Source organism: Acomys minous, assembly GCF_964271855.1.
Source record: "Acomys minous genome assembly, chromosome: 2".
In the NCBI taxonomy this organism is placed as follows: domain Eukaryota; kingdom Metazoa; phylum Chordata; class Mammalia; order Rodentia; family Muridae; genus Acomys; species Acomys minous.
In genome coordinates, this window is record NC_140484.1 from 136,791,003 (window position 1) to 136,901,819 (window position 110,817).

General features: G+C 46.8%; 3 protein-coding genes and 1 long non-coding RNA gene across 7 annotated transcripts; 1 reads left to right on the forward strand and 3 right to left on the reverse strand.

Annotated features, from left to right (window-relative positions):
* Window positions 1–19,019: 19,019 nt before the first annotated feature.
* On the reverse strand, window positions 19,020–20,800 carry CAVIN3 (caveolae associated protein 3). Its single transcript, XM_084802249.1, has 2 exons — window positions 20,177–20,800; window positions 19,020–19,680 (listed from the first exon to the last, which is right to left on the reverse strand). The coding sequence occupies exons 1-2, from the start codon at window positions 20,558–20,560 to the stop codon at window positions 19,276–19,278; spliced, it is 789 nt and encodes a 262-aa protein (XP_084658375.1). The 5' UTR covers window positions 20,561–20,800; the 3' UTR covers window positions 19,020–19,275.
* Window positions 20,801–54,660: 33,860 nt separating this feature from the next.
* Window positions 54,661–63,282, reverse strand: LOC311609294. Its single transcript, XR_014783343.1, has 4 exons — window positions 63,169–63,282; window positions 62,364–62,458; window positions 57,895–57,967; window positions 54,661–57,671 (listed from the first exon to the last, which is right to left on the reverse strand). It is a non-coding gene; the product is annotated as an uncharacterized lncRNA (long non-coding RNA).
* Window positions 63,283–78,194: 14,912 nt separating this feature from the next.
* Window positions 78,195–82,195, forward strand: SMPD1 (sphingomyelin phosphodiesterase 1). The gene is made up of 6 exons (XM_084802214.1): window positions 78,195–78,664; window positions 79,029–79,801; window positions 80,325–80,496; window positions 80,734–80,810; window positions 81,170–81,315; window positions 81,449–82,195. The coding sequence occupies exons 1-6, from the start codon at window positions 78,359–78,361 to the stop codon at window positions 81,856–81,858; spliced, it is 1,884 nt and encodes a 627-aa protein (XP_084658340.1). The 5' UTR covers window positions 78,195–78,358; the 3' UTR covers window positions 81,859–82,195.
* Window positions 82,196–82,294: 99 nt separating this feature from the next.
* On the reverse strand, window positions 82,295–105,450 carry APBB1 (amyloid beta precursor protein binding family B member 1). 4 transcript variants are annotated; one of them, XM_084802126.1, is made up of 14 exons: window positions 105,317–105,450; window positions 97,874–98,608; window positions 91,755–91,930; window positions 91,605–91,661; window positions 91,433–91,518; window positions 91,258–91,321; window positions 90,733–90,882; window positions 90,231–90,358; window positions 89,691–89,805; window positions 89,456–89,540; window positions 89,170–89,253; window positions 83,278–83,393; window positions 82,952–83,128; window positions 82,295–82,870 (listed from the first exon to the last, which is right to left on the reverse strand). In XM_084802126.1, the coding sequence occupies exons 2-14, from the start codon at window positions 98,592–98,594 to the stop codon at window positions 82,703–82,705; spliced, it is 2,127 nt and encodes a 708-aa protein (XP_084658252.1). In that variant the 5' UTR covers window positions 98,595–98,608; window positions 105,317–105,450; the 3' UTR covers window positions 82,295–82,702. The 4 variants fall into 4 exon arrangements, with proteins under 4 accessions (XP_084658252.1, XP_084658251.1, XP_084658254.1 ...); XM_084802125.1 differs by lacking the exon at window positions 105,317–105,450 and adding an exon at window positions 104,965–105,107; XM_084802128.1 differs by lacking the exons at window positions 97,874–98,608; window positions 105,317–105,450 and adding an exon at window positions 93,417–93,440.
* Between the last annotated feature and the right edge of the window lie 5,367 nt (window positions 105,451–110,817).

Here is a 110,817-nt window from a genome sequence, read left to right on the forward strand (position 1 = left end):
AAGTTAAAGGCACTTTCAGGAATGCCTCGCTATTTATGTAGGTGCTGGCATCAAAACTGGTCAAGACTGCAGAGGAGGATTTCAGCCACCGATTGATCCGTCTCTCTACCCCCAACAAGCTGTATTTACTGAATCAAGCTTTAACTATGCTACACTGGGTACTCAAGAGCTTGGTGAATTTATATGATAGAAGACTGAATATTATAAAGACTGTTGTCATCCTGTCTTTCCCCCCCCCACACACACACACAGAGGACTCTGGTCTTTTGGGTCTCCATTTAAACCCCAAGTGTTTATGCCTTACAAGCCAGCACTTGGCATTCACGCCATCACGGCCGCCGCCTCCGTGCTGTCACCTCTTAATTTAGCTTTAGCTTCCTGTGACTAACTCGGGTGCCTGCCGTTTTATTTTCCCTCAAGCGCTGATAGGATGAGGAAGAGCCTGCTCAGCTGGAATATAGAAGCGCTCCATTATCAAGGCTCTGTCAGGGAGGCACGGCTGCTGCACACCGGCTCCCCGCACAATGTGAGAGGCCTTGACAGGTGGATATTAGGAAAATAAAATTTCCAATCTCAATTCACTACCCTCTATAAATCACACAAGCCACTCGTGTGGTAACGAAGCCTCTTCAACTCCACTTGTTCCTCCACACACACCGGCAGAGAACTGCCTCAACTTTCATCTCCTTTGCACTCAAAAGGTTTCATTCTCGTGTCTAACGGTTTTTATTTACTTGAGTCTATTTGTCAGTGTTGCTCTGATAGGGTCCGAAAAAATCCAAAACAACCCAAGCAGATACAACAGTCCAGCAAAGCAAAATCTCTTTTTTAATTAGGCGGCAAAAACCAGTTAGTGAGGGATTGACAGCACAGACTCAGGAGCTGACTGTGTCTTTGAACGTTCATCGTAGTATATGTTTAAGCAAATGACTTTTTTTTTTTTTTTTTGGCTTCTTGAGACAGGGTTTCTCTGTGTAGCCTTGGCTGTCCTGGACTCCCTTTGTAGACTAGGCTGACCTCGAACTCACATCCATCCACCTGCCTCTGCCTCCCAAGTGCTGGGATTAAAGGCGTGTGCTACCACCAACCAGCTTGACAAAAAATGTGTTGTACTCAGGCCATTACTGATTGACCAGAGCCACAGAACAGACTCGGGAGCTGAACTGTGACCACCACCCCTTGCCCTGCCCCAATCCCTGCCCCCCGACTCCAACCCCACACGCACCCCACCCCCACCCCCACCCCCACCCTGCCCCCAAGCCAGAACCTCCAGAGTCTTTAAGCTCAAAATCCACAAATGTCTGTGCCCAGTCACAGTTACAATTCCTCATCCATCAGAATCATTTGTTCTTTCATGGTTATTGACAATCCTGATGTTTGGGGGAAGAAAAGAAGAATATGGAGAACGTTGGCTAGGCATCTGGAAAGCTCCCCTACAGCCTGGAACTTGAACTTAATTTCACCTGATGATCAAAATGGAGTCTGAAAACAAAATGGCAGTACTTGGGATAAGTCTCATTTGTTTGATCCCAACAACTTAACTTTTTTTTTAAGGTTTACTCTTCATTGTTCATCAAACAATGATTGAGAAACTAAGGAAACAAGAGAAAGAGAAAGTATGTGCCTCATCACTGTTAGCATTTTAAACTAATATTTTCTCTTACGCATATTTTGATTTTTAAAAGATAGCTGGGATCATACTGTGTAAGTGATTTGGTTTTCTGGTATTTTTAACTATTGGATTTTAGAATGTTTAATGGTGTCATGTAATTCATGATTCTATACTTGCTTTCAAAGTTAATTATATCTAAATATGTTCTCATATGTATTTAGATTAATCTTATTATGTTGGCTAAAACTCCTTTTCTGGTGTTGTGGTACACACCTTTAATCCCAGGAGAGGCAGGCAGATCTCTGAGTTTGAGGATAGCCTGATCTACAAAGAAAGTTTCAGGACAGCCAGAGCTACACAGGGAAAAAAAAATTCCAGTCTCAACAGCAAAACCAAACCAAAAAACCCTCTGTAGCTGGGGTGTGGTGGCACATGGCTATAAGCCCACATTCAGTCAATGGAGGGAGAAGGAAAAGAAGCTCAGTCCTCAGCTGTGTATCAAGTTCAAGGGCAGGCTAGGCTACATGAGACTTTGTCTTTTTAAATACAACAAAAAGAAAAGGTTCCTGGCTAGTAGTAATAAAAATCATGGTCTTGTCTATATAGAGAGGGTTATTTTCATTATATCTAAAAGTAAATAGGACAGCAAAATAAGATGAGGCTGCCTTGGAGTAGGGCAGTTTCTTAGGCCTTTAAAAACAAGGAAACCTTGAAATTTGCAAGCAAATGGATGGAAATAGAAATGATCATCCTGAGTGAGGTAAACCAGACCCAGAAAGGCACACTTGGTATATACTCACTAATAAACTGATATTAGCCACATAATACAGGTTAACCACACTACAATACACAGACCTAAAGAAGCTAAATAACAAGGAGGATCCTAGGGAGAGTTCTTAATTCTCATTCAGAAGGGCAAAATAATAATAACAATAATAATAATAATAATAATAATAATAATAATAATAATAATAATAATAGACACTGGAAATGGTGGAAGAGAAGGAACAGTAAGGGAGCCTACCATAGAGGTCCTCTGAAAGACTCCACTCAGTGGGGGACTGAAGCAGATGCTGAGACTCACAGCCTAACTTTAGGGTGGAGCACATGGAGTCTTATGGGAGAGTTGGGGGACAGAAGGACCTGGAGGGAACAGGAGCTCCACAGGTGACCAACAGAGCCAACAAATCTGGGCCTAGGGGGCCCTGCAGAGACTTGTGCACCAACCAAGGACTCTGCATGGTGAGGACCTAGACCCCCCCCCCCCTGCTCAGACAGGCAGCACAGTCTCGTTGTGGGTCCCACAATACAGGGAATAGGGGCTACCGTTGACATGGACTTGTTGATCACTTCCCCTTGGTGGGGCAGCCTTGCCAGGCCATAGAGGAAGAGGATGCAGGCAGTCCAGATGAGACTTGATAGGCAGGGGTCAGATCCTAGGGGAGGAGGTCTCCCCCTTTCTGAGGACCTAGGAAGGGGGAAGAGGGATGAGGGAGGAAGATGAGACTGGGAGGAGATGAGGCGCGGGCTACGATCTGGATGTAAAGTGATAATGAATATATATATATATATATATGTATATATATATATATATATGTATACATATATATATATATATACATATATATATATATATATATATCACATATTCAACTGGGCACGGTGGTGTACTCTTGTAATTCCAGCACTCAGGGAGGCAGAGGCAGGCCAGGCAGATCTCTGTGAGTTTAAGGGCAGCCTGTGCCCTTAAGTGAATCCAGGACAGCCAAGGCTACACAGAGAAACCCTGTCTGGGGAAAAAAAAAAAGAACAAAACAAAATCTCACACCCACCGTGAGATATGACCACAGTTGAGTTTCCACCATCACCTAGAGATTAGCATGGCCCCCATGCCAGTGTATTCTCCTGTAAGTTACCAGGTGGGACATCATCTTCTAAGAAATTTCACTGCTACATACTTTTTGGTTGTTTTGTTTGAAGGTTTCATTTTTGCCTTCTATTGATGTTGTATTCACCACCACCTCCCGCTTTGATTTCTCTGTGTGTGTTGAGAACATCAGCTACCTAGGATCCACATAATCTTCTGGCAATTTCAAAGGGAAATTTTCTCAAATTAGGTAATAATTCCTATTTCAGGTAAAATGTCTCTGTACACATGGAGAGGGTCTGAAATGATGAGGACTCCATGTTTAGCAAAGAGAATTGGAGAAAAGTCAGGTTTAGATGTGAAAGCTGCTATGGTAGAGACATTTATTTTCTTCAAATTTCCTGGCCATCTGTAAAGGAAAAGCAAAAATAAAGAAAGAGGGGGAAGAGGAAAAGAGAGAGAGGAAGAGAGGGAGGGAAGGAGGCAGGAAGGGAAGGACTGGAAATAAGACAAAGGACTGATACTGTAAACACCCGTGTCTTTGCTATAACTTGATGTTTTTAACTGAAATATTGTTGGAGTGATGTTTTTGTACACTATGTAAAGATTATCCTCGTATTATTCAAATGCTGATTTCTGGGCTGGTGCAGATCTGATCATCAGCCTTACAGGCCAGACTTTAGCACTGTCATTTTTTTTTTAAGCATCTCCTGTCTTGATGTTTTGTAAACATTGTTCTCCGTCACCTTTCTGTTGGTTTTAATAAAAAGTGGAGGCAGGATTAAGAGGTGAGACTTCTGAGCAGAGAGAGAAAGGGTCCCAGGGAGAGGACCAGATAAAGAGACAGAGGATTCACCATGAGGATATGTATGAAGATGCAGATGCCAGGGTGAGACTAAGATGGACAGGCACCATGATAAGAAAGACGTTCTCTTCAAGGCTGCCAAATACAAATAGCCAAAACACTATGAATGTAACATTTATATAATTCCTGATGGTCTTGAGGGTCTTCTTGCTGTAGGTAGTTTTTTGTATATATGTGTAATAATATAAATGTATATGTAAAAAAAGAAAAAATAAATGGCTACTAATTGAGAAAAAAGATGGACAGGTAATGGGTCACATGGCAAAACATAGATTATAAGAGCTAGTTGGAAAAAAAAAGAAAGAGCTAGCTGGAAACAACAGTAAGGTAAGGTCTAAATATATTATAAAAAAATATAACAGGTCCCCGTGTTCTTACTCAAAGCTGAGGCAGGCATAGAAAGTCCATACTGATACAAAATATTCTTCTTGAAATCTGCGTGTTTAATGTTTCAATCTGCTCATGAAGGGAAAGGATGTCATCTGTAAGTGGGAGTTGATCTTGAAAATGTGTACAGCATTTGCAAGATGTTCTCTTAAATAGACAGATACCTGTTCTAGTCTCATTTCCATGGCTGTGATAAAATATCCTGACCAAACAAACAAACAAACAAACAAACAAAAACCAACAACTTGAGGGGAGGAAGAGTTTAGTGAGCTCACAGTTCCGGTTACATTCTATAATAGCACAGAAGTCAGGGTCAGAGCTTGATGCAGGTCACATGACATCCACTGTCAAGAGCAAAGAAAAACAAGTGGAGAACTGTGTTGCCTGCTTGCCTGTTTATGCTCAGCTGCCTTTCTTGACTCTATAGTTCAGGGACCCGCCCATGAAATGGTGCCACCAATATTCAGTGTGTGTCTTCTTTTGTTGTTGTTGTTTTATTTTGTTTTGTTTTTCAAAACAGGGTTTCCCTGTGTAGCCCTCACTGTCCTGTACTTGCTCTGTAGACCAGGCTGGCCTGGAACTCACAGAGATCCACCTGCTTCTGCCTCCCAGAGTACTGGGATTACAGGTGTGCGCCATCACTCCAGGCCCCAGATAAGAAGATATGTCTTCTTATCTCAGTCAAAAACCAAAATAATCCTCCACAGACATGCCCCTGGGCCAACTTGATCTACGTGATTTTTCTAAGATATGCTTTTTTAAATTTGTGTGAGTATCTTGTCTGCATATATGCATGAGCATCACTTGCATATCTGATGCCCACAAAGGTCAGAAGAGGGCATCAGATTCCCTGGGACTGAAGTTATGGATGGTTGTGAGCCACCATGTGAGTGCTAGGAATTGAACCCCGCTCCTCTACCAGAGGAGGCAGTGCTCATAACCTCTAAGCCATCTCTTTTGCCAGATGGTTTGAGGTGTGTGTTGAATTGACAGTTAAAACTAAGCAGCATGGTGCTTCCACGCAAATTATCAAAAATACTTAATTTGAAACATGAAACTTTCATTCATAAATATGAGAAATTTTCTTTTGAAACTTCTTTTTGAAGGGTGTATTTTGACCAGAATGAATGTGTGATTCATATGTGTGAGAAACTGAGAAGGTGTAAATCTTATCAGTTCCTGACTAAATGTGTGATTTGTATGTGGAAAAAAAAAGATGGTTTGAATTACTAGTTATGTTGTTCCATTCAATCCTCAAGTGTGCTGGAGTAATAAAATGGACTTTATTCGAGAAAGGTAAAATACCATCTCTACTTCAGTCATGTCTGCAACCTTAACCTTGTTTTCAGAATGGTTCTCCCATCAATCTTCTCCCATTTTAGGGACTTTGAAAGCTTCAATCAAGCAACATGTCAAAGAAAAAAAAATGGGCAGAATAAGAAAGAAAGAAACTTGAAACATATCCAAATAACTTATTTCATACATGGATTTCTGTAGGAGAAATAAGGATGGAGGGAAGTCTTCTAAGCTAGTGAAAGCAAACTGTTCCGGAATCGAGAACGGAAGTGAGTCCGTCACAGCTCCTATTTTAGAAAAATTCCTATATGGCATGTCCTGCATTGATCTGTATGATTTCAATTTTCTGCCACCTATTATACTAATTGTTCTTGTACCAACACATGTACCAGAAAAACTGTGTAGCTCAGAGGTGTGATATCCATCAATTTGGATATTTCCTTATTTGATTAGTAAAACTGAAATGGAAGCAAGCCATGGTGGTGCATGCCGGTAATTGCAGTATGTGGGAGACTGAGACAGGAAGATCTAATCTAAAGGTGCCTGAGCCACAGTGTAAGTATCAGGCTAGCAATCCCTGTTTCTAGAAGGGGGGGGTGAGAACACCAGGAGAAATATGTCCCACAAAATCAACTAAGCAGTGTTCATAGGGGCTCATGGAGACTGAAGTGACAAACTTGGAACCTGAATGGGTCTGTGCTAGGCCCTCTGTGTGTGTGTGTGTGTGTGTGTGTGTGTGTGTGTGTGTAGTTGAGGTGTCTCTGACTCTTTTGCCTGCTCTTGGGGACCCTTTTCCTCCTACTGGCTTGCCTCATTCTCCAGCCTTGATACGAAGGATTGTGCCTACTTTTATTGTAGCTTGTTATGTCATGTTGAACTGATGTCCCTGGGAGGCCTGCTCTTTTCTGAAGAGGAACACGGGAAAAGTGGATCTGGGGAAGAGGGGATGGGGCAGGGACTTGGAGGAGTAGAGGAAAGAGAGGCTGCAGTCAGGATGTATTGTATGGGAAAGGAGTAAATATAAGAAAAGAAAGAAAAGAAAAAGGAAAGAAAAGAAAAAGGAAAGACTGTCTCAAAAGAGAAAGAAAAACAAGAGAAGAGAAGAAAAAAGTAAGGAAAAGAAAAGAGGTTTGGGAGTACAGCTCAGTGGTGGGGAAGTACCTAGAAAGGTAACCTAGATGTGTCCGTTCCTAGGCTCAATCTCCAGCACCTGGAATTTTAAAACTGTTTGTACAGGAAGGGTCAACATGCTTCACAGGTAACGGCGCTTGCTGAGCAAGCTTGACCACCTGAGTTCCATCCTCAGAACCCACATTAAGGTGGAAGAAGGAAATAAACTCCACAAAGTTACTCTCTGACCTCCTCATATGCACACAGCACGTATATGACCATGTACACACACACATAGTAAATTTAAAGTGTGTATGTGTGTGTGTGCCTGTGTGCCTTCTGCTGAAATCAACTGTAGACTTTAATACTTAAAGGTAGCTACACATTTTGTCTTTATTTTATTAATGTTAGATTTTTAAAAACCACACAGTTGGGGAGCATGGAAAGAATTTTGAGGGGGACAGAGTTTCTCTCACTATATAGCCAAACTGGCCTTGTCTCACAATTTTCCTGCCTCGGCCTCTTGGATTATACATGTACATCTATAACCCACAGTCTCTTGGATTTTGAATGTATATCACCAGATCCAGCTAAAGGCAGGTATATTTTACTCCATATAAATAGCTAATTGTTATTCTCTTAATTCAGAAGTAAATGAAATCTTTTGTAATGTTCTAAATTTCATTTTCACTTTAAAAAATTAAAACAGGGGGCTAGAGAGATTGCTTAGTGGTTAAGAGCTTTAACAGCTTTGAGAAGACCTGTACAAACATAGCATCTCACAACTGTCTGTGACTCCAGTTCCACCAAGAAAGCATGTGGAGCAAAGATATACATGCAGCCAAAATACCCGTAAACATAAAGTAAAATAATAAGGGGCTGGAGATATGATTCAGAGGTTAAGAACACTGGCTGTTTTGCAAAAGGTCCTGAGTTCAATTACCAGCAACCACATGGTAGTAATAACTATCTATAAAGAGATCTCATGCCCTCTTCTGGCCTGCAGGCATATAAGTAAACAGAATACTATATAATTAATAAATAAATCTTTAAAATATAAGTATTATTATTATTATTATTATTATTATAAAGATTTTAATTGAAACATCTGATTTGATATTTGGAGCAACAAAGTTTAAATGAATAGACCTAAAAATACTGTGTTACACAGACTTACCTATTTAAAGTTTCAGAAATGTGATTTTGCTTATCTATCAATTTTGTATTATTGTAATGCAATAGTCTAGTAATTTTAAAACATTCTTAAATGTCCTGGGGGAATTTATCAAATATAACACTGAGGTATATATGTATGCATATTCACACATAACTATATGGCACATACGTGTATGTTCAAACAGGTTAAAAAGTCTTCCAAAAAGCTGTCATTCAATAAAGGCATTATCACAATCTTTACTACTGCTCTATCTTCCTGTATGCATATACATGTGCATACATGTGTGTGCACATGACTAAAGAAAGCAGCTCCAAGTGTGAGTCATAGGGTAAGTCTGTGTTTTAACCTTTCCTTCCCAGGATTGCCAGAAATAAGGGTTTTAGACAACACTGTTTGTATGTGTCTGCCTGGCACCTGGTTGGTACCCAATTGCTGCTCTTCTCCATTAACGTCGTGAGAATGCTGTATGAGGAACTCTTGCTTCATGTCCCCTCATGTCCTTCCACATGGATCATATTTTCAGAGCTGTCATCTGCTCAGGTGGTGCTGGCCCTGTCTGCATGGAGTGCCTATAAAATTTATTTTAAGTTTTCCAAACTGTGTGGGGAGGAGAAATGATAATGCTTATTATACTATGCTTCATATTTGCCCATAGAGGACAAGTTTGTCTTATTATAGATTGTATGACTTCCCTCCTAAAATGCAAAATGTATACTCTTATAATGTGCTTGCATAAAATGACATTATATTTTAATGATCTGCCATTCCTCATAGAGAAGTGATAACTGTTTGAGGAGATAAACAAGTTTAAACTGATTCTGCGGCTGGACAGATGGCTCTGTTGTGAAGAGGGCATAAGTTCAGTTCCCAGCACCAGCATGAGCACCACAGGCTCACAGCCACCTGTAACTCCACTTCCAGGGGACTCGATGCATTCTTCTGGCCTTAGCAGGCAGCTCCATACATGTGCATATAGCCCAAACAGACACACACACACATGCACATGTGCACACACACACACCTAATCTACTAGTGATTTCCAGAACTACATAGCAAAATCTTGTATTAAAAAATATATAATAAAACTTAAAATATATATATTTTAACAGAATGGACTCAACATTATACAGTGCTCAAATGTATAGAGATATGCAGGTGTTCTTGGGACTCCGTCCATTTACTGCTGTCTTATCGGTGGTGCTCACCCATAAGTCAGTGCAGTTCTGTTCTGGGTGGCAGAGCTCACTGCTCTAGTATGGTCCAGCCCTCAGTGCCATGACTCAGTCCAATGCCATCACCAACAGGATCAAGATCAAAGGGTTTCCAAAGCTGTTCTGGTATACCAGTTGTACCTGAGGGAATACGGCAGCAACAATGGCTAAAGTGCCCCATATGTCTGAATCTCACCAAAGATAATTGCTGCCTTCAGAAAATCCTCAGGAGTTAATGGATCATGTTTTAGAGGAATTCCAAAATGACTTTCTAGAACTCCTCAGGAAATGCTTTGGCAACATTGTCTACAGTGAATCCATCATCCAGTGAAAGCATGTCTGGGGGGGGGAGGGGGAAGGCTTACTTGTGGGTTTTTTTTCTCTCTCTCTTTAATTTTTTATTTTTATTTTTATTTTGTTTGCTTTACCTCCCTCATCACATCCCAATCCCACTCTCCCTCCCTTATAATCTCTCCCTCCCTCCCTCAGCCTCAGCCTATAAAGTCTCATCTGTGTCCTCTTTGTCTGTGGCCTGGCAAGGCTGCCCCGCCAGGGGGAAGTGGTCAACGCCAACATCACATTCTAACACCTACCTGTTCAGTACATGGGTACCTCCCATTCCTTTTTTTTTTAACATATAAATTTATATTATTACACATATATACAAAATATTACCTATAGCAAGAAGAACCAATGACACAATCAGGAATTATATAATGTTACATTCTTAGTGTTTTGGCTATTTGTATTTGATGGTCTTGAAGAAAACATCTTTCCTATCTTGGTGCATCTAAATTTCTGAGTGTAAATCAATCTCCATCACATCTTGTCATTATCAACTTAACAACGTCTATCTAGACCTTAAAAAAAAAAATCTTAACCCCTAAACAACTAAGCTTCATTGTAAAAGCTAAGCTACCTGGTCTTCAACCCCATCAGAGACTTGAGAAGAAAGAGAAAGAACTTTTTGGAGGATGAAGACAAAGGGAGGCAGAGAAAGAAGGGCTAGATTCAATTTCAACAAGCCATAGGCACTTTTGTTTTCATAAGCAGCATCCTATTTGTATTTATTTTATTTACTATATGCACGCACACACACACACACACACACCACAACACACACGCACACACACACAACACACACACACACAACACAACACACACACACACACTGCCCTGCCTGTGGTAGTTAGAGGGCAATTCTTGGGAGCCTATTCTCTCCTGCTACCTTGTGGGATTTAGGGACAGAAGTCAAGTGTTCAGGCTTTGCACAAGTGCCCCTCCTCACTAAGCCATCTCACCAGCCCCCCCCAAAAAACAAATTTAACTAAATTTTATAACCACATTAATATATATTGATACTGTTTATTACAACATCATCCTTGACTAAAACATCCATTGCTTTCTTCTGACTTCAAAGAAAGTGAAGCATTTTGCCAGGCTTCACAGCACAAACCTTTAATCTTGGCACATAGGAAGCTCAGGCAGGCAGTTCTCTGTGAGTTCCAGAGCAGCCTGGTCTACATTGCAAGTTCTAGACCAACCAAGGCTTCATAGCTAGACTTTGTCTCCAAAATCAATCAGTCAGTCACTAAAACATGGGCCCATGATTTATGGGCCTATACAATGCTCGCAGACCCTACAAACAGTGCCTGCATGCCTGCATGCTTTAGCCAGCCCAGAGAGATACCGGAGCAAACTACAAAAGAGCACCGGACACAGTGGGCTCCTAAGGTCTTGCTCATCCTTATACTCCCGGTGCCTCCCCAGGGGACATTCTCATTGCTTAGTGCCACTCAGTTCCAAGCACAGTGCTAGGGATTCAAAGGGAGGTAAAGAAGTCCCCTACTCTGCATTCTGAGTGCTACTTTTCCTGGGACTATACCTATTAGAACATTTTCAGTTACAGGGCAAAAACATTAAAACACTACATCTGGAGGCAGGCTTAGTGGCTCAGGCTTTTAATCCCAACTATTCGGGGAGACCGAGGCAGGAGGATCACAAATTCAAGGCCAGCCTGAGCAACTCAGTGGGACTGTGTTTTGGTTTTTGTTTTGTGTTTTTAAGGTTTATTTATTTTATTTTTGTGTGTGAGTGTTCTGTCCACATGTATGTATGTGCAGCACATGTGTGGCTGGCATCCAGGGAGCTCAGGAGAGAGCCTTGGATCTCTTGTCGCTGGAGTCAGAGATGGTTGTAAACCATCATGTGGGTGCTGGGAATCCGGCCTCAATCATTTGCAATAGCAACAAGTGCGCCATATCTCCAGCCTCTGAGAGTGTATTTTAAAATGAAAAGGAGATACAGCTCAGTGATAAAATGCTTGCCTAGCATACTAAGACTTAGTTTCAATCCCCAGTATAAAAACAACAAAACAAAACAAAACAGAAAACTGGGGTTAAACAGAAAGCATACTGTTCAGTGCCTATGAATACACGTGTTCATAGTATAAGCCAGTTTCCTGCATGAGTAAATTTAGCCACCAAGCAATCCAAACCAAACAAGGAACCCAAAGCTCACATGTGCCTGCAAGGTTCTGAGCATTTTCTGCTTGTCCAACCTTACCCAACTCATGGCAGATCTGCGAGGTAAGTAGCACAGCTCCACCGTGCTAACTTGTCTTGTTCCTCGGCTTCCCTATGCAAGTTTCCTTCCCAAGTCCTTGTATGTGTTAGATTTATTTATGAGATAAAGGGTCACAGAGTTCATTTTAAAATATCCACAAGATTCAGTGACTCATTGGACATGGGGTTCAGGTCAGTGATGTGGGTGGAGTCGTCTCTTGACTGTGACACCTACGGCTTGGTAAATCTTGCCTGTTGATCAGTGCGAGCTTCTGTACAGACCTAACATGTGAGTGGGACTGTCTCGACCATTCTAACTTACTTGAAACTAACTTCTGACTAACTTGCGACATTTACGTAAATAAAAAGAAATATCAAGACCTACACGGCTTGAGACTCAGAACCCTGACTAAAGGCGACAAATGAAGGGAAAAAAAAAACAGACTTGTGTATAGCGAAGCTGGGATCAAGTGGGGTTCTCTGATACCTTGTCAAGCTGGAACCCCCAGTGTGTTTAATAGGTACCCGAACAGGGAGGGTTGGCTGCTCTGGGCAGAAGGTCTCGGAGGGTGCCCAGTCTCAGGCCATTAGCACCCTGGAACAGGACGCTGCAGTTGCGCACACATCCATAATTATTCATGCTCAGGCTCCGTACTCAGATTCCTGAGGGAAGTTTTGCCATCCCCCTTGAGCCTGGCCCATAAAGGTAACAGCTCTGTTTGTCAGTTTAGCCTTGGAGTCCTCCGTGTGGCTGTGCCCCTATGTCACAATACACATTCACTCAGGACCGTCACTCACTCAGGGCTTCCCCGAATCCCTTCAAAGAAGCAACCAAATCAGCAGCTAGAGAGGGAAATTAGGTTGGCATGAATACCGTGGGAGGCCCCGAAAGGCTTCCCCTGTAACTGCCATCCCTGCTGGGACAGAGCACTTAACTCCAAACAAGGTGAGTATGGTGACAAGAACTGAGAACTCAAGGCCAGTCTGCGCTATATAGTGATACCTTGTTTCTCAAACATAGCAACTTCTGTTACAAAGGCTAGTTTCGTGTGGATTTCATCAAGGCCACATTCTTTTTGGGGGAAGGAGCATTTTGAGACAGGGTCTTGTAGATCCTAGCATCCTCCAACGCCCAAGGAACCACAAATGTCAAATGAACACCATTCCCCCCCCCCCAATACTAGAGATTGAATCTAGCATTGCATGCTGAGCAAATGCTCTACCACTGTGCTATTCCCAGCCCTAACTGAGCTGCCTTTCTTAATTCTCATAACAAACCTAGTAAAGAAAATTGGCAATTGCCAGCGAGGAAACGCAGATGTCTTTGAGAATGAAAGCCAAGCTTCCGTGGCGCGTCGCCATCTACCTGTTTAAAACAGATTTCATAAAGTAAAATAGTTCACAGGAAAAAGGCCATGGCTTGAAAGAACATGAAACAAGAACAAACAGTGTCTGGGCTGAAGAAGAGACGGGGAAATCCTGGATGGATCAGCCCTGGATGCCTCGTCACAAGAGGTCTCCTCCAACGTATCCTTGGAAGAGAAGCAACTGCCACACAGGGAGATCGTGGGAATAGGTATTGATTTTCTTGAGATTAAAAAAAAAATTCTTTGGGTTACTGTCCTAGTTTGGCTACTGTTGCTGTGATAAACACCATGACCAAAACCAACCCAGGGAGGAAAGGGTTTTTGGGTATTTTTTGTTTTTTGTTTTTTTGTTTTTTCTTTTTGGTTTTTCGAGACAGGGTCTCTCTGTGTAGCCTTGGTTGTCCTGGTCTCGCTTTGTAGACCAGGCTGGCCTCGAACTCACAGCGATTCGCCTGCCTCTGCCTCCCGAGTGCTGGGATTAAAGGTGTGCACCACCGCTGCCTGGTTAAGAGTTTATTTTATTACTGAAGGAGACCCCCTCACAACAGGGCTCCCTCCCAGGCCCTGGATTAGGCACAGACCACACTCACACACCTGTTTTCACAGGGAGATCTTCTACTAATCAGGGAAGAAAAATTAAAGTGGCTGCTTTCTGACTCAGGCAGAAAAACAGCAGCAAATTACTTTGCAGGTGTGCTTTTTTTTTTCTTTTAAAGATTTATTTATTTATTGTATATGAGTGCTTTATCTGCAGAAGAGGGCATCAGATTACATTATAGATGGTTGTGAGCCACCATGTGCTTGCTGGGAATTGAACTCAGGACCTCTGGAAGAGCAGGTGGAGCTCTTAACCACTGAGCCATCTCTCCAGCCCCACAGGTGTCCTTTTTAAGAAGAGAAAAGGGGGAGATCTGTGTTAGAGTGGGTTAGGATGTGATGCGATGGCACGTTTTGATTGGGCATGTTAATTAGGTGAACCAAAGGAGGCCTCTGGTTGCTGGACTTCAATACTTCGATAGCTCAACCCTGGTAGTCAACCCCAGGAGAAGAAAGTGGCAACATAAGGGGATAGACCTTGGTGGCTATTTTTAGGAATATAATCTAACAGTTTTGGTTGTTTTGTTTTGTTTTAGCAATGCAGAGGCTGTGGAGGAGAAAGGCAAGGCCTACGAGAGCCATGTTTGCCAGGCCTGGGCTGCTGAGAGTCTCTGCAATTATAGCTTGCAGTTCATCATATTAAACAACCCAGGTCCAACCATCCAGGGGTGACTTTGCCCACAGTGAGGCAGGCTCTCCTACATTAATCATTAATCAGGAAAAGTGACTCCACTGACTTGCCTATAGGCCAATCTCAATTGAGGTTCTCTCTTCCAGATGACTCCACCTGTGTCAGGTTGACAGGAAACTAACCATCAGCACCAAGTCCACCGTCTGAAGATAAGAGTTGCCAGGAAAGGAGTGAGCTCCTGGGCCACGGGCTTTCTCAAATGCAGACCAGCTAACAATACACAAGACTGAACAAGACACTTCAGTGGACTCAACGGCTTTGAAGGGTCTTCAGGGCTGAGGTTATGAGTCCTTCATTTGAAACAAAGGAAAGCCCAAAGGACTTCCTGTACTTACCCAGAGGAGAACCTCCACGCCATGAAGGCATGTGTTCCTGATTGCTATAGGAGAAATGTCACATCAGGAAACAGGTTCAGTGACCTTACTTCTTATCTGAACACACTTTGAGATGTGTCTGACTCCCCTTGTAGGCTCTGTGGCGGGATGAGAAATGTCCTCTCTGGCTGGATCGGTTCACTTACTCGGCAGTTAGATTTCTCAGGGAAATTAATGAATCTAGTCCTAGAGTTAATCAATCTTTTTTGAGCTTTGCTATTTCAGTTCAGCCAAATCATGCTAGATCAACAAATAAAATTTCCATTTCTGGCCTAAAGAGCTGAGAATCAACATCTGAAATTTAGTGATTCACCATGTACCATCCACCTGCTTAAACCAGCTATGTCCGCGCTGCACTATGGGAAAGCTGACGCTCTCACCAGTGTCTCCCTGACCTTGAATTTATAATCTTATTAACAATTGCTATAGCCGTGCCAATTGAGAACATAATGTGATCGAGTGGGGTATTAAGAAACAGAACTAATTTTGCTTTAACTTGATTCAATTATTTGCTACTCTAGACCAATTAGGAAGGAATTAAAAAACTAACGCGTTCTACCTTCTGTTGGAAGTTCTCCAAGTCTTTGGGTTTCTAGAAGTTAAGGACCTAGATATTTTATGTTAAAAAAAAAAATTGTCTGCAGCCTTCCTTTTGTTTGTGGGTCGGGAAAGGGAAATCAGGTGGATTCTTGGGGATTTAAGAAGACTTTATTTTCCTGCCCCTTTGAGGTGGGACTCTTGAAGACAATACCAGCTGGGAAACCCGTGGGGGGTGGGGGGGGGTGACGTGAATACTAAAGTTTGGGAGCCGGCAGGAGGACCCCTGTGCCCCAGACCCACAAATCCTGGTCCTCCAACTACCCCATCTCCAGAATATGAAACCAAGCTGACAGCGATCTGGGGCGGGGGGGGGGGGGACGGGCGGGGGGCGGGGTGGCAGGGAGGGCAGGGGGTGGGGGGCGCCGGAGAGGAGCCGGGAGTTGCATGAAGCGCCAGCTTGAACACTGGTACCTCAATAGTGACACCATGTGGTCAAAAGGAGCACTAGCAGCAAGTTGTCAGTCCGGCAAAGTGGGATGAGGTAGCAACCACAACCACAATTAGGCAGCGCTAGAGCGCTGAGGGCCAGGCAAAGAAGTGCTTTGGGAACAAGGAAGAAAAATTTCGAGCCCTGAAACAAGCTTCTGTCACTAAGTTTAGCAGGAGACTGAGATCATGCAGCTCAGCATAACACAGGTTCAGAACAAGGAGAGCTCTTGGGGCTGAACCCCGAGGCCAGATGCTTATGCCTTCCTGTGCACCTGCACTCCCATAGTGCCTTGTCAAGTGAGGTCAGCTGTGACTTCCCACTTGAGGCATCACTGCAGTGCTCAGATCTTGGGGCTTTTCTGATTTCAGAGTTTCGAACCGCAAACATTCAACCCATGTTAGCGTGAGGACTCACAACAGAGACAGAGGGGCCAGCTCACAAGCTTAGTGGAAAACTTCAGCTTTATTGTGAAGGTGGTGAGAGACACTGAGGGTGTGAATCAGGAGTCTGGCACAACCAGAGAGGCCAGTCTAACAAAGGAAGAGGGCTTCAAAAAGCCACAGATAAGAGTGCTAAAAGGGAGCCATATTGTAAAGGTCAAGCCCATGCCAACTGATTCCCTGTGGGAGAGAATGGCAGAATGATTTAGGCAACCAGAAAGTTAAACTTTTTATGCAACGACAGTGCCACCCATTAGTAAAGAAAACTCAGGAGAGGGAGAAATTCTGACCTGTACTCAGCAGGGCCTGCCACATATTACACACTCAACAAATGGCTGTTGGTCTTGACCTTAATCAAAAGGTATGAAATATTGGAGCTAGAGAGATGGCTAAGCAGTGAAAGGTGTTTGTTACTCTTGCAGAGGACTTGGGTTCAGTTCCCAACACCCAGACGGGGTCTCACAACCATCTGTAACTCCATTGCCAGGAGATCCAATGTTCTCTTCTGGCTTCTATGGGCATCAGGCACACATGGGATGCGCGTACACACATCCAGGCAAAACACATAGAATAAACTTTAAAAATGTTTTAAATTAGAAGACAGAGGGTTAACAACGGGCCAGTGGGTAAGAGTATATGTCACACAAGCCTGATGATCTGAGTTCAATTTCCATAGTAGAAGAAAACAACCACTAAATGTTGTCTTCTAACCTCCACACATGCGCAGTGATGCAATGCTTGCGTTTGTTTCTTTGACTTCTTCTTCTTCTTCTTCTTCTTCTTCTTCTTCTTCTTCTTCTTCTTCTTCTTTTTTAAATATGATGAAACAAACATCCAGAGTCACTGGGTAGCTTGTGTCGCATGGATGCCATAAGAGAGCATATTGTCCCCCAATCGTTTGCGCATCATCTGTGCATGCCATCTGGCTCAGGAGCACTCCATAGTGTCTCAGCCAGTCCTCAGATCTAGTCACAGCACCCGTGGCAGCATCACCAGATACATAGGCCAGCTGCAATCTGTATCCCCTGAGGAAGACATCATGAGAAAACTGCTGTACGTGTACCCTACCTGGCCACGAGGTGGGAACTTGGGCTCCTTCCAGCAGCTGGGCTCCCACACTGCCTATTTTCCTAAAACGGGAGTAGCTAACCCTCTTCCTGAGGTGCCCGCTGTTATTTATTATAACCCAGCTTGTGCTGGATACAGAAGAGTCCACAAAATGGTGGTGAGCATTTGAATATTCCAGAATATTTGAAAGTCCATGAAACTGACACGATGTACAGCCTCAAAGAGGAATTAACACTGCAGGTACTGTTATGCATCAAGGATTAAATTAACGCCTCATGCTATCGTAATGAGATAACTTTGTTTTCAAGATTTTTTAAATGGGAGCTGGTGAGATGGCTTTTGAACTGAAATAAGGCCAGTTATGGCATCGGGCATATCTGATTGGGGCTGCTCACCTCATAGCAGCCAGGAAACAGACAGGCAGGGAATCATCCAGCTGTCCAGGGCACACACCCAGTGACCTACTTTCTCTAAATAAGCTTATCTCCTCCTTTTCACTGTCTCCCAGTAACACTGACATACTATTGGTGCCATCAGGGGCTTAATCCATTCATTAAATCAGAATCCATTCAACTGAAGGGGGGATAAAAAGGCTAGCAAAGAAGCTCCCAGCAATGAGCCTTCGGGGAACAACTCAGATTCAAACCCTAACAAAATCTAAGATATGTAGATCCTATTTATTTTTACTTTATTTTATATTTTATGCATTGACATGAACACTGTGAATTTTGTTTTACTCATTTCACCTACGAAGTCAATTCGTCACACTGTCTCTTTGCTTGTGAGAGATGCTCAATTCTAAGTGGCCTAGACTCTCTCAACCTATCCAGTTACTCATTTGTTTTGAAAACAATGAGTGGTTTGTGCTCTCTTCTGTTTCTTGGCTGGAGAACACAAGAAGACCTAGGGCTACTTTGGATTGCTTTTCAACTGCACCCCAACCCAACGGTCAGGACTGTGTGTGGCTGCTAGGAGGAGCCTCAGAGTGTCAGACACCACAAGTGAAAACGAGCCTCACTAAAGAACCCCGTAAAATTCAACTTTTAAAAAGGGATGCTAGAGGTCAAAGATACTAAATGGGAAAGCATTCATTGGCACTTACTTGGGCTTTCATCAAAGAACTGCACCCCACCCTCAAGCTGGGCCCCAAATTGCATTTATATGTCCACACAAGGAACGTATTGAAGCAGTAAGTGGCCAGCAGGATACTTCTCTCTCTGTCAATGCAGGGGAACCCAGGATTCAGTGAAAAGGGAGAAACGTCTGCCATTCAGTCAACCCGGTCCAGGCTCGATCATTTTCACCCCTCCTACTGCCTTCCCCATCCCGTGCCCATTCTCCCCCTGTCACATGGAGTCTGGGCTAGATGAAATTACTTTTATTGGTGGTGAGCCTAAACTAGGTTGAATGCTCCTCTTTCAGAGGATACAGGGTACCAGCCTGGAAAGCCAAGAAGGAACGAAAGAAGGAAGGAAGGAAGAAAGGAAGGAAGGAAGGAAGGCTTGGAGCTGGGCAGTGGATGCAGGATTCCTTCCTTATTTGGATATAAGTGCTGCACTCTTAAAGAATTTATTTTGGGAGAAGGCATAAGCACCGAGTGGAGCAGGCAGCCTCCGTGATCAGGCCGTGCTCTCTATTTGAAGGGCAGGCTTGCCAGGATCTTCCTGGGTAGCCTGAGGAGGTTCGGGCTCCAGGGCAGACTGTAGTGAGGACTCCAGCCCCGCTGGCTGAGCTGCAGGCTGGCCTTCTGAGCTCCGGACAGGCCCAAGGCGCGGAGGCTTCGCTGGTGTGGGCTGTGCCGCTTCAGGGCCTTTGCGGCTAGACAGAGCCCTTCTCAGGCTTTGTACCTTCTGCAAGCCAGTGCGTCTCAGCCGCTGAGCCCGGGATTCCACTGGCTCCTCCTCGTCGGAACTCTCCCCAACTTCATCCTCCGGCTGCTGTGGGCCCAGCACGGACTGGTCCTCCTCCGGGCCCAAGAGCTCTGGTGCTTTCTGGAAGGCGCGGGCTGGAATTTCAGTCTCCTCCTGAATGTGAAGACACAGCTTTGACTCAGGCAGGCACTTAGCTAGGACCACCCTGAAATTCTCTTCCCGCAGTTATACCAAGGGAGGCTACTCCATCCACCCTTTGCCTCTGCACCAGGAATTGGAGCCAAATGAGAGGAATGGAAAGACGGGGCCCGAAGGAGCAGGGAAGGGGAGGGCGGGCTGTGCAAGTTTACAAAGTAGATGAAACGCTGGGAGGTGTGAAACAAGTTAACAGTTGCATGGGCGTTTTGGAGGAGGCAGAGAAACACTATAACCGTTATTTTCATCTGCCTGGGACTGACCAATTCTGCGGACTGGCCTGAGCCTGGATTGGCCAGGCTGGGAGTGAGAGGGGGATAAGGCCAGATGTGGGAAGTGGGCGCGGCTCCGAAGGGCGACACCTAGGGTCTGGAATGTGGAGATTATGGACCGGTGGCCTCGGTGGTGGCCTAGAGGCGGGGGTTGGGGGGGGGGGGTGCCTGAGGTCACTGACCTTGAAGAGCAGGACGTGCAGTTTCCCGCGCGCCACCAGGAGCCCGTGGTTGGCCTCCAGCCGCTGCACCTGAGCGGCGCGGCGCACCGCCCGCTCCTGGGCTGCATCGGCGTGAGTGCCCACGCGCTCTGCCTTGGCAAGCAGCTGTGCCAGTGTGTTGCTGGTGGTGTCGTGGCTGCGACTCAGCGCCCCCAGGCCACTCTGTATGCGGCGCACCGAGCCCGCCAGGCCGCCCTGCCTCTCAGCTAGGCCGCCCTGCCGTTCCCTCAGCGCCTCCAGCATGGTGGCCAGCTTCTCCAGCAAGGTTACCACCGTGACGGCGTGCACAGGACCCGCAGCCGGCGCCCCGGGCACAGTCCCGGGCTCCAGCGCGCAATCCCCCATGATCCCTGACCACTCTGCCTGCTCTCCCTGCGACCGATGGCTGCGATCTGGGCTGGGGCTGCCTTTCCCTTCCTCCTCCTCCCCAGTTCAGGCTGTGACTCAACCGGGCGGGAGTTGGCATCTTCCGCGGTGGGAAAAGGAGGGCCGAGCTTGGGGCGGGATGTCCAAAGGGGTTTTTTTTTTTGAAGGCTCCGCCCCGGGATCTACCGGGTAAACCGGCTAGCCCAGAGGCACCCTTTTTTCTGAACCCGGGAGTTAAAGACACAACCTAAGGAAGCTTCAGAGTCCCACTCTGGGGCTGGGCATTGGCCTGCAAAGTTTGGAAAGTTCCGCCCCAGACCCAGGAATGCCTAGGCCCAAGCCAGAGCTTAGTGTTTAGTGTTTAGGCGGGCTGGGCGGGGCATCCTCTGATATTTTCCAGGTTTCTCCTCTGGCTTCGTTTATTGCTGTTTCTTTCCGTTGGATTGGGTAGTCCTACTTTAGGCTTCCAGAGGGGATACCTCAGCCATGACTTGGAATACATACTGGTTTGTCTGTTTTAATGAAGGTTGCCTGGGATTCCTGCCTAATGCTTCAACCCCCTGGTGAGCGTGACTATTTGAAATTGCTGCAGTAGCCAGCTATTGGGGTGAGCAGATCACCGGTTGGGGACCAGCATGACACACATAGTGTCAGAGTGGAAAGTTGCTACTTAAATGTTAATTTCTGGTTTCTGGTTGTGAACTTTTTGTATTTTACTATTTACACTGGGCTTTGATTTGCTCGTGAGTACCCTAGAATACTGAAGCCACCTGAGCCTGGTGTTTGGACAGGCTTGGCAGCGCACACCTTTAATCCCATCACTCTGGAGGGGCAGGGCCAGCAGGCGGATCTCTGTGAGCTCAAGGCCACCTTGGTCTACAAAACGAGTCCAGGGCAGCCAGGACTACAAAAGAAACTCTGTCTCAAAATAAAAATAAAAATAAAAATAAAGTGTTCGTTTGAGACAGCGTTTCATGTAGCTCAGGCTGTCCCCGAACTCACTGTTCAGCCAAGGATTATCTTGAACGGCTGATGCTCTGGCTTTCACCACACAAGTGCTGGGATAACAGGTGTGTGCCACCAAACCTAGTTTATGCTGGTGCTAGGATTGAACCCAGGGCCTTATGCACGCTAGTCAACAATTCTACTGAGCTACTTCCCCAATCTTGGTTCTGTGTTTCTGAGAGAGGGTCTTACTGTGTGTAAGCCAGGCCTCAAGCTCAAGATCCCCCTGTCTCAGACACCTGCTCATTTGGATTATAGGTGTTCAGTGACTGACTGGCTGACTAGTTGGTTGATAGACTACAGTGTTAATGATCAACCCCAAAAAACCCCTCAAATATGCTTGAACTGAGTGTTCTGTCACTAAGCCACAACGCAGCCCAACAACTTGGAACTTTTTTAAAGATTGTTTTATTTATGCATATGTATGTGCAAAGACCAATGGGTGTCCTTGGTCCTGGACATCACTTTCAGATAAGCTAAGCATGCTTTAGGGACTTAACCCTTCCTTGGACTGGTCGTCATAGTGTGAGCTCCCAAGCCTGAACTGAACTGAAACTTATAAAGCTATGAACCAAAATGAATTTTTTGCCCTCTGAATTGGTCTCCTCGGGTGTTTGGTTACAGTAACAAAAGGCTAACACAGTTATAGATATCTGAATATGTATCAGTGACAAATTATTTTCCTTTGTGTCTTAGTTACTTTTTTATTGCTGTGACAAAAACACCATGATCAAGGCAACTTATAAAATAATTTAATTTGGGGTTCACAGGTCCAAAGGGTTATCGTCTATGACTCATCCTGGTGGGGAGCAGGGAAGTAGGCAGGCAGGCACAGCCTGGAACTGACATCTTGATCCACAGGCAGGAGGCAGGGAGAGAGCTAACCGGGAATGCTGTGGATTTGGAAACCTCAAAGCCTCACTCACAGTGACAAGCTTCCTCCATCAAGGCCATACCTCCTAGTCCTTTCCAAATAGTTACAGTAACTGGGACAAAGCATTCAGATATTATGAGATTACGGAGACTCTTCTCACTCAGAGCACCACACCTTGTGAACCAGACAATGGTTTTGATTTGTTGATGTTGCTGTTCCTTCTCATCCAGCTGATGCTCTTAGAGGCACCTGTGGTGGAGTCCTGGCAGGTATAGAAAAACACAAGCTTGGTGCTATGTTGGATGTTTCTGGTTGTGTGGTTTGGTTTGGTTTTTTGTTTTGTTTTGGTTGGTTTGGTTTGGTTTTGGTTTTTGGTTTGGTTTGTTTTTCGAGACAGGGTTTCTCTGTGTAGCCTTGGCTGTCCTGGACTCACTTTGTAGACCAGGCTGTCCTTGAACTCACAGTGATCCACCTGCCTCTGCCTCTCGAGCACTGGAGTTAAAGTCATGCACCACTATGCCCGGCCATTTTTTTTTTTTTTTTGGATTTGGTTTTGTATTCTTATTGAAGCACCTCAGCTATTTTCTCTTTAAAATGAGTTAAAAGGTCACTGTACTGAGCTAACAGCTTGCCTTTCAAGTCCTCTCCTTTCTACCATGTCTTGAAATTTATCTGGTATAGAGTTGTAGAGCAGCCACAACCTCACCCTGGGCTAAAAGATCAAGAGACTGTGCCTACTCCCATGGATCTACTTCTCAGAAAGAGTAGACCAGAATTCCAAAGCATCCAGTTCATGTAAGGAAACGGGCTATACTCAGCAACCCCTCCCCACCCTCACGGCTGTGTTGATAGACAGCTGACTCCCTACTGTGGAATGGTTTTAACTATTGTTACAATTTTACTGGGAACTCCAGTAAGAATTTCCAGGGACCTGGGCTAAACCAGGCTTGTTGCCATCCTACAAACTGGAAAGCGTGATTCATGCCATATGCTAAGCTAGCATCTGGAGGGACGCGTGTTATTTAGACCACGGTTTCACTCTCAGTTGTGGAAATTATATCAGAGATGGTTTGTGGTTATTTTAGTAAACTGCCCTAAGAGCAGAAATGAAAAAAAAAATATGAGATATCATTCTAAGTAAACGTTCCTCTGCTCCGTCACAATGTCTAAATATATAAGTTTGGTGTTCAATGTTGTACTTGTTCTTATTTCCCATACTAAAAACCATACCTTTTAAAAAAGAGAGAGAGAAGTATTTCATTGTCCTATAAAATAAAATTACTAATTCTGTTTTGTTTGTTTGCTGAAAATAAATAACAGGGAATGAGCCTTGCTGGACAGCTCTCTCTGCCTTCTAGCCTTTGTCATAGGCATGCTGTCCACAGAAGGAGTAAGGCCACGCCACACAATAAAGGGGTTCTGTGCCACTGGCAGCTTAATACTTATGAGTTTGGGGCAGCAGCAAAGAAGAACTTTCACTGGTTCCAGAAATTAAACTATTCAATTGGATAGACCCCAGGAAGATACAGTGTAACCAAGAGACCCAAGAATGCCTTCAATGGCAGGAATCAGGCATATGACTAGGCTTTTTCCTCCAGCTTTTATAGACTGAATACTATCTCTCAGAAAGATATACACGAGTCCTAACTCCCAGTACCTGTGAGTGTGACCTTATTTGGATACTGTGCCTTTGCAGATAAAATTAAATTAATGCTTTTAAGATGAGATCACCCTGAACTAAGGTAGGCCCTCTAGACCAGACCGTTGTCTTTATAAGGGAAGCCACAGAGGCTCAGTCAAAGAAAGGATGTGAAAGCTGAGGCAGATATTGTAGGGCAGCCACAAGCTGAGGTCTGGCAATGATGGTCATTGTCACCACATGTTCTGAGATGCACATGGTAGATTTACATCGTCCTTCCCAGGAAGCCACAATCCAAGGTCTACACATGGTATATATTCATTTTCCTGCCCAGGCAGCCATAAGCCAAGGCCTGCCAATGATGGTCAGTGTCACCAGACATTAGAAGAGACACAAGGTAGATAGACCTTGTCCTGCTTCAATTTCTGGGCCATGTAATCTGTCCTCCAGGGCTGTGAGGAGAATGACTGGGGACAGACGTTAGTGATTCTTCTTTTCTTTTTCTTCCTTTTTTTTTTATTATTTTATTTTTTGTTCTGTTTTTGTTTTTTAGAATGAGTCTTGTGGAATCAAGGCTGGCCTTGAATGTGCTGTGTGGACCTTCTGATCCTCTGAATGCTGGGATTATAGCTGTGCACAAACATGCCTGGATCCCTTCTCCCTCTCCCTCTCCCTCCCCCTCCCCCTCCCTCTCCCCCTCTCTATGCCACCTCCACCCCCCATACTTAGGACAAAACCTAGGACCTAGAGAATTTTGGACAAGCATTCTGCAGTGGAGATGCATCCCTAAGGTCACATTTCTGTTGTTCTAAGCCGTGTACATTCACAACAGCTTGCTACAGTTTTAGAACACGAATAGACATACAGACACCACCTAAAAGCACCAGGGCAGAAACACACACACACACACACACACACACACACACACACACACATACACACACACACACACACATACACACACACACACACACATACACACACACACACATACACACACACACACACACACACACACACATACACACACACACACACACACACATACACACACACACACACATACACACACACACACACACACACACACACACACACACACACATTATAACAGCAGGCAGTCCTGTGAGATGGGAGGAGTGTTGCTTACTGTTGTCATTTGGCTTGGCTTGGCTTTCAGAAACTGTTTGCTTTCTATCTTGCTTGTCCATTTCACTCCTGAGACGTTCCTTAATCCGAGCAAAGTGGACAGAATGTGAGCGACTCCCATGTCAAGGGCAAGCTTCCGCACAGCATGGTCAGCATTCCTGGAGACAATGACACTGATGTCAGCAGAGTGTTCAGTGGCTGCAACTGAGTAGCCAGCAGACACTTCTCCCATGGTCTCTTTGGATATATGAAGTGGATAACATCACTTTTCATTGTATAGAGGGACTCTTCCATCTGGAAATCAAGGTTGGTACTTCCCACATGAATTCCTGCTGTAAAGAGTCTGAAAACGCCAGGCATGGTGGTGCACGCCTTTAATCCCAGTACTTGGAAGGCAGAGGCAGGTGAATCTCTGTGAGTTCCAGGACAGCCAGGGCTGTTACACAGAAAAACACTATCTCAAAAAACAAACAAACAAAGAGAATCTGAACGCACACCCCTCCTTGATTTGTATGATATCAAGGGTTATAGACACTGTGTGGAAGCTTCCCTTTAAGTTACTATAGGAATCCATAGCAAAATTTATATCCCTCCCTGGGTAGTCGAAGAACAGATGGATGGTTTGTCCAGAGCACACAGTGTACATCAGAGCACTGTGTCCCCGTGAGACTGGGGCTGTCAGGAGGCCAGAACTTCAAAAACTACACTTGCTCCAGGAATCCATTAAAGGAATGTGGGATTTGGTCCCTTTCTTTGAAATGTCTTGGGACATTCCAAAAGACAAAAAGCCTAAAATCCATTAGCAAGTAGACCCCACTGAGCCCTTCTCTGTAATGCAAGGAATTCATGGCATTCGGGCACGAGAGCATCGCTGGCCGGATGAGGGCTCCCATTTCAGACAAATCACTAAGAAGCCTTTGACCAAAGCCAGAAGCTCTTTGCCTGGCATTCTCAGCTGCACTCTGATTCAAGCGCTAATTCTACCACGCACATGAGTGGCACAGCAGAGCACTCAGGTAGCCCTGTGGACTGAGATAGAATGGAGACTTGAGGGCAGCCTTGAACAAGGTGCTGTAGGCCGTGATTTCAAATAGGTTAAGGCTTACTTAAGGACACTGTAGGCCACTGGAGCTCTCTCACTGTTTCATCTTAGCACCAACATTCTCCTGTGTATTGATAGCTAGACCCAGAGAAAGTCAAGTCATTTGCAGCCCACCTAGTATATACACCTGGGAAGTAATTTGACTTACGTGGCTTAGTACTAGGTGGGTATAGTAGCACACCCCTGTAATCCTAGTGCGTGGGAGGCTGAAACATGCAGCAAATTGCCATGAATGAGTCTAGCCTGAGCTACATAATGAATACCAGACCAGCTGGGTTATTGAGGAACACTGCTAGGAGCATAATGCGCCTGTTGTCATCTTGAAATCAGCAGTTGAGACTACCCCCAGAGAGACACACAGAAGATTGGACTCACTAACATCCCCACATGTGCCCCACCCCACCCCACCCCCGCTCGAGAATAAATAAATGGTTACTAATTGCTGGAGGGTACTCTATTCTCGGTCCTCATAACGTACACATGGTTTTATAGGTAACCCCAAATAAACTCAACAAGCTAGGCTTTAGTGGAATCATCTCACCGATCTGAAATGAATAGATATTTCTCCATGTCTCTCCATGGAAAGCCATGTGACATAACAAGAGCCCATTCAAAAAGCAGAAAAAAGAAGGAAGGAGGGAAGGAAGGACTTTTACACTATAAAACTGTACAAAGGGGCTGGCAATATGGCCCCACAGGTAAAGGATTAGGTAAAACTTTTGGCTATACAAGCCTAAATTTTAAAGTGGTCCTCTGAACTCTATAGGCATATTCTCTCTCTCTCTCTCTCTCTCTCTCTCTCTCTCTCTCTCTCTCTCTCTCTCTCTCTCTTTCGCCCTCCCTCTCTCTTACACACACACTACATACATACGTACGCCACATGGGTAAAATTTTTAAATTTTAAGATATCAAGGACACCATATATTATGCTTGCACGGCTCCATCTGAACAGACAAGCTATAGAGTCAGAAAGACATAATGTCCAGATGGTGTTTTACTTATAAAGGTTACAGAATTGAAATTGTGAATCCTCAAAGAATAGCAACTGCTGTCTGTCTTTAATTTGGGATATAGACTATCCTGGGAAAGCCAGATTAGAGTGCCACCTGCTGAAGCTTGGAAGACCAAGGAAAGCTGGCTTAGGTTCCTATAAGGTTGACCCCAGAAAGACAGAGAAGCTTATGTGGCTGGGATTCCTGGGCAAGTCCAGTGGACTCAAGGAAGCCCTGTCACTCATATTCCTCATGGTGGACATCCTGGGTTACTGCTACCTGCGGCCAAATTCTCAGATATCATGAGCAGCAAACAAATGTCTACTTTAGCATGGTCCAACACAAAAAATACTGCAACTATTTTTAAATTTCCTAATATCAAGGTTTAAAAAATAAAAAGAAAGCTGGGCAGTGGTAGAACACGCCTTTATTCCCAGCACTTGGGAGGCAAAGGCAGGCAGATCTCTGAGTTTGAGGCCAGCCTTCATCTACAGAGAGAGTTCTAGGACAGTCTGTATCTAATTAATTAAGTAATTAATTAATTAAGTCAAGAGAAAAGATGAGATTGGACCTAGTAGTGCACTTCTCCAGTGTCAGTGCTTGGAGTGTGGAGGTAAAAGGATCAGGAGTTCAAGGCCATCCTGGGATATTGTTTCAAAAATATGAGGCAGGTCTGGGAGAAAGGCAAGAAAGATAGAAGGGTAGGAGAGAGAGAAATAAGTGAAATTAATGGTAATGTATTTATTTAACTCGGCATATCCAGAATATTATTAACTTAATAGATAATCTTACATTTAAAAGGACTAGTTAAGAGGCTAAGGCAGATTGGCAGCCTCTAGGGTGGAGAAGGCCTATCTCTTGTTTACCCCATGCCCTCAGCCCTCAGCATCTGATGGATGCAGCGCATTTACACTCATTGCAACTGAGGTGAACCCAAGCAAGCCCAAGACATATCCACAGAAGAATTACAACTGCTGGTTTGAGTCCCAACTCTTTTCGATTTGTTCTTTCCCTGTCTGGGATTTGAGTCAATCACTGGCGTTGTCTTTCTCCTGGGACTGAAATCTAAACGATTGAAATACAAGTCCCTGCTTCAAGCATAAAGGCCCAAGCTAGAGTAGCTAGGTTCAGGAAGGCTTGCTCTCCTCAGTGTCTCTGGTTTTTGTTTTATGTTGCCATTCAAGGCAAAAACACAAATGGAAAAGTGTTTTCCGCTGGTGGATCTCACATTTAAGTGAGTGTCTTGTTACTGAGGGACGTTATCCATACTCTCAGGGTACGGCTGCGTAGGGTGGCCAAGCAGGGGGTGTGTGAGAGAAATTAGTGTGTGGCGGAGCAGAAGTGAACTAAGCGACGCTATAGGAGAGTACGGAGCAGTGCTGACTAGAGCCCATAAGGGAAACGGTCCATTGCAGCAGCCAGACCTGTTTCCTTGTTTCCCAGCCGTGAGCTCGGGCGTTTACCCCAGACAACAGTTGGCACGGCTTCTTGCTTGTTCTGCAGAAGGGTCCTGACTAGATCACCGTGTCCAAACTTTGCTCCCTGAAGAAGGGATGAGTCTCCCAGGAATCATCTTAGAGCCAAAGAGGGAGCAAGTGAGAGCTTCCATTCTCACCACGACAGCCCTTGCATTGGAGCCCACTGCGGCTGGGTCTGTTCAAGCTCTCCTGCCAGGACGCTGGGAAAGGAAGGAAGAATGGGAGTAAGCAAGCAGCGTCAGTAGCTTGGAAAAGCCTGTCGTGTTCAGGGGACTCGTTGGCATTGTAGGCCCCCAAGCAGCCCATCGAGGCTGCCCAGTGTAAGTGGCACCATTTTATTTATCTGTCATTCCATGTTTCCCCGGAGCCCGTGTTTCCCGGGAAGCCCGAATGCCACCCAGCTGGAAGTACGGACTCCTCCCACAAGAAGGTCAAGCGCCATTAGCTTCCAGGCCAAAGGTTTCCAGCTGAAAAGGGTGGAACACTGAACAGAGAACTGAGCCAGAAGATCTCCAGTTCAGCCGGAGGTGCAAGAGAAAAGATTTTTCCACACTAAGTGTTACCGCTCTTTCATCTGGGCTGCCAGCACCAGAGCAGTTGGCAACGGGGAGCTCAGGGCTCCAAAACCCAAGCCAGTGGACAACAAGGGCCTGGCTAAGTTCTGGCAAGTTAGTGGCTGCCCCAAGAATAGCTGGTAATGGAGACTCGGAGCTAGGAGAGGCTGTGGTGGGAGCTCAGTTTGGTGTGGGTGGACAGAACCGCTGCTTTGAGAACAGCTGGCCACTGGCCTTTGCGGATGGGCACCAGGGCACGAGAAGTATGGCAGCAGTGATCCCCACTGGCATGCTGGTGAATGGTGGGAGCTCGGGAGTTCCAAAGCCAGTGGTGATGCCACAGTGTTACAGCCCTTTTGGTTAAGCTGCTGTGCCTTAAGGGGATGTGGGCAAGCGCCCGTGCCTGGTCAGCTCACAGCCGAAACGCAGGTCCAGCAGCTGCTCCATGGCAGTCAGTGGCTCGCATCGGTGAAGCGGCTTCAGCTCTACCAAGGTAGTTGTAGCTGCCTACCCGGAAGAAGCCAAGACCAGTGACCCAGAAGCTAATCCTTCGGCAAGCGGATCGCTGTGAGTTCGAGGCCAGCCTGGTCTACAAAGCGTGTCCAGGACAACTAAGGCTACACAGAGAAACCCTGTCTTGTAAAACCAAAAATAAAAAATAAAAAAGCTAATCCTTCAGGGAGGAGGGGAGCCCTTCCTTCCCCAGAATAAATGAGTCTCAGACGATCTTTGATAAAATAGATGGTGGTGCCCCCCACACACTTTATTTCATGCAAAACGGAGCTTATAACCCTTGGGCTGTGGGAGGGGTTTTCAGGGGTGAACGCGTTTGTTTCGCTGAGGCAGGAGTGGCCAGGGATACTTCACTTACACGCACCAGCACAGACAGTCTTATCACAAGAAGCGGAACACGGGGCTGGGCACCATGGCGCACACCTGGAATCCCAGAACTCTGAGGCAAAGGCAGGTGGATCTCTGTGAGTTCGAGGCCAGGCAGGTCTATAAAGCCAGGGCAGGCCAGCCAAAGCTACACAGAGAAACCCTGTGGGGCTCACACACTGCTCCCTCAACCCCTGAACCCCTTAATTATCCTATGGGCAGCAGGGGGTGGGGGAAGAACTCCAGATAGGGTTAGAAGTAATGGGAAAAAGGCATTGAATGAAAGTTAACATTAACATGGGGGAGGGTATTTTCAGGTGCACACTGAACAGATTTCTTATCAGGAAAGGGTTAGTCCTGTAGTCTCCCTGAGGGCTATGTGACACTCCTTAGAGGATCTGGGGTTCCCTCAGATCAGGCAGAGAAGAGGGACCCCAGCTGAGGAAGGGAGTCCATCACTTTGGCCCAGAGCCAGACTTGGACCTTAACAGAAGGGTGGGTCCAACAGTTACCCACACAACTGGCATCATATTTGGTTGTCCTCTGCCTGTGATGGCTAGTCACCCCCACGCATGCAACAGCCGAATTTCCATGAGTCACCTGTGGGATTTGCACTTTTCCTGACCTCAGCTGGAATCTGTCCAACATCTGTGGCTCTATGTGGGCTTTAAATTTAAATGTGAACTTTCCCCAGGAGCTGCCCTCCCAGTCTCCAGTGCCAGTTGGGCAGCCTCTAACTAGTATGCATGTTTCTTTGGCCTGGCCTAAGCATGGCTAGTGTTCCAGTTGGTCAGAGTAGAAGGTCCAAGCACACCATTAGCTCTGGGCCTTGGACACCATAAAGTGCAGAAGTGAAAGAAAGAGACAAAGAGAGATTGGGTCTGCTGCCTCCAGGCTAGTGTCAGGCCTCTCCAGGGTGTTTTCCCACCTTCTCCAAGAGCTCCAAGGAGGAGCCACAGTGAGGAAGAAGGCAAGAAGAAATTGTATAATTCTTATAAACTCCGGGCTGTTTCACTAGCTACCGTATGTGTGGTCAGAGTCTAGACGTTACCAATTGAGATTTTTCAGGTTCTTGGCCCAGGACCACATGAATAGGGATAGAAGAAGCAATTTATTAAGAAAAAGAAAGGGGCCGGGCAGTGGTGGTGCACTCCTTTAATCCCAGCACTTGGGAGGCAGAGGCAGAGGCAGGAGGATCGCTGTGAGTTTGAGGCCAGCCTGGTCTACAAAGTGAGTCCAGGACAGCCAAGATAGCACAAAGGAACCCTGTCTCAAAAAAAAAAAACCAAGAAAAGAAAGAAAGAAAGGAAGGAAGGAAGAAAGAGTTGACACCATAACTTAATCCCAGCACTCAAAAAGAAAAAAGTAATAGAAGCAGGCATTCTTGGGAATAGAATTCAGGCAGAGAATCAGGGAGAAAGTCTGAGGTTCAAAATCCTTAAATGTCACAGCCTCTCCTGCCTGCGTGCCTGCTAGAGAGATGCACTTCAGACCTCCCAAGTTCTACAGCAGAAATGGGCAGGAAGTGGCCCCAGAGGTCAATCCAGCTGCTGACCTCAGGTTCAGGCCTATCAGGTCCCAAAATCACTATCAGTTGGTGAGATCTGCTCCAGACCACCAAGATGATGGAGGTGTGTATACACATAGCCTAAACGCAACCTCCTGCAGCCTGCACCTCTCAGCTTCTCAGCCTGTGGCCTTCCACTTGTCACCAATGGCTCCTGGGACTGTCTGTCATTTAACCCCAGACTGCAGCAGATTTAACCCCAAGCCCTGACTCATGGCTTCCCTGTTCACATGCCCTCCAGGGGGTGGCTCACTTTCAAACAATCCATTTTCTCTGGAGTGGTGCCTTCCTACCCGCCCTCTGAGTCACACAGAACAATGACACAGTTCTCCACCGCTGACCTGTGTGTCCCAGGAATCTGGAATCAACAAAACCAAAACCCACAACTGGATTTGAGGCTGCTGGGGCCTGTGGGCCAATCCCGCCTGAAGTAATGTCTGCATCTCTTCACTGGAGCTGCTTGGCTTACCGCTTGGAGATGGCTTCCACTTCCCCTCCCAACCTCACCACCACCCTGCAAGGAGCCTGAAGGCTGGAGCTCTGTCCACCCTGACTAGGTCCTTTCCCTGTCTCATGCATCCCTTTCTCAGCACTTTCCAGCTGTTTATGGCTTGTCAATGTGCTTCCTCCTCCTCTTCTTTTTAAAAAGAATTAGTTATTTGTGTGCACATGAATGTTGTGCCTGCATGTAAGTCTTACAACATGTGTACCTGTTCTCCCCGAAGAGAGCGTCAGGGGCCTGGGACTGAAGTTATGAATGGTGTGAGCCACCTTGGGTACTGGGAACTGAGCCCATGTCATCTGCAAGAGCAGCGAGTAGTCTAAATTGGCTGAGCCACAACCAGGTCAGGAAGAGGCAGCTCCCAGCTGGCCATCAGTCCTGGGATTCTTCCACACTGTTCTTATAAATATTCTGCTGTCTTCTCTGGGGCAGCAGGCATTCTCTCTTGCCTTCTAACTTCTAATTGATAGAACCAATTTTAAAACATTTGTGTAGATTAAATCAATCAGCCCCCACAATCCTGTTTCACGGTAAAGGGACAGGGAAATTCATATGCTAGGTTGCTGGCTGGGATCACACTGTTGATAAGTGGCACAGATGGAATCCAGCCCAAGCTTCTTAGAGAAGCCAGACACCAAAAATATCGCAGCAGCTTCCAAAACAGCCTGAACCCAGTAACATCTATTTTTTTTCAGATCACAAGCGCTGTCAGGCATGGTGGCAAATGCCTGTAATCCTGTTCTCAAACATGGGGTCCCACCCTGTCTTTTTTTTTTTTTCTGAGACAGGGTTTCTCTGTGTAGCCTTGGCTGTCCTGGAGTCCTGGACTCGCTTTGTAGACCAGACTAGCCTTGATCTTACAGAGATCCGCCTGCTTCTGTCTCCCAAGTGCTGGGATTAAAGGCATGTGCTACCAGGTCCAGCTGTCCCACCCTGTCTTAATTAGGGTTACTATTGCCTGTAATGAAACACCATGACCAAAAGCAACTTGAAGAGGAAAGGATTTATTTGACTTACACTTCCACATCATGGCTCATCACCAAAGGAATTCAGGGCAAGAACTTAAACAGGGCAGGAATCTGGAAGCAGGAGCTGTCACAGAAGCCATGGAGAAAGCTGCTGACTGGCTGTTCCCCATGGCTTGCTCAGCCTGTGTTCTTACAGAACCCAGGACCACCAGCCCATGGGTGTTCCCATCACAATGGGCTAGACCTTCCCACATCAATAACTAATTAAGAAAATGCTCTACTGCCCCAACCAGTGGGGGTTCGACTAAAGCTCAGGAGAATTACCTGTATGAGGGACAAAACACAAAACACAAAGAAGGAAAGCAAGTCTGAATGTTGATCAAGCTCTCAAACTTTATTTTTCAGGCAGCAGTTTTTATAAGGCAGGAGACAGGGAAGCATATTGTTATGGCAACCCAGCTGCAGGCTATTTCAAGACACGGGGAATTCCAAGCAGGTCATAACATTCTGTCACATCGAGTATTTTGTTCTGTCTTTATCTAGGCCACAACAGGGTGGCTCCATCTTAATCTTATCTTTAGTCTAACTGCCAAACCACAACAGGGTCAGCTGGTTTCTGGTAAATGACAGACTGCTGGAGAAATAGAAACCTAAAGGTGCAGACTCTGGCAAGATGGCTGAACATTGGCCATATGGCCTACTGTCCCCAACACTCTACAGGCTTGTCTACAGCTCAATTTTAGGAAAACATTTTCTCAACTGGATTTCCATTTCTCAAATGACTCCAGCCTGTGTCAAGTTGACATAAAATTATCCACCACACCCTGCGTCCCAAATCAGGGCCAGCTGCCCATCATCCTCATAGGCCAGTTAAATGAGCCAAATTAAAAAGTGGAAAGCAAGCTGGGTGCGGTAGCACACATCTTTAATCCTAGCATTTGGGAGGCAGAGGCAGGCAGATCACTATGAGTTCATGACCAGCTTGGTCTACAAAGAGAGTCCAGGACAGCCAAGGCTACACAGAGAAACCTTGTCTCAAAAAAAAAAAAAAAAAAAAAAAAAGAATAAGCAGGGGAGGAGGGAAGGGGGAAGGGGGAGGAAGGAGGAGGAAAGCAGGCACTGGCTCATGCCTGTAATCCCTGCACTCAGGGAGGCAGTGGCAAGTGGATCTCTGTGAGTTCAGGGCCAACCTTGTCTACAAAGTGAGTCCAGGACAGCCAAGGCTACACAGAGACACCCTGTCTTGGGAAGGGGCGGAGGTGGAAAGCATAAAAAGGAAATGTATTCAATGTGGCCACTCTGAGAAGAGAAAGATCAGGGTCAAGTATATGCACATCTAAGCAGTCCCAGCCAAGATGCAGTGCCATCCGCCACTGATCCATCACTCTTCAGTCTGATCCTGTCCGCCACTGATCCATCACTGTTTGAGCTTCAGTCTGATCCTGTAAGGAGGTCTGACAAGTTTTGAGAACTGTGTGAAATCTCTTTCTCCTGCACAAGCTCCCCCTTGTGGCTGGCACCTTTTCTTTCTCCCAGCCCCAGCTTCCTGGAGAAATTCCCATCCCTTTGGGGTCCCTTGTTTCTAGAGTCTGGGAGTCAGACTGAGAGATGCAAGAATGCATTCCCCTCTGCAGGCTAGCTACAATACCAGTATTCTAGAACCATCCCTGAGGCAGGAGAATGGGAATTCAAGGTCACCTTCCATACATGAGTTCTAGCTCAGGATGGGCTACAGGGGGCCCTACTTTAAAAAGCAAAGAAGGAAGGGTGGGAGAAGCTAAGCAGTCTTTGCACGCAGCGTTTAGCTCATTTCTTCCCACGTGCTTTTACTCACTGAAGGAGGCATGAGGACCAGATGGAGAAGGGATGTACCAAAAGAGCCACAGTTGTAAGTGGGAGAGAGTCAGGATTGTAGCCAAGTCCAAAATAAATTTCATCTCCAATATAAAATGTATCTGTCAGTCCAACCTATGGGCTAAGCAGACACTGTAGGAAACCAAAAAGAGACCCTAGGAGATGCCTGCAGCAGAATGGCCAGAGAAGGGGAGACCCCCAATCTGAGGCTCTAGTAAGCGCTGACTTTGGGGGTGCTTTAATTATCCTGACACCCGCAGCAAACTGTGGGAGAGGAGCAGAAGAGCATCCATCCAGTTCCATGGGGGGTCAGGGCATCCATCAACAACCCTGGGCTTGAATCCTGGCTGTGCCACAACTTGGTTGTGTACCCTAAATCATTTACTTAATCGGGGTCTTGCTAATTGCATAACACTGAAGGATATCATCACACCATTGTCACATAGTGAATCGTTTCCCACCCCACTTAGAGACTAAGATCTAAATCCAAAATGATCTAGTTTTGGGTTTTTTGTTTGTTTGTTTGTTTGTTTTGTTTTTAATGTTAATGGCTTTTGAATGGCAGATGTTTTGAACGGTGCCTGACTAGGAACAGTGAGGACCTTGGATGGATTTGACAAGAAGGAAAGAAGCCATGAACGCACACTGAGAGGACAGACTGTGGGCACTTGCACACACCCCTAGATGGGTGACCGTAGATACTGAGCCTCTCCGATCTCCAGACCACTCCTCATACCATTCCCAGAGAGATGGTGGGAGAGAAAGAACATTGTAAGATGGTATTATGGCATAGTAATAGAACTGAAAGTGCAAGGAGGCCCTCATTCCCCAAGATGCGCCTGTGCTGGCCTTCTTTGGGGATCAGCTAACATTTCCCAAACATGCCCTCATATGGCCAGACTGCTCCACAGCCTTCCACTCAGCCCGGCTGGAACACCTTTCTGGAACTCATACCACTGAAGTTTGAGATGAGGTGACATATATGAGTTCCCTGCCTCGCCCACAGTCCTCAGACAAGAACACATACGTCATACAGGTATCCCTCCACAGGCATGAGGGACCAGTTCCAGGGTTCCCTCCCAGCCCCTCAGGTGTCAAGGGATAGCAAACTCTTCTAACCCCTGAGTCTCCTATATAAAGTTAAGCTGACTCGTAGGTGACCTAGACATCTTGCCATATACTTTAAATAGCTCTAGATTACCTATAATACATGATAAATTATATGCTAGGTAAGCATTTGCTGTATAGGACAGTTTAGAGAAAAAATTAAAATGTCAGTAGTACAGACTCAACCATTATGGTTCATGACTGAGAATGAATCACCAGATAAATTTTTCCCATGAGTACTGGAGAGAGGCTGAGGTCTGAAATGACAAGAAGCTACAGCAGTGTGTGCCTACACATCACTTCATTCAGATGCAGTCACTAGAAACCTCAGCTAACCGCAAGGCCATTCAAGTTTTTGCTGTTTTGCATAGAACTTCCTGTGACTTTTTCCCTAAACATTTCACCCAACAATTGGCTACCACTACATGATGTAAGACTCAAGCACATAGAGAGCTGACTGTTGCCCACTGGCAAATACAACCCATCAACTTTTATTCACTCAAGAGTGCCTTTAGCTACATTAGTGAAATGATTGACAGCGATCATGTGACTGTTCAAAGAGGAAATGTTGGCAAAATGTCCTTGTGGACTGTGTACAGTTTACCCTCGTTCATTCAAATGTTGATTTCCCCACCCTACTCTCTGGATCAATCTACACATTACATTGTGATGTTTATTCTGAGTTTTGTTTTTTTTTAAAAAGGGTGCCTTTAGCTTTAAAGTACCTAATATTATATAGCCAGTAGCTATGTGTGGCTGTTTGTTATAGATTTTCACTTTGTAGAATTAAATCTTAAGTCGTCCTACCCACTTTCTTTGGTTTTTAATTGTTTCGTTGTTTTGGTTTTTTGGTTTTTTGTGTGTGTGTGTGTGTTTTTTGTTGTTGTTGTTGTTTTTGTTGTTTTTTTGTTTGTTTGTTTGTTTTGTTTTTTGAGCTAAGGTCTCACTGTGTAGCTCTTGGCTGGCCTGAAACTGCCTATGCAGAGCATGCTGGCCTCGAACTCATGGAGACATACCCACCCACTTCTGCTTCTTCCTCTAGAGAATAAGACTGGGATTAAAGACATGAGCCTCCATGCTTGGCGCACACTACCCACTTTTTTTTTTTTTTTTTTTTTTTTTTTTTTTTGGTTTTTCGAGACAGGGTTTCTCTGTGTAGATTGTCCTGGACTCACTTTGTAGACCAGGCTGACCTCAAACTCACAGCGATCCGCCTACCTCTGCCTCCCAAGTGCTGGGATTAAAGACACTACCCACTTTTTAAAGTGCTTAACAGGTTGGGTTTGGTGGCACATCCCAGCTACTTGGGAGGCCGAGGGAGGAGAACTAGAAGTTCAAGGCCAGCCTAGGCAACTTAGTGAGACCCTATTTCAAAAATAAAAAAATGAAAACTGGGCCGGGGATGTAACTCAGTGGTAGGAAACTTGCCTAAAATAGGCAAAGATTCTGCAATGAAGCCCCAGCTCTGAAAACTAAACAGAACTGAAGTGCTTAACAATTCATATGACAAAGGACAGTAGAGACGAATATGGCATTTGTGTATTCTATATTATATAAGCACATTTGGGCTGTCAAGATTGCTCAGTGAGAGCTGGAGGTGGTGGCACACACCTTTAAAGTCCAGCACTAAGGAGGCAGAGGCAGGTGGATCTCTGTGAGTTCGAGGTCAGCCTGATCTACAGAGCAAGTTCCAGGACACCCAGGGCTACACAAAGAAACCCTGTCTCACATAAATAAATAAATAAATACATACATAAATACATAAATAAATATGCTGACTGGGTTGAGACATTTTTTACCGAGTCTGAGAACCCAGGTTTCGTCCCTGGAACCTTCCTGGGGGGAGGAGATAATTGACTCCTGGTGGTTTCCCTCAGTGACTAGGAGCATTTGCTCTTTTTGCAGAGGACCCAGGTTCTGTTCCAGAACATACATGGCAGCTCACAACCATCTGTAACTCCAGTTCCTGGGGGCTAGGGGGCGGCCTCTTAGTATATATAGCCTCTGAGGGCACCAGACATACATGCAGGAGAAACAAACACTCATAATGTAAACATAAATAAATCTTAAAACATAGTTTAATGCGAAAATAAATAAAGCAAAACCAGGACTGGCTGAGAACATGAGAAAGTAACTGGGCATGGTCGTGCAAAGCAGTAATCCTAGCACATGGGAGGAGGAGGCAGGAGGGTCAGGTGTTCAATGGCATCCTCTGTTACACAGATCATTGGTGTTAGGTTGGGCTACATGAGACCCTGCCTCAACAGAAAACCGAGGATGGAAGATTATCTGGCAGCAAGTCACAGAAGGGTTAGCCACATGTTATGGTTTGAATGTGTTTGAATTCTTTGCCCCCAGCTGGTGATACTCTTTGGAAAAGTTGAAGAATCTTTAGAAGTCATATCCACTCTGAAAAAAGTATGCCACTGGGGGTGGACCTAGGGCTTTTACAAGACAGCCTCACTTCCTGTCTGCTCTTAACTTCCTGATCGCAGCTGCTGAGTGACCAGCTTCCGCTGTCCTGCCCATCATGATGAACTCGATCCAGTGGCAGGGTACAGTAAGACAAACCCTTTCTCTTTTATATTGTTCCTGTCAGGTAAACTAGTGACAGTAAAATAAAAGTGACTAATACACTGTCTTTGGTAATGCATGCCTGTAATCTCAACACTCAAGAGGCTGAGGCATGAAGATCATTGGTTCAAAGCCAGCCTGGGACACATAACAGGAACCTGATTCTAATCAATTAATTAAAACTTTGGATCCAAGACCAACAAGATAGGTCAGTGGGCAAATGTGGGAGCCCAACAGCGTGAGTCTGATCCACAGGACCCACAAAGTGGAAGAAGAAAACAGATTCTCAAAAGCTGTCCACACGTACAACATGGTACGCACCTGCTCGCCCCGACACTTAGTAAAACACAATTAAGTTTTTTTAATTGTGTAAAACATTCAACAGCAGTGGGATAGGAAATTTGTGATTACCTTTAAGTAAAGCTTTCTGCAGTGGGGTGAAGGAACAGGAACACTCCAACACTTGCTCCAAAATGAGATCCCGATTACATAGTGAGTCCAAAACCAACTGGAACAGCCCAGTAAGATTCAGACTACAGTGGAGGAGCAGGAGGGGGATATTTCCCCTTTCTTCATATGTCCTCTGTAATCCATGTCATTTAAAAAATATGATTTTTTTAATGTATGGGTGTTTTGCCTGTATGTGTGTCTATGCACGGTGTGTGTATCTTGTGCCCTCATGGGACTGGAGTTACAGACTGTTGTAAACCATCATGTGGGTGCTTGGAATTGGGTCCAAGTCCTCTGGAGGGGTATCCAGTGCTCTTAACCCCGGAGCTTACAATCCAGTACCTTCACTGCGTAAGTACCGGAACCAACCCAAACTATACCACTTAAAATATCTGAACCGCTGGTGAATTAGCCTAGCACTGGACAAGATTTAACTCACCTTAACCAAAAAAATTTATGGACACAGCAGGCGTGGCAGCACACTCCTTTAATCCCAGCACTCAGGAGGCAGAGGCAGGTGGATTGCTGGGAGTTTGAAGCAAGCCTGGTCTACAAAAATAAAGCCAGGATTGTTCCATAGAGAAACCCTGTCACAAAAAAACCTCAGCTTCAGCCAGGTGGTGGTGGTACATGCCTTTAATCCCATCACTTGGGAGGCAGGAGGATCTCTGTAAGGTTGAGGCCAGCCTGGTCTGCAGAGTGAGTTCCAGGACACCCAGAGCTGGAGAAACCCTGTCTCAAAAAAAAAAAAAAAAAAAAGAAAGAAAGAAAAAAGAAAGAAAGAAAAGAAAGGAAGGAAGGAAGGAAGGAAGAAAAGAAAAGAAAACAGCTTTCACCTCAAAGGAATAAAAATAGTTTATTCTAAAGCCAAATGAGTGGCCATGGCCTGGGAACACAGATTCAGGTTACCCAAATACCATGTTCCAATGTGGAAGTGGTTTTAAGAAGTTTTTATAGTAACAGAATAAAGAAAGTTATAAATCAAAGCTTTATTTCTTTCAAATACATGGGTGGGAATATCAGCTAGGTGAGTTACAGCAAAGCAGAAAACCTTTGTTAAAGACCTCAGATAATCTTAGCTTTGGATTGGCAGAAGCTAGAAGTCTGTTTGTACATTATCTGAAAGTCTCAAGGATTTTAGCTCACCCACAGAGATCTTGGCAATGGATGAGTACCAAGCAGGCTAACAATAGCCCAGTCCCATTCCAGACCTCCACAATCCATCACTCATCAATCTAGAGTGTTGAACTCAGTGTGGATTTTTTTTTTCTGGGAACATCATTTCACAAAGTCATGCCAGACATTTTTCTCACTTTTCCTCATATCTTCCCAAATCTTTTGTTGTTGTTGTTGTTGTTGTTGTTTGTTTATTTGTTTTTGAGACAGGGCTTCTCTGTGTAGCCTTGGCTGTCCTGGACTCATTTTTGTAGACCAGGCTGGCCTCGAACTCACAGAGATCTGCCTGCCTCTGCCTCCCAAGTGCTGGGGTTAAAGGTGCGTGCTACCACACCCAGCCCATTACAATAGACTCTAGTCTATTTCTTCATATCTCTCTCTCTCTCTCTCTCTCTCTCTCTCTCTCTCTCTCTCTGTGTGTGTGTGTGTGTGTGTGTGTCTGTCTGTCTCTCTCTCTGTCTCTCTGTCTCTCTCTCTGTCTCTCTCTCTGTCTCTCTCTGTCTCTCTCTCTCTCTCTCTCTCTCTCTCTCTCTCTCTCTCTCTCGCTTGTTTTTTCGTCAATGAGCAATGGCCATTCAAACTTCGTATGTCTCCTAGACAGTGCTTCCCGGTCTTCACCACTCCGCTCCATGCCGCAGTCCTGTGGATGACACCCGCATCATTCTGAGGTTCAGTGCTTTCAATCTTCTTTGAAGAACCCATCTGACTACTGGAGAGTGATTGATCGATTGATCAATTGATCGATGGATTGGGATGAGCGAAAACTATCTCACTTAACTTAAGTGACAATGCATTTATTGTAAAAGAATACCCACAGTGACCCTAGCTCCTAAACTGGGGATCAAACTGCTCCAAACTGCTCAATTTACTGAGTCTGGAGCCTTTCCTGAATTAACGTAAGGGGTGGCTATTAAAGGATAATGTGGCTTATTCATCATTTCAATGGATTCCCAGGCAAAGCAGGAAAGAAACCAGACTGCTCCCTGGTAATGGTGCTCACTAACGTTGGGGGAAAGGCAAGATGTCCTTCTAATTGAGGAAACATATCCCTTCCAATATGAGTACAGATTGTACTCTCTGGAAGGTAATGTCTATTCCTGGGAGCAGAGCATCGGCTAAGATGCCAATTCCATTAATTGAACAAATTGACCCGATTCCTGCTCACACGTGTAAGAATAGCAAAAAGGAAAAATAGCCAGGAAAATCTAAATGTGCACCAACCACAGGCCTGGTACTCCACCCCACCTACCCCACCATGGGCATACAGTTCTTAAGACCTGTGGCACAGTAAGCATTGTGTTTAACTAGTTAAAGTCCAAAGGATCCTACCTCAAATTGGCATATTCAAATTTGCTTCACAGTGAGAGGGTGATCTATGGAGTGAAATCTCTTCCTGGGGGTAGGTAGAGGGTTTTCCTGAGGAAAGTGATGGGTTCTAGTGGCGCAAGGTTCCAAAGATGTCCCATGGAGAATGAAAGGCTGTGTGCAGAAGGGCCTGCAGGTGCCAGCCCTGAGAAAAGTGACCAGAAAGCCTACACTGGAGTGCTTCATCTGCCCTTCTTTAACACTGGCTGAATCGCCTTTCTAAAATGGCCTCAGCTCTTCAGCAAAGAGGCCTACACATAACCACTCAGTCAGTCCACAGCGATGGAGATATCAGAGAGAGATCTCAGAATAATGAGAAAAATCTGCTCCAAATATCTGGCTTTCTGAAGAAACCCACCAAGCATACTACAACATGGAACTTGTAGTGGTGACAGGGCAGAGAATGGGAGGGATATTCATAATGACAGAACCCCAGGTCACTGTCATCTGGGACCAGTCTAGTCACTGTCAGCTATACCCTGACAAGTCTCCCTCTCAGCCGCAGGGGCCTTCCCTGGTGTGCAGCGAGAGTTGTTGACTTACTCTGCAGAAAAGATTTTTCCAAATGAGTATTTGGAAAGCAAACTTAGCAAGTTTATTGATTAGGAGAAAAAACAGATGCACTTGATGAGAGTCAGGTGCTGGTGTTAGGAGAGGAACATGCCTAAGTGCTTCAGCAATAGCCATGCGATTTTGAAAGTTGGGGAAAGCTCTTGCAGATGACCCAGGTTCAGTTCTCAATACCCACTTGGAGGCTCACAACCATTTGTAACTCCATTTCCAGGAGACCCTCTGCTGGCTTCCATGACTACAACACACACATGGTGCATGTACATACAGACAGGTAAATGAAAATAAAAATACATAAATCTTTAAATTAAAAAAAAAAAATAGAAAGTCAGTCAAGCATGGTGGCGCACACATTTAGTCCCAGCACTCAGGAGGTAGAGGTAGGTGAATGTCTGTGAGCCGGGTCTGCAAAGTGAGTCCAGGACTCTAGGCATCAGGACAGCCAGGTTACACAGAGAAACCCTATCTCAGAAGAAGGAGAAGGAGAAGGAGAAGGAGAAGGAGAAAGAGAAGAAGAAGAAGAAGAAGAAGAAGAAGAAGAAGAAGAAGAAGAAGAAGAAGAAGAAGAAGAAGAAGAAGAAGAAGAAGAGTTACATTGTTTAAGGAAGGTTGGGGCAGAAATATGATTTGGTCTACATGTTTCTGGCCAAAAGGTTTTTTTTTGTTTTTTGGGTTTGGGGTTTATTTGTTTTTGTCATTGTGTTTGTTTGTTTGTTTGTTTGTTTTTGTCTTTTTTGGGTTTTTGTTTTGTTTTGTTTTGCTTTCCAAAACAGGGTTTGTCTGTGTAGCTTTGGCTGCCCTGGCCTTGCTTTGTAGACAGTTGGCCTCAAACTGCCTCTGTCTCCCTGAGTTCTGGGATTAAAGGAGTGTAAAGAATTATCTTTATAAATTAAATTATCAAATTATTTATGGGGTATTGAATAGGCATACATATGAGGAGGAAATGTTTTTAAGACAGATAAAAATTTAAATATCAAATTAGTTTTGCTGTGCATAGGTCACACAAAGAGCTTAAGTATGTTTTAACCTTGAGCATGGTTCATTAGGTATTTTAATAATCTGTGGTGTTTTAGGAAGAAATGTAGCTTTTGTGTGGGGCTTTACTGGGGCAGCCTTCACTTAGCTGTGTTGAATTTCTCAACTCTGTCAGCAAGAGTCATAGGTCAGGTTCAGCTATGTGGGGGTGCGGGGCTTGCTGCCTTCTCATATCTCCCGGCCTTTTCCGTCATTCAGTCCTGCTTCTGAGAGACCAGACAAATACGTCTGTGTCTTTTTGTAAATTTGAGGACATTGCTCTCTAAAGAGGATCTGGAGAAGCTGAGAAGATTTTTGGGAGAGATTAGGTTCAAAATGACCAGAAATTAATTCTCCTGATTACAAGTCCAGAGTTTCCCATACTCTGATATGGTCACAGCACACACTACCCACTTTTTTGTTTTTGTTTTTGTTTTTGTTTTGTTTTTGTTTTTCGAGACAGAGGATAAGAGGGAAAAGAGAGAGAAGAGGGGAGAAAGACAGAGGGGAAGGGAGAGGAGGGGAGGGCAGGGGAGCAGAGGGGAGGGAAGCAGAGGGGAGGGGAGAGGAGCAGAAGAGAGGGGAGCAGAGGGGAGGGAGGGGAGCAGAGGGGACGGGAGAGGAGGGGAGGAGAGGGGAGGGGAGGAGAGCAGAGAGGAGGGGAACAGAGAGGAGGGGAACAGAGGAGAGGGGAGGGGAGAGGAGGGGAAGAAGTGCATGTCTGGAAAATAGTCATCCCAATCCAGCAAAGTATACTAGCAAATGATTATAGTTGCTGATTCTCTATAGGATTTCTTGAGAGCTGAAGAATAACAATATGTAACTGGAAGCTTTGGCTGAGGGTTAGCAAGCTAGACCTAGAGAAAAGAGGAAGATAAATATAATGATCCTGGACACATCTTGCAGCATCTGCTTTTCATTATTATAAGAACTTATTTAAAGGAGGAAGAGCTTTTGTTAGCTCATTGTTGAAGAAATCTCAGTCCGTGATTACTGGACTCTGGACCAGTGTGAGATGAGGCTATACATCATGCCAGGGAGCTTGGAGGACACGGTTGCTAGTCTTGTGGTAGCCATGAAACAGAGAGACAGGAAGAGACAAGGATAGTCCACCCTTCAAAATCATGGTCCTAGGGGCCTCTTTTCTCCAAACAGGTCCTCTCTCTCACCACCTTCCAATAATGACATCAACTTTAGGAATCCATTAGTGAATTCATCATCCACTGGAGAGGTCAGAGCCCTCATGATCCGGTCACCTCTCAAAAACTAGGTCCACCAACTGGACGCCAAGATTTAACATAGGAGCCTGAACAACATCTCCTATCTAAGCCACTGCAGGTGGCTAGGTAGGGTGGCTGGTCCCATGAGGAAGTGGGCGGTCCTTCTCATGAGGAAGTAGGATCTGTTTCCTCACTGCTCAGTCCACACTGGCCTCTTAGCTCTGGTCATCAGGTGCAACAGAACTGGAATGCGCCCTATCTGAGCCTCAGCCTTTCTGTCTTCCCTGCTCTGCCACAATAAACCACTCCAGATTAGCCTAACTGCATAAGGATGGACACATGGCCCAGGATCCCACGTCACTACTGCCTTTAGACAGACAACAACCAGACGTGAGTAAGTAAGGCCATCCTAGGCTCCCAGCTGACCAGCCAGATGGCTTACAGACTCATGTACAAAAATACATGGTTGTCATTTTAAACCACTAAGCTGACTTGTTATGCAACATCAGATAACTGACAAGACATACAGCATGTGTCATATATATACAATACATAGCCAAGCTTGGTTGCCTACACCGCTAATCCCAGCATTTAGGAAACCAAGGCAGGAGGATTGTCATGAGTTCAAGGCCAGTCTGGGGTACATACTGACCTATAGATGTATGGGTTATATAGTAAAAGCCCTCCCAAAAATAATTAATGAATTAATTAAAAATTAAAAAGTGGGTATGGTGGTATACTCCTGTAATCCCAGCACTTGGGAAATAGGGCCAAGAGAATCAGCAGTTCAAGATCACAGTAACTACATACTCACTTGGAGACCAACCTTGGCTGCATAATGCTCTGTCTCATTCATAAATACATACATACATAATGCATACATACATACATACATACAGTTCACAACCTTCATAGATCTTAGTGCTTATAGAAATAGAGAATAAATATGCAAATCCAGGGTAGCTATATATCTCTTTGAAGAATACTGGACATTTAATGCGACGAAAATTCTGGCTAGTACCAGCTAACTAGTGATTCCCCTTAAAATATGATTTCATAATATGGACTGAAAGTTTGTCCCTGATAAACTGGCAACTTACAGACTTGACAGTTGTAATCAAGTGAGATTGGCCTGGGGAATTTTATTAGTAAGAGCAAATCGAATTGGCTTCCCTTTGATCGCATTGTCAACTCATTCACTAATCTGCTGGGTAAAGACTGGAGAGGTTGAAGAAAGGTAACAGCTGATTGATGCAGCAGACAGATGTTCTTGGCTCGCCTTTTCCTCGGCTGCAGGAAATGAACATCATGCACATAGAAAGTCAGTAGGTTTCCCCCGCCCCCTCAGGGAACATGCAGTCATTTGGATGAGAAAGGCCTCCATAGGCTCATGTGTTTGAATGCTTAACCCTAACTTGGTGGAACTGTTTGGGAAGGACTAGAGAGTATGACCTTGTTGGAGGACGTGTGTCACAGGAGGGGGACTGGCTTTGAGTTCTCTCTCCCTCCCTCCTTCCCCCCTCCTTTCCCCCTCCCTCCCTCCCTCCCTCTCTCTGTGCCCACTGAACAGGATTTGAGCTACACCTACTGCTCCAGCACCATGCCTGCCTACCCACTGCTGGGCTCCCCTTCATGACAGTTATAGACTCTAACCCTTTGGAAACATGGTCCCTAATAAACCCTTTCTTCTATAAGTCACCTTAGGCATGGTGTCTCTTCGCAGCAGTAGAAAAGAAACGGAGACATATGCCAGCATATTCAGCCTTGAAGGGAAGTAGCTAATTGATGAAACCAGAGACGAACAAATGTAAGAACTTCACCCATATTCTCAAAAGATGCTGGAAGATGCTCCTTAGTTATTTTTTTTTTAAGTGAATTTGCTGAACAGTGGACATTCTCTGCTCTGCCCTGTTTTGTTATCTTCTGTCCTTCTTCCTACTCTCTGGGATCTTGGCCTATGAAAACTACCTACACCAAGAGTCCTCAGCTTAAAATTGGTTGGTGTACATGGTGCAGGGAAAGGTCTGGATCTCACAAGGAGTATGATAAGCAGGATAACACGCTGCCTACCTAGTCCTCGGGAGCATCTTCTGTGAGAGGAACCTTCTGGTAAGCACGCACGAAGTGTGGTACGCTCCATCTCTGGGCCCCTTCTAGAGATAGGTCCACAAGCCTCTGTTCTCAATCTTGCCTTCTCCAATCCTGCCTATGAATCACTGACAAAGCCATGAGATGCCACTCAGGAATCAGTGTAAATTCATCCCCAGGAAATGTCATCCAGCCTGTGAGGAGTGGTTTCCCTCTGCCTGACATGTGTGCCTGGTGGCTGTGGGCTGTGCAGAGACATCAGCCTGTCAGTCCTCTGCCTGCCAGCCTTCTCCTCTGTCAGCGGGTCGTTGGTGGGATTTCATGGAGGGTGTCATGAGTTCTCATCCATTTTAACGACAGAAAAGTATTCCATTTTAAGGAACATTTAATCTCTATTTTTTTTTAATCTTGGAGATTTTATTTATTTTTATTTTATGTGTATGCATGTTTACCTGTGTGTATGCGTGCACCACACACATACACTTTAGGTCCCTGGAATTGAAGCTGCAGATGGTCGCAAGCTGCCATGCAGAGGCTGGGAACCTAACCTAAGTTTTCTACAGCCTCTTTTTATTTTATTTTTATTGGTTTACAAGGTAGTAGATTTTCTTGTCTCACACATCATTTGGTTGCCCTTCTCTTCTCCATTTTCCTGCTTCCATCCCCACTTAAGAACCCAGTACCTCTCCCTCTGCTTTCCCATCTCATGTGTCAGCTTAACCATCTCTACCCCCTCTCCCTTAAAGCTCCTCTCGATGGCCCCTTTCCATTTACAGCATTCTGTTCTCTTCATACACTCACTCCCACAAAACTACACATACGTAAGAATTAGGGTCAGGGCTGGAGAGATGGCTCAGTGGTTAAGAGCACTGTCTGCTCTTCCAGAGGTCCCGAGTTCAATTCCCAGCAACCACATGGTGGCTCACCACCATCTATAATGTGATCTGATGCCCTTTTCTGGACTGCAGGTGTACATGCAGGCAGAGCACTGTATACATAATAATAAATAAATAAATATGAAAAAGAAACAAACAAAAAAAAAAAAAAAAAGAATTAAGGTCAGGCGTAGTGGTGCACGCCTTTAATCTGCACCCAGGAGGCAGAGGCAAGTGGATTGATGTGAGTTCAAGGCCAGCCTGGTCTACAAAGTGACTCCAGGACAGCCAGGAATACACAGAGATACCCTGTCTCAGAAAAACCAAAAAGAAAAAAAAAGAAAAAGAAGAATTAGGGAACATGAGCCTGGGTCACCTCAGGCTCATAATATGATCCAGCTCCGATCATTTTTCTGAAATTTTCATAATTTCATTTTTTTACAGAGGAATAAATTTTCATTTTGTGTATGTACCACATTTTTACTATCCAGTCATCAACTGATAGACACCTAGGCTGGTCCAATTTCCTTCTAAACAGGCCCTTCTGCATTGTATTACCGTTGCCATGACACAGCTGCAATGAAATCCCTTAAGCAGCAGCACTCAGTTGCCTCAAGGAACTGAAAGTCTAGTGGAAGAGCTGACACCAAGGTAGTGAGTATGAAAATACTTAGTTATAATTATGATAGATGTTATCAAAGAAAAATACTAAGAGGAGGCAGTGAGCTGGCTCAGTGAGTAACACACTTGCTATGTTATACCTGACCACTTGAGTTTGATTCCTGAAACCTATGTAAAGGCAGAAGGAGAGACCTGACTCCACAAAATACCTTCTGACACACACACACACACACACACACACACACACACACACACACACTAACATCAGTAATAATAATTTTAAAAGAAAACATGGAGAGATGGCTCAATCATTAAGAACACTGACCACAAGCCAGGTGGTGGGGCACATGCCTTTAATCCCAGCACTCAGGAGGCAGAGGCAGGCAGATCTCTAAATTCAATGTTAGCCTGCTCTATAGAGTTCCAGGACAGCCACAGGCTACATAGAGATACCTTGTTTCAAAAAACAAAAACAGAACCACTGACTACAGATAGGCTGCACATGCCTTTAATCACCTCACTTGGGAGGCAGAGGCAAACCTATCTCATAAACTTTAGGGGCTGTAGATGTGGCTTGGGTGGCAGAGTGCTTGCTTAGCAGGCCCGAAGCCCTGTGTGTGTGCCCCAGCAGCACACAAACTAGGCTTGGTGGCACAGCGTGCTTGTGATCCTGGTACTTGGAAGGTGGAATCAGAGAGATCATAAATTCAAGGTCATTCTCGGCTACATAGTGACCCTGTCTTGTGTGTGTGTGTGTGTGTGTGTGTGTGTGTGTGTGTGTGTGTGTGTGTCTTTGTGTCTGTGTGTATCTGCATATGTGTGTGTCTTTGTGGGTGTGTGTCTGTGTCTGTCTGCATGTGTGTTTCTGTTGTGTGTATCTGTGTGTGTGTATGTCTTTGTTTCTGTGTATATCTGCATGTGTGTGTCTGTGTGTGTGTGTGTCTGTGTCTGTCTGCATGTGTGTTTCTGTGTTTGTGTATCTGTGTGTGTGTGTGTGTGTCTGTGTCTGTGTCTGTCTGCATGTGTGTTTCTGTGTTTGTGTATCTGTGTGTGTGTGTGTGTGTGTGTGTGTGTGTGTGTGTGTGTGTGTGCCCACATATGTGTATGTGTATGTATCAGTTCTGGCAAGGTTGCATGTGCAGGCTGTCTCTGCTGGTATCCACTTCACAGCTTGGCTGCCGAAGTCATGAAACAGGAACTCGACTGTACCAATCTCCTACCTGCAGATCTTCATCTGCCAGGGACAGGAAGCAAAGCCTGAGGTATGGATTGTGAGGGTCTCAGTAACGTCCTCACCTTATCATTCTTCCTCCTTACCATGGCCCCACCCCTGGCCTCTCTCACCCTGGGCCTTATGCATAGGACACTTGGACTTTGAGGAAATCTACTCATGCCTCAGACTCTTTCACAGCCCACACCCGAAGCCTCTTTGTCGTGTCTCTGTGGCCCCACCCAGGTCTCTCATCTGTTCCTTACTAAAGGAACTCTGCTCATGCTTGGAGGAGCCAGTGTCATCTCTTTCATCACATCCTCCTCAAACTGAATCCATCCCTGGGTTCCAAGTCAGCATATACCTCCTTACACTACAGCTATTGACAATTTTATCATAATTACATTGTTTATATTAAAATTGCACGTCCTTGACTGTCAGCTCCTCAACGGTAGTGACTACCCTAGGACAGTCTGCCTTTGTGTCATCAGGGTCTGTCACAGATCCTGTCATAATTCGAACGCACACACTTGCTAAACGAATGAAGGTGTGAATGAACCAAACGTAAAAGTCACACTGCCTTTGCAGCTAGCAGCTCACGGCAGGGCTTGGCCTGCAGGTAGCCTGTGCTTGGGGATTTGCCCCCATCAAACCTGATTCCTTCCTGCCTCCAGAGAGTCTGATGTGAGGGCCCATTCATTTCTCTCTCTCTCTCCTACACCTCACCTGCTTATACCTGGGCCCCCACCTTGGGTCCTTAGCCAGATGTCCCTCCAAGTGTGACACTGCAGTGCCATCTGGTGGTGATTAAACTAACTGCAGGTCAGGCTGGAGAAGGAAGAGGGTGGATTTAGGATCACTTGTTTCATCCTGCCCTAAAACCCCAGCTATTAAACCCCATAACAGGAAGACCCCACACACCAAAGGGAGCTCAAAATTAATGGAAGTTTCTTTAATTATATTTCCCATTAATCAAAGACTCTTAATCATGTCTCAGCAGCTTCCTATACTATTCAGAAAGGAAGATAAGTGGTGTTTTGTGATGACCTAGATGTGAAAGCTAAGGCAGAAAAAGGGAATTTGAGAAAATAATGACATTTGTATAGTGCTTAACATTTGTAATGCTGACATGGCTGAGGCCTTTCTTCAGCCTTCTCAGAGACAAAGTTCCAATTAGCCTCCCTTTTTGCCAGTGACCCTAACTCAATGACCTAAGAATTGTCCTTAGTCCCCTCAGAACAGAACCGAACACCCAGGACCATTTGGCCACACTCAGGAATTTGAGATAGCCCCAAAGATGTGACTTAGGAAAATATTTTCTCAGACTCAGAGAGGATCTGAATTTTGCCTACAGTGGGGGAAGGGGTGTTACAAGGGCTCCCCCAGGCTTCCGTGACAATGCCTCCTGCAAGCCTTCTCCATCCCACTGGAAAAAGCCCTCTGCTTCAGACCCTCATTGGTCTGTCCTCAAATGTCACCCTCAGCATGATCAGGCTAGGAACCCCCACCCAATCACCTCAATGACAACCCCCACCCCAAGAGACCTGCCTCAAGCCTTGCATTGACCAGGAATTTTACACAGTGCCCTCAATGACCAGTGTTCCTCCCTCAGTTGCCTTCACAACCAGGGCCCTTCACTTGGGCCTGTCTGGTTCTCTCCCAGGTCTCTGTGACAGAGACGCTCCCTCGGAAACAGCATCAGGGATGAATTTCTTCACTGGGTCCATTAAAAGGCACATATGGCCTCATCAAAACAGAAACACCCAAATTAAACAGAAAACACACTTTTAAAAAAAATGAATTTAGTATTTGTAGAAAAGCATTAGTGAGATAAATAAAACTTTATTGACCTTGCTGGAATGCTTTGTTGACTTATTTTTGTGACTGATGCTATTTCGTTTAAGATAACATAAAACCAATTATCAACTTTAAGGTGTTAAAAACTTTCAACAGTTTTGATCCATCCTCCTCCCCATGGGGACCTGGGACCTATCACTTGGGGCTTTGTGGCTAAAGATCTTTAATTAAGGTCCAGCAAGCGTGATGAGCTAGAGAGTCCCTTCAGACCACCCAGCTAACTGCTTTCCACTTCCCTCTGGTCCCCCAAGAAGTTGAGGTCTCCAGGATTCTGTTTCCTGCCTTGTCCCCAGACCCTTGGTACAGACATAGGACACAGCTGTGTCCAGGCCTCTAGAGATACAGGTTCTACTGATCTAATTGGAATAAGCCCAGAGATTGCCTCCCAGAAGACCAGCTACCCCTGCCCAGCCCGCCTGTGTTAGAGATTAGCCTTGGCTCTCTGGAATGTATCTGACACTCACTAATCCTCCCAGCCTGCGTCTCAGATAAACAGACGGGGCTCTACTTTGACCCCAAATCCTCTGAGGCTATAGCACAGGGTCAAAAGTTAGTGTGAGTTAGGAGAACAGTTAGAGTCACATAGAAAAACAAACAAACAAACAAACAAAAATGGCTGGGCAGTTCATCTCTCCCCTGGAGCCTGGGCCATCTTTCCCCTCTGTTTTGGCCTTCCTGCTCTTAACTGAACGGGCAACTTCTGCTCAGAAACTCTTTTAAATATTAACCGTTGTTTTGGTCACCAGCTGCCCAGAGGCCTGCTTTTCGCCTTTCATACATATTAATAAATAGAGCCTCCAGGTTGAGGACTCAGGTCAGAGAAACAAAACCACCCGTTGTTAACCGGTCAACCCCTCGTTTCATTAAATCAGGCTGTCAGTCATCCCATTCGTTCATACATTCATAGCAAATCTACTGTGCAGTACTATACATAGGTCTTATGATAGTTAGGTTTGGAGAACAGACCGTGTATAAAATTGAACTTACCTCCCCAGGGGAGACACAGACTTAGACTACATGGATTTTTGTTCTTTGTCATCCCATGCATCACATTGCCCAGCCCTGGGGTCACCGATGCACATCACTGCTCCCAGCCTTAACTTAGGTGGAGAATCCAAATTCGGGTCCTCATGCTAGCACCCTCTGAGCCTTCCCCCCAGCCCTCTCATGGTTATCAACAGAGGCATGAAGCAGGGGCTGGAGAGACAGCTCAACATACAGAGCACTGGCTGCTCCTCCAGAGGACCCGAGTTTGACTCCCAGCACACCCTTGGCAGTTCACACGTTTGTAGCTCCAGTTCCAAGGGATCCAATGCCCTCTTATAGCCTCTGAGGGCACTGCACACAGACATGATACACAGGCACAAAGGCAGGGAAAACACCCATTCACATTATATATATATATATATATATATATATATATATATATATATATATATATATATATATATATATATGAATCTTAAAACAGAAAAAGGCATAAGAAATACTGAAAATGAGCCAGACTGCCTCTGTATCCAGGCCTGTGTTTCCTGCTCTGGGTGAAAATGGGTGAAGGCACACATCTGTCAATGATGCACATCTGGCGGCTCCTTCTGTAAATAAAATTCCTGTGGGGTTCTCTTGTTTGTTTTTGTTTGAGTTCCCATACCATCTAACTGTGTAGTGCAGGAAGGCTTTGAATTCACCATGGCCCAGGGCTGGGATTGTCCATGTGCAGCACAGCTGGATAAAAGGTTCTTGGGAACATCTCAAAACTCCTATTGAAGAAAGGCAAAATGAGCTAGTTTTAAAGGCCCAGATAATAAGGCCAAGATGTCAGGAGACATTTGGCACGAGAGGTCAGCTATGCTAAACAGCTAAACAGAAGGCAGGCTGAGTTTAAAAAACGTTGTTGAGGCAGAGGCAGGTGGATCTCTGTAAGTTTGAGGCCAGCCTGGTCTACAAAGTGAGTCTAGGACAGCTAAGGCTACACAGAGAAACTCTGTCTTGAAAAACCAAAAAAAAAAAAAAAAAAAAAAAAAGGAAAGGAAAGAAAGGAAAAGAAAAAAGAAACTTGTTGCAAGTTGCTGGAGGTTGGGCCCACTAGTGACCTGGAGAAAGAGGCCTGCAATAAAGGGAGGCTATTTGGGAGACAGAGCAAGGGACACACAGGCTTCCTAAACAAAATGGTTTGTTCACTCACATATTCAGACATCTCCTCATCAAAATCCACTTCGGTGCTGGACACTCAGGGACATAGTAGTTATTTTTTTTTAATTTGATGGGAAAATAGGCAGGTAAGCAAACATATAACACCATGTTAGCTGCAATTAAGAACATAAGCGTGGTCTGGTGGGGTGGCAGACCTTTAACTCCGGGATTCAGGTGGACCAGGCAGGAGCATCTTTACAAGGCCTAGGCTAGCCTAGTCTACACAGTGAGCTCCAGGCAAGCCTGGGATACACAATAAGACTTTGTCTTGAACAAAACACACAGGGCTGGTAAGATGGCTCGGTGAATAACTGCCAAACTTGAGGGCTTGAGTTCCACCTCCAGAACCCACACAGACAGGACGAACTGCCAAAAGCTCTCTGGCTTCTACGTGTGCACCATGACACACACACACATACACACACACATACATGTACACATTCTTAAACACACACTCAAAAACACAAGCTTAGTGGGGGGGGGGGCACTCCTAAAGTTCTTAGGGTAGAAATTTCACCCTCACTATCTTGGGGGACAAAGGAACGGCACCACAGCCTGTAGTCAGAAAGTTCTCCAAGACTGTGCTCCACGTATAGCCAGCAAGAGCAGGAGTGGGCAGATTGGGAATGCATCCACGGTCTTGCCAACCTCACATTATTGTATCTAGCCGAGATGTTATCGTTATTTTTACCATTGGCTTTGGTTCCTGCAAAAAAAAAAAAAATTCCTCCTGGCTTTAGATAAAATTGGGTTTAGCCTTTGAGTTGTGTGTGCATATGGACGTCATCCGTCATGCGTGGGTGACGGAGGAAAAGATTAGGGATGGCCTCCATGCTTGGCTGCACACGCACGGCTCAGGGTGAGTCACGAACCTCAGACCAGAAAGGAAGCTGAGTGGGAGGCCAGAGCAGCAGAGCCTCAGGTGTGAGTCGTGACAGCTCAGTCTGGAGGCAGGCAGGTGGCAGACCTCTCCAGTGGCCTCCCACTGAGATGCCCACAGCTAGCCAGGCCTGGAACCCCAGCAGAGGGGCCCCTGGGAAGGCCAGCAGCAGGCCAGGGTCCCCTTATCACAGCAGGGCGCCGTGTTCTGCAGAAGTAGACAGTGGATATTTCTATTTTCTATTTGCTTTTCTTCTGCTTGGAAAAAGAAACTTCAGAAAATGCTATCTGTTCTTTTGCCAGCGAATATGCAGCTCTTATTTAACTTTAAGATATTTATTAAAAAGCGGTATTTTTTAAAACCTTAAAATAAAGATTCGAGCTTGAGCTATGTTCAGAAGGATGAAAGAAAGTGTTGCTTACATTCCTGAGTTATTTAAGTTGGGGGGTGGGAGTGACTAGGTAGGAGTAGAGAGGCAAGGGCAGGCAGGCAGTTTTAAGTCAGAAAACTCTAAGGTTTGATGAAAGGAGAGAGAGAGACTGAGCATGACTCTGGCTCTAAGGCAGCTGGGGAAACGAAGGGGATGACTACAGCTGGACAGGGTAAGTCAGGCTCCTGGACCAGCTCCCTAACCTGCCTCATGGTGGCTGACTGCCAGGAGTGCACCTGTTTCCAGTATAAGGTTGGCCAGAGAGAAACTAAGGTGAGAGAGTTGGCTCTGGATCTCAGAAGCCCCACAAAGTCTGAGGAGACCTGGGTGGGGAAGCGGGAGTAGTGAGTAAGAAATGTCGCTAAATGTACAGCTTCCTTGATTATCCCTTGAGTCTTTGTGTTTGAGAATAGGCCATGTGCCATCTCCCCATAAAATCTTTCTGGCTTTGTGGCCCCGGCTAGCCTCTCTCTGCCATTAATTATTAGCTTAGATCCATTTCCTGACTTGTTTCGTGTGAACTGTCGAATGATCTGGACGCGGTCTGATTGTGAGTGCTTTGGTAGAGTCCTTTTAAAGTCAGTTTGGGGGACAGATTTTGTTGTTGTTTTGGTTTGGTTGGTTGGTTTTGGTTTGGTTTGGTTTGGTTTTTCAAGACACGGTTTCTATGAGTAGCCTTGTTTGTCCTGGACTCACTTTGTAGACCAGGCTGGCCTCAAAATCACAGTGATCCACCTGCCTCTGACTCCCAAGTGCTGGGATTAAAGACTTGCGTCACTGCCGCCACCACCACTTGGCTTGGACGGGTCTTTTGGTTTGGGCTTTTACATTTTTTTCTTTTTGCGATGGAGTCTGGCTTTGAACTTGCTCTCTAACCCAGGCTGGCCTCAAACACACAATCCTCCTGCTTTACCTCCCAAGCACTAGGATTAAGAGTGTGCACTGCCACACCAGCTATAAAAGTTCTCCTCCTCAGAGGCAGAACAGATATTTGTTTATTTGTTTGTTTTAATTAATGTTTTGTCTGTGTGTACACCTGCAGGCCAGAAGAGGGCACTAGATCTCACTATAGATCATTTTGAGCCACCATGTGGTTGTTGGGAATGGAACTCAGGACCTTTGCAAGAACAAACAGTGCTCTTAACCTCTGAGCCATCTCTCTAGCTATAAAATTTCTTGCTGCAGCTAACTGAAAATATTTTCTTCATTGGGCCTGGTGTGGTGGTTAACACCTTTAGTCCACACATCTTCAGTCCCCGCACTTGGGCACACACATAGAGACAGGTAGATCTCTGTGAGTTTGACGCAAACCTGATCCAGTTCCAGAACGACCAGGGCTACAAAATGTGACCCTGTCTCAAAAACAAATTTTCTTCATTTGTTCTTTTATTTGGATTATATTTTTATGCTATGCTAAAGCTTGAAGCACCCTGACCTAGGGTCAGTTAGTCAATTAAGCTCCCCCTTGTGACCACATCTGCTGCTTTGAAGATGGAAATATTTTGCCATTACAGAGATTCATTATGTATTTTAAGTCCCTGGGTTTATTTTGTTTATTTGTTTGGCGTATTCTTTCTTTCTCCTCTCTCGATTTCTGTCTCTCTGTCTCTCCCTGTGTGTCTCTCTGTGTCTCTGTCTCTCTCTTTCTCTGCCTCTCCCTCCCTCCCTTTCTCTCCACTCTTTCCCTTATCCATCTAGAAAATACTTGATACATAGTTCAAGAAGATCAAGGTTATTATTTCTTTGATTATTTGATGACCAATGTGTAGAGAATAAATTCTTCTTTCCCAGCCATGTCTGATTCTATTATTATGGTAGGCTTCTTTCTTTATTTCTTTTTTTTCTTTCTTTCTTTATTCATTCATTCATTTCTTTCTTTCTTACTTGGTTTGTTTATTAATCTATTTGTTTCTCTCTTTCCTTCTTTTTCAGCTGAGTATAGAAGCCAGAGTCTTGCACATGCTAGGCAAACACTCAACTACTAAGTAAGCAACAGCACCAGACTTATGATGAATACTGAACCCATATACACCACGGTCATCTTTATCCCAGGCAACCTACTTGGGTCTAAAGAAGACTATTTAACATTTGGTTGTATGGTTTGTATTCTACTGTTAATTTCATTATAAGTATGTTTTACATCCAACCACTGATGCAACAAATATTCACTAAATGTTGACAGTGGGCAGGCCAGCAGATGGGTTCAGGGAATAGGGAGAGAAAGGCCGACACGGGCTTCCACATTAAGCTCTGTACCGAGTAGACTCTAGTGACAAAGTGTGCAAATGTGCTCAGTAACAAACAGTGCATCTTAGAGGCTATGAGACGAGGGCTGCAGAAGGCCCCAGGGAGGCTTCTCTCTGACACTGGAAACGTAAGCATGCCCTGATGTGCCTCAACCTACATGGCTTTTGGATTGGTCTGACTCAGACAATGAGAGAATGAAGAAAGAGCAGACACACAGACACACAGACACACAGACAGAAAACCCATAGTCAGATGGGCTGGACACTTTGATGGAGACAGACTAGCGGTAGCCCAGAAACTCCACATGTGTGTTTTATATATTTGAACCAGGGAGGCAGGTTTAGCTAACAGTGGTAGGGGTATCTGTAGCAATCAGCCTCGGTCTGTAAACGTCTGAGACAAGGAAGCTTCCATCACTGTTTTCTTCACGTGCTGTCAACACCTGCACCTGGGCCCACAGAAGGCCTTGCCGTTCCCATGGGTCTGAAAAAGCACTGGAGTCCTTGACATGGCTGTGCACACGTCAGCAGTAGTCACCCACTCAGGACTTCACCCACTCCCCACATTAACAGAGTCTGGGCTGGGCTGAGACCTGGGCCAGGCTAGATCCTTCCAGAACCTTGGTTCCAGCTTCACAAAACCAATGGAGCCTAGAGGAAAAGATTTTTAAAAAATGATTTGTGGGAGTACACACTTTTAACACCAGCACTAGTTACAATGAGGCAAGAAGATCAGGAGTTCAAGGCCACCTTGGGCTTTTTAGAGAACTGGAGACTAGCTTGAACTACACGAGATCCTGTCGAGGGGAAAAAAAGAAACACAGAAGACTAGTGTCACTTCCCAGACTGTCCGTAGCAGGAAAGGGGAGCATACCTTCATGCTAAACTCCATGAAACAATTTTGCATAACTCCCATTTCTTTTGCAGAATCTTCCTTGTAGTTCACTCTTTAAAAAACAAAACAACAATAAGCAAACAAACAAACATACAAACAAAAAACAGCCAGACATGGTACCGCACCCCTTTAATCACAGCACTTAGGAGACAGAAGCAGGTGGATTGCTGTGAGTTCGAGGCCAGCCTGGTCTACAAAGTGAGCCCAGGACAGCCAAAGCTACTCAGAGAAACCCCGTCTTGAAAAAAAAAAAAGTAATGAATTGTCTATTTAGTTCCAAGTCCCATTTCTCAATGAACAGAACATTCTCCACAGTAGAGAGGAGAGTTGGATATGACTTTCACACATACTCTGGTGCCTCATATTTGACCACGTCCCCTGGTGGTGGGGGAAGACCTGGTGGCACTCAGAGGAAGGATAGCAGGCTACCAAGAAGAGACTTGATACCCTATGAGCATATAAAGGGGGAGGAAGTCTCCCTCAGTCACAGTCATAGGGGAGGGGAGTAAGGGGAAAAAGGGAGGGAGGGAGGAATGGGAGGATACAAGGGATGGGATAACCATTGAGATGTAATAAGAATAAGTTAATAAAATTAATTTTAAAATGTTTTTTAAAAAGAAAAAAGTACTTATGAATGTGTGTGTGTGTGTCTGTGTGTGTGTGTGTGTGTGTGTGTGTGTGTGTGTGTGTGTGTGTCAGTTTGAGCACTTAATACGTTTCCAAAGGACCAGGATTCAATTCTCAGGCCCCACATGGTGGTTCACATCTGCAACTCCAGTTCCAGAGGATGAAATAGGTTTTCGGACCTCCACAGAGGCACCAGGCACACACATGGTGCACAGACACACACTCAGGCAAAACACACAAAAATTAACAATTTTAAAAAGATTTATTTTGGGTTGTGAGCCTAACTGAGCCATCTCTCCAGACTCCTAACAATTGGAGCAGATGTATTTCTGATTCTTTTGCCTGTTCTTGGGACTCTTTTCTTGCTATTGGATTACCTTGTCCAGCCCTAGGTCATAGCCCAGAATCTCTCAGGCCCCATATTGTTTGTCTTTTCAAGTTCTCCTCCCATTCATAAACAGCCGTCAGGGCCTAGAAACTGTTGCAAACATTTGCTCCAAAGTCAGTGCAACTTGTACCATCAGGATCACAGACTAGCTGGGAATTGATGGGACTTAAATTGTCATCTTCCTGTAAGGTGTGCCCAGGGCCCATCCATATGGCCACAGTCTTTCTCATTCTCTGTACCCCCATGCTCTAATTGATTTCCACCACTTCACCCCAATACCCTGCCACCACAAGCAAACTAGTCTTTATACCAGGGCTAATTTGTCAACCTTGACCAGTGTGATAGTTAAAGAAAAATTCATAGTAGAGGAGCTGTGGGAAAGGTGCACAGCAATCCTCTACTCTGAAAATCCTCCGTAAATGCCTGTTCAAAAACAAAAGGCTAGGACTGGAGAGATGGCTCAGTAGTTAAGAACATTGTCTGCTCTTCCAGGGGACCAGGGTTCAATTCCCAGCACCCACATGGTGGCTCACAGCTGCCTGTAATTCCAGTTGTAGGGGCACCAATGCCTCTTATATCCTCCTGGGGTACATCAACATGCAGGCAAAACACCCATACACATAAAATTAAAGAGAATGCTTAAAATAAATAAATAAATAAATAGTATGTTTATTTTCAAATATATACACTGTCTCTTTCAATTTAATTTTACTAGGTATTTAACTGTGTTTTATAAAAAAATGTCAGTCTGCAATAGATTCAATATAGAAAACTTCTAAATGTTGAATTTTTATTTTTTGTTTGTTGTTTTGTTTTGTTTTGTTTTGCTTGAGACAGGGTTTCTCTGTAACCTTGGCTGTCCTGGACTCACTTTGTAGGCCAGACTGGCCTTGAACGCACAGAGATCCACCTGCCTCCGCCTCCCAAGTGCTGGGATTACAGGTGTGTGCCACCGTGCCTGGCTTGAATTTTAATTTTTTAAAAAAGATTCACCTACTTTTTTACTGTGTATGTGAGTGTTTTGCTTGTATGTCTGTGCACCACCATGTACATCCAGTATCCCCAGAGGCCAGAAGAAGCCAGGTTCCCTGGATCAAGAGCTACAGGCTGTTGTGAGCCTCCTGACATGTATGCTGGGAACTGAACTCAGGTCCTCTGGAAAACAGTGTAAGCTCTTAACTATAGGGCCATCTCTCAGCCCTCAGTATGGATTTTTTTTTAATGAAAGTAGTCTGCCACCACAAAGTTTCAGAAGCAACTTATGATCAGTCCATGCCCTGTGTCCCCAGTGGACTTGTCATAGTACCCTTCGTGAATGAGCAGAGTAACACTGGGTGACAGCAGTCAGACAACAGCCGCAGACTGAAAGGTAGATAGTACTAGAGCTAAAACCACAGCTCACATGGCTAGAGAGATGGGTGGTGGTTAAAAGTAGTTGTTTCTCTTGCAGAGGGCCCGGGGCCCAGCACCCACATGGTGCCTCATAACCATCTATTTCTTCAGTTCCAGGAAATCCAATGCCTTCTTATGGCTTTTCATAGGAACCAGGTTCACAAATCATGTATATACATGGAGGCAAAGCACTTAGAGACATAAATAAAATAAAATATCTGGAGAAAGAGAGAGGGAGGAAAGTCACAGCTCACAACAGTGTCACCTCTCATATGTAGGCACATGATAGAACTTCATCCCAGGCCCAGTGTTGTCACATCTCAAAGTCCTGTCACATTCCAGCTGCCACAGAACAGACACTGTCACAACTCTGGGCCAAGTGCAAACAGCAACAAGACTCTGGGGCAAGCTAGTATGTAATCAGAGGTGTTGGACTGTCCCGTGCATAGGTGGGGAATCTCAGAATATGCCTTTATTTGAAGAATAAAAGAGCCAGCTGTCTGGCTGCATCAGGAATATGACAAGGCCCTGGTAAGTGATGTGGCCTGTTTCTCATAAGTTTTGGACTTTATCAAGCTCTGGTGGAGCTGGGACACAGGCTAATTCTGTGTGGGTTTTACAAGTTCTGGCACAGACATCCTGGAGGATTCTAGCTTGTCCGGTGTGAGTGGTTTGACAGGAACAGTTGATTCAACCCTGGAGAACAGTTAGGCTATACTTGGAGAGATGTTTGTCCTGACCTCTGAGCTGCCAACCCTCCTGGGATATGGAAGGGACCAGGGCAGCTTAAACTGCACACAAAATCTTCCTTCAGGAGTTCTGCCTGGAGCCATCTCCTCAGAGACTCTGGTGAAGATTCGTCTAATTTCCTCTCCCTGCTCCCACTGTGCCTACAGTAGGCACAGCCTGCAGCTGAGCCTGTCTTAGCTGACCCTCCTCACCCTAGGGACAGTCCTCCTGTGGCCGGTTCCGGTTCAGGCTTCGTGTGAAGCCACAGTGCCATCTGCTGGCTATTGCGAGCCTTGCCAGCCATGTCAGTAACAGGCTGGACATGGCCAGCATGTAAAGCTTCCTCCATTTTCACTTCAGGATTAAAGGTAGTAGTTTCTCCCTCAGGCCACAGGCTTTGACGATCAGAACCTTCGCTCCAGGTCACCATGTCTTCTTCCATTCGCCCTCCCTTGGATCCGCACTCACTCAGACTCCAACCCCACCCCTGATGACCAGGAACTCAGTGACCAGGGCTCCTTAGTTCATGACCCCAGTGGTCAGGACCTCTTACTGGGCATCTGCAGTTCAGCTCCACAATAGTAAGGCAGCTTCACTCATGCCTCCCTCCATGGCAGTGATGCCCAGGCCCTGGAAGAAATGCTGTGAGCAGGCTACTGAACAACCTGAGATGTCCTAACTCCTCTTTTAGAGCCTCCTGGGCAAGGTACCTAGAGGCCATCACTTGGAGGCTGCTGTACACTTGGATTGGCATTCGGAGCTCTTGTTTTCACAAGCATAGATAAGGTCTTATCTGGTTCCCTGTCTATCAGATTCTCCCTTGACTCAGCAGAGGCCAGTACACATTGTCCCATATTGCCCTCTCTGAGTTCTTGGCTCCCTGCCTCAGACCTGGACCCAGCTGTGCAAGTCAGCCCATTAATGAAAGCAGTCTCTGCTATAATGATCTAACCTTGTAGGAAGTCTAGCCCAAGACAACCAGACTGTGTCTTCTAGCACCCGGGTATATGCCTGCTGCCACCTAAACCTGACATCTGTTGGCCCTTTAGTGCCTGGTCTCATACCTCTGTACTGTCTCAGGTCACTGCACACAAAACCCATCAGATCTCAGAAGCCTTTACATAGAACCCAAGAGTTTGTCAATCCCAGCATCTCTCCAGTGCAGGGAAGGATTTGAAGAAGGAATCACAAATACAAGTGCACAAAGCCCAGGTATTCAGAAATGACATTCCCATGTGGCTAGGGCATAAAGTAAGGGTTAGGAAGGAGGAAAGAGAGTTTCAAACAGGAGCAGGGAGACACGAGTCAATACCTGAAACACCTTGGAGCCAATAAATATGAGTGTTCGGTATTTTTTGTTTTTTTTTTTAATTTCTCAGTTGATCAATCTAGTAACATCATGGAATGCTAGAGAGAAAGAAACATAGAGTCAGGTATACCAGGCAGCTCAGTTAGCCAATAAACAAACCTTTACTGAGTAGTAAAGTGAGTTAAGTGGTAGTTCCATTCCTATTTCCCCCAAAAAATTATGCCCTAGAACCTGTGAATGTGACTTATTTGGAAAAGGGGAGCTTGCAGAAAACTAAGTTAAGGCTCTCAAGATGAGACCATCATAAGTTCAATGGGCCCTAAACCCAATGACAAGTCCCCTCTTAAAAGACACGCATCAAACTAGAGTTGGTGGCATGTGCCTATAATTCAGCACGTGGGAGGCTCAGGCAAGAGGATTTCCATGAGTTCAAAGCCATCCTGTACTCTATACCAGGCAATAATTGGAACTACATACATTAAGACGATACCTCAAAAACAGGAGGGGTTAAAGTATAGTTCAGTTGGACAAGTGTTTACACAGTATTCACAGAACCTTGGGTTGAATCTACAAGACCGCACAGACCCAGTGTGGTGGTACACACTTGGAATCCCAGTACTGAGGAGGCAGAGGCAGGAGGACCAGAAATACAAACTCATCTTGCTACACATCACATTTTAGCCCAGCCTGGCCTACGTGATACCCTGTCTCCGAAACAAACCACCACCACCAAAAGCTGACTCACAACATACACACAACAGCGTTCAGGGTCAAGGAAAGACAGAGGGAGAGATTGGCAGGGCCCTACCTCAGACTAATGAGTGCTGAGCACGGGTCCTTCCTTGGTGCCTTTGAAGGGAGTGTAGCTCTGATAAGATCTTTTCCACTTTAAATCTGGGCCACAGAACTGTCAGTGAATAAGTTACAACTGTCCTAAGCCACCACACTGTGATGAGTTGTTATAAAGTCCTGGGGAGCTGCCACGGTGCAACCATGTGCTCTGATTGGCACTGGATGTATAATCACACAACGTAGGCTGTGAATCTTTATCAATGAACAATTTGTTAAATAAATATTTGCTTAGAGCCTATTATACAGCAACAACTGTTCTGGCCACTGGGTTGCATGAACAAAGCCTCCACTTGTTTGTAATTAATTCCACGTTAGCACCTCCTTCTTTTGGCCTCATTCTGGTAGGAGACTCGGCCTTTCTTTTGCTTTGTTTTGTTTTTTTCTTGTGTAGTGCAAAGATCAAACCCAGAGCCTCTCAAATGCTAGGCAAGCTCTGCCACTGAGCTATACCCTACAGCCTTCTTTTTGCTTTCTGTATTCCAAAGCAGCAGCCAGTGTCTCTTTTCTTTTTTTGTTTTTTTGGTTTTTTTTGTTTTGTTTTGTTTTTTGTTTTTCAAGACAAGGTTTCTCTGTGTAGCCTTGGCTGTCCTGGACTCACTTTGTAAACCAAGTTGGCCTTGAACTCACAGCGATCCACCTGCCTCTGCCTCCCAAGTGCTGGGATTAAAGGCCTGTGCCACCACCGCCTGGCTTGTCAGTGTCTCTTTAAATTGCCCCAGGTTGGCCTTGAACTCACACTGTACTTGAGATTCCCCTGCCTCAGCTTCCTGAGTATCTTGGCCCAGCTCAAGATTCAGCCTTTCTCACCACCCATGTGATGAATTCTTTATATTAAACTCTTTATTGGGGCTGAAGGGATGACTCAGCAGTTATGAACGTGTACTATTCTCGAAGCTCCCAGAACATAAGTCAGGCTGCTCAAAACCTCATGAGACTCTAGCTCTACAGAATCCAACACCCTCTTCCGGCCAACTCAGGCATCTTTACACAGTCCACCTACCCACATACTCACACACATGATTAAAAATAAAATATTTATAAATAAATAGATTCCATCTTATTAAAACATGCGATGTGTGGGGGGGGGGGGCTAGAGAGATGGCTCAGAGGTTAAGAGCACTGACTTCTCTTGCAGAGGTCCTGAGTTCAATTCCCAGCAACCACATGGTAGCTCACAACCATCTATGATGTGATCTGATGCAGGTGTACATGCAGATTTAAATAAATCTTTTTTTAAAAAACATGCAATGTGGTTCATTTTCTCACAAGGCCCTAATCACATAGATGTAGGATGAAGGACTATATTCAAAACTGTGCTAAGAGACGATCCATTGAGCACAGAGACCCAAGTGCTGCGAAGGATTTCAAACCACGGGATAAAGATCTGTAAGAGCCAGGCACAGTGACACATATCTTTAATCCCAGCACTCAGGGTATAGAAACAGACAGATCACCATTAGTTCAAGGACTGCCTGGTCTTCATAGCAAGATCTAAGCTATAAAGTGAGACTCTGTCTTTAAAAAAAAAAAAAAAAAAGACCAACAGACAGGAAGGAAGGAAGGAAGGAAGGAAGGAAGGAAGGAAGAAAGGAAGGTGCTCGGTGGTGATCTCTGTGAATTTGAGGCCAGCCTGGTCTACAGAGTAAGTTCCAGGACATCCAGGACGACACAGAGAAGCCATGTTTTTTTGTTTGTTTTTTTGTTTTGTTTTGTTTTTTCAGAGCTGGAGAGATGGCTCAGTGGTTAAGAACACTGTCTGCTCACCCAAACGTCCTGAGTTCAATTCCCAGCACCCACATGGTGGCTCTCTCTTCTGCCATGCAGACATACATGCAATAAAATACTTAAATACATAAATAAATAAATCTTTAAAAGAAAAGAAAAAACAGAAAAAAAAATAAAGAGGGAGGAAGATTAAAAAAAAAAAAGATGTTAGGCAAGCCTTGTATTTCAGGGAGAAAGAGGGAGGCCATGGAGCCATGAAATACATCTAAGTATATTCAAAGAACACTGTATAGTTCCTGGCACAAGACTGCGATCCTGGCCACTCAGGAGAGTGAAGTGTAAAGGAAATTTAATCCAGCAACAAGGTTGCTCTGATCACATCCAAAGACCTTCTAGGTCTGTGTGATTCTGCTGGAATGCAGACACACCCTTAGCACACACCTTTAATCCCAATGAAGGTGAAGTTAGCTTGCAGAAGGAAGCACCCATGTTTGAAAATGATGTCTAATTGAGAGGCAGACAAAGGGACAAATCAGAGAAAAATATGACAGAATAGGAGATGCCTAACTCTCAGGAGAAGAGGGAGAGAGTGAGAGAGAAAAAAAGAGGGCTTAAGAGAGCAGTCAAGAGAATTAAGAGAGAAGGAGGTAGTTTTACAGGGACAATTTTACAGAGGCAGATTATAGAGAGAACAAGCTATAGACAGGTGAAGACAGACGAGCCGGAAGATTAAAAGGAGCCAGAAGATTAGAAGGAGCCAGATGATTAGAACATATTGCCAAAGTTAGCATGAGGTCAAGCAGAGCAATTCAACCAGAAGCTGAGAGAAGCCAGTTTGAATCTGTCTGGAGAGGAGTTTGAGCCAGAACAGCTCTTTTGAACCAGCTAGCCAGAGTTCAGAAAGAGCTAGAAATGGCGAGTTTATTCAGAAGTAAGTCTCAGCGGCTGAAAGTATTCTAGACCCAGATTAGATTGTAAGAAGGCTCGATGCTTCCAGGTCTAGGCTTAGAAAACCTCTGAGGCGACAATTACATCTGGCAAATAAAAGTTACTTTTACATTGAGGCTCAAGATCAACCTGAGCTCCATATTGAAACTGTCTCTCAAAAGAAAAAGGGTTGTGAGCTGGGCGTGGTGGCGCACACCTGCCTCCCCTCCCCCCCCACCCTACCCTCACCCCAGCAAAAAAAAAAAAAAAAAGTCATACAGATGGGAATACAGTTTAGAGTATGCGTTTGGTAGCCAAGGTTGTAGGGTAGTTAGGGTTACCTCTCCTTTAAAGCAACCTTTAAATCAGTGCTTCTCAACCTGTGGACCTGAGACCCTTTTGGGGGGGGTGTCATATGCCGGACCCTTTTACAGGTGTTGCATATCAGATATTTACATTATGATTAATAATGGTAGCCAAATTATGATTATGAAGTAGCAACAGAAATAGTTTCATGGTTGTGTGGGGCGGGGGGGGGGGGACAGTCACCACAGCACGAGGAATTGTATTAAAACGTCACAGCATTGGGAAGGTTAAGAACCAACTGCTTTAAAATGGTTCCTAGCAGTAGCCTACGCTAGTCTCCCCTCTGTTCGTTCATCAGTTTCATCTCCCTCCGCATCTTGTACACTCTATCCAGATGTGAGCTCCTCCTCCCAAGGTCTTTTCACTTACTGTTCCCTCTGCCAGGACTTCCCCACCCCCACCCCCCCACCCCCACCTCTGAGGCTTCTCCTAATCTACTTACTTGAACTTTTCAATATTGAACTGAATATGCACCAAGCTCTGCCTCGCCCCAGCCACACTTGGTTTTTCCTTCGTAGCACTTGTCACCAACCCGCACTACTTATTTACACATTCTCAACACCTAGAATTGTATCTGAGCCAGGCACAGAGGTGCACATCTGGAATCCCAGCACTCGGGGAGGCAGAGGCAGATGGATCTCTGTGCATTCCAGGCCAGCCTGGTCTATACACAGAGAAACCCTGATTAATTAAATCTGCATCCCAATAGCTCCCAACTAGAAAAAAGTTACTGAAAAGTTTATTTTGTTTTCTATTGAGACAAGGTCTCCAATGGCTCAGGCTGGCCTTAATTAAACTTGCTGGGTGGCTGAGGATGACTTTGAACTCCTAACCCTCATGCTTCTGCATCCTATGTGCTGCCCAGCAAAACATGGAAACTGTTAGCAGTATCAGAGGTTAATCTCTCTATAAGAAAAGAAGTTCCTGGAAATTTATAACACCAACAATCAGGCTGAAGAGATGGCTCAGCAGTGAAGAGCACTGCCTGCTCTTCCAGTGGACCCAGGTTCAATTCCCAGCATGGAAGTTGACAACTGTCTGTAAGTTTAGTCTCAGGGGATCTGAAACCTTCTTCTTGCTTCTGTGGGCACCGAGGAATACATGTGGTTCACAAAATACACGCAGGCAAAAATACCCATATACATTAAAATAAAAAAATAAATATTTTTAAAAAAACCAACAATTAAAACAAAATTGGCTAAAGGGAAGAAGCCAAATAAAAGCTAAACAGATGGCTATAAATTAAAAAAAAAAAAAAAAGGTGGCCAGGTTCAGTCACAGAGAGGATAAACTACAACTCTCAGGTGTCAGCGTGAATCCAGTCACACAAGCAAAGGTACACTCCGCTGTGACATGCAAGTTAGGAAGCAGGAATGGCCAGGTTCTTGCTTCTGAAGGCAAAGAGTTCCTGAGTATGTGAAGATGAAGAGAGAAGTCACCCGCAAGGCTTGTCTTAGGTGAGAGGAGCTCGGTGGCTGAGAACAGGGAGCATAGCTTCATTTTCTGCTTTTGAATCTGTTGAATTTAGATTCATATAAATGTGTTGGCCTATTTGTTTGTTTAATCACTTTACAGCCTGATCCCAGGCCCCTCCCTCCTCTCCTCCCATTCCCCCTCTCCTTCTCAGAGAAGGGGAGGCCCCCAAGGGGTACCAACCCACCCTGGCAGCTCAAGTTGCAGCAGGACTAAGCGCATCTTCTCTCACTGAGGCCTGACAAGGCAGCCCAGCTAGGGGGAAAGGAGTCCAACGGCAGACAGCAGAATCAGAGACAGCCCCTGCTCCGATTGTTAAGGGACCCACATGATGACAAGACTGCACACCTGCTACATACATGTAGCGGGTCTAGGTCCAGCGCATGCATGCTTTGTGGCATGGACCCAGGTTAGTTGACTCTGTAGGTATTCCTGTGGTGTCCTTGACCTCTCTGGCTCACCCAATCCTTCCTCTCACTCTCCCACAAGACTCCCCTGAGCTCGGCCTATTGTTTGGCTGTAGGTCTCTGCATCTGTTTCCATCAGCTGCTCAATGAAGCCTCAGAGGGCAGCGATGTTAGGCTGCTGTCAGACGTGTTACCTGTTTTTAAATGTAATTCAAAATAAAAGGACCTCAACTGAAGTCAGTGTCACTGTCAGAACACAACCCTGTTTCCAGACTTGGTTGGATAAGCCCTTCTGTCATCTCAACCTAAATGCACCTCCTGCACCTGCTGCTTCCCTGACGCCTCTCATGGCCACTTTAGTCCCAGCTCACCCTTTTGTCTTCTGAACACAGGACCTATTTTTAAACATCAATCCCAAAAAGAAATCAAAATAAAAATTAGTTGGAGTTCTTGTTTAAACTCTAAAACTTAAGTCACTCCAAAACTCAGCACTCTCTCTGAATTTTCACAGGCCACACACCATAGCCGTGAGAATACAGAGGCAATGCCAAGGTAAATATAAACAGACCCAGTGAGGAGGCACCAAAAGTATCTCTTATTCCCTTTGACAAGACATGGGGCAGGTGGGGGCGGGGCACAGCAAGAAGGGAAATGGGTCAGTGGGTTTTAGAAAGTGCTTGCTTGACACATAAACATGACGGCCTGAGTTTGGATCCTGAGAACCCAAACATCTATAATCCTAGCCTACACAGAGATGAGAGGCAGAGAAAGAGAAGCCAGAAGGCCAGTCAGCCTAGTGTACACAGCAGCAATCAACAAGGGATCCTGTTGCAAAAAGAGTGGCCCATGATGACCAAAACCCTGCTTGTGCACCATTCTCTGCCTCTATCTCTGTCTCTCCATACACACAGACACACTCATACACTATAATGTGCAAAGAAAGAAAGAAAGAAAGAAAGAAAGAAAGAAAGAAAGAAGGAGAAAAGGGGGGAGGGAAGGGAGAGGGGGAGAGAGGGAGGGAAGGAAGTGAGAAACCAAAAAAAGGAAAGAGGAGAGGAAATGAAAGGAGTGGAGAGAAGAGAAAGGGAAGGGAAAAGAGAAGGAAGGGAAGAAGGGAGAAGAGAGAGGGAAGAAGGGACAGAAGAGGAAGGGATATGGGAGGGGAAGAGGGAGGAGAGGGGAGGGAAGAAAAAGAGAGGGGAAGGACAGGGGGTGGGGAGAAAAGAGGAAAGGGGATGGGAGAAGGGAGGGGAGAAAGAAAATCTCCACGATTCACTGCAATCTTCCTTCGCCTGCACGATCTTTGATCTTCCATTTACGTGCCACCTCTCTCTCCTACACAATATTTGGCTTTCAACACGCAGAAGAATTTTATGAGGCATGAAGTGAAGATGAAATAAGCCTGCCTACCTGGATCCCTTTCACACAGATTCACCTTGGACAACGACAAGGGCCTACACTAAGGCTGAACTGTGTTTCATCATCACGCACATGTGGGGTCATTCCTTAAAGCAGCTGGTTCTACTTATCCTAACTACAACACCAACACAGAGGTGGAGCAGTAGCCCTACACACCCAGATAGCACTACTCTTCCCTAATCAGCCAGCCTGAGTACTGCCCATAACTTTGCTCAAATCACCAACTTCTTTTTTTTTTTTTTTCCAGGGCTGAGGACCGAACCCAGGGCCTTGCGCTTGCTAGGCAAGCGCTCTACCACTGAGCTAAATCCCCAACCCCTAAATCACCAACTTCTTGTCCCTGGTGTTCCCTTATGTCTTTTCTGCTAGAGTAGTGGAAATTTGTTCATCTAAAGACAGCCATACTCATAAGATAAGGAACTAGACCACTTTCTTGGTTGTTTAAAAATCATTTTTAGATTATTTATTTTCTTTATGTGTGTGGGTGCGTGCTGCCCGCATATACGGCTGCAATGCCTGCAGAAGTAAGAAGAGGGCATCATCAGATCCCCTGGACCAGGAGTTGCTGATGGTTGTCTGGGGGACCCCTGTAAGCATCATGGTAGGTAGAGAAACATGGAGTAAGGTAAGAAGGAAACTCAGTGCAGCCTAACTTAGTTGGTCTGGGTCAAACTCTGGAGACCGACAGAAGGCCAGTTTACTTTAGACAAATTTAAATCCAGTACAATTTTGGAAAAAGATTCCTAGTGGCAATCATTCCAATTCCATGTCCACAATAAAGCTTAGGGCATGGCTACTTCAAAACTCTTTTACAGAGTACATGTGACCAGAAAGATGGGTTCTTTAGCTTAAAGGCCTAGGATCTGGGGTGGTCTCTGACCAAGACAGTGCAGAGGCCAGCAGGCTATAAAGCACATGCGACATCTCCCCTAAGGATGGGTTCTGTTGACTGAGAAACAAGGCCGAGGATAAAAACTCTAGGAAGGGAGAGTCTGGAAAAAGCATTCTGGGGTATTTGGGTGAGATCTGGCCACACAGATAGAAGAGGTCACCTGGTCATTAACAACATCCACTCCCAGTCTTCTGGGTGGGAGACATGTATTTTTCTCCACTGAGGAGTCAAACCTGTGTGATTAACATTCCTGAATTCTGCAATGCTTATCTGTGAGCACTGGCACTCGTGACTTCTACAGGTTGTGAACCGTGATGTGGGTGCTGGGAAACAGACCTGGGTCCTCTGCAGGAACAAGTGCTCTTAACTGCTGAACCACCTTTCCAGCCTTTGCTCGCCTCTTTCCTTGGTTGTGTTTGTTTGTTTGTTGAGACAGGGTTTGTCTGAGTAATAGCCCTTGCTGTCATGGATCTTTCTTTGTAGACTGGGCTGGCCTTGAACTCTGCCTCTGCCTCCCGAGAGGCATGTGCCACCATGCCCAGCTCCTTGGTCATTTGGGTGGGAGTGGGAGGGGGCGGGGGCGCCTGTTTGTTTTTCGAAACAGGGCTTTTCTATGTTATCTTGGCTGTCCTGATCAGGCTGGCCTCGAACTCACAGTGATCCACCTGCCTCTGCCTCCAAGTGCTGGAATTAAAGCTATGCACCACCACACCTGGCTCTCCTTGGTCATTTTTAAAAACATCTCCAGCTGACTTCTTATCCAGGCAAAGAGTGGAAGAGAGACGTTCTATGTTCCTGCTTTCAAATTACCCACTGTAAAGGCTGGAAAGGTGGCTCATCAGCTAGGAGTATTTGCTGGTCAACCTTGAGGACTAGAGTTCAGAGCCCAGCAACCATGTCACATGCTGGGCTCTGCACAATCACCAGCTCTGAGGAAAGCAGCTTGCGGTCTGTGGCATGCTCACCCTGCGTGCACTCATGTACAAATACAAGTCTTTAAAAATAAATCTTTTTAAGAGACAATAAGGTGAATGGCTCCTTTGTTATTTCCAGGTGTTGCACTGGAACATGTTTCCCACCTTTACAGTCATGCCTAACCTCTGAGGCATGCCGTCTGGGGATGTCACATGGCATCTTGAGATCTGTGACTATTTCCTAAACTGAAATAAGTCTTGGGATCATATTAGGCCATCTCTGACTGACAGGAGTTGCACAATGAGGTGTGGGGAAAGAGACCAGGACAGAGTCACACAGAAGGAGACTGAGACAGAGGTAGTAAAACACTGCTATTGAGATTAGGGCAGAGGCCTAGGCCACCAAGTAGAACCCCAGTCCTTGCTTTCTCCACTTCCTGGCTTACTAGACTTAAGTCAGAGTCTCTCTGCAATGTAGTTCCTAATAACTGGATCTACTTTGGGGATGTGTGACACTTTTTTAAAAAATTTCCTGGTCCTTCCAGGCTTCTTACCCTTTGTTCTTTTTCTGTTTTTTGTGTATTTGTTGTTTCTAGAAAGTTTCTCCTTGGCTGTCCTGGAACTTGTTTTGTAGATCAGGCTGACCTCAAACTCTGAGATCTGCCTGCCTCTGCCTCCTGAGTACTGAGATTAAAGGCACTACCACCACCATCACTACCTGGCTTTTTTTTTTTTTTTAGAGATTTATTTATTTTATTTTATGTGTATTGGTATTTTGCAAGCATGCATACATATGTGCACCACATGCATAACTGCTGCCATGGATCCCCTGCAGTTGAAGTTGCAAACAGTTGTGAGTTGCCATGTGAGTGCTGGGAATTGAACCCGGGTCTTCTAGGGAAGCACCCAGTGCCCTTAACTGAAGACCTGGGTATTTGGGGCTTGTTTGTAATGCTGACATTAGACCTAGGGTCTTTCTCATGTTGGACAAATGTTCTACCATGGAGCTACATCCTTAGGCCTGCTTTTACTTTTTATTATGAGACAGGGTATAAGTAGTTCAGGCTGCCCTTGAATTTGAGTGTGTAATTTCCCTGCCTGAGTAGCTGGAATTATAGGCCTTTCCCAGCTGATCCAGCTAGACTGGATACATGGAGGAGGTCAGAGATCTATTGCAGTCAGGGTGGGAGGTGTCACATACGCTCATAGCTGGCTGAAAAGCTCTCCAGGACTCAGCCTCTTCAAAGACTAGACATGGTTAAAAAAAAAAAAAAAAAAAAAGTAAAAATCTCTGTGCTTACTAACTGGATTTCCCTTTGCTCATTCCTCAAGGTTGAGACAGTCTTTCCAACATCAAGCTCCCATTACATGCCTCTGAGTCACTACAAGTGAGGTGACCACATGGAACATCGTGTCTGAAGAAAGCAATGTCTCAACACACAGGGGAGGAGCCCGTGCAAAGCAGCTGTGTGAGGCAGCTCTGAATGGAGAGTCTCCTCTAGCAGTGCCTAGAAGATCATCTGCAAATACATGTGAGTACTGGCAGGAGCCAGCTGGGGTTGGCTTCTTTGCCTTTTCATGCTGACTGACAGCAGGGGAGGGGGAGTGGGGGGGGGAGGTGGGAGCTACCCATGCCAATGGTGTCAAGACAGTCACTCCAGTTTGACCCTCTCTCTCCAGACCCCACTGGTCACCACCAATTTTTCCTTCTCATATGGCTGTGGTCTCTCCCCCAGGGTAAGGGCAGACATCCGGATTACAAACTTGTTTGGCAAGGCAGATATGCACTGCATGTGGGAAGCAGCACACCGGGCCTAGTATCTTTGTCTATATTCCCACCATTACAGGATTTCCAATTTTCTTCAAGGCAATGTAACTACTTTCTGGATCAAATACAGCATAAAGTTTATCTGGGCATGGTGGCCTCGCAACTTTAGCCCCACCACTTGGGAGGCAGAGGCAAAATTAAAACAGAGCTTAGCAAATGTTTTCTATAAAGAATAAGAGCACAAATACTTCAGATGTTGAGACTCATGCTACGGTAAGTATTCATCTCTGGCATGTCAGTGTCAAAGCTGACACTAACAATGCACAAAGAACAAGATGTACCGTGTTCCAGTAAAACTTTATTCATGGACATTAACATCCAAATTTCATATAGTATTTTCTCTCTCTTCTCCCTGCCCCCTACAGGTGACATTTAATATCAATTAAAGCATACCTTGTTCACTGTGGTCACACACACACACCTATAACCCTAGAACTCAGAGGTTGGAGAGGTGGCATGCTTTGTTCAGGTCCACATAGTCAGTGCCAGAACCAGGATTTAAACCCAGGAGGCCTGAACCTAAAGCACTATGCAGTGGGTGTCTACATTCAGGGTGCTGGAACTGCCTGCTTCTAAATTGCACGTTTGGCTCAGAGGTTAAGAGCACTGTCTGCTCTTCCAGAGGTCCTGAGTTAAATTCCCAGCAACCACATGGTGGTTCGTAGCCATCTATAATGAGATCTGGTGACTTCTTCTTGCAGGCAGGCACACATGCAGACAGAACATTGTATACATAATAAATAAATAAATCTTTAAAATAAATAAATAAATGCATGTTTAGTTCACTAGTATTCCCTAAAAACTCCACAGGAGGGAGACCTTTCCCTACCCAAACTCTAACTTGCTGTCTTTGGAGTTCTGGATTTAATTTGTAGTTTCATAGGCAGTTGAAGAGTTGACTGGTCATCTGTACAGAATTTACACTGGTCTCCTGGCACAGAGAACTCTGGCTCCATAAACAGGTGTTCAACCAAATTACCCCAGTTACAAATTAGTTCAGATTGCAGACTGTTTGCCTATCAGGCACAAAAACCCAAGTTAAATTCTAGCACTGCACAAAAGTGAGGCCTGGCAGCATACGCCTGTAATCCTAGTACTGGGAAACTGCAGGCATGAGTATCACAAGTGTAGGTTTATCCAAGATACATAGCTAATTCGAAGCCAGCCCGAGCAACATGAGGGCCCTATCGTTAAATAAATAAATAATAATAATAATAATAATAATAATAATAATAATAATAATGGGAGCTGGAGAGATGGCTCAGAGGTTAAGGGCACTCACTGGCTGTTCTTTCAAGGTCCCGCGTTCAATTCCCAGCAACCACATGGTTGTTGAGATCTGATGTCCTCTTTTGACATGCAGGCACATATACAAGCAGAATACTATATACTTAACAAACAAACAAACAAACAAAAAACCAAATAAGTAAAAAAAATTTTTTAAATAATAAGACAAACAAAGACAAGCTACCCAAATTTAACTAGAAAGTGTTCAGCACCATTCAGGCAGCCTACACTGAGCAACCACCCCCAGAACTTGACACCTAATCTCTGTGGTGGAAGAAATTATATAAACCTTGGGTCTTTTCTTTTTAAAGACTTATTTATTTTTATTTTATGTGTTTTGAGGTGTATCCCATGTATGTATGTGTGTATGCATGTATGTGTGTATGTATGTATATATTTATGTGTATATGTATACCACATGTATGTCTGGTGTCCAAGGAGGTCAGAAGAGAATATCGGATCCTATAGAATTGACTGAAATTATGGATGGTTGTGAGCAGCCATGTGGGTGCTGGGAATAGGGGCCTCTAGATAAGCCATATGAGCTCTTAACCACTGAGCCATCTCTCTAGCCTGCTAAGCCTTACATCTTTATACACTTCCCCAAGTGCTGCTCATTGTCCAGTAGCTTAGACAACTAGTAGGCTTCCAAGGTCCTAACATGTTCAAGAATAAGGTAACTCTCAACCACTCTCATCGTCAACCAGCCTTGTTCATAATGGCATAGATTTTATAATAGAACCCTCTCCCCAAGACAGACCCTGAGAAGGAGGGTGTGGTGGGCACTGTGTGCAGCCCAGATTTCCCTCTAGACCTCAGAGGTGCTCTATGGACCTTGACCCTCAGTGCCTATAAGAGTCACTTCCCTTCCAGAAGCAGCTCACATCCTACGACTGGCCACCTTACGGGAGAACGAAGGTTCAGAATCCTCACACGACGCTTAGAACAGCCTTGAAGGTTGCTTACAACTTGCTCTGGCCTCTGTGGAGACTCCCCCCCCCCCCCCCCCCCCCCCCGCCCAGTCCTCCTTTCTTTCTTCCTTTCTTCTATAATAATAGGAGATTCCTACAATAAACCTGCATGTTCAGCTCTGGCTTGTGATCCTGAGAAGTCTGATGTCCAAGTGTCAGTGCCAGGATTGCTCTGAAAAAGCAGCTGTTGGAGGGACAAGGGGAGTGACAGGGATGGGCCACTCACCGCCCAGCGGCTAACAAAGACATTATCATCACCAGTGAAGGGCAACTCAGGATAGTTCCTGACAAAATGACATGATAGTAAAAAAAAAAAAAAGTATTTTCTGGGTTAGTGAACTGATGGGTTTTGGTTGTTTTGTTGAGACTGCAGTTCAGGCTGCTCTAGAACTTACTGTCTGGCTCGCGCTGGCCTTAAACCCACAGCAGCCCTCTTACTTCACCTTTTCCTGGACTGAGATTACAAGCATGAGCCTGTGAATAAGTCTTTTGGAAAATGCAAGAGAAATGTTCATTATAAGGATAAGAGAATTGGCTAGCTCTTACTCGGCCCTATCAATAGTCTGAGGAAAAAAAAAATACAAAAAGATGAAAGCAATTGATTGGCAGAAAAACTTTAAAATGATGCTCCAAGTAAGGTAGAAATGCTTTAATTGACAGAAACAGCTTTAGGCCTTCCCAAGGTTAGCATTGAGAAGATGTGTGGAAAGCCAGAATCTCCACCAAATATCTGTTCCGTGGGCTCTCAGAGGACATGCGGTTAACTACAGCAAATGAGAAATACACGGGAACCAGAGTGCCCCAGGAGATTATAAAGACTCTTCTGTATAAGCCAAGGTGACCTAAGGAAATACCACTGCTTAGCAAGCCTCCCAAATAGCAAGAGATGATAGACAGAAGGTGCCCAGCAAAACAGAGACAAGAGAAGTGCTGCCAGAGGCGGTGTACACATTTCATTCCTACACTGGGGAGGCAGAGGCAGGTGCATCTCTGTGAGTTAGAAGGCAGCCTGGTCTACAAAGTGAGTTCCAGGACAGCCAGAGCTACACAGAGAAACCCTGTCTCAGGGGAGGGGTGTAGGGTATAGGAGTGGGGCAGACAAAAAGAAAGAAAGGGAGAAAGAAAAGGTGTGCTAGACTGTGTGGTTTTGATGACTTCTTCAAGAACCAAAAAGCTTCTCCAGAGCAGCCATTTGTGGTTACATTTACAGTCAGTCCCCCAGGAAGTGTGCTTTGGGCTGGCCCTCACTTCTTGGAAGTATCTGAATTTATTCACCCACCAGAAGCTCCGCAAAGGTCTTTCAGCCTCATTGAAACACCTTCAGCTTAAAATATCCTTTATATTCATCCTGGGTTTCAGAGTCTATTAGCATCGGGTGTAAATATGAAGATTCAGGCCGGGCCGCTTAGAGCATTTGTTGCTTTTGCAAAGAACCCTAGTTTGAATCCAGGCACCCACGTGGTGCCTAACAAACCCTGGCAACTCCAGTCTCAGGGAATCTGTTTTGTTTGTTTGTTTGTTTGCTTGTTTGTTTGGTTGGTTTTGGTTTTTTTCAAGACAGGGTCTCTCTGCATTATCCTTGGCTGTCCTGGACTCACTCTGTAGGCCATGCTGGCCTCGAACTCACAGCGATCCGCCTGCCTCTGCCTCCTGAGTGCTGGGATTAAAGGCATGAGCCACCACCAGAGAGGCTTCTTGAACCAGGTGAGAGTTAACACAGACATCTACAACTGATCAACACAGAGTACAAGAGATTCCAAAGTGACCTGCCCTGGTTGGGGTCTGTATCCTACGCGCCGCCCCCACCCCCATCCCCCCACCCCCCCACACACACAAGGCTAGGGATTGAAAGAGAGAGAGAGATTGAAAGAATTAAAGAACCAGAGGCAGGGAATGACTACAAGGAAACTGCTTTCTGGACACAACAGGGAAGTTGCATGCAATGAATTCACAGAGGTGGTGACAGCGAGCACAGGATTTTCAGGCTAGACAAAATTCCAGCCTGAGGGTTGAGGCAACAAAGGTCCCCTCCTTGCTAAGGAGCTACTGGCACTGGATAGCTACTAGGAAAGAAGAATCCATTTTAAGGCTATGACCTCTGGTAGGGCCACCAGGCTCCAGGGTGGGCTCCGCACCTACTAATGCTGCTCTTCTAGAGGCCCTCGGTCGAATTCCCAGCATCCACATGGCAACTCAAATCATCTATAACTACAATCCCAGTGGATCCTACGGCCTCTCCTGGCCTCCAGCGGGCACCACACACGCGGTGCACACACATACAAAATTAGGATTAATAATTATATAACAACAACAACAACAACAACAAACTTTAAAATTAAAGTAACATTAACAAAACCTTAATGATAACAGAGCATAGGGAACCGAGGAAACGGACCTCCATGGCAGGTTAATCAGCTCAATGGAAGGAACACTACCTCAGTCCTCGCTCCTTAGTATCCACTTAGTTAAACAGCCAGCAGAGCCTAGCCTTCATTCTAGGAATCTGAAAGTTAAAAAAACAAAAGCAAAAAACAAAAAAATGAGGACCGAGGAGGCGCCTAGGAGTCCTTGACTGTCGCGCCTCACGTAGCAGTGACTCAAGGTGGCGTTGCTGGGTCACTGCTGGGGGAACCTACCCACTCGCAGTGTCCCGGGGTGGCCTGCAGCGATGGGCGTGGCAGAGGCGGGATCTGGGCGGGCCGACAAGCCCCCTTTTGCTCCGCCCCCAAAGCTTTGACAACACTCCTGGTGGCTGCTGGAGCATAAGAGGAACAGGAAAGGGCGGAGCTATTTTGTGGCTGGCTGCTGAGCCATCAGTCAACCACAACCAAGGGTAATCGGGTGTTTCTAGCGCTACTCGGGGCCTGCGGGCCAGCCAGGACTTCGACCTGTGGGGTCAGGACGGGGGAGTCCAGTGCCGTCTACCGAAGCCTGGCGATGCCCCACCACGGAGTGTCATCGGGCCAGGGCTACCTCAGAGCCGGCTGGGAACAGAGGCTGGCGAGGTCTTTGCCGGCACCCAGGTTGGGACTCCTTTGGATGGGGCTGGGCCTGGCACTGGTACTGACTCTGTTGGACTCCATGGTTCTCTGGGCTCCTGCCAGAGCTTATCCTCTTCCTGTCCAAGGCCATTCTGCCAAATTCAGTGCCGTAGTGTCCCCTCTCCAGAATGCCTTTGGGTGGCAGAACCTCACCTGCCCCGCCTGCAAAGCTTTATTCACTGTTCTCAACTACGGGCTGAAGGTGAGCACTTTGGGAAGGCTGTGGTGGAATGCTGGGGGCCAGGCTGAGGGGCCCTGATATGCCCGGGGGTCCCATATGTTCCTGATAGAGGGTGCTTTCTATGCATACATGTTACCACCACCCCATTGTGACCTTCCTAGAGTAGGGAGAATAAAGCCACCTGGCAAATTATGGGCTTGAAATGATACCAGACCCTGAGCTAAAGAGTAGGTAGGTAAGGGCCTGGTGCTACCTGAGGCACTGGGCAGTATGTACACTAAGTTAATCCAAGCCCTGATTTAGACATAGAAGCCTGCAGAGTGGTGGCCTGGGTTCGCTTGTTCTTCTGTCTCTGACCTCTCATCATTGATTCCATCCACCACAGAAGGAACCCAACGTGGCCCGGGTAGGCTCCGTGGCCATCAAGATGTGCAAGATGCTGAACATAGCACCCCTGAATGTGTGCCAGTCAGCTGTCCATCTCTTTGAGGACGATATGGTGGATGTGTGGACGCGTTCAATTCTGAGCCCCTCTGAAGTTTGTGGTTTGCTTCTGGGCTCCTCTTGTGGGCACTGGGACATCTTTTCGACTTGGAACATCTCTTTGCCATCAGTGCCGAAGCCACCCCCAAAGCCACCAAGCCCACCAGCCCCAGGTGCCCCCGTCAGTCGGGTCCTCTTCCTTACTGACCTACATTGGGATCACGACTACCTGGAGGGCACAGACCCTAACTGTGCAGATCCCCTCTGCTGCCGCAAGGACTCGGGGTGGCCATCCAACTCCCAGGCAGGTGCTGGGTACTGGGGCGAGTACAGCAAATGTGACCTGCCCCTGCGAACACTAGAGAGCCTGCTGAAAGGGCTGAGCCCTGCCGGACCTTTTGAGATGGTGTACTGGACAGGCGACATCCCGGCCCACGACGTCTGGCAGCAGTCTCGCCAAGACCAGCTGAGGGCCCTGACCACCATCACAGACCTCGTGAGGAAGTTCTTGGGGCCTGTGCCAGTGTACCCAGCTGTGGGCAACCATGAGAGCACTCCTGTCAATAGCTTCCCTCCCCCCTTCATAAAGGGGAACCAATCTTCACGGTGGCTTTATGAAGCCATGGCCAAGGCATGGGAGCCTTGGTTACCAGCTGACGCCCTTCACACTCTCAGGTATTTACTGTCCTTGGAAACCCAGGCAGGGAGATAAGAGATGGACGAGGGAGAAAGGAGGAAACTGGGTAGACTGTCCTAGCGAGAGTCCTTAGCACTCTCTACTGCCCTCTCTGACCTGACGGCACCTTCTCTTAGCCCCAGCTACCCTCTTTTCAAAACTGGCAGTACAGTATCACCACACCCCAGCTTAGGATAGCTCTGTTCTTAAAAATAAATTCCCCGCCCCTTTTTAATATTTCCCATGTTTCTCAGCTTGACAAGGCCTATAACATCTCCCCCTGAGAAGGGCCTTTGTTCTCTCATTTGCTTGAGTCTCTGCCCTGAATTCCTGGAGCCCTCAGCCCTCTGTGCCTTCGTTACTGTCAGAGGAGCCCTATAATTACTGCCGTTTGGTCTTCAGCTAGGACAGGAGCTCCTGAAGGTGGGAAGTGACGTCATGCGCGCCTCTGCCCGGTACAGGACCAGGCATGCAGGACTAGGATTATCGAGTATTGACACCTCCCGCTTGCTTTTGTTTCAGAATCGGGGGCTTCTATGCCCTCACTCCACGCCCTGGCCTCCGCCTCATCTCTCTCAATATGAATTTTTGTTCCCGTGAGAACTTTTGGCTCTTGATCAACTCCACAGACCCTGGTGGACAGCTCCAGTGGCTGGTGGAGGAGCTTCAGGCTGCTGAGACTCGAGGAGACAAAGTAAGGGCTGGGGTTCTGAACCTGGTGAACTAGGTGCTGTTGGATGCTTGGAGAAGCCGCCTGCGGTGGGGCTGAGACCTATGAAGAGGGGAATGTCACTTCACTTCCTGGAACTCCAGTGTTCCCTGGAGTCTGTGCTCGCCCTCTAATGTCACTTATGTAATCGACCTGCCACCATACCAGGCAAAGCCGCCTTGGATTCCTCAATTTTCTAACTGCCCGTAATTCTCCCTTCAGGTGCACATAATTGGCCACATTCCTCCAGGGCACTGCCTCAAGAGCTGGAGCTGGAATTATTACAAAATTATAGCCAGGTAAAGGGGACAGAGGGCTTGGGTGAGGAGACGGAAGGGTTGAAATCCTCTCAAGAGCCAGGCAGCGGTGGCACAGGCCTTTAAACCCAACATTCTTGAGTTCAAGGCCAGTTTGGTCTACAAGTTGAGTTCCAGGACAGCCAGGGGTGTTAACATAGAGAAATCCTGTATCTGAAAAACAAAAACATAAAGAAGAAAATAAAAATAGAAAAAAAAAGAAAAGAAAGCAGTTTTCTTGAGCATCACATGTCGGAGGTGCTACTTAGCAGGTCGGAGAAGGACCACCCTAACTCCCCAGGTCTACCTACTCTCACTTCTGCCCCCCTACAGTCTTCTGACTATATTGTGTCTCTGAGCAGGTATGAAAACACTCTGGCTGGTCAGTTCTTTGGCCATACTCATGTGGATGAGTTTGAGATCTTCTATGATGAGGAGACCCTGAGCCGGCCGCTAAGTGTAGCCTTCCTGGGGCCCAGTGCTACAACCTTTATCAACCTTAATCCCGGTGAGTGAGGCAGAAAGGAGCATTTCCCTCTCCTGAGGACGGTGTGACTGAGAGGGATGGAAGCCAAGGCAGCTCCTCATTAGAGGACTTTGCCTTTGTTCCTTTCTTACCGCTCAGCCCTCCTTTCTTACAGGTTACCGAGTCTACCAAATAGACGGCAATTACCCCGGAAGTTCTCACGTGGTCCTAGACCATGAGACCTACATCCTGAACTTGACCCAGGCCAATGCACCAGGAGCCACCCCCAGCTGGAAGCTCCTCTACCGGGCTCGAGAAACCTACGGCCTTCCAGATGTGTTGCCCACCTCCTGGCATGACCTGGTCTACCGCATGCGGGATGACGAGCAACTCTTCCAGACCTTTTGGTTTCTCTACCACAAGGGCCACCCACCCTCAGAGCCTTGCGGCACACCCTGCCGTCTGGCCACTCTGTGTGCCCAGCTCTCGGCCCGAGCAGACAGCCCTGCACTGTGCAGACACTTGATGCCCAATGGGAGCCTCCCAGATGCCCATAGGTCGTGGTCACGGCCCCTGTTGTGCTAGTGTTCCAGGCCCCAGAGTCGGGGAAAGTTTATGTGTCAGGAAAGGAACACATTCTTGAGTACTGCTGCGGGGAGGAGCCCTGTCAGGCCCAGGGAGCAAGCCTTCTCAGGGAGAGCTTGTTTGGCTAGACTTGGGGAGGGTTTGGCTGCCCTTAACTATGCCCAGAATCTGGATTACCTCTGGGGCTGGTGTCTTCTCCAGGCCACAGAGCTGAGGTCTCAGTGCCCTGGGTACCCAGGGAGGAGGAGCTCTTTTCCCAGCCTGGGCTATGCACCTGTGAACCCTTTACTGCCTCTTGATTCTACCAGGCTGTTAAAATAAAGAGACTTGGACTCCAGATTCTGCTGCCCCGGTATCTTCTCAAACAGGTAGGGCAAAGGGCACTTGGTAGCAAGATCCTGACTGAGGAGTTGACATGGGCTCAGGAAGACACACAGCAGCGCAGACAAACTTTATTAGTGATATCAGTACAGCGGAGGTGCCCGCAGAACGGGGGGGGGGGGAGGGGACCCATGCCAAGACCAGTCCCCTCCGGCCCCTGATGGGCTTTTGAGGATGGGGGCCTGGCTTGGACCAGTTCCTCCTGCTCCACCTCAAACACTGGGGATGGAGAGCCCAAGGCTGGCCCTTGTTTCAGGCCCCTCCTGTCATCAGTCCAGTGTAATGACTTCTGTGAAGGAATTCAATTTCTCTCTCCCAACCCCTGGGTAGGGAACCCCAGCTATTGGGAGGTAGCCCCAGGGAACATGAGGTGCAGGAACAGCATCCAGAGCCCCTACCTGCCCCCAAACCCTTGAGTTCCCTGGGGCCCGACACAAGCAGGTGGAGGAAGGATAAGAATTCTTCATGGGGTCTGGGATCCTAGACGTTTGGGCTTGAGGGAACCCCACAGCGACTGAACACCCCTGCGGACAGTCCACCCCACACGTCTTGCAACTGACTCCGCAGGGGGTGCTGGGAGGCAGGAGGTGGAGGTCTGGGCACGAGCATCCAGACACTTCTGGTAGCGGAGCTGCGAAGAAGCAAAGCGGCAGTCAGTATCCACCTCAGCCCCTTAAGGTCACACTGCTGTCCCACTAGCCAGCCTACTCACCATGCATGCAGCCTGCACAGCCTCTGAGAGGCTGGCAGCGTTGGGCTCGCACCAAAACATGTGGCAGCAGAAGGAGGCTGGGCCGGCAGCCATGATGAACGCGAAGGTGTGCACATCTCTGCCCACAGCCAGGAAGGAGAGGAATCGCACCCGACACTCCCCCAGCACTGCCTCTGTCTGCAGGGGAGAGGCATCCAGTTATAAAGGAAGATCCCCTAACCCTGTTTTACTGAGGCACACCATCTTTACTGGCAGCTCTTCCCCTGAACTCAAGTCCCCTCCACGGCAAAGCTCAGCCACACTTTTCTCCTACCCCAGTTCCTTACCTGCTGGTGTAAGATGGTGAGGGTAGCAGGAGCCACGCTGACGTGACTTGGGGTCCACTGCTCACGGCTACTGGAAGACAGGACTGACTCCAGGGCCCCGTTAATCACATCTACCCCTGGAAGACAGAGACACAAACATAGAGGACTGAGGGTAGGAAAAAGATAGTGTAACTCCGCCTATCAAACCCAGGGGCCTGCTGCAGCCCCATCTCACCAACACGTAGCCCAAGGATGCTGCTGACTAGGTATCCCCCCCTGGGCACTCTCCTCCTTGACTTCAGTGACTGCGGACCCTTTCTGGCTTGACCTATCTTGAATCTCCAGCTTGGTTTTCTTCACTGACTCTATATCTTCAGCCTCCTAAATGGACAGACCCCTCCCCAACAGAGCTCCGACTCCCCGTATATTACTCTGCATGCTCAGGGCTTCTTTCACACAACAGCGGCTTCCAATCAGCCAGGCTAGTCCTTTCTCCAGACCCAAATGGTTTATATATATATTATATATTATATATATTTTATATATATATTTAATTATTTCATTATTTCTTTATTGTGTGTGTGTGGAGGTCAAAGGACAACATACAAGAGTTAGTTCTGTCCTTCTGTGCGGGTCCAGGAGATTGAACTCAGGCTATCAGGTCTGACTGACTGCAAGTGCCTTTATCAGCTCTTCCACCTCCTGGCCCTGTTTTTCTGTCTGTTTGTTTGTTTTGGTTGTGAGATGGAGTAGATGGAAAAAGTAAGCAGCTCAACAATTGGAGCTGCCTGCAGTGGTGCACAGCTTTCCAGCACTCTGGAGGCAAGGGCAGGCGGACTTGTGCAGCCTGGACTTTGTAGAGAGACCTTGCCTCAAAGCCAAAACCAGACACACACACACACACACACACACACACACACACACACACACACACACACACACACACGCTCTGCAGAGTGGGGTGGAGAACAAGAGATGGCAACAGAAGGTGAGTATGAACAAATACATCATGTGTATGCATGGAGGTGTCATAGTGAAACTCATTAATATTTATGGCTAAGACATAAAAATATTCAAAGGAAACAAAGTGGCTTCTCTCGGAGTGGTGGTGCACATATGGCAACTCAGCACTTTCCAGAGACAGGAGAATCACAAGCCCAGGATGAACGACACATAGTGAGTTCCAGGCCACTCATGGCTACATGGCAAGACCTTATCTCAAAGCCACAATCAAACAATCCCATAATGGTCTCTTTCACTTCAAACTGCTTTTAAACTTCTATAAAATCCCAGCACAGGGAAGGCAGCATCAGGAGGATCTCCAACAAGTTTTAGTTAAAGCTGCTTGGAGAGACATGTGTGTGCATGTGTGCCCGTGCACCTGCATGTGTGCGCGTGTGTGCGCGCGCGTGTGTGTATTCGGGGAGGGAGGTGTTTAAATTTGAGTGGGAAGGATATCCTAAGGACACAGTCTATGACAAATGGCCAAGTCTCCAAGGGCCCTTTTCCATTGTCCATCTCAGTAGGGCACGGAAAGACACACCAGACAGAACTCTTTTGTTGTTGTTGTGTTTTCAAGAAAGGTATAGGCTTGGCTGTCCTGGAACTTTGCTCTGTAAATCTGACGGCCTCTGCTCAAGTGCTGGAATTAAAGGCATGCACCACCACCGCTCAGCTTCAGAGATAATTCATCTACACTGGACTGTGGTCATCTCAAGGACGGAGACCAAGTGAAACTGGATTTTATGTTTCCCAGTCATAAACCCAGTCAGGGTTTAGCTGCTGAAGATTTCAGAGACATGTGAATGTCACCCTGAAGGAAGCATGGGCAAATGCAGGGAAACAGGAAGTCTAATAACAGAGGAGTGTACAGGAGGATGACAACACAGGAAGGAGCAGATGGGCCGCTGCAAGGACCTCAAATGCAAGGCAGGGTGGTGTAATGTCTATGGCATTTCAACTGAAACCCTGGGGAACTTCAAGTTTGATAGGGGTGAAAGGATAGAGCCTGACTTCCAAGTCTTCTGAGCATCGGCTGGGAGGATCTAAAAAAAAAAAAAAAAAAGGCAGCTGGCTGGCTGGGTGTGGTGGCGCACAGCTTTAATCCCAGCACTCGGTAGGCAGAAGCACGGGGATAAGTGAGTTCAAGGCCAGTCTGGACTACAAAGAGAGTTCTAGGAAAGCCAGGACTACACAGAGAAGTCCTGTCTTGCAAAAAAGGGGATAAAGAAATGGGAAGGGGGTGGGGGGTAGAGGGACACACAGGGAGGAAGAGAGGGAGGGACAGGGAGAGGGAGGGAGGGAGATAGAGCGAGAGGCAGCTAAATAGTTGAATATCTGCAACCTCACCAGCCCTACACTTCTGTTTCTCCTTACCCTTCAGTGCATTTCCACCCCATGCCAGTTGTTACTATCAAACGTACCATGCGATGCGTTTCTTATCTCTCCTTGCTAGGATGTAATGCATTGGAAGGCCAGAGTCGCGGCCAGTGCGGTGCGGTGATGTAAGCTAAGGATCAGAACGATGCCGGGCGCCAAGTATGCGAGAGTAATCGACTGGGTGGATGAATGAAAACTGAAGCTTCAGGGGGGAGGACAGGGATTTTTAAAACATGGTTTGATTTTACCAGTGAAGACTCAGGAGCCAGATGCTGGGGTGAAAGCCTGCTAGCTCGGAGAGGCAGAGAAGGCACCCAGCTGACCTTCCTCCTCAGCAGACACCCCAGAAGGATTCCTAAAACAAGACTCCTCAAACTAAATGTCCCTCCCTTCCACTTCCTGTGTGTCTCTGTTCATCCTCCTAACATCCTCTTACTCTGTTTTGTTTTGTTTTAATAATCTTACGCTCACTTCCTCTTGACTGCTTGCTTGCTCGCTCGTCTCTTGACCTATGGTTGACTTTATTTAAACCTGTTTACACAGGGGCTGGAGAGATGGCTCAGAGGCTAAGGGCACTGACTGCTCCTCCAGAGGCCCTGAGTTCAATTCCCAGCAGCCACATGGTGGCTCACAACTCTGATGCTTTCTTCTGGCCTGCAGGTGTATATGCAGCCAGAACACTGTATAATAAATAAATAAATAAATCCTTTTTTAAAAAAACCTGTTTACAATATTGAAGCAGAAAGCTCTTAGATTAAAGGTGTGTGCTAAGGCTGAGCCACATCACAACTAAACACAGGTTTCTCTAGTAAATAATACAATCTCTCTGGGCTCACAGTATGACCAAATATCATGCAACAAACTTGACTTTGCCACTTTTTCTCCAAGGCACCTTGAATTTGGCATATTTAAAACTGAACTCACAATCCTCGTAACAAAACTGACTTCTCTGCCAGTATCTGCTATTGTTTTTAAATTACACGTATTATCTATAGGCCCGGCTAGTAATCAATCAAGACACAGACACTTGTTATATTTTAAGGTAGCCTTAGTTAACCTGGGGCAAGGCAGATATCAATCTTTTAAACTACCTCCCATAGTGGGGCAGGCATGGGATCCCTGCCTTAATCCCATGCCATCTGTTTCTAATAACTTTTATCAAATTACTTTCCATGCATAATCCCAAACACTTGCTAATGTTCTTTATCTGGGCCGGATTCTCTATCCACTGGCCATGTGTTTCTCCTCCATCTAACCCATGGCGGCCTTCCTCTCGTCCCTTCAGGTCTCTTTCTCCTCAGTGCAGTCTTTCTTTTTCCCAGAATTCCTCTCTCTCTCCTAGCCCCACCTATCTCCTGCCCTGCCCAAGTGGAGATGGCTTTTTATTAAGCAAAAGGTGGGTCACAGAGACAGCAAGCAGTAATCAGCATCAAAACACATCAGACCATCCTCCAACAGTCTGCTGCTTTTAGAGAAAGGCACCACTGGCCAGTTGGTACTGGGAAATCCGGTCCAATGCCACGTGCTCCCTAATGACTTCAAGTCAGCCTTAAAGCCTTTGCCTCTTGCTCTGCTGTCAATCGGTCACCTGTTGACTCACACTCCTTTTCAGTCCTGCTGTTACCTAAGATACTCTTGTTACCAGCAACCTTGACAGTGAAGATATGCCTGCCTGCCCTCTATCTTCTTGCACCCACTCAACGTCTTTCTTCGTGGTACAGCCAAAGCAAGCTTTACTGCATCCAAATACCTGAAACATGCATGGTTTGGGTAAGTGTCAAATGGTCCCCCCCACCAAAGGCCCATGTGTTAAAAGCCTGGATCCCCAGCTCACCCTGCTGGGGAAACTCTAGAACCCTGAAAAGAACAACAGGAGGTTTGTCCCTGAAGGGAACTGTACAATTTTAGCTTCTTCTCTTTTTATTCCCAGGGCACAGAGTGGCTTCGCTGTGCCACAGGCTCTTGTGTGACATGACACTGTCACAAAGTCAACCAGGCATGAGGGCATGAACCGAAATAAACTTCTTCTCTTTGTAAGCTGATCACCTTAGGTGTCTAATACAGTAGTGGGAGCTGACCAATGAAAATGGCTCCCTGCAGCTCTTGTCTTGAAGACTGATCTCATCCTAAGCCGGGGGTCTCTCGGTTTGATCACCACCTAGCTCTCAGCCTAGGCCTGCACAGCTAGTGTTTCCCATGTACCAGTGTCCCCTGCTCTGGGTTCTCACACACAGCTGAGAGTGGCCTTTCCCTGGCCTGGCCTGGCTTCGTTTCACTTCAACACATCCACTGCTATTTCACTGTCTTATTTCTCAGCTCTCACGATACTTTCTCAGGAAGACTGTGTTTTCTTCCCTTCCTGTTTTTTTTGCAAAGGTGGGTGGGGTGGGTCGAGCAAACAGTGTTGTTCTCTGTAGCCCTAGCTGGCCAGGTTTTCACTGTGCTTACAGCTTCAGTCTCCCCAAGTACAAGGACCACAGGTGTCACTACACCAAACTTCACAGGAAGCCTTCTCTGGTCGGCTAGACCAAATGAAAGTCTTCTGTTATATCTTGCTACTCCCTTTCCATAAAAGACTTAGTTTATTATGACATATGTTTGATTGGGTTCTGATTATTCTATTGTAAGCTCCCACAAACTCCGTGAAAGCCAGGCTGAGGCCATGGTTTCCCAGGGCCCACCACAGAACCTGACACAGTAAGTTTCAAAGGTAATTGTTAAGGGAATAAGCAAACAAGTGGCAGGTACTTTGAAAGCATGGCCTCTTGCCTCAATTCCTTATTTGTAAACAGGTTTTATTGTAATTGCAACATATAGAAATATCAAAGATTAATGAAAGTTGGAGGTATAACTCAGTAGTAGAATACTTGCTTGTGCACCCGCGGATTTGGCTTTGAGCCCCAGTATCTCTCTGTCTCTCTGTCTCTCTGCCTCTGCCTCTGCCTCTGTCTCTGTCTCTCTGTCTCTGTCTCTGTCTCTCTGTCTCTCTGTCTCTCTCTCTGTCTCTCTCTCTGTCTCTCTCTCTGTCTCTCTCTCTCTCTCTCTCTCTCTCTCACACACACACACACACACACAATTAAATAAACAAAAAAAAAAAGCTTTACACTTGTACAATAGTGAAGCCTGTATCAATTATGACAACTGCTTCCTTCTCTGGATGCTCAGGGCTCACAATTAAGAGTGTTGTGCTGAATGGAGCACCAAGCTAATGCCTCGTACTTCTAGCCACTCAAATACCTGGCTCCCAAACCCACCAAAGCTTTCTCGTGGGTTTGAGGGTGGGGAGAAAGTCTCTCTCTGTGCCTAGCTCAGCACAAGTCCTACGGTAGACAGTCACTGAAACATGCTCATTAGAGCTATAGGCGGGACACAGGGCAAGGCTGGGACAGAGACATAGGGAGGTAAGATAAATTCTGCAAGACAGGGAGATGCCACCTATGAGAAGGTCCAAGAGAAGCAGCCCTAGAAAGCACGGTGTGGGGACAGAGCTCTGGGACTGAGGGGATGTTCCCTGAGAGAAGAGAGCACACATACCAACAGGTTTCGCAACAGGCACGTTCCCCAGGTAATAGACTTGGAACTTCTGCACCAGCTCATTCTTGGGGGCCGGGAATTCCACTGTGAGAGAAAAGAAGGGTCAAGTGTTGTCCTGGCCTATGACACCAGCGCATAAGCTATGCATTTGCCCAGACATATCCTCAGCCCCACTGCATCTCGTCCCCCATGTGCCCGTGTCTGCCCAGGAACCTGGGCCCCTTCTTGGGTCTCCTCACCTTAACTCACAAAGCTGAGCTGGGCCTTGTGAGGCTGTGGCACTCACCTTGGAAAGGGACATCCACAAGCTTAGAGTGGTCCAGAGAGAGTCCGTTTACCAAGCAGCGAGCATTTCGCCGTTCAGACATGATCTGAGGAATGAATGGGGGTGGGGGGTGGGATCTGTTAGAGCTACACTGCCCCCAAAGCCCCCACTTCACTACCCACCAACTCAGCAGCCCTAACCCACACCCTTCTAGAGCAAAAGTGGCAGCTAGTCCAGGGAGTGGAGGGGGCCGTGCCTTGGAGCAGATCTCATGCAGGCTGGTGGCGATGTTCTTGGCAGGTGCCTCACAGCGAAACACGTGGCACTTGAGCATCTGGGTCAGTTTATCTCGAGCTACGTAGGCAAAGTCCCTGTTGGGGGAGGGTCACCTCAGTATCCCTAGAACCACCAAGTGCCAAGCCTGGCCACCAGTCCACCCCTCCCACCTCCCTGTCCACAGCAGCTCCTACAGGTTTTCTGCCCTGGTGTTCCGTAGGTTCTGCCTTAAGGAACTGAGGAAAACAGATAGGCAAGCATGCTGAGGTGAGGGAATAAGGCCCAGCACAGCAGGTGGGAAGGGACAGAGTATAGTAAGGGAGCCTAGGTGCTTCGAAGCATCCGGTCCAGGCGTGGGAGAGGGCACGGTCAAAGCAGACGGATGTTAATACCTCTCTCTGGGTCCGGCAGCACAAGAGAGCCAAAGAACAGATTAGAAAAGAGGATTCTCACTGCTGGATGGATGAGCCCCCCCCCCGTCCCCACCCCCACCCCACAGACTCCTGTGTCCTGTCCCCACCTTCCACTGTCCCGCCCAACGCCCCACACACGGATGCTGACGATGGGCTGGACATGCAGCAGCGCCTGGCTCTGTGGCTCCACCAGTTTTAGCGTCTCATCCTCCAACTGGAGCAGCAGGTCCTTTCCCTGCAAACCCAAGAAGCAGAGCTCAGTGGTAACCCAGCGGGAAGGTGGCGGATCTCTGCCATCGCCAGCTCAGGGGATACTGGCCATCACTGTGGAGGAGCAGGGTTTACTTAGCCATCAGACCTCCCATCTGTGGGCCCTTACTCTAACCAATAAAGGTTCTCCCATGACTCTGGTCATCCCCACCACTGTTAGACAGCAACCCCTCACGGTGCCAGGCTGGGGTTACACATCCGTCCCACAGGGCTGCTACGTAAACCAGCATCCACTCCCATGTCCTCATCAGCCCCCTCCAAGGCAAATCAAATCCTCCATACCTCCCAACTGCCCGCACACTCCCACAGTACCACCACCTCACCAGCTCAGGCCCTCACCTCTCCCCAGCCCCCAGACATTGGGTCATGTAGATTGTTTTTGTGGTAGGAGAGCTGACGGATACAGTTGTTGACTGCCACACTGCTGCGTCCCGGGGCCAGCTCCTCCTCGGTCATCTCAACCCAGCCTAGAGAGCGCACTGCGAAACACTGCCAGACACAGAAGAAGGGTCAGGGTAGAGAGCTGAGATGAAATTGGAGGTGCCCTGGTCACAGGACAGAGAAGCCCCTGACTTGGAACATAAAAAGTAGGAGGCCATTCTAAACTAAGATGAGACATGAAGGGACATCTGCTGACGTGTCGTGTCTCAGGAGTCCCTAGAAGACCCTTGGGCCAACTGAGTTAAATACTGAAGCTGTCATTAGACTGTCCAGTTCATACATGCAATCTTGTGCTGAAACTAGGAAGAACTCCTCATCTGTGAGCTTTGCTGAGACCACACACACACACCCTCACAGCACAGCACGAGGCCTGTCCTCCACACAAGGGCCTGCTCACACAATGGTTGTTGGTCTTGAACAAACCTTGACTCCTGGGTTGGTGTTCCGTTGGGATAATTTCTCCTCCTCTTGGGGCAATGGCTCTGGGCTGGAGGCAGATGGGGAACACTTGACATGGCACCCCTATTTTTAGAGTTGTCCCAATACCCCTTCTACATGGACCCAATCAAACCCTAGCCCACTGCTTCTGGTGACTCACCTGAGGCTCTGAGCCGGAAAGGGCAATGTCTCCTCCTCAGGGTCCTTCAGTCCCAAATCCATTGGTGCCTCCTCGCTGGGTTCATCCTTTGAAAAGGGATTGAGGAATCAGGCCCCCAAATGAAGCCCCTTTTCCAGTTACCCCCCACAGTGATGCTAGCTACTTCACTTACCTTCCAAAACTCTCCTTCCTCAAAGCCTTCTTGGTGAGCAAAGCCAGTCCAGGTGAGCTGGAGGAAGAACCGTGGAGGGGAGTCTCACCCTGTTCTAGAACCACAGACCCCTCCGCCCCTGGCATGAAACAACAAGCCACTGAGCCTCACCTGGGACTCTTCTTGGGGGCTACTCCCCTGTGAAGGGGAAGCCTGGCCTGGGGGTTCCCACTGGGTGGTCCCTGTTGGGATATGCCAGTAGTAGGTCCCTGAGGTGTCCTGGACCCTCATCCATCCAGCCGGCAGATCGGAATCCGTCTCGAAAGCGTTGGGGTTCCAGAAGGAATCTGCCAGGAAGGAGGCTCAGTGAGGGTCAGCTCACCCAACAGGAAGGCAGTAGATGCTCAGTCCCCTCCCCAAGGCCCCTTGGGTGAAAATAAGGAGCTGGAGACGGGGCAGTATAGATCCTGTTTGCTTCTAGGGCCGACGACTTTTGAGTCACCACATTGGGAGCCACCAGTGGGGAAAATGGCTCAGGCCTCCTCCTGGGCCCTGCTGTTGCCTAATGTGGCCACATGGAGGGAAAGAAGAAAGCAGAGAGGAAGAAGAGAAGAGAAGGAGGTTGAATGACCCCAGTTCACTTCCTCACACATCATGCCTATCCATAAGTCTGGCTATAAAATGCACACACACCGCCAGCTCCTGTACACATCTGCGTACACACAGATGCACAATATATGCAAGCTCTACCACACACCTGTGCACAGCACATAAAAAATTCTGGAAGGTATCACATACAGGCGGGCTTGTGAGTTCAGGGGCAAACAAACAGAGCAATGCCAGTCACGTACATGTGTAGAGCTATGTGTCTATGGAGCTATATATGCCAGCCCTACCAACAGGTGTGTACATACCAGACAACCAAAACCTCGCAACATACGTGTGAGTGGCTCACATACAGGTGGGAACACACTCAGACACAATACATTGTCAACCCATTACCTCTGTACAGACACACACACACACGCACACACATTCAAATATATCATGCAAACACAGACTATACATATCTGTGATATACACTCCTCCTCTCCTGGATCTCCATCTCTCCATCCCTGTCACAGAACCATTTGCCTTCCACCTCTGCTTTCTCTTTCTTGCTCCAGACCCCACATCACACCCAGCCCCCATGCTGCCCCTCACCTGGACTGCTGTCCTGCAGGATGATGGCCAGGAAGAAGTCCTGGGAGAACATGGCGCTTACTCCCTGCCCCTCCTGCCTCCACCCTCCCTCTTCACAGCCCCCTCCAGCCAGCTGGGCTCACAGCCTGGGGCTGGGCTGCAGAGAAAAGCTCATCCCGCCCCCTTCTCACCAGGGCAGAGCGCGTCGTCTGCCAGGCAAGATCCTCCTCCGCCTGGAGTTCTCGAGGGAGGGGCCAAGACCACCATACTAGAGGGAGCCTCCTTGGGATGGAGGTGGGTGAGGAAGAGGGGCTCACGAGACCCTAGCTCTTCTGGTCTTCTTTCTTTACCTTGGCTCCCCTTCCCCAATCCTGAATCTGTACCCCACCCTCCAGGCGGTGACATCAATGGCACAGTTAAGCTAGTCCTACAAACATCAGGAGGCTCTGCCTCCTGGGAATAGCTCAGCCACCTGGGGCCCAGCAGAATCTATAGACCTCAGCATAAACAGGGTGTGGCTTCCGAAGCCTCAGGGATCCCTCTCTTATCTAGACCCTATCCAGCACTTTTAAGTAAAGAAAGGGTGGTCTCTGAGGGCCTGAGCCCTAGCAAGCCTGAGGATTTGAGGCTTCCCAGCACCACCCCCCTCACCTGCCAGGGCCCAGCTAAGGCTGCAGTGTCTCCTCGGCAACCAGAGCACCGGGATGGCTGGGAGCGCCCAGACTGCTGACGTGCTTCCCGTTACCAAGGAAACCAGGAATCCTGACTGGTCTAAGAGGCAGCACTGAGGGACAGGCAGTCTCAAGACTCAGGCGGCTTGGTACCAAGGCACAGAGGGGCCGGGAGTGGGTGTGGCTACAGCAAGGTGTTTCCACACCTGATATTAGTTATTCAGGCAAGGTGCTTCTCCATCCTCTGCCTGCAAATGAGGTAAGCCTACAGGCACCCAATGAAAAAAGGGAGCTCAACTTGCCCATCCACCTTCTATGCCCATCACTGTGTCTCCACCCCTCTACCATCCACTCTACTGAGGCTCAGCAAACAAGTCTTTTCCCTAGACCCTTCCCCCACTCCCCCACAGGACTTCGCTGCTGAAAAACCTTCCAGGAACACCAACCCCCAAGGGCCCCTTGCTCCCCACAGCCTGCTTTATGGTAGGGCCAGGCATTTCTGGAATCTGGGGGACAGGTCACTACTTCCCCTGAATGAGTCACACACACCAATCCATCTGCCATCCCTGTCAGCCTGTGCCTTCCTGCTTCAAAGAGCTTCATCCTTCCGATCTGTCCTGGAGGGGGCAGCTCCCCCACCCCTTGACCATCTGGGAGGCCCTTCTGGAGCTTGGCATACCTCCGTTCATGCACAGCCTCTCCCCTGGTGTGGGGGGAGGCTCTGCTTCCACACACATGCTTTAATTCCACAACCACACACTTTCCTGCAGGCACTCACATGAATCCAGAAATCCCTACGGCCCTCCCTCCCTCCCTCCCTCCCTCCCTCCCTCCCTCCCTCCCTTCATTCATCCATAAAAGCCTTAGTGGTTCAGGCAGGCAAACTACTCTGTACAGGAGACCATGCTTCGGACTATGCTTTCCCCAACCCCTTCCCCTCCTGCTCCACATCACCACTACAGTCCAGACAACCAGCATGCTTTAATCTGGATTACTGCAGAAGCCTCTCAACTGGTTTCCCTCCGTCTCCACTTCGGGGCTGCACACTACAGCCTGAATGATTCTTAGGGGATGTCAAACTAATCAGGTTGCTCTCCAGTTTAATACTCTTAACTGCTTTCTCATTACCCTTAGGACAAAAATCCAACCCCTGCACAGGTTTTATGTGCTGTTAAGAGGCCCTAGCTTTCTTTCTGCCTCTCAGCCTTGCCTCTGACAACTCCCCAGGTCCCCTAACTCCCAGTTAGGGTTCTAACTATTACTCCCTCCCCCTTCAGACAACAGCAGGGGTGGGGGGTAGGGGGAGTCTCACTACTGACCCAATTCTCCCCCTCCCTCAGGCAGGCAGGGCGCGCTCCTGCTCCTCTGCCCACCCACTTATCATCACTGATTATGAGTCTAGTTCTGTTTCCCCCCCCCCCCCACTGTGAGTACCGAGAGGGATAAGAACATCTTTGTCCTGTCTTAAACATTCCCAGCGTTTAGGACAAGGCCTTGCTCAGAGTGTGACGCCAATGCAGGTAGTAAAGTTCATTCATTCACACGAGTCACTCAATTCATGTAGTTCATTTACTCAACGAATACTTTGTACAGATCCTAAAATGGGAAGGGAAAAAAAAAAAAAACAACTTTTGTTCCATCCTACATCATTTCTACTGAGCAGAAACCCACCGTCTGCATCTCTCGTGGCAGAGGCAACACAGAAAAACAAAAAACAAAAAAACAAAACAAAACAAAAAAAAACAAAAAACAAGAAAGAGCAACCCTCCTACCCTTTCGGATGGCCTAACACCTCTGCATACAACAACCCCTAGTATCCATCAGGACAGGACTGGATGGAGGAGCCTCCTCTCACCCCTCCCACGGCCTCTCTGAGATCACTGCCCACACCCAGCACATCCTTGGTTCTTCTTTATTGCTACCCTCCCACCTCAGAAACGCTGTCACCCATGAGGACTCCAGGGTACTCAACAACCAAGCCTCTGTTTGGTCATTGACACCCCTCTCCCAGGCATGCATGCTAAATCACCTGTAACCTGCAGCGATGCACGCCTCAAAGAGATACACATGTCTTGTACAGCACTTTTGAAAACCCGAACTAGCTGCTGAGTTGCTGGCATTTAGAAGCTGGGGTAGTTTACATCGGCATCTACCCTTCAGCTTGTCCATCTTTTCTCCAAACTCAACCCCGATAAACAGTCAGCTTGAGTAAAACAGCAGACGCTCCCTTGGCACAGCATGCAGGCATTGACCACCAAAAGCCACTCACATCACAGGAAGAAAAATAATTAGACTTTACTTTTGTTACCTTTGGTACCACCTACAAAGTGTCCTTGAAAAAGCAAGACAGAACAAAAAGGCATTGAACCCTGAATCTGATCAAGGTTCTAGAACTATCTACTAGTTGACAAGAAATCCAGAAGCAAAGTATATTCAAAACCACTTGGGGTGAAAGGCTTAAAAAAAAATTCAGAAGCCGGGCATGGTGGCGCACGCCTTTAATCCCAGCACTCGGGAGGCAGAGGCGGGCGGATCGCTGTGAGTTCGAGGCCAGCCTGGTCTACAAAGTAAGTCCAGGACAGCCAAGACTACAAAGAGACCCTGTCTCGAAAAACCAAAAAAAAAGAAAAAGAAAAAAAAATTCAGATCATAAAAAACTCAAGACAGGGGCTGGAGAGATGGCTCAGCGGTTAAGAGCACTGTCTGCTCTTCCAGAGGACCTGAGTTCAATTCCCAGCAACCACATGGTGGCTCAGAACCATCTGTAGTGAGATCTGGTGCTCTCTTCTGGTGTGCAGATAAAACACTCATATACAATAAATAAATAAAAAACCTTTAAAAAAAAAAAAACTCAAGACAGGCCAGGCATGGTAGTGCACGCTTTTAATCCCAGCACTCGGGAGGCAGAGGCAGGCGGATCGCTGTGAGTTTGAGGCCAGCCGGGTCTACAAAGTTAGTCTAGGACAGCCAAGGCTACACAGAGAAACCCTGTCTCAAAAAAACTAAAAACAAAACAAAACAAAACAAAACAAAACAAAAAAACCTCAAGACAGAAAATGTGTGTGTGTGTGTGTGTGTGTGTGTGTGTGTGTGTGTGTGTGTGTGTGTGTGTGTGTGTGTACAGTCAATAGAAAAACAAAGGTAGAACGTATATACATTAAAACAAACTTTAAAACCACGTGTGGTGGCTCATGCCTATAATCCCAGCACTCGGATGAGAGAGGCAAGGGCATCATCGACAGTTTGAAGCCAACTTAGTCTATATAAGTGAGCTGTGAGTTCTAGGTTAGCCAGGACTACAACATGAGTCCCTAACCAAAACAAACAAACAAATGAACCAATGGGGGGGCGCACAGGGGAAGGATATATGAAGCTCTTGGTTAGCTGAAATCTATGTCCCCTGCCAGGAGCCATTTGTAGGGGTGTAGGCACTGTTAGTACCTTGAGAAGTGAAAGTCAGTGTCTCCATCTCTTTCCAGGCACAGAATCCAGGTCATGCATGCTAAGCAAGTGATTTACCATCAACGTAGGTCACCCCACCACCACCCACCCACCAAAGCTCTTCTTGTATTCCCACCCTCAGCTCTTCTGGGCTGCACCTACAGCTACAGTAGAGAAATCCCCACTCCGTAATACAGAGCTTCAACTTTAGTAAACGGGTCACAGTGAGTGATCGGTCTTTGATCTCTAACCTCTATCTCCCCGGAAGTTAGCCATCAGCTTATTCTTCCCTTGTTCCCAAACTGTGAGCCAGAACCTCAGTCCCGGAGAAACGGCATCCTTGCGATGACCAGCCTGGCACTGTGCACAGGGCATGCGGATCATTAGCAGGAACCAACCCCCACACTTTCCAGACAGATATCTTTAGGGAGATGCTGGCTGTTCCCTCTAGACGTGCACGTGACTGTTAAAAGCTGGCATAGTATGCCAAGTCCACCTCGGTGCATGTGCTGTGTGCACTGGTGACTGGGTAACACCGAGCTCAGGGCTCATCCAGGTCTAGACTCGATCTGCTTTCGATCTTAGCCCCATTATAATGATCCAGGACTGTTGGTGATCCTCAGGAAGCGATCTGGCTTGTCTGGGCCTCTTTCTCATCATTTGTAATACGGACATAGAAAGAGTATCTGTGTCACAACATTACTCTGATTACTAGATGCCATAATGCTTAGCCAAGGGTGAGTTTTGTGGTAAGCAGTCAACAAACCAGTCAATCTACACACAGACCCTGACAGCACACATGATGAACAGGCCCACCCTTCACACCATGCCTGATGAACAGCCCTATCAAACTGACTAAGCACTCTCTCACTGAGAAAATGTTGGAACTGAAGATACAGGCTCTGCAACTCCTCCTCAGGCTAGCCCTGCCTCTGAATGGAGAAGACAGATGTCTGACACCCCCTCCCTCAAGCCCTCCCATATTGTCACATGTACCTGTGTCCTCTGGGGAGCCATAGGAGGGGCTGCCCTGTGATAAGGTGGCCCAGCTTGAGTCCTCATCACTGGCTGCACTGTTCCGCATGCCAAATAGGAGGCTAGCACTCTTGCTATGTTCCCGGGGGCCGTCTGTGAGGGCCTGGGGCCCAGAGGGGACTTCCACACTCTCCAGGGGCTCAGGCAGCCCTGGAGGAGAAGACAAGTCCTCCTCCTCCTCTTCTTCCTCCTCATCTTCATCATCCTCTTCAGCCTCCCCTGCTGCCTTCTCCTCTCCTTCCTCTGGTCCCTGCTCCTGGGTGTTGATGATCAAGCCGGATCCAGGAAGCCCTCGGTTGGCTGCATTGTGGGCGGAGAGCTCCAGCTCAGAGTATAGATGCATCAAGCCTTTGGGACCCAGAGGTGCTGTCTCAGGCTCCTGGCCGGCCTCCTCTGCCAAGGTCAAGGTCACATTTCGGTTCTGGTCTCGGTGGGCTGTGGCAGCCCTCCGAAGCTGGTTCTGGCCTTCCTTTAACCACTTGGCATTGGCGGGACCTGGTTCAGGCACACTACCCTCTCCCATAGCACTGCGAAGGTCCTTGGGTACCACAGCTGTGGCTTGCAGCTTAGCGTTGAGCAGCTGGTTATGGGCAGCGTGCAGGGGCAGGGGGAAGCTGAGTGCGGGGCCTCCGTGGCTGTTAGCATTAATGGCCGACTGGCTCAGGGACGACGGGACAGACATGGCCTTGATAGATCCTGTGAGACAGGGAGGAGAGAGCATGTTGAGTATTCCTATTTCTGCCCCAGTTTTAGGTCCTGTTCCTCATCTTCTTGTAACTCAGTTGGCTAGCATACACCAATCCATGGCACTCTCATCAGGCACCTGTCCCTGCATCCCCACCCCCATCACAAGCCAGGCCCAGCTCTGCAACCTATCCCTTTCCCCCAGTGTTCTGGGGCAGCACAGTGGTGCTCTCTCTCCCCTGCTCTCTCTCTCCTCACTACAAAAAGCAGCATGCCTGCACAATAGCTCTCTGTGCATCCCCATGCCCCACTTGACCAACTGTGGCTCACTGTGCCAGGGACACAGACAGCATAGGACAGGCTCCAGTGTTCTGGATACTAAATAGACTATCTCTTCCCTCCGGGCCCGGTGCTATCTGGAACCTTATCGTTGCCAGCCCCCGGACTGTCTTCCCTTCGTTATAAATCGCTAGCATCCGCCATCCCTAAGCCCACACACTACACCAGGGACTAGTCAGACAGGAATGATGGGTACACAGAGGCAGCAGAGTCATCCAAGAGAGCAGGTCACAGAGGAAGGGCCTTTAGCTCTAGTTCTTGGCTCCCCCAACTACAGACAATGCCTGCCTGTGAAATATCTCACTTAAAGCATCAGTCTCCCCCGGCATCCCTCATAATGCCATGGTTACCTCAGGAGCCCTTGAACTCTCAACCTTTCAGGTCCTTGTCCAAAGATCACTTTATCAGGGAGCCTTTCCCTACACATACATCTTAAAACTACAGTTTACTTCTCCCCAACTCAGTAACCCCCCAGTCTTCCCAAGCATGGACCACCATCGACCTCGCCAACTTTAACATTTGTATTTGCTTACTGATCTCCTCATGGCTACGTTCCACGCTGGTGAGAATTCTGCATTACTGTTGTTGTTGTTGTTATTATTACTTGCAAGCCAGCATTCCCAGTCTCTGGCAATGTACCGACACAGAGCAAGAAGCAGGAGCCCAGTAATTAGCATTCACAGAGTAAGTGTACAAAACCCATTCTCACATCTCCTCAGACCTCATTTTAGACTCTCCTCAGAAGATACTTCATTTCCTGCCCTGGATCTGTCTGTCTTAGCACTGGCTTGTTGTACCTCAACCACCTCCTCCTAGTCTGCATGTTCACAAAGTCAGCTTCTTAGGTGTCTTCCTCACCAGCCCCGACCAGGTTCTGAGCATGACCTATCCTTTGAGGGTCCCTGGGCCTCCCCTCAAGGCCCAATCTATCCTTCTCACTGTCCCTGGCCTGTCTGGAACTCTCTTTATGACCCTTGCTTTCCTTGGGAACCCCCAACACTAGCTCTTCCTCCTTGACCAACCACTACCCAACACCCCCTCCGCTCTCAACTCTCAATGCAGTCCCTCCCTCAGCCAAGCCCTACTGTCACCCTCCCTCCCGACAGCTTCCCTCAAAGCTCTCTCTTCCTACTGGACCCTACCTCTACCCACAGGTTCCCCAACACCCCAATAAGCACTGTGGGTCTTCCTTTCCGAACCCCACTGTGCAGCTCTTCTCCGTAACATCTTATTTAATGCCCCCATCTCCTTATTTGCTGGTCTCACGCTGACCCCGTCACTGCCTTAGTTCTCCCCTGCCCATAGTGAATGCAGCTAATACAAGATGCCTGAGCAAGGCTCCTCTATCTCTTCAGCCTTGGCCTGGGGCAGGAGCCAAAGTCAGCATTTTCACCATTTCTAGCTCCTGGGAATCTAGCACAATGTTGGGAATACTTGTATAAAATATATGAGAGAAGGCTTCTGTCCGTGTGTCTGCCTCACCTTCCTGTTTAACTAACTGCTGGTCTGGTCAGTGTTGTCTCCACCTGGGCTGTGAGGAAAGCCATGGTTGCTGGAATAAATGAAGGGGGAAAAAAATAGGCAGTTTCGTCTCCACCCAGAACCACAGTAATTTTCCAAAAATGGAAACCAGATTGTGTCACTCCCTGGTTGACAAAATTAAAGGGCTCACTACTGCCTTTAGGATAAAGTCTGAGCTCAGTTTACAGACACCTGAGAGGCCACGGCAGCCAACCCCTAGCACCTCTCAGGCCAGCCGTCCCCTCATACCTTAAACTCAGTCATACGAAGTGTGAGAGGTTCTGGAACACATCAAGCAAACCGCCCTCCCACGCTGCCTTTGTTTACACTGTTCCCTCAGCCTGGAATCTGCCCCTTCTTGTAAAAACCTCTTCTTGTATTTCAAACCTTCCCTTAGCTGTCGGGGCTCCTAAGCAATCTTTCTTGAACTTTCCTCACCTTCCAAGGACCATTCCCTGTCTGCGCTCCCTAACACCCACATGCTATCAGAAGAGAGGAAACTCTGTCTTACTTAGTATTACAATACCATCATAAAGGATAACATGCTATGTGTCCTGCCAGAGTGGCCACTGTGAGGAAGGAAAGGATGGATTAAGTGGACAGACACTGGGGACCTGGAAGCTTGGAGCTGGCTAGGAACACATACAAGAAAGCTTGTCTAGCCACCTTGGGCTAAAACAGGCAAAGGTGATCTTACAGAAAAAGCTGGGGGAACGATAAAGGAGCCCTAAGAGGAACAGTGAGGCAGGAGTCCTGGCCAGGTGAGGCTCAGGTCTGTGAAAAAAAAGGAAGAGAGAGAAAGTGCTTAAAGCAATGGCCTGGCTTAATAACCGTTCCATGGCTGCATCTCGAAGAGATCCCACACTTCCAGACAGCTCCCAGGACCTCAGGGGCTGAGTCCTTCTCTGAAGCAATGGTGGACAAAGTCATGCTGGGGGCTGACTTTCGTAACACTGCGGAAAGAACGCGAGGAGCATACATGCTCTGTGACACTGGGTCAGTGAAGAGCCAGCTGGACTTCAGGGCAGCCCTGACCATCAGGGCACCAGGGAAGATGGCAGTCTAGATAAGAATTAGATAAGAAAAGTCTATTGAAAGCGCTGAGGCCTAGCTGTCCAGCCTGAGGCAATGTGGCCACCACCACCTTTCCTCTTTGCGGCCCAAAAGACAACTAGCTACTTAGCTTCTTTAAGAAAATGCATAATCCAAGCTCTCCTCTCTCACAGCATTATCCACACTTGGGTATCTCGGAGGATAAAACAGGGTCTATGAGATACCAGGTACCATACTAGGCACAGGAGAAAGTCTAAACAATAGAAAATGGTTCATCCCCCTCGAGGACGTCACACTCTAGGGAGTCACTGGACAGCCCTTACTCTACAGTGGGTATTTTGTGCGTGCCACACCTTCACCATAACACATGTGTGAAAACAACTTTTGAGAGTCTGTTCTCTCCCCCCCCCCCCCCCACGTGTGAGGCTGAAGCCTGACCTCAGGTCGGCAGGTCTGGTGGCACCTCCTTCATCTGCTGAGGCCATCTCACATTTTATGGGTGGAACAAGTGACGGGTACCGTGATAGAGAAAGAACAGGACTCCGCTAGAGCCTAGGGTTTTACCACAGCCCTGACAATGACGCCTGCCTGCGCACCAGGAAGAACTCACTCGGACCATCCTTCGGCTCTCCCAAGTCTCTCAATCTCCTTTCCAAATTCAGGGAAGAAGGGGCAGTCATTAATTTGGGGAACATCCTGAAACATCCAGACCGGATGAATCTATGCTCCTTTCTCTTTTTGCCTAAAACCAAGGGCTGCCCCTACTAGTTAGATCCTCTTACTATAAGAACGAAAGTATTTCTTGGCCTGACTCCCGCCCCACACCCCCTGGGCCTCTCTGGTTTGCTTTTCTCTCCATACTCACTATAGCCATTTCTTCTCTTCCCTTTTGGCTTTTTTTTTTAACCCTGCTTTCATTCTTAAGACTTGGTAACACCATCTACTAGGTCAACATGGCCCCCATGGCGTTTAACCCATTGGGTGCCCAGTCATGATGTGTACTTTCAGCAGAATTTAACCCCATGAGGCCCTCAGCCAGTGTTCATTCATAGCTTCTATGTTCTACATTCCTGGAGTTCTTTATATGCATCTGAATACCGGTTTGTTTGTTTGTTTGTTTGTTTGTTTGTGTTTGGCCCGTTAGACTTCCTTGCTGGCTCACCTTCTCTCAGCCATTCCGGGCTGAGTTTCTCACAGCTTTCTTCTCTTCCTCGTCCTGTATTCAGTAGAGGTATTCATTCATGGCCACAGTGATTTCCACACTTCAAGCTCCCTTATCTGAACTCCAGAGATGTACACTCATTCAACCTCTCTAGCCAACAACTCCATCTTGCTGTCCCCGGGGCCTCTCAGACGAACACGTCCATTCATGTTTCTCATTCCCTACCCCGCCGTCTCCTTCTCTTTCAGGATGTGAGACCATGAGACGAAATGACCACCCATTTGGTTGTACAGTGCGGTGTGATCCTAGATGCATGCACCACCCTTGCTGCTCGCACTAAATCATTCTCAGACAACAATCACGTTCTGAGGGGGGAAAAAAAACTGTGGAGTTATCCACTCTGTCGCCTCCACTATCACCAACAATCTGCACAAAAGTCAATGACTGACCTAATAGTCAAAATCCTTAGAGGTGCCTAAAGTGCCCTCTTAGCCATCTGGACCTCCCCAGCCTAAGTTGGCTTCTTTGATTCCTGGAAGGCATCAAAGGTCTTTGTACTACACGATTTCCCTTCAGCATAGACCTTCAACCCGTTTCCTGAGCCACATTATCCCAACTCTCCCTTTACACTCTAGTTTAATCTAAACATTCCCCCAGAGAAGTCTTCCCTTGGCCCCTTCCCTCCTACCCACACACCAGTCCAGATTCCGTTCTCTGGATCGCCCGAAGCACCGTGCATCTTCCTTCACGGTACCTTATTCCCCCTACCGTGCCATTCTTATTTGACTTCCTGCAGAGATCCCACTTCTCTGTGGACAAGAACCCAGTCTATTTTGTTTTTATTACATCTTCAGTACCTTAACGTGGTGCCTTGTAAATATCAGGTGCTCAAATCCTATTTGTTGAATGTGTAAATGATTGGATGCATTTTTTTTTTAAAGGACCATTTCCATTACCAGTGTTGGGGCTGATAATAGCCAAGAGAGGGTAGGCAAGGAGGGGCTACCAGAGCAGTGTGGAGTGGGTGTAGATCGAGTTTGACAGCGATTGGAACCAAGTGAAATCAACAGACCTGAGAAATGCTGAAGCAGTGGGCACCACAGAACTTGGTGCAATCAGATGTTGAGGAGTAATGGAGAATGTTGCACAGAATTCCAGTGTGAATGTAGCCTGAACCGAATGGACAGTTGCCATTTTGGGATGTCGAGGGAACAACATATGGGAGTAAGGTACAAGGGGAACGCGAGACATTAATTAAGTCACCTTGGAATGTGTAGGTTTGAAATCCCTGTTGTACTGTCCAAAAGGGTGCCAGAGGACAGCTGGGTATATATGCCTTTGCATTTCAGCAGAGTGGTGTGGGCTGGACAAATAAATTTGGGAATCGACAGCGTATGTATGAAATTTAAAGAGTTGGGGCATAGAGGAAATGGTCAAGGAGAAAGGACAGAGTGAAAGAATGCAGCTCAGGCCAGAACCCAGCGCCAAATATACAGAGAAGAGAGGAAGAGAACACAGAGACTGAGAAGCAGCAGGCAGCACCTAAGAGAGAAACCAGGAAAACCTTCAAGGAGACTAAACTGACACACACTCCTCGAAGGTAACAGACTCACAGCAAAGCGTCCATTGGAGTTACAGAGAACCCCGGTGACCTTGCCTGGAAGCTTCCGTGGATGTCAGAGGCATAATGGAGTGGATTTTTGAATGAATGGGAAGTCAGGGGCTCAGAAGGCAACAGACAAACAGGACTCAGAAGAGGCTGAGAATAACCTCTCAACTGTAGAAGGAAAACTGCTCCTAAGGAGCACTCTAGTTGCTGCTAGGCCTCTCTGTCGGGCTGAGACAGGTACCTCCCCCGCCCCAGGGCACACCCCTTGGTCGCTGAGGACAACAGAATGCAGCTTGACATCCCAGGCCCAAGGCCTTGAGACTCCAGGCAGGAACAGAACGGCCTGGCTCCTACCCAGCTCCAAGTCCCCTTCCCAACATTAGACCTCCCCTCCCCCACTCTTCCATCGCTCTTTTTTTTCCCCCCTGCCCCCGCCCCGTTCAAAGCATCCTGGAGGATCAAGAAGCAAAGCTGGGGGAGCGGTCGATGTGAGGACCAAAGTGAAGCCTGCGGAGGGTGGTTCTGCAGGCCTACGGTAGGAGGAAGATCGCGCTAGTGTAGGGGGTGGAATCAGGCCTGGCCGGGGTACCGGGACTCCTGCGAGGAAAGGGTTGCAAGGGCTACGGGTAGCTGAGGCTGGGGATCCTGCCCCCAGGGCTGGGCCCGGGCAGAGGCAGCTCCTACCTGCGCGGCGAGGCCCCAGGCCCAGGTGGCGAAGGTGGCTCAGGCTGCAGGGCTCCGGCGACGCCGCAGCTTCTCCATCACAACATCCCCCGCCCAGGAGCGCGCAGACCGCGGGGCCGCGCCCGGAGCGGCGGAGTCGCGCAAGGGAGGGGGAGGGGCGCCATCTTGGCCGGGGCGGGGCGGGGCGCGCGAGCCTCTAAAGAGCCGCCGTAGCTGCCGCTGGCCCTGCCGCACCCTGCAGACCCCTGACCCTCCGCGAGCCCTGAGGTCCTTGCCTCTAGCCTAGCTCGCATGGCTGCACCCAGCTCCCAGAACCCCTGCCCACCTCTCCTCTTCCATGCCACCGACTCACCTCCGCTCCTACAGGGCCCTGGTCCTGCACAGACGACGGGAGACGCGCCTGGAGCTCCGGGAGCTTGATCCGCTTGGGGGCGGGGGAGGTGCTGGGACCACGGCCGCGCCTCAAGAGGCTGGCAGCCGGCTGCTCTCTGGCTCTTGTGGCAGGACTCCCTGACGTCCTGGGGATAATAATAGCGCGTATTTATTGACCGCTTACTCTGTACCAGGCTCTATGTTCAACCGTTTGCATGCATTCATCCTCAGATCAGCACTGGGCAATGCTCACAATTGTTAGTCTCGGATTTGAGAGGCAGGTGCTGACATTCTGAAGGGTAACCAGACTTGCCCGCAGTAAGAGAGAAAGTGGTTAAACTGAGATATTTCTAAACACTCTACCTGTGCCTCTGAATATAAGGCTGTGACACGGCCCCCACTCCACCCCGCGTTAATTTCCCGGGTAGAAATTAACTCGAGGAAAGGACCAAGTGGAGCATGGGAGTGGAAAATGTACTGAACAGCTGCTGAGGTGTTTGCTGTATCCTTGTTCGCTGCAGACCCTGTGTGGCAGTGAGGCAGGTCTTAGTGGTCAGATCACTGACCTAGAGCCCCTCAAGAATAAAGAGGGGCAGACTCTTTTTTTTGTTTTTTTGTTTGTTTGTTTGTTTTGTTTTTCGAGACAGGATTTCTCTGTGTAGCCTTGGCTGCCCTGGACCCGCTTTGTAGACCAGGCTGTCCTCGAACTCACAGTGATCCACCTGCCTCTGCCTCCCGAGTGCTGGGATTATAGGCGTGCACCACCACACCCGGCTGAGGAGCAGAGCTCTTAAAAGCGTTTCCCCCCTAAACTTTAACTATGGCCTCTGAACAACTGATTGGAGATGCATCTAAGTCTAATGGTGTCCAAATCTAAATTCATTTTCCCTGAATAGGAAAGATTCTCTCTCTCTCTCTCTCTCTCTCTCTCTCTCTCTCTCTCTCTCTCTCTCTCTCTCTCTCTCACACACACACACACACACACACACTCACACTCACATAATCTGCATGCAAATTCACTTCATCAATCCCTTGCCTGTTCAAAGCAAGTACCTCAAGGTTGTCTTTGAATACACTTTCACTTATCCTGAGATAAATGTACATGTTTTAACTTTTTGTTATGGACATTTTCACATATGTACAAAAATAGAGCAGTGTGACAAAACTTCCTGGGTCCAACATTCCTCTTGTACAATTACTGACTGGTGGTTGAGTCCGTTGTAATCTGATAAGCGCCAATGATGTACAGAACATGTGGGGTCCCACTCTGGACATAAGGATCTCAAAGTGAATCTGGTTTAGTTTTATCCTACCTGGAAAATGTGGCACCTGACCTGAGTCCTTGAGAAACAATCAAGGGCTATCTATAAAGAGAAATGTATCTTCATTCATTCATTCATTCATTCGTTCATTCCCAACAAATAATTCTACTGTATGAGGCACTGTCCTTGGTGCTAACACCCACAGCTTACAAGTTAACAGAGGGAAGAGACCAAGCAAGTAATTAGAAGCATGGTGTCTTAAAGAAAATGCACAGGGCACTGTGTGGGTAGGGTTAGTCTGGCCTGTAGATTTGGAGAACTCCCAGAGGGGGCAAAGTTTAAGTGAGAGAACAGGATGAAGGAAGTACAGGTCGACAGGAGCAAAGCGTTCCAAGTGGCAGGATACAGGGAGAATATAGGCACTGCCATCATTTAAAGATCTCTTGTTGGGCCAAGAGGACAGCAAGTTCAAAGCCAGCCTGGGGACAATAAGTTCAAGGCCAGCCTGAGTTATTATATAGTAAGATCCTATCTCAACCCCTTCCATCCATCCTGATCCCCCAGAAGTGATGAGTGTTCGGCTTTCACGGATGAGTTGATGGATTAAAGGGTGCCCTGTGCCATCTTGGAACCTTGCAGAGTCCTAACAGTGGCCTGAACAGTGTCTTGGTCTTAGACTCCAGAAATATCAGTAAACACACAGTCTGTGGTGTTTTGTTATAACCTTGAAAAGCAGACTAGGGCAAGTCTGAGGGTGCAGAAGAATTGTCATTAGAGATGGAACTGTGTCAAATCAAGATGGGTCTTCTCCAGTCAGTTGTGAACTTTAAGGGCCGTAGAAAGTCATCAGAGTGCAACACCAGAGAAGGGCAGACGTGGTCATCTGGATGTTGGGGGAGAATAGACAGAAGAGGTCAAAGTTGGGAGGGTGGAGGCCAAGTAATTAGGGTGGCTTAGGTGGGAGATCATGACTGAGGACCATACCAGTGAGATTGGGAATGGAGAAAATTGCATAGGTTCAACAAATTCAGGGGTAGAATTTGCAGAATTTAGTGATCAGTTAATTAGTTGGGCATAGAATTGAGGAAATGTGTGGGGAGGGGGATGACTTTTAGATTTTTGCTTTGACTAATGAGAAAAGTCAGAAATACTCCTCACCAAAAATGGCCCACCATAATTATTTTTCTCTTCAAGTTGCATTGAGCAGGAAGCTGAGATATTTAGGGAAATATTTTCAGATAATCACAGAAAAATGAACAATCTGATGAGAATGAGGAGTCTACATTAATTTCTCTCTCTCTCTCTTTCTTTCTTTCTTTCTTTCTTTCTTTCTTCCTTTCTTTCTTTCTTTCCAAAACAGGGTTGCTCTATGTAACCCTGGCTGCCCTGAAACTTCCTCTGTAAAACCAGGCTGGCCTCAAACTCACAAAGGTCCACTAGACTCTGCCTCCTGAGTGCTTGGATTAAAGGCGTGCACCGCCACCACTCGCACTAGTTACTTTTCTGTTGCTATAATAAAACAGCATGACCAAAGAAACTTATAGAAGGAAGGGTTTCTTTGATACTGACAGTTCCAGAGGGAAGTGACAGAAGCCCATGACCATAATGCGGGGGATGAGGGCAGCAGGCAGGCAGCAGGCAGGCAGCAGGTAGCAGCCATCCAGGCAGCCAGGCAGGCAGCAGGCAGCAGCCAGGCATGGTGCTGGCCCATCAACCGAGAGCTTGTATTTTGATCTACAACCACAAGACAGAGAACAAGCAGGAACATGGCAAGTGCTGTAAGACCTCAAAGCCTGTCCCCAGTGACTCACCTCCTCCAATAAAGCCACACCTCAGCCAGATGTGGTGGTGCACACCTTTAATCCCAGCAACTCGGGAGGCAGAGGCAGGTGGATCTCTGTGAGTTTGAGTGCAGTGTGGTCTACAAAGTTAGTTGAGCACAGCCAAGGCTACACAGAGAAACCCTGTCTCAAAACAAAACTACAACAAAAACAAAAACCAAAAAACAATCAAAAACCCCCAAAATAAAGCCACACCTCCCAATCCTTCCCTAGCAGTTCTATCAACTGGGGACCAAGTTTTCAATTTTATAAGCCTATGGGTGGGCTGTCTTTCAAACTTCTATAGTCTAATTAGCCAGAGTACAGATGTAGACTGTGCTTTGTATTTGATCTACACATAACCAACCTGAATTCCCTTGCCTATTCCTAGGTTTACAAATCCTTCTGATCTACACAGAATCAGTGCACATCCCGCACCCTTCCTGTTTCTGCTCTTCCTTCTCATTCTGTGTTCTCTATGCCATAAGATCAATCCTTACCCTAAGAAATACTGTTCTGACCAGTGTGAGTCCCTCTGGGGTATCAATCAGAACTAGAAGGAATGACTGACTACAAACAAATCTATATAGAGTCACTTTCTCTGCACCCAGGCTGACCTCAACCTCACTTTGTAGCTGAGGCTGCTCTTAGCCTCCTGAGCCTCCTGGGCCTACTGGGTTCCTCTCTGAGTACTGAGATTATAAGCACATGCCACCATATTCAATGAATAACGGAGTTATGTTATTAAATTGGATAAACCAGACAATTAGTGTTACTCGGCAGTTGGCCCCCAAGTCATCTTTATGGAAGAACAGAGTTTTCATTCATATTAACACTTTACGGCAAAATTAACTTAATGCTTCACTACATATGAGAATTGGAGGTTTTATTACATTTTTACTTATTTATTAACAGAAATATTTTTGCTTATTTATTTTGTATGCATGTATGTATAGGAGCTCATGCATGCTATGGTACTTGTATGTAACTCAGGAGACAGTGTGTAGGGGTTGGTTCAGCCCTTCTTCTCCTTCTACTGTGTGGTCCCAGGGATGCAACATAAGTCACCAGAATTGCACTAACCCTTTATCTACTCAGCCATATCTCCAACTCAAATATTGAGGCGTTTGTTTATCTTATTTTTGGTTTTTCAAGACAGGGTTTCTCAGTCTAACTGCCCTGGCATTTACTCTGTAAATTAGGCTAGCCTTGAACTCACAGAGATCCTCCTGCCTCCCAAGTGCTAGGATTAAAGGTGGTATATGCCACCACCGACCGGTGAAATATTGTTTTAATATTATACTTTTTCTTTTAAAAAAATAAAGTATATTTTTTATTTGAAGTAATAAACCTCAGTATTTCTAGGTGGTGGCCTTTACTTTAAAAATTAATAGAATAAAATTATTTTGTGTATTACATGAGGTTGAATTTAGAAATCAGATTCCAGGTCTGGCAAGAACTTTCTTAAGATACTTCAATAGAAATATTCTATCCAGGTGGTGGTGGTGGCACATGCCTGTAATCCAGCACTCGGGAAGCAGAGGCAGGCAGATCTCTGTGAGTTCGAGGCCAGCCTGGTCTACAGAGTGAGTTCCAGGACAGCCAAGGCTACACTAAAAGAAGCCCTGTTTTGAAAAACAAAACAACAACAACAACAACCACAACAAGAAACATCCTGACCCACAATAGCACTGAGGTAAAAAGACAAAGGCCTAAGACCTGAACTCAGGAAATGCCAGAGTTTAGGGAGCCAGCAAAGGAAACGGCAGGACAGAAAGGGAGCCAAGAAGAAACTTGAGAATGAGAGATGAGTTGAGAGAAAGTAGCATCGTGGGTAAGATCCAAGGGAAGCAGTTCAAGGACAATTAAATGGCCAACAGCATCTAATGCTGCAAAGATTTCCAATAAGGTCAAAGCGAAACCAGCAGTCTTTGAATTCAACATGGTGAAGGTCATGAGCCTCCATGATCTGACCCACACCAGCAGAAAGTTGAGGTGCCCACTGTGATGAACTGAACAGGCAGAAAGTAAGTAGGTAAAAGAAGGACTTCCGTGTGAGAAGCTTGCACGGACACGCACACACCCAAAGCACACTGTATGCAAATAAATGTGTTGGGTTTTTTTTTTTATTTATTTAAAGGTTCTAGTTGTCTCAAGAAACTAAAAATAGAGCCTTTGGGAGCCAGAAGCAGGAGGATCTCAAGTTTGAGGCCAGTGTGGGTTACATATCCAGACCCTGTTCCAATTTTTTTTTTCCATTAAATTATTTAAATCGCTTCACAGCCTGATCGTAGCCCCCCTCCCCTGTCCTCTCTTCCCAGCCCCACCCTCCTCCCTCCTCAGAGAAGGGGAGACCCCTCCCCCCATGCATACCAACTTACCCTTGGCGCATCAAATTG

Bases quoted from the DNA above. Each gene is read 5' to 3' on its own strand.
- SMPD1 (XM_084802214.1), top strand. From the start codon at position 78,359: ATGCCCCACCACGGAGTGTCATCGGGCCAGGGCTACCTCAGAGCCGGC. The intron at 80,811-81,169 runs GTAAAGGGGACA...GTCTCTGAGCAG, and splicing joins TATTACAAAATTATAGCCAG to GTATGAAAACACTCTGGCTG. The intron at 81,316-81,448 runs GTGAGTGAGGCA...CCTTTCTTACAG, and splicing joins CTTTATCAACCTTAATCCCG to GTTACCGAGTCTACCAAATA.
- APBB1 (XM_084802126.1), bottom strand. From the start codon at position 98,594: ATGTCTGTCCCGTCGTCCCTGAGCCAGTCGGCCATTAATGCTAACAGC. The intron at 91,931-97,873 runs GTACATGTGACA...CCTTCCTGGCAG, and splicing joins TGGCTCCCCAGAGGACACAG to ATTCCTTCTGGAACCCCAAC. The intron at 83,129-83,277 runs GTAAGGAACTGG...TCTCCCCTGCAG, and splicing joins TCACCATCTTACACCAGCAG to ACAGAGGCAGTGCTGGGGGA.
- CAVIN3 (XM_084802249.1), bottom strand. From the start codon at position 20,560: ATGGGGGATTGCGCGCTGGAGCCCGGGACTGTGCCCGGGGCGCCGGCT. The intron at 19,681-20,176 runs GTCAGTGACCTC...CTTCACATTCAG, and splicing joins TGCACGTCCTGCTCTTCAAG to GAGGAGACTGAAATTCCAGC.